Here is a 143,815-nt window from a genome sequence, read left to right as displayed (position 1 = left end):
TAGAATTAAAGAATATAATTATGATACATATATAATAGGACCTTTTTGTTGGGAGACATTGTATTGTCTCTTGGATTTGACTACTTATTAACTGTTTTGGCACAAAGCGTAGAACAATAAACTTGATGTATATTGCTTACACTAAAGTAGAAAATAGGATTGAAAATGTCCTGAATTGGCCCATAAATTCCCTCAATCTACTTAGCTAGCTAATCACAATGCATGTTCTATGCATATTACTTCTTTTCGGCTTTTTTTGAATTCTGGTATTCTCTTCTATAATAATGCAATGAAGGATTGGTTTTGAACCATTTGGAATATGTGTACTACTACACGAAGAATATAAGTATCAAAATTATTGAGCAACCATAGATGGGTCAAATTTAAAGCTAGCATCCTGGTCTACATGCTTTTGGGAAAAGCTGTTTTAGCTGGACTGGCGAGCACGTTCATCTAACCCTAGATTTTCAGTTTTATGCCTTTAATACTTTCCCAGGTTGAACCTTGCCCTACATGGGTTAAAAAGGAATTTTCTTATCTTAATTGCCATGCCACCTGATCAAACCCTACTGCTAATATCACTTTTGCCATCGCTCTAATTGGCAGTAACTTGCACCGTAAAGAAGTCCTTTTATCTCAAGTCGTTTTTGATCTGTTTCCTTGATTATGCAGGATAGCTGTTGCCTACGACCTGTGTCTTTGGTTGAGATAGTAACCGATTCTTTTGTTGCTTGTGATTTATGGTGTATGATGCTCACACACTTGTTATATTCATTTTATTTAACTTTATCGCTAACTCAACTTTAATATATTGACTATTAAATTTTAACGACTCTCAATACATCTAACATAAATATTGAACTTAACATAATAGAGTTTTGCATTACACATGAATCGTTGAAGATTGAGAATGAGTACACGTATAAGAGCTAGAAGTTGCAGAAAACCAAGGGACGTGGCAAACCCTAGCCCATCAGTAAAGCTTAAATAGCTATTTTTGTTCATGGAGAATCAAAAGTCGTAAAAAGGATGATTGTGGAGGCAGACAAGCCCCACTATTGCATGCCTCTCCCACCCTGCTTTTTTCATTGAGCCTCTCTTTCCACTTTGCCTCCGTACACTCCTGGCCTCATTTGGCTGTTGCTCATGCTCTTCTCCCTGTCAAATGCTCCACCTTCCTAAATTCGTTTCTTTTTCATGCATGGTCGAACTTCCTTCTAGTTGTGCCTAGAGCTATATGTAATTGTAACTCTTTATTCTGAGTTTGAACTCGGAACATGCACTTGCCTGAATCGCTCTTTTTCTCGGTTTGGGGCAATATATATTTCAGAAAATTAAATGACCCTTTTACCTAAATTCATCCTAAAGTACGTACATAGTGTCTTTTTGAAATAATTCAAACACCTAACGTGTGTCTAAGAATATGTCTGGTCGTGCACAAACTCGATCGAAGTTGATATGCAAATCAAAATGTGGCCGGCTTGATCAAGATAGAAAATTGATATTGGCCGGGATAGATAGAAGAGATACCGACCTACATCTCTGCTATTGCTAACTATATATATGTGAGCAAATTGTTATTCATCGCCAAAATACGAACAAAAATCTCAATCTAACATAACTTATATTAGATGATGTGAAACATATGTGGTGATATCAAATATCTCGAAAATGGCCATGCAGTGATGCAGATCATTATTACTCTTTGAATTAACAGAAAATGATTGTATGTTCTTTAACCTTTGCTACGTATGAACCATGAGAGCGATTTTTTGAAGCTAAGAAGATCTTGTGGGACCATGTATGCACGGAGGTCAATGAGAAGTTATCCTTTCCTTCCCTAAAATGATCCGCAGAGCCAACCCAGCAATGCAGTCAAAATTCATCATTTCACTTTCACTGTTTTCGCATGCATGATTGGCTCGTGCATCTCACGTGCCACCTTACTGAAGGCCGAATCTGAGAAGAGCATATTCTTCATTGTAACAAAGCACCTCGATCGATGCATCCACCAATATATATGTATATAAAAGATATTTTTTTTGAAGGAAGGAATAAAAGATATGCATTTTGAAGCTATGGGATCGAATATGAATCATGAATGATGTAACACACTTATTTTTGGTACGAAGTTACTAGGTCTTCTCTGGACGACGTCTTTTTCCTCTTTTTAGCTCATTTGTTGTAAAGAGTAGATTAAAGTTGTCTATGTACAATTAATGACTTAATTAGCTAGTTTTTTTTTTTTTTCCCTTTAGAGATAAAAGATTAGTGATTTTCTGCTATTTCGTCCATGAAAAAACAACGCACCAGTTATCGGGTAAATGGTGTGGTTGCATCTCACTGACAAAGGGTGTGGCGCTAATCATTCAGGTTATTGGGTATGTGGACTAGTCTTGATGTCCTTCGTAACATCATCACGACGAGACACACATAGTCAATTTCATCAGCGATTGCCAGCGCAAGATAGATAATGACAAGGCGTCTCTTTGGCTCATGACCCTCGATGATGTCTTGAGATGTTAGCACTTATGTATTCGAACTATATATGTTGGTATTCATCAGAGTTCAAATATTTTACCAACCAAATATTATAGCATTCTTGATAAGTTTAGATGTTTCATAGGTGAAATAACTATCTTTTTTAGTTCGCAGTATTTTTATACGATGAATATTTGTGATTTGTGTTGAGAATCCATATATAACATATTTATACCAACCTTCTAGATATATTGACAATGCTTTTTTCTTTTCTTTTTTGTGAAAACTATAGGCTGAAGTCGAAACAAAATGATCTGGGAGATTGCAACCATACAGGTAAGGGAGGTTAGTTATGACAGGTAAAAAGTAATTCACACATCCGACCAATCCCCATCGAGGGTCGGTGCGGTGCTATATCTTTCAGCACTTTCCCGGACCACCTATGAGAAGAGACCTATTCCGGCGGTGCATAGCTCAACTTGCAATTCTTATGTGTCGAGTGTCGACACAATAACATAATCGAATAAATTTTTTGGCCTTTTTTCAACGGTTAAAAATCTGACTTAAACTTTGGCCAAAAACAAAAACAAAAAAAAGGTAAAAAGTGGGTCATGATCTTGTCCCAGACTCCCAGCAGAGCCACCACCACTCTTTTTCCTGAAGAGCCTCCCCGTTTTGGGGGTAAATATCAAGGGATTTCCGTTACGTGGATGGTTTTCAACTTTTGCTCCGAAAACGACGTCGCTCGCATGCCCTTTCCGGACGCGCTGGCCGAGCGCGTGGTTGAGGGAGTTCTCCGTGTCCGGGCTAACCGCCGCGGCCCCTCTGAAACTCTTTATATAATAAAACAGCGAGCGAATCCGGTCCGCGGTTTATCAAGGGTCTCATCGTCCAATCCCCACCCCCGCGTGGGGCCCACCCGGATCGGGGGGGGAAGCACAAAGAGAGGTGACGAGCCGCTGCCGAAGGAAGAAAAATAAAAATCAGAGGGAAAAGAAAAATAAAAAAAAAGGATATTAACAAATAATAATGACGTCAGGGAGGAGTCGACGTGGCGGAGACCAAACCAGCTCTCGATGTCGTATCGCCACGCGGGGGTGCATCGGAAGTCGCGAACAAGCGTGACCGCCCGAAGGAAGGGTCTTTGGCATCGTGCGGCGGCGGTTAAACATGTGCGTTAAACTTGAACGCATTCATTCCCACCCATCTGACCAACCCCTCCAGTTTAACTTGGGTTTAGAGCTAACCAGGGTTAATCACCTTGGGAAAGGGCTGATCCTAGTATTATTACCTGTCGCTCCCCTTCAATAGAGCCAAACCCTAACTTATCTGCAGATAAGGTTGCCCCAAGTCAAGAGTTACTATTAACCCTAACATGTCAGTAATTCTACCTCTCTATTCCACAATTTTAGTTATTTTATTTTAACTTGCTTTCAATCTATCATGAACTTGTGATGTACATACTCCGCAGCTCATGTCTCATAAAAAAAAAACTCAAATACGATTGCACAAGACCTTGACTTTGTAGTAAATGAGAGGACAAGAACATTTACTTGACTCTTTGGTCTAACCAAAATACACATGTAGTGATGTAGATGGTGTGAACACAATTATTTTACACATCACTCAATAAAGACCATGTGTTTTCATCTCATTTATGTATTCGTCAATGATGTTATGCTTATCCGTTGAAAATATTAATTTAATTTATTAAATTTATTATCTCGCTGAATCTCTTAAAATTTCTATAGTAAATGGAATACAAAACTCAAAATATCGTTTTGAGCATAACTTCTTGTTATTTTATTTTCTGATGTAGTTTCTACATCTATAAGTTGTAATGTTTCTTATTATTATTATCAATAAAGTGGCTGACTATTACTCTAAAAAAAAAAGGGTACTTGGGCTTCACACACAATTCACTCAAAGGAAACATGTTGTGATCACTGACTTAAGTAATGAATAAAACCAAAGAATGCCGATACTGTACGTAATAGACTTGTCGTGTACATGGGAGCATTACTCCTAGCCTTTAGAGTTTGGACGTTTGTCATTCTTTTCCGGATTTTCACTTCACATGCAATTCATTTGCACGACACGCGTTATGATCAATAACTTAAGTGATTAATAAAGCCACAAAATACCGACATTGTACGTAACAGACTTGTTGTGTACATGGGAGCATTACTCCTAACCTTTAGAGTTAGATTTTTGTCATTCTTTCCCGGATTTTAATCTCACATGCAATTCATTTTCACGACACACGTTATGATCAATAACTTAAGTGATTAATAAAGCCACAGAATAGCGACATTGTACGTAACAGACTTGTCGTGTACATGGGAGCATTCTTTCCTGGATTTTCATCTCACATGCAATTCATTTTCACTATATGCCTTATGATAAGTGATTTCAAGTGACTAATAAAGACAAAGAACATCGATATTGAACATAACAAACTTGTCGTGTACATGGGAGCATCACTCCTAACCATTAGAGTTTGAACCTCGTCATTCTCTCCCCTGATTTTCACTTCACATGCAATTCACTTGCATGACATGCGGTATAATCAGTAACATAGGTAATTAATAGGGCTAAATACTGGTTACTACCCTGTGGTTTAGGTCCAAAATCAATTCAGTCCCTAGACTTCTAATTTTATCAAAAACACCCCTGCAGTTTCAATTTTGATCTAATAGGTCCAATCTGTTAGTCTTCCGATAATTGAGTCATTTAACTTGTTGACATGGCTCATATATGGCCTATGTTTTATGATGTGGTGTTGAGTTGACATGCATAGTCAATTTATGAGTGGGTCTCACTATTAGAAATCAATCAAATAAAAAGTTTTTCATCAAATAATTCAACTATAAGTTGAACCCATAGCAGAATATTAACGAATTAGACCTATTAGATCAAAATTGAAAGTACATGGGTGTTTTTGATGAAATTAGAAGTCCAGTGACTGAATTGATTTTGGACCTAAACCACAGGGTAGTAACCAGTATTTAGCCCTAATTAATAAAGCCAAATAATACTGACATTGTACGTAACAAACTTGTCGTGTACATCGTGTTTTCGGCCGAATTTAAGTAATCTCTATATGCTTCATTCTTTAAACTCGCAATCTTACACTTTAAATCCAAAACACTAAATAAATCTTACGTAATGCATTCGATATGAATAGTGTAAACGGAAGATTTGAAGGACAAAAAAGGATAAAATACATAATGAGAAGATCATGAAATTGTTAAATGAAACAGAAATGGAAGATTATATTTCTCGTTGCGACATAAATGCAAGATTATCATAAATTTCGATGACATAAATGGAAGATTTTGGTGGAAAGAGAGAAAAGAAACTGAAAAAAAAAACAGAAAGTTAAATAGCAATTAATGTGATATTTCTGACAAAGCAAGTAACCCTGGTTAACTCGTCTGTGTTTTTCCACGTGCGCTCCCCCAAGCCCTTTCTTTTCTTAATAACACGCGCACCCTCTTCGCTTCGTCATTTCCGCATCTCCCTCTCACCTCTCTCTCCTCGCCGACTCGTCCACTCTCTCTCTGCAGCCGGCGCCTCCTAAAACCCTAGCTCCCACTGCGCAACCCATCGACCCCGAATCCAAATCCGGAGGTAAATTTCGAACCTTTTCTTTTCTTTTCTTGCGTCAATTGCCGAATCGTATTGCTACTTCTTCGGCTCTCTGTTGTTGAGCTCTTTCTCTCCGTTTGTGTTCAATTTCGTGTGTAATTCAGCCCCCTTTGATTGAAAAAGAAGTCTGCTTTTTGTTCGGTTTCGATTGTTTTTTATCGAAAAAGATGTGGTTTTTGGGTTGTAATTTAGCAGCTTCCAGTGAGCAGATTTCGGCATGAAAGAGCGTTATCAACTATGAATTCTTGCCAGCTAAATAGAGCAGAGCATAGCGTAGCTCTATCTTTTCTTGATTTTACCTTCGCTTTGTGTGTGGTTGTTTTCGCATCTGAGTGCTCTCAAGTTCTTGGTCTAGATTTGTTTGTGAGTATTGCATTTGTGTGGTTTATGATTTGTTTCACAGTGTTTCTCAACCTTTCAAGTGTCCTGTTATGATTAGATTTGTGTTGAATTTGAGATTGTGTGTACTGTGTTTATTCGACTATCTTATCTATATATCAGCTAGTTTCTTTCTTTCGATTTTTCGGTGCAACTATGATGATTGTGGAACAAGAGTTTCCTTGTGTTTTAAATTAGGGGTCGGACCGGGCCGAGGGATGGAGAGTTTTGTGTTCACCATTCTGTGTGCCTGAGTATCGAAAAGAATATGTTTGCAGAGTCTGCATTCTTTTGGTGATTGGTTCGCTTTTGGATTTTCATGTGTTTAAATCTATTCGGGGAGCATTTTGAACTTGAAATCCTTTTTAGTTCCAATACCCAAAATCCGTTGGTTCGTTCGCACTTTTCTGTTCTGGTTATTTTCTTTGGTGAATTGTTTGGTTTCGGATATCATGTATTTGAATCTATAGAGGGAGCATTTAGAATTTCAAATCCCAGATTTTTTTGGTTTGCGCTACTGTTTTCTCCTTTACTCTTTGCTAGAAATGGTTTATTAGCATTTGTTTTGAACTCTATATGTTCTTTTTGACAAATGAATTGGGTTTTATCCTCGTGGAAACAATTATGTTCTTTCCTTTTATGGATTCTTTTCCTTTGTGGGTAGTTTTGTTATATGATAATTCCTCGGTCTAACATTTCAATTTGTTCTGAAGCAGGATGCTCGATTTCCATAAGGATGTTGCAAGGGAATCTGGTTTTCTGAGATATATGTATTGCAGCAACTGATTACTGAAAGTCTGGTTTAAAGCTCCGTTTAAAATGGATCGCCGCGATACATCAGGATTTGTTAGTGGGGGTGGGATGTACTTTTTCAGAGACATCTAACCCTAATTTGTAGATAAATTTGTTTAGCTCAGAAGTCGTTGCAATTTGATTAGTCTTGTGTATAATATTATTCCAATAGCCGTTACTTAATGGACAATAGGTCTCAGAACCTGGGTTTTGCTGCTAATTACTCCTCAAATATTTTCAAGATCTTGGGCAATTCAGTGCCAGTTTGCAGATCTGGAGGTGACTATTGCACAGATACCATCTTACGGCTCAATTCCCCTGGTTCTTCGATCAGTTACATGTCAAGCCCTAAAGGAACCAAACGGAAGTGGAGTGTGATTGATGGATCCTTGAACCAACATGTTCGCTCTTCACTGTCTCTTGGGCTTGGCCATTCACCAAGTTCTTCAGACAGCAAGGGGAGTTCAGCAACTGTTTGCACTACAATGTCTTCGGCCAAAGAAACCGATGAGGAGTCCTCAATGGATCTTGAACTGGACTTTTCTTTGCATCTTGGAAATGAAATGGTACCTAGCCTGAAGAAACCTGCTACTTCAAACCTGGCCGCACCAGACCTCCAGCCTAAGGTTGACTTGGAGTTAAGTCTCTCAACTGTGCTCTCTGAATCTGCAATCACTTCTGTGGATCGTAGTTCTACTTCTGTTCTTTCAGGCATGGAGATGCCACCAGCGATTGGCGGGGCCCAAAATGCAGATGAAGTATCAACTTCATGCCACTGGAAGTCAGGGGTTGCCGTTAAGCCATTCCAGACTTCACTGAACCCAGGGGCTCATTTCCTTTTCAAACCAGTTCCAAATAAACTTGATTCCATTCCTACTGTTCCAGACATCTCATCAAGCATATTGACCACACCAAATAGCTCAGTCACATGTACTTCTGCGATCACACACAGACAACAGCCACATCATCGCAGCTCCAATTCAAAGACGTGTCAGGTTGAGGGATGTGGAAAGGGTGCCAGAGGTGCTTCGGGCCGCTGCATATCTCATGGTGGTGGTAGGAGGTGTCAGAGAGCTGGCTGCCACAAGGGTGCTGAGGGCCGCACAGTGTATTGTAAGGCTCATGGTGGTGGCCGGCGATGTGAATTCCTGGGGTGCACCAAGAGTGCAGAAGGACGCACGGATTTTTGTATTGCCCATGGTGGTGGTCGGAGATGCAGTCATGATGGTTGCACAAGAGCTGCCAGAGGCAAATCAGGATTGTGCATCCGTCACGGTGGCGGCAAGAGATGTCAAAGAGAAAATTGCACCAAAAGTGCCGAGGGACTCTCAGGCCTTTGCATCTCACATGGAGGTGGTCGCAGATGCCAGGCTATAGGATGCACAAAAGGGGCACAAGGGAGCACAATGTTCTGCAAGGCTCATGGTGGAGGGAAACGATGCACTGCTCCAGGTTGCACCAAGGGAGCGGAAGGGAGCACACCCTATTGCAAGGGCCATGGGGGAGGGAAGAGGTGTGCATTCCAAGGTGGTGGGCATTGTACAAAGAGTGTGCATGGAGGTACCAATTTCTGTGTGGCACATGGGGGTGGCAAGCGATGTGCCATGCCTGAGTGTACAAAGAGTGCAAGGGGACGGACTGACTACTGTGTCCGACATGGTGGAGGCAAAAGATGCAAGTTTGAAGGGTGTGGCAAGAGTGCACAAGGCAGTACTGACTTCTGCAAGGCACATGGTGGAGGAAAGAGATGCTCTTGGGGCCATCCTGGGTCTGTTTATGGGCGCCAAGCTGTGGGTCCTTGCAACTCATTTGCAAGGGGGAAGACAGGTCTTTGTGCACTCCATAGTGGTCTGGTTCAGGATAAGAGGGTCCATGGAGGTGTTACCCTGGGGCCTATAGTTCAGGAACCTAAACTTGGAAAGTTGGAAAAGGTGAAAGAAGTTGATGAAATGAATGTTGATGAAGCCATGACTATTGGGAGCATAGCTACTACAGTAAGCAGAAGCTGCTCTGATCTGAAGCATGGTGCTAACTCCGTTGGTCAACCTTCAGTCATTGTTCCAGAAGGCCGTGTCCATGGGGGAAGTCTGATGGCGCTGCTTGCAGGTGGTTCAGATACTGCCAACACAAACATCATGGGAAGTGATTCATCTGTGCCAGTGAAGTCTTACTTGATGCCCAAGAACTGGATGTAAGGCTATTTCTCAACTTTGTTATTTGGTTCGGTCTCAGTAGTTGGCAGAGTTTCTCTGCAGGTCTGTCTGTCTTGTGTCCTTTGCTTCTTAGCTTGTTTAGTCAATAGTGGGTTTGATATATATAGCGATAGAAGTTCTCATTCATTGGTTCGAATGGAGGGAACCCTCAAGTGCCTAAAAGACTTTAGTGTAACAGTATGGTGGTATATCAAGGTTAGGGGCATAGTTAGCATTTGGAGTCTGGTCTTTGGTGTTCTTTCCTGTAAATATTTATAAAATGTCCAGCAGTTATGTTGTGCATACAGGTTTATACCACCTGTATGGTCGGTCAGTTTGTCGGACATTCTGGTGCAATAAATAAAGCCTTTACTGAGATCACATATATTCTATCATCTCTGTTTGATTTCTTCTTCAACTTGCATTGGCATTTTCTTATCATCTGGATGGATCGTCTCTGCAAATATGGTTAGTATTCAGTTTGGAAATAAAGTTAATCCATCAGCCATGATCTCTCAGCCCTCTGTATTGTTTCTTCGGGAGGTTTATTATTTTATATTTTAGTAAAGTTCTTTGTGATGCTAACCTCTATTTTAATCAAAGTAGGAGGGGAGATTCTTTGTCAAACACTTCGTGTTGCAAATGATTTTACATCGATTTCACATGCTTCGCAACTGATTCTCAACGCAAAGCATGGTTCAAGAGTTGTCCATGGGGGAAGTCTGACTAAACAAGCTAAGAAAGAAGGCCGTGTGACCGTGTCCATGGGGAAGTCTGATGGTTGTTCTCAAATTTGTTGTTTAGTTGTTTGCCTATGATAAAATGAACTCTCTCCGCCATACAACACATAAACATCTAGGGTTATCAAATAACTTGTGGAAATTTTCGCAAGGAATCTTCTAAAGAACGGTACTCGGAACACTACAGGATCTTTCATTAGGAAGGATCGAGTCGAAAGCCAATCGTTTTCAATCTGGATTTCCTTCACACACAAACAAGAAAAAAAAAAAAAAAAAAAAAAAAAGAAGAAGAAGAGAGAAGTTTAACAGAAAGTACAAGAATCCCGACTCATCTTCAATCACAGATCAGTCCTCCGCAGCAGTTGTTCTGTACTCAAAAGGAGAATTTAATTGAAGAACAACTTTCACCGACAATAGTTATTTATCCGTAAAAGTTGTTCTATAATTTGTTAATTTTAATTTAGAGGTTTTTGACTTCAAGTCCATTTTGCCATATAAAAATTGGATGTAGTCCGCGCATCAATTGTGGTCTAATTATTACTTTGAATAATCCATTTTGCCCATAGAACCAAATAAGGTAATAATTCAAAATTCATTAAACTCTATTTTAAATTTTAAATTCAAATATCCAAATCTATGTAATCTATGATTTATTTATTTATTTTTTTGAGTTGAAGGCTTAAGGTTATCAATCTTATATAATTAAGCCAATTCTTCAAGGAATTGTTAAATTTTTGAACTACCATATATGCCCTCATATAATATAAATATTAATAAATAAATTATTTCTATATAAAGATAAGATAGTCAATACACTATATTATATTTGAAAAATCTGCCATACCTCCTATGAAAAAAGAAGAAACTTCCCTAAAATTAGGAGATAAATTACTGTAACTTTTTTAATTTTAAAAAATAAAAGTCAATTGACATGTGCGGAGCACATGTTAAGGGGCTAGTATTAATTAATCCAATAAGTCTTAAGGTTAAATTTTCTAAAACCCATACAATACCCCTCTCTATATATAACTCTTAGCATAAATGGATTAAATAACAGATGGGCAAAATTGTAACTATGTGGCGGAATTCTAGGCTTGGAAACGTGCGAGTATAGTGCGGGTACTTAAAGGGCCAACCCGGTAAGAACCCGTTAGCTTAACGGGTTTCGCGGGCTAAATCCGGCGGGTTTGCGGGTTATCCGTTGGAACCTGTTAAGACCCGTAAACATATATATATATATATTTTAACTTTTTATCAAAGCAACTAGAACCAGTTAAGACTTATGTATATAATTTTTTTGACAACAACATTACTATATCACAAGGCACTGCAAGTAGCTTTTTTGACATTGAAAGGCAATCAAGTTGCCTATAAGAACAAAACAAGAATATACAATTAATTACCATTCAAACAGAAAAGGGAGATTCCAACATTCAAAAGGTAACTAATGGCTCTGCAATAACTATTTGTCATAGTCAAAGTAGTATTAGATCTGAAGCTATAGTCATAAGGTGCTGTATATAAAGCAGTCCTCCAAGAAGATTACTAATTCAAAGTTGAAGATCTACATACACACACACGCGGGAGTAGACCATAGCATCGCGTATTTTTACAATTAATGCCTCGTTTGGTATTGCTTGCTAGAATAAGATAAAGTTTGAGAGTAAATCAAATTTAAAAAAATTAAAAATCCTAAAAGTTTTCTAGAAATGGATTTTTGGGAAGGGTTTTGAGTTAACGGGTTTAGCACACAAGGCCCGTTAATTTGAGAGTTTTTTACGTGCAGACCTTTTTTATCTCGGATTAATAAACGGGCGGGTTTGTGCGGGTTTTTAGCGTGCGGGTATCGTGCGGGTTACGAGTTTAAATGCCAGGCCTAGGATAAACACAACTTCTCCCCCGTTCAGTTGAATAACAGATAAACTCAAAGTGATGATGTCCTCCCAATCAACGCTCCCACGTTCAACCAAGAAAGAAAAAAGTGCTTTGCAGTTCTTGACTCTTAAAACGGCTCCTCTCATACGTAGTTTCAAATAGGAAGAAAGACGGAATGACAAATCTAGTATCAACGGAAAGAACATCATGTCTACTCAATGGTCTAATCTATCTATGTGTTTTATTTGTTTTCTACTTCCTTTTTCTTCTGCTTATTCGTATATGTGTTTTAATTTTTCTTTTGGTTCCAACTTTGATTTTTGGATAGTTTAGATATCGACCTCGGATTCCATATGTACGCATGTTTCTGCAAATTTGGCTTCTCAATACCAGTGCAAACGGAGAAGAGGTACAAGGAATACAAGCCTTGAGTTTTGGAGAAGCATGAGAAATCGGAAATCGATAGAATGATAATTTCTGTATGACTTACTCATTTGTTTTATCCTCCACAGGTAAATTCAACGGGTTTTGGTAAATGCAGAAGTTGTGTGTTAGTCCCAACCACAGGTAATCTCTCTCAGAGTGTGTTTGGATGAGGGAAAAAATGATGGAATTTAATTAAAAGTGAGGATTTCATAATTCCTAAAAGCCAATTCCCTCGTTTGGCATTATCAGATTGAAAATTTTAAATTTCTCTGTGGAAAAAAACGAAGGAATTCGTTATTTAAATTCCTCACTTCAATTTCCACCAAAATAGGTGTCATTTACAAATTCCTTTGCAGCATTCAATTTTTATTTCCAAAACAAGAATTTTTTCTATTTTATCTTTTTATTTGTTTTAAACTTTCTTAATTTATTACACATTTCAAATCTTAAATTGATGCAACCAAACAATAGAAATTGCAATTAATGGAATTTTAGATTGATGGAGTTAAAGATTCCATCATTTATAAATTCCTACAGATTTTATAATTTTCTCATCCAAACGCACCGTCAATGAAAAGTGTGATTGGAGATTAAATTTCTCACTGTTATTTTACTATTGCTTCACATAACCAAATTCTCCTGTCACTTGATTTCTCTCAATTTGTTTAAGATGATCTTATTTTTATGGATGTTAGTCATGTTACTATAAGGCTTTTAACCAAATACTCAATAATTGACCAAAAAAAAAAAACCAAATACTCAATCTCTTGATGTGATCAGACCAACCCTATACTCTCTTAGAGCAAGTGCACCCGTAGTCAAGAAAAGACAAAGTCGAGAAGTCAAGAATTCGACCAGTCAAGTTACTATTCACTGCCACTGGACATAGGTTTGCACCCGTTTTTTTTCTTGACCGGTCAAGACTGTTCATTATTATATTTTTTAACTGTTCATTGAAAATCGACTTTTTACACATACATAATTTGGGAAAACTTCCTTCATGAAAGTTATAGAGATCGTCGATACGAGTTCGTGCATATGTGGAATGCAAAAATCGGAGTTCGTATGAATTAGTTATAAATTTTTGAAAATTTGAAAATTTTCTATAAATAGCAAAATTCGGAGTTCGTATTGGGTCATTACCGTTGGATCACTGTTTCAATTGAAACCAACGGCCCAGATTAAAGGACCGTTGGAGTCAAAATCACTTAAGAAGCCAACGATGAGGAGAGAAGTGTCCTGCCGCCCACTCAATGTCGCTACGCGACAAAATCCTGCTGCAGGTCGGCCACGTGGCGCTTCTGGATTGGTCTGTGTCTTCCACCCTTGGATTAAGCCGCGTCTGTCTCTTTCCTCATCTTCCTGATGTCACCCACGTTTTCCTGTCTTGCAGTGCTGGCAGCTCCATGACTTTGGGCAAGAAAAAAGTCATGGCCTTGCCCTTGGTCATGCAAAGCCAACTCTTGGCTGGGGAAGCTTGGGCCGGTGGAAGCTGAAAATAGCTTTAGCTGGGCAACACATCATCATTTCTAAGTCCATGCCCGGTCAAGTGCAAACCGCTGCACTTGCTCTTATAGCAGGAATTTTGGCTTTTAATTAAGACCCTTCATCTTTGATGTTTGGAGGGACTTGAAGAAAAACATCCATGATAAGCATTTTTCCTTTATGTGTTATTTGATCATTTAAGTTGGCTTGCAGCCACATTTACACGCTATCATTGTTGTAATTATTGAGTTGCTAAACAGTTCGAGTTATGGAAGAATTTATTGGTATACTGTGTCTACTTTTTGGCTTCTTTTTCCTAATAGTGTAGTTGTTTGTATATGTCAGTGAAGATTTGACACAAATTTGTAGTCTACTGAGTCCACCTAAAGTAAAATATTTCAAGGAGGGATTTTTAGAACTAATTTGTAAGTACAAATAGTTTTAGGTCTATGTAGGCGCTAAAAGTAGCAAAGGAAAGGCATTTTGCAATACAATTTCTCTTTTCTTTAAAAAAAAAAAAAAAAAAAAAACAAAACAAAATTCGTACGCTTGAGTGCGATCCTTCTGCAAGTGCACATACGCGCAAGAAGGCTAGCGAAAATCAATCGTTTCTTGCGCAGAACCAAAATCAATTGTTTCTTCCTATTTTTAGATATGACTATGGCTGTGCAATGAAATTTTGTGCATTTCAAACTCATTTTTGTGTTGCATTATGTTTCTTCATATCTGTTTGATGTTCTCCTTTTGGATACTATAATAAGGCACAATTATATTGCTTTATTTCTCTCTTTCTGTTGTTTGATAAATATGTATTAGTGTAATGCATTTTATGCTTTCCTACAGGTTTACACCCCAATCATGTCTTATGGTTGACAACCCAATCCTGTCTTATGTTATCGAAGGCAAGCTTTGTATTGATGACTTCTGTAAAACGATCAAGCTTCAATGACTTAGTACTAGAGATAAGCCAGTGCATTTTGGAACGGGACCAAATGATTTAGTGTTTTCGTACGATAAACAATGTGAAAAATAAATTCAGCTTTGTTTTATTATAGTTTGTTTGTTGGCTTCACAGAACATTAATTCTCCACATTGTACATTTATCATCAATATAAGTTTCAAATGGTTGTCATTATAAGTACATCAAGTCTTTTAATAGTTATCATATTTGCTGTTACCAGACCTAGTTTCTCGGAGCTAGGGTGAGATCGGAAACCTAGAGTTTTCTTTGATCTGAATTGTTTCTTGCGGCCATGAACGTGTTGTTCTGGAATTGTCGGGGGATTTTCAATCCTTCCACACGACGTGCTCTGAAGATCTTGATCTCACAGCACAAACCGAAATTGGTGTTCCTGATTGAAACTAAAATTAGAGACGAAGATGAGTTCGAGTGACTACGATGCAACCTAGGGTTTGATCATGCAGAAGGTGTGATGAGCGTGGGGTTGGCTGGAGGTCTGGGTTTATTATGGAATGATGATATGAAGGTCCAAATACGGCAGCCTTCTACGGTTCATTTTATTGATGCAGTAGTAGAGGAAGGTGATGGTTTTTTGCAATGGCGCTTCACGGGGTTTTACGGCAATCCAAGAACTGCCGACAGACACGAATCTTGGGATATTCTTAGGGCTTTGGGTGATGACGACAGCCTACCGTGGGTTGTTCTTGGAGATTTCAACGAAATTTTGTTGGCATCGGAGAAATTGGATGGTAGACCGAGATCGGAGAACCAAATGCGTGGTTTCCGGGAAGCGCTGGGATATGCGGAATTGGTGGACCTGGGGTTCCATGGGTGTCCGTATACATGGAGTGACTCTGAGATGAAGGTTAGGTTGGACAGCGTGGTTGCTACGGCGGCATGGTCAGACAGCTTCGTCCACTCTCGGGTCATCCATCTACCTCCTAGCAAGTCGGACCATATTCCAATCTTGTTATGTGTTAGTTCAGTTCCTATTATCCAGAAGCAGAAATACCATAGGTTTCGATTTGAATCTCTGTGGTTGAAGTATGAGGGATGTCATGAGACCGTCCAACAGCAATGGCAGCGTCCGGTGTTGGGGCAGCCTATGTTTATGGTCTCGAAAAAGCTTGAAAGGACAAGTATTGCACTAGATGCCTGTCAACGAAGTGTGTTTGGTGATAGGCAGAAAGCAATAATGGAGATTCGTTCAAGGCTGGAGGGGCTTCTTAGTCTGTCATCGTCTCCGGCTTTGTTGGTAGAAAGGGGTAGTCTAATGGATCTCTTGGAGAGATTACTTTCGGAAGAGGAATTATATTGGAGTCAACGAGCTAAAGTCTCATGGCTTAAGGAGGGAGATCGTAACACGGGCTTCTTTCATCGGAAATCCTCTAATAGGAAAAGGAAAAATTTCATAAGGGGTCTTTACGATGAGGCAGGGGTTTGGCAGGAAGATGATGATGGGGTAGAAATTGTAATACCCAGCATTGAGACGTTAATAAAAGAATCTGTGAGCCCAGATATCGAGCTTAAGTGACCTAGTTCGATAATTTACTTATCGATCTCAATAAACGTTAAAGCACTGGGAATATTTTCAAAACTTTTCACAAAGTGAAATCTCTAGTTTAAGAGTTGGATAACTAAGTACACGACACGACGAGTTCGTGAAAATTTTCGGAGAATTTTCCGAGTACCCGAGCTATTTATGGTGATTGTTCGAAGTTGTGGAATTTAAGAAATTAAATCAAGAAACGGAAAGTTGATGGAGCGATGTGAGCCATTGATCCACTCACCGCTTGATCAGGACCGTCCATTGTTAAATGGACCAATCTATTTACAGGTGTTGATCAGATTAATCAAGGAGGTTCTAGAATGGGGGAGGGGGAGATAAGATCGATGGGAGGGGGAAGCACGTGGACTCTCGAGAACTCTCTACATCCCTCTCTAAGTCTCTTGATAAAAGGAGAAACTTGGGGAGGACCGCCTCATATCTCTCTCAGGGAGGAAAAAGGGAGAAAGTTCGAGAGAGAGAGAGAGAGAGGGAATAGGAGAGCTCGGTGCTCTCAGACCGAAGCACTCGCCGACCGAGGAAACCAAGCCACAACGTCGATCTCCGGCCACCGGTCGACGACGCTAGACCCCCTAGTCCCTCCGACTACTCGTCGCCGTCACGCCGATGGCTTGGATCAGATTTCGGAGAGAGATTCGAAGCTTTACCGGCGATTTCTGACTTTTCCGGCGTCGCCCCTGTGCACACCGGTCGACTCGCCTCCATCTCCGGTCAGGTATGAGATTGATTAAGCTGGGTCGGGGTGTTACAGAAACAGTGGTTGTGAGGTACTTTGAGAAGATGTACAAAGCAGGAACTGTTGATGCTAGGGCTTTGGAGGTAACTTTACAGGCTATTTCTCCTTTGGTTACGGAAGAGATGAATATTTCTCTTTGTTCCCAATATACTTGTGACAAGGTAAAGGAGGCTTTGTTTCAAATGTACCCTACAAAGTCGCCTGGACCGGATGGAATGCCGCTGTTATTTTTCCAACATTATTGGGAGAGTATAGGGGAGGATATTACTGCTGCGGTACACAATTTTCTACAGACTGGTCAGTTGCTTAAACAGATCAATTACACTCATATTTGTTTGATTCCTAAAGTTGCTACTCCTGAGACTATGGCAGATTTGAGACCAATTGCGTTGTGTAATGTAATCTACAAGTTGTGTTAGAAAGTTATTGTCAATAGGTTGAAATTAATTTTGCCTCAGATTATATCGCCTTACCTCAGTGCCTTCATTCCAGGCAGACTGATAACTGACAATACCTTGGCAGCTAATGAGTTAGCTCATTTTATTCATAACAATAGAGCAGGTGAGGAATATATGGCCTTGAAATTGGATTTGAGTAAAGCCTATGATAGGTTGGAATGGGGGTTTTTACAGAAAGTAATGGAGCGTATGGGATTTGCTCACAGTTCGGTGAAGATGATTATGCAGTGTGTTTCTTCTGTTCGATATTCTTTTCTGGTTCAGGGAAAGCCCCGAGGTTATGTGGTGCCTCATAGAGGATTGCAGCAAGGGGATCCTTTATCACCTTATTTGTTTCTACTTGGAGCAGAGGGTCTTTCTGCTTTGCTGAACAAAAAGGCCGAGTTAGGTGTGTTACTTGGTGTTTCTATTCGTGATGGAGCTCCCATGGTTAATCACCTTCTTTTTGCAGATGATAGTATGTTGTATGCAAATGCTAATTTACAGGCTTGTCAGGAAATTAGTAATGTATTGAAGGTGTATGGGAAAGCATCTGGGCAGAAAGTAAATTTTCGTAAGAGTTCTGTTACGTTTGGTAAAAATGTGGAGCGTGATACTCAGAATTGGCTAGCTACTTTTCTGGCAGTTACAGTAGTGGAGTCTCATGAGAAGTACCTTGGTTTGCCTACATATGTTGGAAGGAACAAAACTAGTACCTTTCAATATATTCAAGAGTGTTTGGATCAGAAACTTCAAACTTGGCAGGGTCGGCTTCTTAGTGGTTCCGGCAAAGATATTTTGATCAGGGTGGTAGCTCAATCTTTACCTACATATGCTATGAGTTGTTTTCAATTAACAAAGAATTTTTGTGATGATCTTCAGCAGAAATGTGCAAGATTTTGGTGGGGGAGTTCTAATGAGCAAAGAAAAATTCATTGGAAATCCTGGCAGTTCCTTTGTCGGCCAAGGAAAGAAGGAGGTTTAGGTTTTCAGGATTTACATGCTTTTAATAGGGTCATGCTAGCTAAACAGGGCTGGAGAATTGTTCAATTTCCAAATTCATTGATTGCCAAAATGTACAAGGCTAAGTACTTTCCAAAATCTTCTTTTTGGGAGGCAGAACCTCATCCATCACCTTCATTCTCTTGGCGGAGTATTTCTGAGGCTAGAAGTGTTCTAGTCAAAGGGGCACGTTGGCAAGTGGGAGATGGGAACGATATATGGATTGATGACCCCTGGATACCTAGAGCTGCCCCATTTCGTTTATTACATGTTCAAGGAGGTCGGGATGCTTCTTGGAAGGTCAGTAATTTGTTGAATAATGACGGCAGCTGGAATGAAACTTTAGTACAGCAGGTTTGTCATCTTGATGATATCCCCTTCATCTTGTTTATTCCTTTGAGTAACCGAAGGGTCAAGGATCGTTGGGTGTGTCACTTTGATTCCAAAGGGATGTTTTCAGTTAAGAGTGCTTATACAAGAGCTTTGGAGGAGGAGATGGTGCAAGAGGTTCCCTTGCAAACACAAGAGCTTTGGAAGAAGCTATGGTCTACCAATCTCCCAGGTACAGCTAAAAATTTTTTATGGAAGGTGTTGAACAATTGTTTACCTACTATAGTTAGATTGATAGAGAAACAGGTTCCTTTGGAGATCCGGCCTTGTGTTCTTTGTGGAGGGGGGGGGGGGGGGAAGAGACAATTGAACATATTTGTAGGTATTGTCTGTTTGTGAAGGGAGTGTTGAATGCCGTGCCTGGAGTAGTACAAACTGTCTATTCTTCTAGTGCTAGGCAGTTGCAACTTATGGAGTGGTTTTGGAGTTGTGCGTCTCAATTGTCTCCTAATTTTTGGGCAGCCTTTGTTTATAATTTGTGGGGTACTTGGAAGGAGAGAAACAATAGGGTGTGGGATAAGAAGAGTATGGAAGTGAACCAGGTGGTGTTGCTTTTGTCGGCTCGTCTATAGGAGTACCAGAGACACCATGGTAAGGGCCAGGGTGGAGGAAGCCGGCGAGTAGTTCCTTGGAAACCTCCAAATGCAGGGTGGGTGAAGATTAATGTTAATGGTGCCTTTTACAAAGCTACATGTACTGGGGGGATTGGAGTCATTATTCGTGATGACATGGGGAGATGTTTAGGTGGTTATTATGCTCCAGTATCTCATGTTTCTTCTTCAGAACCGGTTGAAGCATTGGCAGGGAGGGAGGCAGTCTCACTTGCTATTCAGCGTGGCCTCTCTCCAGTTATTTTTGAGACCGATTCTCTTACTCTTTTTCATGCTACTAAGCAGAGAGTCATTCCCCATACTTCCTTCATTGGGCGTGTGTATGATAACATTACCTTTCATCTTTAGCAGATGCGGGATTCTTATTTTACTCATGCTTATCGTCAAGCCAATGTTGTGGCTCACACTTTAGCTCGTTTTGCTTGTTCTTCTTCTAGTTCTTTATTTTGGGGTGTAGAGCCTCCAGCTTGTATTGTTGATGTACTTTCCAAGGAGTTTCCCTCTTAATTTATTTAAGTTGACAGTTTCTCAAAAAAAAAAAAAAAAAAATCTTTTAATAAGGACGTGGATCATTTTGATGGTCACTAATTGATATGATTAGTTAGTATTTGATAAGCCTGCGGCTAACTAAACGGAGATAGTGCCCTTACATATTTGATGCTACAAGTGTGCACAGAAGTTAACTAAATGAAGGGAATCTGAAAACAATGAAAAAGCAATTTGATATAAATGAAAATAGAATGAATAAGTAACTTGAGATGAATGAAATACCAAAGTTAAAGGTAAGGCGGATGAAACTAAAGCAACTTTAAATATGACTAGCTCTCTGTATCTATTGTGTTATACCGAGCCAAATTTGTGCTGTTTTTCATTGTTCAGTGATGGTGGAGAGTATAGAAGTTAATTCTGGTAGCCTTAACAATTTATATACAATCTTTTTTCATTTTCACATTAATAAGGACTAAGCAGTATGTGTGTTTCAAAATAATTCTAGGCATGTTCATGTACAACTATATAACTTTAAACTTTTTATTCTGAAAAACTCAATGCAAGTTTAATACCCGTGCGATGCACCGAGTCGTTGTTTAGAACATTCATAGAGCTGAAGTGTTTAAAAGATACCAGCTAAATGCACGCATGCGCGAGCGCGACTTTTGCGCACGCGCAAAGCGCTTGCAGGAAGGCTAGTAGATACTTAAGCACATAATTATGTAGCAAAATGCCTTGTTCTTCACAAATTGAAGTAGATGTGAAGCTTTCACCAAGTTGGGAAGGATAGCATCCAATAACCAAACATATGTGTTAAAGCTACAACAGCGAAAACATGTAACAATATAAGATTCTACTGGAAGAAGCCCAGAAAATCTCACTATAGACTCATTATGATTACAATGTCCAACTCACTTCTTAGCATCAATCCCACGTTTCTCATTAACTCTTAGATCGCTAGATTGAAGCCCTACTGTGAACCCCAAGGTTAGTATTAAATCGACTTCCTCACTTCTGGTCCAAAATATAGCAGCTCGCTCCAAATCTAAACTTTTATAAAAAATGTGGAAACAATCTTTGCCACCTAAAGTTAAAGTTTTTGCTTGGCAACTTATTAGACAAAGACTTCTTACTCAGGATCAGGTTTTCACTAATCAACCTACTGATCGGTCCTGCCCTGTTTGTGGATTTCAAACTGAAACACAGGATCATCTTTTTTTACAGTGTCCAACTGCAACAACATTCTGGCTTTCTACTTTTCCTAAACTCCAACCTCAGTACTGGCAGTATTCTTTTATTGATTGGTCTGAGTTTCTGGCCTCAAATACTTGTACAGCTGATCCAATTGCTTTTGGTATTGCTCTTACTACTGCCTATTTAATTTGGAATCTAGAAATGGTCTGATTTTTAGAAACCAAACTTTTGTACCCTCAAAGGTAGTACATGCTGTTGCACGACTTTGGAGTAATTATTTTTACTTCCATTCATCCCCTCCAAAGAAACCTTCTATCCTCAAATGGAACCCTCCTCAACATGGTCATTTGAAACTTAACTTTGATGGTTATGTTATTTCAAACTCTAGTGCAGCGGCCGGCAAGGCCGGTCCTGAGACTCTAACAGCCTGAGGCGAAGAAATAAAATGTGGCCCCTCATGTGTGTGTGTGTGTGTGTGTATCGCCAAAACGCAGTATAAAATTTTGTGTAGAATTAATAACAAAACAAAAATATATGAATGTTGATTCGTATATAAATTTCTGAAATACAAAAAGTAGTTAAAATAATTAATATAGGCTAGGATTTTTGGTCAAAATCTTTATATGGAGAAGGAAATGAATTAGTTATTTATATGAAAAAGGAAAAGGAAATTAATTAATTGTTTGTTTTCATATGAAAAAGGATAAGAAAAAAAAAATCAGTTTTCATAAGGAAAAGATTTTTATATGGAGAAAGAAATGAATTATTGATATGAAAAAGGAAAAGACAATTATTAATTGTCTGTTTTTATATGGAAAAGGTAAAAAAAAAAGTGAAAAGAGAGACGCCTACGAGGTCCAAACCTTGGTTGGTTCAGAAAGAGACAAACAGCTTACCGCTGGAGCAACACATCAGTTTGTGTCTATGATAGCAAAGAAAATATATATACTATATATAACATATATACATAATTAAATTTCTCCGAGGCCCCCGGAAACCGGTGGCCTGAGACGGTTGCCTCAGGCAGCAGCCCTCAGGGCCGACTCTGGCGGCCGGCTTTGTTTTTAGAGATTCCAATGGAGAATCACCTATTCTAGCTGCTACCAACTTTGTTGGAGCTCATGATGTACTTCTGACGGAAGCTTTACTCTTACGTGCAGGTCTTCATGCAGCTTGGTTACATGGTTTTTGAAGCATTGAAGTTGAGGGTGATTCCAAGTTACTTCTTGATAGTATTAATGGCGTGGTTCAGACTCCATGTTGCGTTAAACAGGTTTTACAAGACATTGAAACTCTTGCACAAATCACCCAGGTGATTTCTTTCTGACACATTAAGAGAGAAGCTAATTTCTTAGCTGATGCCATCGCCAAACTTGGCCATCACAGACAAGCTCAGAGCTGGAGTAGAGCACTTCCCCTTTCAACTTCCTTGGCTTTTCTTCTGGACAACTTGGGTGTTGGTTGTTGTCGTGTGTAGAATCGCTGTAAATCTGTATGTAATTAGGATTTTATTTAATTAGGATATCCTGTAATTATGGAAAGATTGTTTCCTATTAGAGTTAGACTACTCCTTTGTACTTGTATATATACCCTCATTGTGGGATTAATAGAATTATCGAATTAACCCTGAATTGAAGTATTCTTTTCTACTTGGTATCAGAGCAGGTTCAATCCTTTGAACTTGCGCTGCATCCTTTGAATCCTGAATTCTGAATCCCAAAGAACACCACAAACCGCTGCGTACCACCACCGTTGAAATCAAACCATCCTGAATTCAAACCACCATCACCCTACCTTTTTTCGAAAAAAAAAAAAACTTTTTTTTCAAAAACATTCATATCCATCTTGAAACCCTTGAAAATCCAATCCTGCGAAAATCATGAATTCCTCAATGATGCAATCAGAGAAACAGGCTATGGGGCATTCGGTGACTACCGAATTTTCTGTTATGGCTCAACGCAAACAGGGTCCTCCAGGCTTCTCAGAACCTTCTCCACACCGTCCTCTAGGTAAACCAAATCCATATGCAAACAAAAGGTGCATTATCTGTGGGGAATTAGGTCATAGCAAGGAGCGGTGCTATGAAGTGATTGGTTACCCTGATTGGTGGGACTTCACCAAGAAACCGCGAAAGAATCTGGGCAAGGCCGCTGTTGCTACTAAAGAGGAAGTTTACCTGGACAATGCCTCCGCTAATGTAGCGCAGTCAGGTATGAAGGGTAAGGTTACTTTTAATAGTACATGGATAATTGATACAGGTGCATCTGACCATATGACCAATGACCCAAGTCTTGTGAAAAACCTTAGACGTTCCCCTCAAGACGTTGTCTCTACTGCTGATGGTACTCCAACTCCGGTCACCGGAGAAGGTTCTATTGCTTTATCTGATACCTTAACCCTTGAATCTGTCTTAGTTGTTCCATCACTAGCTTATAATCTCCTGTCTGTTGGTCAAGTTATTTTAGCTCTTGCATGTATTGTGACCTTCTATCCGTCTTTCTGTGTGTTTCAGGACATTCTGACTCGACGGATTCTTGGTTATGGTGTTAGAAGGGGGAAATTATATTATCTGGATCTGACAGAGACTGGAAAGAAACAGAAGCATCTTTTGGGACAAGCTAATCAGATCAACGGGGTAGAGAATGCGAAGGAAGCTGTATGGTTATGGCATCGCCGTTTAGGTCATCTATCCTTTCGTTATCTTAAGAAGCTGCAACCTCAATTGTTTTCAGTTGTTAGTGATTTGAATTTCCACTGTGACATCTGTGAACTGGCCAAGAGTCACCGTATTTCATATTCACCAAGTCTTAATAAAAGTCCTGTTCCTTTTATGAAGATTCACTCCGATGTCTGGGGTCCTGCGAAAATTCCTTCTCTTTCTGGAGCTCGGTATTTTGTAACGTTTATTGAGGATTGCACTCGCATGACATGGGTGTCATTACTGAAGAATAAGAGTGATGTATTTGGAATGTTTACCGAATTTCACAAAATGGTGGCAACTCAGTATCAACAATCCATCAGAGTGTTTCAGTCTGACAATGGTGGAGAGTTTGTGAATGGCCCTATGATTGAGTTTTGCCGGTCATATGGAATTCGTCATCAAACCTCCAATTCTTATACTCCTCAACATAATGGTTTAGCAGAAAAGAAGAACAGGCAGTTGATGGAAGTTGTTCGTGCTTCCTTATTTGGCATGAATGTACCTCGGTCCTATTGGGGAGAAGCAGTAAAATAAGCAGCATATCTTATCAACCGTACTCCTTCACGGGTGATTGAGTTTCAGAATCCTCATCAGAAGCTTCATACACTTTTGACGATCCCTTCTATGCCTAATTTGGAGCCCCGGGTGTTTGGGTGCACAGCCTATGTTCATATTCCCAAGCCTCAACGCAGCAAGCTTGATCCTTGTGCCCGTAAGTGTATCTTTGTTGGTTATGCTGACTTCCAGAAGGGTTATCGATGTTATGATCCCCTTACTGGCACTATATATGTCTCTCTTGATGTTGCTTTTCGTGAATCCGAGCCTTATTACTCAGGGGGAGCTTCTCAGTCTTCCCTTCAGGGGGAGAGAGGTTGTGAAGGGAATCCTCGTTCTATTATTGATTTTGATGTCTTTGAAGACTTGGAAAATTTGGAGGATACATTTGAGGGTAGAAATTTGGAAACAGAAAATGCAGTTGCCGAACAGAGCATTGTGAATTCCGAAATAGACAATGCGACTGCCGAACGAAGTGTTGCGAATTCCGAAACAGAAAATGTGACTGCCGAACAGAGTGTTGTGAATTCCGAAACAGAAAATGTAACTGCCGAACAGAGTGTTGTGAATTCCGAGACAGAAGAGATGACTTTTCTGGATAGTTTGAATCAAAATCAAGACGTATCTGAAGCTCACACACAAGATATTCCTCATTCTGCATCACCAACTGAAGATCCCGGTCAGAATGATCCTCCTCAGGTACCCCTAAACTTTAATGAATCTTCTGGGTTAGAAAGTGTCGAACCTAGGAAATCACAAAGGGTTACCAAGGGAATTCCTAAGAAACAATATGAACCAGATATCAAAGCCAAAGCTAAATACCCTATAGCTAATTTTATGTCTAACCATAGGATTTCTGGGTCACATGCACTTGTTGTTGATCAATTATCTACTGTATCTATTCCTAGTAACGTGCAGGATGCATTGACGGATCCAAAATGGACAAAGGCGATGAATGAAGAATTGGAAGCTCTTCAAAAGAATGCAACATGGGAGCTAGTACCTATGCTGGTTGGAAAGAAGACTGTAGGGTGTCGTTGGGTATTTACTGTGAAGCTTAATGCAGATGGAACTATTAATAGATACAAGGCGAGGTTGGTTGCCAAAGGATATACACAACGCTATGGGATTGATTATGAGGAGACTTTTGCACCTGTGGCAAAGATTAATACTGTCCGGATTCTAATCTCACTTGCAGCAAACAAAGTTTGGCCCTTGCACCAGTTTGATGTGAAGAATGCTTTTCTTAATGGGAATTTGGAGGAATAAGTGTACATGGATGTGCCCCCAGGTGTTAAGAATTACCCAAGTGACGTTGGCAAGGTGTGTAAATTGAAGAAGTCTTTGTATGGCCTGAAGCAGTCTCCAAGAGCTTGGTTTGGAAGATTTTCAAAGTCCATGAAAGCCTTTGGGTACAGACAGAGCAATATTGACCATACCTTGTTTATCAAACGCAAGAATGGTAAGATTATAGCTCTTATTGTGTATGTTGATGACATGATTGTTACAGGGGATGATCCGAAAGAGATGAATGAATTGCAAAAGTATCTGTCAAAGGAGTTTGAAATGAAGGATTTGGGACAACTGAAGTATTTTCTGGGTATTGAAGTTGCAAGGTCTAAGAAGGGGATTTTGCTTTCACAAAGGAAGTATGTCCTTGATTTACTTGCTGAAACAGGGATGCTGGACTGCAGACCAATGGAGACACCCATTGAGATGAATCACAGACTTGCTATTTATCCTGATCAAGTTCCAACTGACAAAGGGAGGTATCAACGTCTTGTAGGAAGGTTGATTTATCTTTCACATACTAGACCTGATATTGCTTATGTTGTGAGTGTTGTTAGTCAATTTATGCATTGTCCTAGTGAAGAGCATATGGATGCAGTCTTTCGTATTTTGAAGTACTTGAAGATGGCGCCAGGTAAAGGGTTACTGTTTCAAAAAAAAGATGAATTGGAAGTTGTTGGGTACACAGATGCAGATTGGGCTGGTGATAAAACTGACAGACGTTCTACATCTGGGTACTTCACTTTTGTTGGAGGGAACCTTGTCACTTGGCGTAGCAAAAAGCAGAAAGTTGTTGCCAGATCAAGTGCAGAAGCTGAGTTCCGAGGTATGGCACACAGAATCTGTGAAATGTTGTGGATTCGTAATGTCTTGAAAGACCTGGGTTACAAGCTTAAAAAGCCTATGGATTTGCATTGTGATAATACAGCTGCCATTGAGATTGCACATAATCCAGTTCAGCATGATAGAACAAAGCATGTGGAGGTTGACCGTCATTTTATTAAAGAAAATCTTGACAGAAAGGTTATTCGCTTTCCATTTGTAAACTCAGAGGAGCAATTAGCTGATGTTCTTACTAAAGGAGTGTTTAGGAAGGTATTTGACAGCTCAGTTGACAAGTTGGGCATGATAGACATCTATGCACCAACTTGAGGGGGAGTGTAGAATCGCTGTAAATCTGTATGTAATTAGGATTTTATTTAATTAGGATATCCTGTAATTATGGAAAGATTGTTTCCTATTAGAGTTAGACTACTCTTTTGTACTTGTATATATACCCTCATTGTGGGATGAATAGAATTATCGAATTAACCCTGAATTGAAGTATTCTTTTCTACTGGTTTCAGTTGTAATTTTCTTTTTCACTTTTTGAAGAAACAAAAAAACTTTATTAATTATTAAGATTATGAGCCTTTCAAAAAAAGATGATGGGCCTTTCAACAACAAAAATAAAAGTTAGCAGGGCCGACTTTATTAATTATTAAGATGGTGGGCCTTTCAACAACAAAAATAGAAGTTAGCAACCCGCTTGGCTCTGCTGTCTTTTCATGTGTGAAATTAATATACCTAAGATATCGGTGAAATATACCTACATTATAGAGTAGAAAAAATTAGAAAGAAAAAAAATTCGAGCATGATAGTTTCAGTTGTATCTATATAGTAGGGTATTTAACGATGTATAGTAGGTACCAATTTACCTAGACATATAAAGCAGGAACAGAACATATATAATATCACTAGCCTAATCAAAAGGTACAAATATGTACATATAAAAATACCTAATTAAAAGGTAAAATGTATAAAAGAGAGAGTGAAAGATAATACACAAATGTAACCTTGAGGATTACACAATTTGAATCCAAGTTCCCTCACTAGGAATATTTTTTTTTTTTTTTTTGAAGGGAACGGAATCAAGTTCCATTAATAATAACGACGTCACTGCGTCAAGCTAGAGGAATTCGAAAATTCCTCGTATTACATCTCAAAGCAAAAATCAGACTGCATAAAGCAGAACTACCCAAAGTAAACAAAAACAAACTAGGAAAGAAAACAAAAATAAGACCTAAAAACTCCTACACCTATCCAACCCTAAATCAGAGCCACTGACTTGATAAGCGTTGACTCCTAGTCCTAAGACCCTCCTAGTGTACATTGCCATTCATCAACAAGCAAAACGGCTACAACCTAGGATCGAACAAAGAGAGAGTACTTATTGAAAGTAGGAAAAAACTCAGCTACCTCATAACAACCCAAAACAAGCCCAATCCAAAAGATGGAGCAAAGGAAAAGGTCAGCCCAGCAGGCCCAATCGGCCCACCAGCCCACTACCCTCGGCTCAAACCAAGCCCTAGTTTGAAGCTTGTTTGCCCGAGCCGGAGAGCGAGCTCAACCAGTCCGGCGCACCTCCGTCACCGCCTGAGCCAGTTTCGTCGCCGTCACCGTCCCAGACCGCCTCGAAGACTCCTTTCCGGCCTACACTGAACCCATCCACCTTCCCACACCTTCCAAATCGACTTGTTGCAAGCCATCAGAACAGCCCCCATCACCGATCCGGGGGCTGCCCCAGATCTTCCACTATAGCTGAGGTTTAGAGAGGAACTCCGAGACCCCGACCTGGATTCAAACTACCACGATCAGATCGCCGCCCCCAAAACCGAGCACGATCCGCTGGCACGCACCCTCAACTGCCTCAGTCGAAACCGCCGCGAGTCGGGGCCCTTACTGCCTCAACTTTCCGTCGAGCAACCAATCCGAAACAACACCGTCAACGAACCAAGAAGACACCACCGCCTCTTCGTATCCTGGGGACCGTGAGATCGCTGTCGCTGCATGGGAAACCCTAGGTTTCGCCTAAACAAGGTCACTCCGAAATCCCCGGACCTCACTAGGAATATCTTGATGAACAATAAGCAAGTGATAATATGATGAGGGGGTGAGGTTAACCGAAGCAGGCATGGTGACATGCGCTTCAAATTTCAAACTACTCACAGTTGTGACATGCTCGATGTGAAGAAGGATTAATCTTTGATTCATTGAAAATGAATGCATTATAAATGAAGAAGATACCATTGAAGCAAACAATGACTCAGCCGCTAATTTTTCTGTAATTGATAATCCAATTAATTTGTAGTTTTTGCCCATATATAGCGAACACCATCTTGAGATTTCGGTACATGAAGGGTCAGACGAATGTCGGACAACTGAGAATCTAGATACTGAGGATGAAAAGCTTTTAATTATCTAAGCTCAGTTGGGTAAAGCACTGACCAAAATTTAAATTGCTTGTGCAGATTGTCGCCGCCCACGAGCACCTGATTGTTTTGCAAGAGCATTGCAGTAAAGTGGTACACTGTACATCTATGCGATGGTGGTCAGGTTTTAGATCTCAAACCGATTTTCGATGGGATTTTTGGGTTTGCAAACAATCGACTCGCGGCCCAATTTTCAGCTTGCAGTCTTGTGGATGTACCATTGATGATCATAACATTTTCATTTGGGAGCAAGATCATATCGCATATGACTCGTAGGGCTGGGCGTCCGGACCCGAAAGACCGAGGACTCGACCCGAACCGAGGAAAAAAGCCCGATTCGGTTCGGTTTTAGAATAGAAATTTTCGGTTCGGTTCGGTCTCGGGTTCCATATTCATGTAATCGGTTCGGTCTCGGGTTCCATATTTTCAGGGCCCGAAAGCCCGAACCGACCCGAAAGTTTTCCTTACATAAGTTTTCCTTTCTCTTTTCTTTGCAGGATGACTTGTAAAACGTTCCAATGTACAACCTAGAAAGGTTCCCTTATAGTTTCCATTAGGATAGTTATATTCTTGTGATACTTTACAATTTATATATTACAACACAGTGACACACCTTATATTAGGTTGCCAAAAAGAGACCCATCCAGGGGCCCCGTGGCTGCTGGTGACCTTTGATTTTGTAGCTAAATGAAATCTTTATCTTGATCACATGTAACATATACAATGATGTGGTGTTGGGCATTAGAAAAGGAAAAAAAATTGTTTCGTTTTTGTTTTTCGGTGGAAAACTGAAAATAAATGTTTGGGCCCAAAAAAGACCGAAAAAGCCCGAAAACCGAACCGGCCCGATTGGGTTCGGTTTCTGTCGGTTTTCAGTTTACAAAAAGACCGAACCGGCCCGAACCGACATTTTCGGGTTCGGTCTCGGTCTCACTAATTTTCGGGCCCGGCCCGACCCGAGCCCAGCCCTAATGACTCGAGGCCCGAGCATTGTTTCCTAAACCCATTGTGGCATGAGCTGCATATATGTGCATGGCGGAAATGATGATGCTCCTCCGGACGACCTCCCATCTGTAGTGAGTGTAGTCATTGCCAAAAGCAGCAGCATCAAGATGGTTGAGGAGAGAGAACACTAATATAATTAAGTGTTTAATTATCAGTTTAATATAGTAAAGGTTTTTTATTCCAAGTCCATTTTGCTATATAAAAGTTGGATACAGTCCACGCATCTTTTCATATTAATTGCAGTCCTACTACTACTTTTACTAATCAATTTTGCTCCTAGAACCAAGTACGGTAAATAATTAAAAATTCACTAATTGAATCACAATTTTAGCTCAGTTTTAAATTTCAAATTCATGTATCTAAAATCTAAGCAATTCATCGATGAATAATTCTCAGACATATAAGACTAAATTCATTCGTATGAAATCAATATACCTAATATGCAAGTCAAGTAACATCAAAAACTTATATACCTACATTATAGGATGAAAAACATTAGAAGAAAAACGAATTCAAACACTTACTATAGCTTCAATTGTATCTATATAGTAGGTATTTAAGGATGTATAGTAGGTATTTAATTCACCTAGACATATAAAGCAGGAAAAAAACATATAAAATATCACCAACCTAATAAAAAAGTACAACTATGTACATTTAGAAATGCCTAATTACAAGGTAAAAAGTATGAAAGAGAGAGAGAAATTATGAGACACTATTGTAACCCCAGATATAAATATATACATAAACTTGTATTTTTTGAAACTTGTGAAATCTTACCTACAAATGAGACATATATATGTGAAAAAAAATGTATAATCAAATTCTAGGACAAAAGTTGACTAATACCATAATCGTTTCTATATTGAAGGTATGCAAAAACTTCTCACCATGTACATAATAAAGGTAGCTATAAATTAAAGAAGTCACATTAATAAGATATAAAAATGAACTAAAAAGGAAGAAGCTACACATTTTGAGAGAAAAAGAAAGAAACAAAGAAATGAGAAATATGTGCTGGAAAAAAGATAGCCATGGAAGAAGGAGATGAAGAAAGAGATAATTCAGCAAGAAAAAGAAGGAATACGTCGGGACTTGGGATTGGGATTGTGGGCGCTTAAACTAATATATAATGAAACTTAACCAATGGACTATGGTCACATTCATACCCCAAAGAAGAATTCAACTGAAATATTTCATTGCAAGATAAATGTACGTATTCAACAACACTATTTCTCAATTTTCCTTTCCACACATGTATTTCAATTTCCTCTCTCGTCCATCCTTATCATTTGTGGAGGAATATATATGTATATATGGACTATGGTCACACTCATACCCCCTTTTTTTCTTCTTCAAAATATTCAATTTATTCCCAGATATCCCCTTTTGTATATGATATTAAATCTGTATATGTAGTGGACATGTTCTTCTTGTACAGTGTTCCCTCATATATTAGAACTTGGCCAATTTAGAAAGCTCATCAACTGCTTCAACCAAGTGATCAAGCCTCGCCACAAACTCAATAAGCAAAGAAGTGAAGGTAGCAAGTGACAATGCTGCAGTGCTCTCCAATGCCTTCATCCTAGGCAAGAAGTCCGAACCGGCAGAACCATCATCCTCAAAAGCATCAACCTGTCTCGGCGGCCATGAATAATGAAGCCTTCTTGACTGCTTCCTCATTAACTCATGGTAAGGCTCTGCAGTCTGCTGCTGTGTGCTTTGGTTCTTTTCCAGGCTAGTGGTGCTATCAAGCTGAACTGCCTGTAATTGGTTTGGGAGGTCCGAGAAAGTGCTTGATAAGGTTTGAGGGAGCTTGGGAAGTGGCTTGGAGAAGTTGTTGCTATCCGGGGGGTCAATACTTGAGGTGAGGAGATAAGAGTGTATGTCAATGGCACGCTGTAGTTTCTCGGTGGAGCTGTGAAGCTTTTTTAGTAGAGATGTTCTTGTGCTTTTTTTCATGTTGCAGATGTCTTGGCCTAAACTCCTTACTAGTTCTGCAGCTTGGCTTGTTGCTTCTTTGATCTCTGACTGGAATGTGATTCGGAGATTATAAGGCGCCTAAAGAGGAAAGAACAATCAGTAAAAGATTTATGTGAATTATGAGGTTGGAAGATATGCTAATACTGGGAGAACATGTAATGGTGAAATGATGAAAGAACTCAATGTAGAAAATGAATTTCTTTTTAGTTTCCTTTTGGTTTGGATTTTCGGCCAAGTACTTCAATTGCCATGACTGCCTCGGCCCGTATAGATCAACAGAACACTGTTGAAGGGAAGCTCAATGCAAATATTTTCGCATACCTCATGAGGCGAGACAGAGCTCTGTAGTGTTCGTCGAGTATGCTATGATTCCGAAATCCTTGAGATTTGTCCCACGGCCTTGTGACAAAGGATCTGCGCCCACTATAGTACTAGCAGATTCCCACAGTTTGAAAATTTGTATTTTACTTCAAAACATTATGTGCATGTCCATTGACATGTTATGTTACCGGCTGGTGAATTAGATCATAAATTGAAGAAAGATTTCAAATGATGTCCCTAGAGTCCCCCAATAACCTTAGTGATCGAATTTGATATGAAGAAAAATTTCTTGTGAATCACGTCACTGGAATCTTATACTTTTGACTTGTAGTTCACATATATACATGCATGTATGAACAAATTAAAGAATAGGATCTTGAATGGCTTTTAGCACTTGTTGGACTCCAACTAGCTATAGAGAACAAACACATCGTATAATATATATTCATTCGATTCGCAAAGCCAATTCATTCTTTTTAATTATTCCTCCTCTACCGCTGAAATAATTATACGTTTTTCTTGTTCTTTAATATTTCTGTGGATACCTCAGATATGTTTGCTTTTTAACAGTAGTACAAGGGTTTCTTGTTCCTCTAAAAATATGAAACAAAAGGCTTCAAAAAGTACATGGTAGAAAGCTTGATAATGAAAACTTAATTGCATCCCATATGAAGACATATGGAATGAGAATAGTTACCTGAATTTCAGAGTGCAGAACTCCATGGAGGGCCATAACCTCATAAGCACAATATCTTAGAACTGCTGCAACTTTAACATATTCTGACCAAGGATAGAAGAAGTGTCTGAACCTTCCATGTGGTGGCTCCCATTTTGCAGATACAGCCTTGTATTTGAGATAATGCAGCAAACCGATGAGCAGGACTATCTTTTTAGGACTATTTGATTGATCTTACTAGATTCTAATTTTATGATCAAGTCAGGAAGAAAATCAGAGATAATTACCAACGACTCGAGCTTTGCGGATGAGTTCAATGTGCTTCGGCATTTCCTGTAAGCAGGCTCGTCCGGAAACTCATCCATGACAGTTTTGGAGAATTCAGGGTGCTCTGCCCCATCATCTTCCAGATATTTTTCAACACATTCTGAAATTTTCATGATGACTAAGAACTTTAGTAATGGTTCAGTAGTGACACAAGTAAAATAGAAGTGTAGAGACTATAGTACAAAATCAAGCAGATCAAGTTGTACAGGTCAATGAAGGTCAAAGAAGTTCTCAGACCTGTGAAAGTCAAATATTACTGCAAGACCAATTTACTTCAGGTGAAAGTGAATGATCAGACTGTAATTGATGCAAAGAATAACCAATTAACAGCTGGAAGGGTTAGAAGGTTCGAGTACAGTGTTTGTTACAAGTCTGTTCATTAGTTGTTAGAGTTGTTGTGATAATGCACAGATTCATGACACTTGTCATTGATCTGATGGTCAGTATGGAGTTAGTTAAGGCATAATCACTATAAGTAGTAGAATAAGCACGATTAGTCTTAGTCTTTTTAGTGTGTTCTAGCTCATTGTAAACATTCAGAGAAATATACCAGTAGCTCTTCTTTGCTTTCACCTTTACCTTTCTTCTTCGTCTTCTACCTTTCTTCATTTCCATCAAAACTTCAGCACTAATTAACTAAACAACGTAATTTTTTCATCAAGCACTAAATGACATTAATGTACATGTGTATGTTTAAACAGTAATGCTAGAGGGATCACATTTTATAACCATTATTGAATAGATCCAGATATGACCTTTTAGACTTTTTCTGGTAGATTTCTAGGTTGTCTTTCCCAAGTGCAAGTACATAGGGACAATTTGCAGACTATATTTGCATGGGATCCAATCACCATATTTTTTTTTCATGGGATAGAAGCTGATATAATATGTATAATTTGATTAGGTTACCTTCGAGTGAGTCAGCCACTGAGTTAAAGTTATTCACTAGCTCCTTATGTAACTGCTCGCCAGCCCATATGGGAAAAACAAGGACATTCACGAAGACTGCTACAAACCCTCCGATAGCTATGGAGTAGAGTCGATCCATGGCCGTCCTGATGGGATTTCCCAGCGACATTCGATACCCAGATACTACTATCAAACAATAAGTGAAAAGTATGACTCGGAATCCATACTCATAGGGCGCAAGTGATGGCCACAGTTTCATAAAAGATGTTACAGCTCCTGCATGGAACTTTTGAGTTAGACAAAAAAGTACTCATTCATGTTTTCGTCTGTATATTGTATGCAAACTTTTCTTTTGGTAAGATCTTAAATGGTAGATGTTGTTAGATTATCAATATGTAATTATTTTTTTTGTATGGTATTCTAAACTCGTATTGTGGAATATTCAAATCGTCATATAAGAGAAATTGAAAAATTTATGTCTGCATTACCGACAATGAAGATGCTAATCCCAATGATGACAGGTTCAGCCACGCGGCCAGATCTTAGTGCTACTTGAGCAACACCTATGGCCAGGATTCCAGCAAGCAAACTTCCAAGAGCTCTGTTGAATCCCCTGTTAAATGTCGCACCTAAAATTTCACAACATGACATGTATTACATAAGATTCTTTAGTATCAGCGTGATTAGTGTTAACTATTAATCTCGAAACTAATCACATACATGAATTAAAACAGATATGTGCATGCGAAATACATTAGCAATCTAGAAAACTATTTTACAAAATAGATAATTTAAATGGACGATATGATAACATATATAACATACTAGATTGTCCAATAAGAAAGATAACAACTTGGAAAACCATATATTTCCTAATCAAATGAATTAGAATAGAAGTAGTATAATCACATAACATACCAAACGATCTAACTAGATAGAGAAAACAATTTGGAAAGCCCAATATTTTACCTGATAAATAATCCAGACTAACAGTTCACACAATATAACATACTGGACGTCTAACAAGAGAAAATTTTAAGATAGGACATGCATGAATGAGCATATAACATACCAACTGTGTACTCGAACATGATGGCAACAGTGAGGATAGACCAAATGATATTGGTGCCAAAAACTTCATAAGGTGCTCGAAATAGTATAAGCAAAGACACAAGAAGCACAGCAAGGCCGACTTTGAATGCAAACTTGACTCGGTTGCTATCTTCTTTGATAAAATCCCAAACTCTCCGCATCCAAGCTCTAAAGGAGAAGCTTTCTCCTCCTTCTCCTCCCTTCTTGCCGGATTTCTGGCCACCATTAGCTTCGATATCGTGCTGCTTCATCACCTTCGTGGTAGCACAAGGAATGTTGATCTCCATACTGCCCTTCTTGCCGTTCATTCTCCAATGCAACAATATAGTCTCTTCGAAGTGCTTCAAGACCTCCGTATTGTTAATAGAGATATGGAGTAATTAAGGAGTTGTAGAATGAAAGAGATATGGAGTACTCTGATCACAAACTTCAGTGAGCATAGTGAGTGATATTTCAGAGAAGAGAAGACAGTACGTTATAAAGAGGAGGGTGTATGGCAGTATGGCACTGTAGCTTATGGTTGCTGTGCAAGTAGTGAGAAAAAAGTACGTCTAGTCAGGATGTCATATATAGATATGGAAAGAATACAATACGACAATAATAGAGAATGAGAGATAGTAGTAGTATACTGAAGCTAAACACTTCAGGAGATATGTGGCCAAAAACAGTAGCTCTGGAGATAAAAAGATGCTTAATCTCAAATTCTCAATAATGCTGCATGCATGGAGAATTAGAATCTAAACTGCAGTTTTCAATCGCCACACACGTTTTATCCTCCAGCTAATTTATCACTTCTACATGTTGGGGTGGTAATTATAGTCCATCAATCATCATATATATAGTTAGATGCACACATGTTAAAATTTCGATTATCAAATGACTTTCACCATATAATTACAATTACTGCTACAAGAAATGAAGTTTGACTGAACTGACATTAATTAAGTGCATGCATGGTAAAAGACAATTGGTATTGGGAAATTAGTTAAAGGCTAGGGTACCTTAAAATAGCTAGAGAAAAAGGTGAGAGTGAAACAAGAGGAATGTTTATGGAATACATTACCACTCCTTTCACAGCGAAGCCTCTTTGCTCATCATTCTTCGTGTAGGAATATTACCTATGACTAAGATAGCTAGCTATATACCTGATCAGAGCATTGCAATATAACATGCTCTGGGATATGCAGGCCTAGCCTAACTTATGAAAATAATTTCATCATAGAATTCGATCTCGATCTATCGATATCGATTCCTCATCCTCAATCTCGTGCTAGCTAGCAAGCTAGCTCTTTTCTATTTTTGCAGCCTAATGATTAAGAATAACATGTTCTTTCTTTCCTCTAAACAACAAGTTCGATCTTTCTTTCTTCTAAGTCGACTGGCCATGTTCTTTCTTTCCTTGACTAGCTAGCTTTGACATGGAAATTGATGCCATGGATGATTCTTTGATAATGCATTTGTGTGTGTGTGTGTGTGTGTGTATATATATCCATTCATTCCAGTACTACATCCAAATATTTGTGAGGATACAGATATTTTCTTCCTTCTCATAAATTCAATTCTTCAATTAATTATCATAAGGAACATATTCCAGGAATAAAATAACGTGTGCGATATAATTTGGTGTGAGCATTTCCATGATTAAGGAATATTGCAGAGGGAGGAAAGGTGACTAAATCATCTGTTGATGACCAAATTGGTGGTGCAGATAATGAGTTTACAAAATCTTATTTTAGAGATTAGAATCTGACCTTTCTAACTTATAATCATGCATACATAGGAAACTTCGTATGCTCAATACAAACACATGAAATCCATCATGCAACTGTTGAAGACTACTTAGCTAGAGTTCTATAAACAAGCTAGCGTCCAGAAAACATGCAAAATCCACTAATTTGCAGCAGCATGATTGCTTGGATTTAACAAGGTTGTTAGGTTTAATCTCTACTATATATTGTCATCATGGATATATGGTCCAATTAAGATAACGTACTAAATCATTAGTACGTGGTCAACTTCTGTTGCTTGGTCCCAACTTGGTATATATCGACTCCTGCAACAATACTTTTCATGATCAGCTTAGTGGTCATTCTTATTCACTTGGTAATTTTGGGCAGGTCAAACTCTAAGCAAGAACTCCATATGATTATAGGTTTCCTTTTTATTATGTATAATAAATGAAATTGATAGTCTAATAACATTAGATATAATGTATATTACTGATGCAAAATATCGATCAATTTGTAATTTATGTGTCATATTTCACGTGAACATCAATTTAGAATGAAAGCAAACCCTAGCACACATATGGTGGAATTGGATTCCCACGGGGATCCCCAAGTTCTATTCTATACTCCCACGATTGCAGATGAGCTAGGCTTGTGGGTTGTGTGGAGAGATGCAAATGGACCACAGCATTCCCAGCACCACCATACATAGGTGAGGCAATGGGAAAGCAAGTATACAGAGCTTAGTCGAAGACTCGAAGCTACTTCACCATAGCAGATGACGAACTTTGTGCAAGTACATATACAATTGTAATGTGATCGATTATCACTCTCCTGCAGGTTAATTTACATTTTTGATTGGGGAAGATAATAATGTTAAACATGTGTAAAGCAAGGAACGGAGTCAACGACCACCCCCTCGTAACTTCCTAAGTTTATTCAGTACGTTCTTCACCTTTAGGAATATGGATATGTGTTGAATGCTTGAATCTGTTTCCATGAGGTAATTACAACTTGATGTAAAAGTTTGAGCTTTCAAATGCTGTTATTGATGATGAAGATTGGAATTGCATGGCGATCAACCCATGAGAAGCATACTCGATCTATTATCTTGCAAAACAACACTACTAGACCCACTAGCTAACAATTTTTCGATTTTAGAATTTTTTTCTCCATTCAAAATTTTAATCAATGACAATTAATTGGGTTTGTAACTCTAGTGCTTAAAAGAAAATTACATATCAAAGATTTAAGTTCAAATTTATATTTATATATATTAGCATCTTCAAATAAAAAAAAAAAAAACTTAATAGGGTGACAGTTAGCAAAATTGACTAGCCACATTGTTTATAAGCAAAACCAAATTATTACTTCCAGGTTCCAAACTTCTTTGGTGTTTCCAAATAGTGAAGGTCAGCGATTGAAAATTTTACTTGCGTGTCCTTGTACGGCGTTGAAGGGAGAAATGGTACGGTGCGAGTCAAATATCAACGCAGTCTCGATTGCGGTGCTCCATCATCTAAGACAATCCAATCGAGCTTGATTGCGATTAGCTGATCTATGAACTTCCATCTCAACTCAAGAATTTGTATAACTGATCATGTCCGTTTCGTGAATCGACCCAGACACAACACCGATCAACCAACCAATCAGGGACGTAGCTAGGATTCGCTAAATTTATTGTGGCAAATTTTTTTGGCGAAGCCCAATTTTTTTTTTTTTTTGATGTCTCTCCTGCATAATATCAATGCCTCCAATTTGGAGTCAAAATCAGTGCATATAAGTACCACAAAACAAGAACACTCAAATACACAACATAGCCATAAAAAATTCATCTAAACACCCAAAAACTAAGAAGCATAAAAAGAACCACCATTTGATATAAACGATACTGAGAAAATGAAAACACAAAGTATTAAGAAAGAAATAAAGAATGGTAGAACATTGGGGACTACAATTGGCGAGTAATATTTGACATTTGTAAGTAGTAAACTATCTAAGAAAAGGAGAATGACGAATGGTGGCCAGAAGTCGAACCATTTGATGAAAGCTATATTGATCTACTAAATACTTCATTAAGCCAAAAGGGCAGAGGGGAAGAGCCAAAATGAAGGGAAAAAAGGAAAAAACTACATGGAAAGTACTTGCACATCGTCTACAACATCTCCAAGCAAATATTTTTTTTTGCTGGGCTATTACATATCTATTCCTACTTGAAGGTATTTTGGACTAAATAAGGGTTGGGCTGTAGCCCATGCAGCCTTTGCTGTAGCTACGTACCAATCCATATCAATTTCCAGCCTAGAGAAAACGGTAGAACGAAATAGGATTTTGTTGGTAAAATATGTTTATGAGGGTAAATTATCTCATTACTATTTACACCCTGTTTATCTCCATATATATTTACCCCAAAAACGTTTATCATGATTTCTCCAAAAAGACCTCGATCATGGTCAACCGGGCCATGCAAAGTCCACTATAGTCATTTCAATCCTTCCATATAGTTCCTTCCCACCCAGTTTTCAGCTTTCAGACAAAGACACACTGTACCTACCTCTCTTTCTTTCCCTGTCCTAACATCTCTCCCTTGACCCGCCGTTGACCCTCTCCAAATGGGCGGCAACTGCAGCACCGCCGCCGGAGACGCTCCCGATCCCCGCCCCTCCAACGGCCACGTCCAGGTCCTCCCCCCAAATGCCGCCCCGACCCGACCCGCCCCGCCCAAACCCCACACCACCGCCCCAACCACCACCACCGCCATCGGCCGCGTCCTCGGCAAGCCCATGGAGGACGTCCGCTCCACCTACACCTTCGGCCGCGAGCTCGGCCGCGGCCAATTCGGCGTCACCTACCTCGTGACTCACAAAGAGACCAAGCAGCAGTTCGCCTGCAAATCCATCGCTACTCGGAAGCTGATCAACCACGACGACGTGGAGGACGTCCGCCGTGAGGTCCAGATCATGCACCACCTCACCGGCCACCGCAACATCGTCGAGCTCAAGGGCGCGTACGAGGACCGCCACTCGGTCAACCTGGTCATGGAGCTCTGCGCCGGCGGCGAGCTTTTCGATAGGATCATCGCCAAGGGCCACTATTCGGAGCGGGCGGCGGCGAATCTCTGCCGTCAGATGGTGACCGTCGTGCATTACTGTCACTCTATGGGGGTGTTTCACAGGGACTTGAAGCCGGAGAATTTCTTGCTGTTGAGTAAGGATGAGGACTCGCCGCTCAAGGCCACCGATTTCGGACTCTCCGTGTTCTTCAAGCCCGGTGAGGACTTAGCATTCACTATATGGAAGTTGTTATTATGCAGAAGAAGTTATTGTTTTGGTCATTGCTTGTGTTTGTATAAGCTGATTAGGTTGAGCTGAAGTTGACTACTTAATTGCGAAGGCAGCATTGGTTTAGGAAATGAAGAAATTTATGTCCACATTGCCTACTTTTCATGATTTATGTTACTTTCCTTGGGAAAAATCCTACATTGCATAGTGTGGTCGAGATCATGAATGACCACAATGTTGCCGGTCATCTTTCTCAATAGTTAGCCTTGCTTTAACTTTTCATGTTGTTTGTACTTGAACTTGGAAAGTTGAGAACTTTTTGTCACCTTCATTTTTCAAGGTGTAGTTAGACGAAAGTAGAACTTTACAGTTCTTTTTTTGAGTGCAGGAGATGTATTCAAGGATCTTGTGGGAAGTGCTTACTATGTTGCCCCTGAAGTGCTGCGCAGGCGGTATGGAGCTGAGGCTGATATTTGGAGTGCTGGAGTGATACTATACATTCTACTTAGTGGGGTCCCACCATTCTGGGGAGGTATGGCTTGTATTGCCAGAGGATTATAGAATTTGGGTCAGCTGTTGTTCTTGTTGTTTACCCTTTCCTCAGAGTTATTATTATTATTATTATTATATTAGCATTAAGATGTAGTCCTTTTCATCTTTAAGTACTCAAAGTTGCTTGGTGGTGATTTAGTGGCGCTCTTCAATTTCACTTTTCTTACATATGCAGAGAATGAACAGGGTATCTTTGATGCTATTCTTCGGGGTCACATTGATTTCTCATCTGATCCTTGGCCTTCCATATCCAGCAGTGCCAAAGATCTTGTGAAGAAAATGCTTCGAGCTGATCCAAAGGAACGGCTTGCAGCAGTGGATGTCCTTAGTAAGTTAATTTTGAGTTTTGTTCTTAGTTTTCCTATTACTCTCCATTTTCATCAGTCTCACATGCATGTTCCCTTTATTCTCTATCTTTTCTGCCCCAATACCAAAAACACAATCAGATAAAGGAAATATTATCAGGCCGTATGAATTTTTATTCATACTTTTATTTATGTAGAAGTGGGCACTGTATTGCATAGTTTGTAGGTGGTATCAGGCTCTTGGAATGATGACATTATATGATCTCCTTCATGGCATCATTTTTATGTGAGAGGATGATGCTAGTGATTACAGTTGTGCTACCCTATGTGGGGAAATAGGCCATCTCTGCATCAGTGGACATCGGTTGACAGCAACTCCTCTAGAACTACCTTTCACCCAACTTCATCACAAAAAAAAAAGAAAAAAGAAGAAAACAGAATTGGATACATAGAACTAGAAGTGTAAAAGCTGTGGAGGATTTAGAGAACCAAATGAAGAGCTCGGTTTATATGATTTCGATATATTTCGAGTCATTTGCTATTGGTCATTACTGTTACAGGACTCTGTGTTTGGCCCTGTCATATTAGCAAGAAACATGTCATGTGTTGCCCCAATAAAGTCATCTATGCATTAAAGTTAGTTTTTGGTCTTTAATAACAATGAAGCTGACCACTCATTATATAATGCAGATCATCCATGGATGCGAGAAGATGGCGATGCATCTGATAAACCTCTTGATATTGCTGTTTTATCTAGAATGAAACAGTTCAGGGCAATGAACAAACTCAAGAAAGTTGCATTGAAGGTATGAACATCTTTGTTCAACATTATTGACATCATCCTCAGTCATTGACCATGATTCAAATGAATCCTAGGGTTTGGGCATGCTGCAGGTCTAGCCCATGTCATGGGATTAGAAATACATTGGCATCATTGGTCTTGTTTTTCCAACTAAGTATGCAGTTAAATTATGCTTCCTATCTCTGTTTCAGGTAATTGCAGAAAATCTTTCTGAAGAGGAAATCATAGGCTTGAAGGAAATGTTTAAATCAATGGACACAGATAACAGTGGAACAATTACATTTGAAGAGTTAAAAGCGGGCCTTCCAAAGCTGGGTACCAAGCTTTCTGAGTCTGAAGTGAGACAGTTGATGGAAGCGGTAAATATCTGTGGTCCTCTCACTCTCAATTTAACTTGACCTTCATGATGCCAGTATCTTTGGTATTTTTAGTTTAAAGAAAAAAGATGATACAAAGGGAAAAGAAAAAGAGAACACGATGCCTGTCCTCTTGTTTACTTTTCTTTCATTTTCCTAATACCTATGATTTTCTTAAGAATATGTACTGAGAATACTTTGGCAGAACAGTAGCAGCAGCTTTTTAGTGCATCACTCATTGTAAGCTGTAATAACCATCAGCTTTGTGGCTGCCTTGTTCATTACATTATTCTTCATTGGGATGATTAATTATGATTCTACAAATTTGACAATTTTCTTTTACTGTTTCAGGCTGATGTTGATGGCAATGGAACAATTGATTACATTGAGTTTATAACCGCTACTATGCACATGAACAGAATGGATAGAGAGGACCATTTATACACAGCCTTTGAATATTTCGACAAGGACAAGAGCGGGTGATAATTTTTTCTTTTCAAACAGTATAGTTATAGCAATCATTTTTCTCTGTTATTCATATGAATAATGTTGCAAACCTCCCTCCACTGCTACTGAGCGTTGTCTTTTTGACCTCCTCTTGTTTTAGGTACATCACGATGGAAGAATTGGAGCAAGCACTTAAGAAGTATAATATGGGTGATGAACAAACGATTAAGGAAATCATCGCAGAAGTTGACACAGACCTTGTATGTTCATGCTCTCTATGTTTGTGATATAATTTCTCCATATATATATATATATATACAGGCCTTCTCCACTGCGGACGTCCGCAGTTTTTCATTGGTGCGGATTTCCAGTTTTGACCCACTTTCCGATCATATTTTCACATCTTAACCGTTCAGTTTTTAGGTCCTAATGTATAGATCACCTCTGCAAAATTTCAGCCAAATTGGTGATCGTTAAGGCATCCAAAACTGCAATTTACAACAATGTACACGAACGGTTCCGGTTCGGCAGATTCGGTCCGTTCGTGTAAATTGCAGTTTTGGATGCCTTAACGATCACCAATTTGACTGAAAATTTGTAGAGATGATCTATACATTAGGACCTAAAAACTGAACGGCTAAGATGTGAAAATGTGATCGGAAAGTGGGGAAAAAATGGAAATCCGCACCTTTTTTCTTAGGTTCGGATATCCGCACCTGAGAATGATTCTATATATATATATATATATATATATATTTATAATTTTTTTTTTCTCTGGTGATAACACTTGCATGTAGGAGATTTACAAATACACACTAATGAAGAGGTACAATTGAAGTATTAGGGTCTGGACTCTTCTCCAATATGATTTTCAGCATTATAGGGAGGAAAGACTTTGCATTACTGCATGTAGAATTGTTTTGACATAAAGACTATAGTGGAAAAGTACTGGGCAAGAGGGCATGAAAAAGTTTACATGTTTTTATCAGAAAAACCAGGACAATTTCAAATAATGAATCTATTAACACAATTAAGTTTCAGGTAAAAACAAACATGAACTCTGGCCACTACACCTCTCTTATTCTTAGGCCAGAAACCATATCAGCTGATACTTATCATCAAACTGAACTAACAACCTAGCAGGCTACTGCGCTTGTTCCTACTTCTATGTTGTCTCATTTTGAAATCTACATATTTCATGTTGAATGCTTCTCTCATGATTAATAAATTAAAAAACTTTTTGCAGGATGGAAGGATCAACTATGATGAGTTTGTTGCCATGATGAGGAAAGGAAATCCTGAGTTGGTCACAAACAGAAGAAGAAAGTAACAGAGATCAACTGTTTTTGCTCTGCTAGCTCAAGCAGTTTGTTATTTTTGAGGTTACACTCGAGATGTCATGCTCTATACCAGTTTAATGGCTTGGGATTGCAAGAAGTCTTTTCGCGTGCCGTCTGTGGGAGAGATTTGCTCGGTCGGTTATTTGGAGGATGATTCTACTGTTTTGTGCAGGCAGATTTCTTCGGTAATTTTGTGTTGCAATAGAGGTGGCACTTCTTGAATACAAGTACTGTAGTACTACTTGTCCCTCTCTATTGGCTGTTTTATTACAGAACTGAGATTGGAACCTCTCTCTCTGACCTTTTGTGACCTTTTGTATTACAGAACTATTGGCTGTTTTATACAAAAAGGTAATGGATTTAAGTTGGCATGGAATGAACAATGTATTGTATATGAAAGATTACGATGTAAAAGAAGTTGCATTGTTCCTCGAGATTATACAATTCATCTTAAGCTTTCATGAAAGCTTTGGTGTGAACCAGACCTTACTATGTGCTTGTTGAAGACCTCCAGTGAGCTGATATTTGAGTGTCCCGTCAGCCGAGTTATAAACACCAATGTTGTCATCCTCTTCATCGGTAAAATAGATGCAGTTTCCACTTCCAAGTCCACCAAGCTTGTCTATCACCGGCATCGAGTTGGTTGGTTTTGACATAGCAATCAAGGTTTTGGCTCCTATATCGCCTATAAAGATTGCTTGCTCTCCAAGGTTATTCATCTCTTCCCAATCACAGTAACCGGCAGAACCACCTATATGAAGAGTTTTATCTACCTTACCCTTCAACACCAAAAATGATACTTCTTTATAGTTCCGTTTTCTGAGTATTCTCTCATTCTTCAGAACTAGTGCCATCTCACCACTGAAGGAGGTGATCAAAGAAAAAGATGGATTATGCATGGACCTCGTGTGAAACTGAAGAGGGCTGACCAATAACAACTTGCCCTTGAAAGCAGCCTCGTCACTTCCACATTGAGATTGAGAAAGAACCTCTATGGGATCAAACATAAGCACAGCGTCGATCATTCTTCCCACCGTTGCATACAACTCTCCCTCATGGAAGTGAAGGTCAGTCAAGCCAAAGCCACCTTCTTCGGGACTATCGGGTCGATATTGCAAAGTCCATGATGCATCATTTGGCCTGCAAAAGGCCAACTTATGTGCATGTAATGTAAGTGCCGCTACAATGCAGTTGGGATCTGTTGGATCGGAAGAGGCCACTGTCTTGACAACAACTTTCTCATTCCAACCAGTTTCGTCGTCTCTGACAAAGAAAGAACGGTTCGTATGGGGTGGCAGAGCAATGCGAGCACCCGATACTGGGTTGAAGAAGTAGCTCTTGACCGTCTTTGACTGACGGCTGTGTTCTGCAATTATCAACCAAGAACCGAAACAGCCGGAACAATATGGAGCCATGCCGTCACGATCTACAATTTCCTTTGGAAACTTGAGGTTGTTGGCGGCTCGATCTTCGCAAGGACAATATAAGCCGCTTCACTATCATGTCGACCAATTCACGAGGAAGGTGCTTGGACCATCTGTCGTCTACGCTGCTGATACTCATTGTCACAGAGATTGAATCCTTCAAGAGCCAGCAGAGAATCAGGGGCGCACCTAAAGAACAAGAGAAATCTTTGAAAATTTTCTGATTGAATAATATCACAAACTCGAGATGTATAGATGCTTTATATATATAGATTCAAACCTTTCTTAAAGAACAGAAATGAATACATATTGGTCTTTCTTAAACTAATGAAATCTCAGACATCTCCTCTTAACTTAATACCAAACCCCTTTTTATCAAGTGATTAAACTAATTTTTTTTTTTCTTGATTCAAAGTGATTAAACTAATCTTGATCTGCATACACAGGAAAACAATTTTTTCTTTTTGCATACTAAAACAAGGAAACCTTTTCAAATTAGGAAACATAAATATAAAATTATTCTTGCTAGGAAAATAAGATGAAAACAACAGTAACCAATTGTCAACGAACCTGAAGGTCACTTACAAAAAAAAAAACGAACCAGAAGGTAGAAAGGAAGGAACCTTTTTTTTTTTGGATATAAAAGGAAGGTACCTTTTCTGCCAAAAAAGGAAAGATAATATTTTTTTTAAAGCGGGACCCACTGAAACAGAACTGGCGAAAATCTCTGCGGCAATGACCCGCCAGATTTGGATCCGATACGACGCCGTTGCAGCTCGACTTCTTTTTTTCCTTTCTTTTTTGTGATTTAATCCCTCAATTATTTCCTTCAGCTCCAAATTCCAGGTTACTGAGCCACCTCCATCCCCGCCGGCCATGGTAAAGTTCTCAACTTTTCCGTTCGTTTACCGGAAAAATGAAATCCTTTGATTTTATTTAGCACAGTCAAATTCCTAAAGTTTCTTACTTTACTGTGTTAAAATGGATAGATCAGTTTAGGCGGATTCGCTACAGTAATTGATTATGTTCTCTGTTTCGGGCACTGTGCTTTTTGTATTAACAGGTTGACAGTGAAGGTCAAACTGGACGAATTCTCCTCAAGGCTTATCGGAGTTTTGGTTTGGTGTTTGGTGCCTTGTGCATTCCTCCTATATATGTTTTTAAATGTGCATTTTCGGGAGGACTGACCCATTACCAATCTGAAGATGTAGTCTTTGGGGTGTTTTCGGTGATTTTTTGGACTATCACTCTCACTTCGTTGATAAAGTATGCTGGGTTCGCGTTGAGTGCCAACGATAATGGTGAAGGTGAGAGCTTGTGCAACTGGTGATGGGGTTGTTTTGTGGATTTGTGGGTGTAATTTTGGGTGGTGAATTTGCAGGCGGGGTTATTGCATTGTATGCATTGCTTTGTAGAAATGCGAAATTGTGTTTGATACCTAATCATCAAGCGGCGGATGAGGAGATCTCTACATATCGTTACCCGGGTCATTCCAGTAGTAACACACCCAATTCGCCGTTGAAAAGGTTTATTGAGAGACATAAGAGTGCAAAAACCTGTTTACTTGTTCTAGTTTTGTTTGGGGCTTGTATGGTGATATGCGTCGGTATCCTCATGCCTGTCATTTCGGGTGAGTGTTCTTTGGTTGAGCTCTTTGATTACTAGACAAAATTCAGTGTGCCTTGCACTTGAGATTGATTTTAGACATCAGTGAATGGTTCATTGTGTTATTTCTGATATCTTCAATGTCCTGTGCTAATAAATGTAAGATTTCTCGCAGTTTTTTCCTCTGTTGAAGGCATAAAATTTCAAGCAAAGAATCTGCATGATGGTTAGTGTTTCTTGCCAACAATAGAATATATCCATACATAAGTTATACACATATTTCATATTTAATGCTTATATTCATCCAAAACATAGATATAGCTTATAGTGGTGAACTTGAGCAGTTGCCTGGATTTTCTGCTCCTGCTCCAAGTTTCAACCTTCTTTTATTATAGATTTGTAGCGTCTCATATTTTACAAATAAGGTTGCATATCCACTATCTCGGAAGTTATTAGATGAGAAAGCAACCTTTACTAACCATAACCTTGTTGAGTACTTGCCTCCTAGTGCTGAGTTTAAACTGCATTGCTTGGCTGCATAATGCAAACTCACCATGGTCTCACCCTCTTAAAACTTAGCTATGCAATTCTAGTTGCTAACACTTCTACACAATCACAGGTGTGGTGGTGCTTATTGCATGTGTTTTATTAGTTGGCATATTTATTTTGCAACACCGTGGTTTCCACAAGCTGGGCTTCATATTTTCTCCCATTCTGATCCTTTGGATACTGCTGATTGCTGGTGTGGGAATCTACAATATCATCGAGTGGAATCCAAGAATGTATCAGGCTCTTTCTCCATATTATATTTACATATTTTTCAAGAGAACAGGAAGAGATGGTTGGATTTCTCTTGGAGGAATAATTTTATGTATTACTGGTAAGTTTAGCAATTGATCTTTTTTGTTCTATAACTTTGGCTTCTCATAATTGCATAAATGTTTTTGTCAATTGCAGGAACTGAATACATGTTTGCAGATCTTGGCAACTTCAAAACAAGACCAATAAGGGTATGCAACTACTAATTCTAAAGTTCGTGTTAACCTATGAATTTGTTTTTCGAAGTCATGACAAATAATAATATCCATTTCTTTATACAATTGACTACTTGTATTATCTTTCTGGAGATTTGGCACTCTACACTTCATGGATTGGTGTTCTCAGTTTGCTGTTCTATGTGGACCAATAAGTTCAGTCACCATTTTACTCGGCTAAACTATTTCTGTTGAAAAGTGAATCTTATGTTTGAATTTTACTCTGCAACTTCGCTTTACCTTAATAGTTACTAGATATGCTTTTAAATAGTATTGCTTATATCAGTGGTTCAAGGTTGCAAGGGAATCGCTAACTGTTGCTATGTGCAGGTCACATTTTCTTCTGTCATATATCCATGTCTAATACTTCAATACATGGGACAAGCTGCATTTCTTTCAAGAAATCTATCTGCAGTGTCTATGAGCTTTTATGCTTCTGTGCCAGGTAAGCTTCTAAAATTGAAAAAGAATGTTTTAAAGGATCGATCACTGTCTTGTATTTCTTTCAAGCGTTTATTTCTTTAAGAATTGTTATTATTAGGCTTAACGAATGCTCATTTCTTGTTTGTAGCCCCACTAATTTGGCCTGTACTTGTGGTTGCACCTCTTGCCGCCATTGTTGCCAGCCAACCTGTTATCTCTTCCACATTCTCAGTTGTCAAGCAATGCCATGCAATACGATGTTTCCCACGTGTCAAGATTGTTACAAACAGACGGATCCCTGGTCAGTTATACATCCCTGAGATTAATTGGATTCTTATGATTCTCAGCCTGGCCATCACAATTGGTTTTCGAGACACAAATTATATAGGAAATGCTTATGGTATGTCATCTTGCTCTAAAAAGTACCTTCAATATCAGTTAGTATTATTCTTGGTTTGGCTATCAGTTTTGTTCTTCAGTTTGTTATGAAAACTTAGCTTGCTTTCTTGATGCCAGGGATTGCATTTTTGGCTGTGACAATCATAACTACGTGGTTGACCTCACTAGTCATCAACCTTGTTTGGAATCAGAGTTTCATCCTTTCTCTTTTATTTAGTTTACTTTTCGGTTCAATGGAAATCATCTACCTTTCATCTTCGTGTATGAAAATCCTTAAAGGTGGATGGGTTCCCCTTGTTTTCTCTGCAATCTTCGTGGTGGTTATGTATGTCTGGCAATATGGCATGAGGAAGAAGTATACGTATGACCTGCATAACAAGGTTTCAATGAAGTGGATACTCACGCTGGGTCCTAGTCTTGGGATTGTTAGGGTCCCTGGGATTGGCCTCATCTACACTGAGTTGGCTACTGGAGTCCCATCAACATTTACTCATTTCTTAACCAACTTACCAGCCTTTTACCAAGTGGTTGTCTTTGTTTGCATCAAAACTGTTCCTGTTCCTTGTGTGCCCCAAAAAGAAAGGTTTCTAATTGGTAGGATTGGTCCCAAGTCTTACGGAATGTATCGCTGTATGATTCGGAATGGGTACAAAGACGTCTTTAGAAGTGGAGACGACTTTGAAATTGACCTGGTGATGAGCATAGCAGAGTTCATCCAGATGGAAGCAGAAGGTTCTGAAACACCGGAAGGGTCTGTGGATAAGCGTATGGCAGTTGTGAGAACATCTGGGAAGTTCGGCACAAGATTGGTGATGTCACAATCATCTGGCCCTGGAGAAAGCAGCAGTTCAGGTCCTTCAGCCCTTGTGGGCACCTGCAAGTCACAGGTGCTGCAAGATTTGCAAGCCACGTATGAGAAAGAAGCGCCAAAGCTCAACTACTGGCGGCGGGCTCGGTTTGGGTTGCTGGATACAAAGTACAAGGATCCGCGAGTGAGGGAACAGCTCTTGGAACTTGTGAATGCAAAGCATGCTGGGGCAACATATGTAATAGGTCACTCTTATTTAAAGGCAAAGTATAGTTCATCGTTTATAAAGAAGTGTGCTATCAACATTGCCTTCTCTTTCCTGCGTAAAAATTGCCGGTCGCCTGCTGTTGCTTTGAACATTCCTCATATTTGTTTGATTAAGGTGGGTGCCAACTATATTGTGTGAGGCAACCCTCTGGTGTAGCATCTTCTGAGAATGGATATGATTATTTTGGCAGCAAAACTTGCACTAGTGGCTGCTTTATCCTTAGCCACAAGCACTTGTTGTATGTGAATAGTTTCACATTCTTGGTTGGAAGATATGTTGCTCAGTTGGCATAAGCACACAGGTGAGTATATCAGTGACAAGTTGGTGTTCCACTCCTAATTAAGAGATTCTGAGTAATTGAGTTTGCCAGAGATGTGCAGTCTGTCCTTTGAAGCAGAGGATTATAATTGGTACCATCGAAATTCAAGCCACATAATTGTTGTTTCCCTGAAAGTGGTAATTTTTTTTACCACTATAATATATTTGGTGCCCTAAAAGTGGTAAATTCTTTCTCGTGAACCAAAATTCAGGTTGGTTTACTTAGAAATAGCATTGGTTTATTCCTTCTTTCTTTCTTTTCTATATTATTTAAAGTGAGGTGCAGAGTAGGCTTGTGAGCTTGTCAACATTACGGATAATTGGTCTCTGTAATTCATAATTCATTGCAAAAGAAAGTCATTGATGTTCTGTACCATCACCTTCCCCTTTACTGTTCGATTTGATGTGAATGTTGAAATTCTATTTGATTGCTCCACATTCTCAACACCAAGATTCTTGACCAAGTTCCGTCCGAGTTCACTTACCCTCACCGATTCAAATAGGGAGTAGTAAATTGTGGACGAATACATAGATTTAGAGAACTAGCTTGAAGAAGGATGGTTCGGAACTCTTCCTGAAAGACTTTAAAACTCAAAAATATAATAAACACAATGACAAGTATCGTGTCAAAATTCTCATCGTGAATATAAAGATAAGTATCAAGTCGAATCTCAAATGTAATGAATAAGTAGATAAGTATTAAGTATAAGAGCTATAATCATCCCCCATCATCATAAATTTGAAGATTGCAGAAATAAATATTGCCAATCCCTTAAGAGACAAGCCATATCACAAGTCCCTTGTTCTAGGGTAAGCAAGAGCAACCACAGAGCTGGTATCAAGTTGAGAAGAGGAAGTTGAGTTCTTCATTACAATCCTAAATCCTATATTATATTTCCTCATTAGTTTATCAGCCCCTTAAGTCCAGCACTCCAGCCGAATTAATCTGGTCAAAGATTTCAAAAGTTTGCCCCAATGCATATTGAAATTATGATTATCATTTATTTCATGGGTAGGGTCAAAATCCAAATGCAATTATTCACCAACTAATAAATATTCCGGGAAAAATTCTTCTTTGCACCGGCGGTACGAATAAACTAACAAAATCAGCCGATCTCAGCCGTTAATATTTATCTCCGCAAATTTTCCCCCAGAATCTCTTGAAGTGAAAAATACTGGAGAGTAACAACACCCCCAGAAAACCCAAAAATTACCCATGAAGCCCCTATAAGACTAGAGTAATAACAAATCCCAAACTTCCTTTCTCTTCTCCAAATTCTCTGATACGTCAATTCCCAGTTCTCCCATATCTGGGAATTGGATAAGCAACTCCAACTCAGCCATAGAAACCAAAACACCAGCAGCAGTTCTTCTTAGGGGGGGGGGCAAAACCCAGAAAGAATAATTCAAGTCACAGCTATCTTAAGTTTCTGATGCGAAAAGGGTTTAGAGCTTTGGAGATTTCGCTCCCACCACCATGTTGAGCTCCACTTGCTCTCACTCGCTTCTTCGCCGCCCTTTCCTCCCCTCCCCTATCCCCAGAGCTAGGGTTCCGACCCGACCCGGGGGTTTGTATCCAATTTCCCGCAGTTTAAGGATCTCCGAATCTCATTCCAGGCCTTTCAACACTGTAAGAAATTAAATTTTGGCTGTTTGGTATTTATTTTCATGTTATTTCACTGTCTGAAAAATCGTAGCTTTGGTAAGTTTTACATTAGTTTAGTTAGTTAGAGCTGTATGTATTGTTGAGGGCATCAATTATATCAGAAATAAGTTGAGACTTGTTCTTGTTTTTTCACATGTGTTTCGGGGTATTTGTGCAGAGATGGACGAAAATTTCATGCTTTAGGCAAGAGGAGTTCTCTTCAGAAACCCCGAAAGCTGAGTATATTGGACACTTGGTGCCGGAGGAAGTAGTCAAGCCGGAATTTGATGGTTCGAAGGAGGTGAAAAGGGACTGGGGATTAACTCTTCAAGAGGTGATATTTCCTTGTTTTACTGAATTTCATGTTCGTGCTATTTTCTTAATCGTTGAATGTCTGGTGGCTGCTGTTGAATGAAAGAACCAGATATTAAATAGCTTGTTGAGGTGGAGAGAATTTTGTAGACATATGATTGGGATTATTAGGTATGATGAATTGGGTTGAAGGTTGGGTTTTGGAACTGACTGATTGATCCATCTACGTAATATGTGTGGTAGTTGAAGTTAGTAGTGATATATCTGATAGGCTCATAGTTTAAGGTAATCATTTGACCTGATATCAAGTAGGCAAGGGTTAGGCTGATTTGTCGTGTTCAGGAGTTGCACTATTCATCGTGTTGGGAGTTCTCTGTCCTTCCAAGTTACAGTTTATTTGTACTAGGGTAGTGATTACCTCATCGGAATCCATTTATGCTGGTATTATGTACTTCAAATATTGAATAGCAAACATCTAAAGTAGATCGGTGGAATGGTGGGCCATATATATATCCAGCAAAATAGCGGGATTTATTCTTAGGATTAAAAATTATCTTACAGGCATCCATCATATTGTTGTCAAGACATTGAAGTAAAAGATAAAAGGTGATCTCATATTTACCTAATCGAGATCTAAGTTCAATTTCTTTGTCATTGGTCCACCCTACAAAGTGAATTAACTGGTCTACTCAAGTTGTAAATGTGAGAATGGAAACTTGTTATCATTCTGACAGGAGAATCCTGTAGACAACTATTGTTACTTAAATGTAAAAACATACCATCTGTCACATCAAGGTTTTAATTTTTGGAGGTGTAAATTTCAGGCTGCAGATACAGTGTTTAGGGCAATAGGCAGTCGGTGGAGTGTACCGTGGACAGCAGAAACCATATTGCAGGTAAGTATTCTTCACTTCAGTAGCATACATATTATGATGAAACTTACAGTTGTATATGACTAGAAGATGGTCATGGATAAGAAGTGCCATTATCCACCATCTTCTTGTAGGGATGTGTTGTTAAGGAAGAAACATTATGAAATACGCTGTAGTTTGCATCCGGTAACAAAGAAAGACTTTCATTTCTTCATTGTTCTGCAATAGTGACTTGTTGGCAAATCTAATGTGATATATGCTGTAGCTGATAGTGATGGAAACTGGAAAAGAACAAAATTATGAATTACACTGTAGTTAATGTGATATACGTTATGCAGGTTATGCTACTCTGGGTTGTTGCTTTCTGGTTCATAGGTTCTTGGATGATTCCATTTGCAGCTCACCTGGCAGGTTTCAACAGGGAATCATTAACATTTAGAGGCCAAGCCTTATTCAGCCTAGTGACTGATGTAACTGAAGGTCTTGCTGGCATTATGATCCTTCACCGCTGTTTATCTCGTTTCCGTCCACTTCCTCCAGATTGGTTTAAATTTAGCTTGAAAGGAACATGGCAGATAGATGTTGTGCTAGGATGCCTCATGTTTCCCCTTGTCAATCGGCTATCGCAATTTAACCTCAACCTATTACCACTCTTGCCGTCCACCCCTGTCACGATATCAAGTGTTGAGCAATCAATTTTAGCGCGTGATCCGGTAGCAATGGCACTGTATGCAATAGTAGTTTCAGTGTGTGCGCCTGTGTGGGAGGAGATAGTCTTTAGGGGTTTTCTACTCCCTTCATTGACCAAGTACATGCCCGTGTGGTGTGCAATATTGGTTAGTGCAGTTGTCTTTGCTTTAGCACACTTCAATGTACAGAGGATGCTACCGCTTGTTTTCCTTGGGGTGGTGATGGGTGCTATATTTGCACGGTCAAGGAATCTATTACCATCGATGCTCTTGCACAGCCTTTGGAATGGCTTTGTATTTTTAGACTTAATGAAATAAACCCAAGAATTGTACTTGTGATCCATTCATCGGCCAAACCATCCAGAAAGAAGCCTCCAAGTGGTTTGAGTTCCTTCCAAGGATTAGAGGCCTTATGCCGACTACAGGATTAGCTGCTAGCTCTGTGCCATTGATGTTGATAAGGGAAGTTTCAGCTGAAGCCAGTTGAAGTCCACTAACTTAATGTGAAGTCACAGGGATTAACTAGGATCAGCATGATTCTTTGTTCATATGTATAATGGATGAGGGAGATGAAGCACAATTCTTTGGGAAGATCTTCAAGTCAGCATAAGAAAAAGCTCTTGTAGTCTGTGGTTGAGCACACTTACGTATTTTCTCTCTCTTTTTTTTTTTTTTTTTTTCTCAGTTTTCAGTTTCTCTCCCACATAGACATTATTTTATAAGGGTATGGCGGCCGAGTATAATAAGTTAATAACTAATAAGTAGGCGGCGCTGCCCATTGTGATGAAAAATGTTGTAATTTACTTTTTACCAAATAGAATTACCCAATCAGTAGTTACTAATTGAAAAACAGAACCGACTTTCTACTTCTCTTGATACCTACGTGGGAAAGTTGAGTAATAGCAATTGTAATACTTTGGTCTAGAACCCAGTAAGCGTGCCTTAATATGTATACCGACGGTAAATAAGGCTGAGATTCCAAAAGCATACTATATACAAATGATTGTCAATTATATCTCTTTCATGTTAAGCAAATGTACCGTAGGGTTATGCAACGAGCGATGTTTTCGGTTTGGATGCTTGCATGCGGAAATCGGAATCTATATTTATGGATTGTTGGACGAGAGTGCACAAAGTATAAATATGTTTTGAAGGCGTTTGTTAACATCAAGTCAGGATGGCGGAGTGGTCTAACGCGCCAGACTCAAGTTCTGGTCCTCTAACGAGGGCGTGGGTTCAAATCCCACTTCTGACATTTTCTCTTTTTCCTTCTTTTTAGGATTTTACTTTTTTTTTTTTTTTTTTTCATTAGACATTTACATCTTCTCCCACTATCTAAACTAGTTTTTTTAGTCATCTTGTTTTCATTTAAGTAATTATATTAACACAGTCCTTTTTCCTAAATACACATCCTAATTTCTCATCATTTTTTTTGAAAAATTAAATCCTGATAATGCCCACGCAAATTATTAAAAACATAACCTAGATTGCACGAATGACGGAGGGAGGCTGCGAATAGGTTGAGTTTTTTAGGATTTTACTTTTTTTTTTTTTTCATTAGACATTTACATCTTCTCCCACTATCTAAACTAGTTTTTTTAGTCATCTTGTTTTCATTTAAGTAATTATATTAACACAGTCTTTTTTCCTAAATACACATCCTAATTTCTCATCATTTTTTCTGGAAAAATTAAATCCCGATAATGCCCACGCAAATTATTAAAAACATAACCCAGATTGCACGAATGACGGAGGGAGGCTGCGAATAGGTTGAGTTTTTTGATGACCTGCGAATTGTTTTTTCTTTCTTTCTTCTTTTTAAAGAGGATCAAAGGATTTCACTCCTACCCCCATGGTGACTCGAATCCATGATTTCGTCATTAGGTAGTGGGTGCTCTACCTTGAGTTCGGTAGAGGCAAAACTCGTCTTCTCCACCTTTTTTTTTTTTTGTCGCAATATTTCTATACCTTTGAGATAGTTTATCTTCCATTTGATCTCAATTCTTCCTTGATTTGTATTTTTCATAACCTATAAGAGTAACTAATTGAGTGGGTAAAGTTTTGATAAGAAAGAATAATTGATCTGTAAGTTTTATTTTCAAGCTTCCATCAGGTACAGTTGTATTCTATTCCCTTCTTCTTAAAGTTAATCAATTCAATTGTCATGTACTCTTAAAGTTGGGATTTTTTTTTTTTTTTTGAATAAGGGCTGTGCGGCTGCCCTCAGGCCTTTATTAATGAAACTGATGAATACATAGGGGGGATAAAAAGCCTAAACCCCTCATTACAATACATATCAAGAGAAACCCTGGAATAATACCAGCAGTGCCATTGTACCTGTTTGGACCAAAAATGAGCATTTTGGCCTGACAAGGCACGTCTTGGAGAAATTGAGCCAATATCAGTGGCTTAAGCTATATATTGTCGACAAGTTTGAAATATATATTTAGAGGCTAAATAAAGCCTACTATGGAAGCATGAAAAGTCAACTTTAGCACATTTTCCTACTTCGACTAGGAGAAACCGAGCTAAACAAGGAAGGAGGGGCGGAAGACTAATCAAATGAAATCCAAATGAGCTAAAACTGTCCAGATTAAATCTAGAAAACCCAAGGATCATTTCTTATGAAGAGTGCCAGAGCTAGTTTTGAGTGGAAGACCTTCAAACAATCAGTCCAATTTTCTAGGGGTGGGCGCGGTGCGGCTCGGTTCGGTTTGAGGCCCAAACCGCAACCAAACCGCTTTTTTCGGTTGACCTATATATCAAACCGCAATCACATTACAAAAAGGCTGAACCGATTATTTCGGTAACACCATTTTTCGGTGTGGTGCGGGTCGGTTTCGGTTTGGAGCTATTTATTAATTTCAACTAGAAAGAGAGGGCCAAAATCAGGCTTATTTTTACCTAACAATTTCAATAAGGCATAAATAAATTTTGAATGCATTTAGAGTCCACACAAATCGGCAAATATCACCTAAATATCAAGCAACTTGCAGAAAGACCATAGCAACTTATTACACACACACACACACACACACATATATATATATATCAATGATCAAGCAAACATCGCAACTTATTACAAACTGAAAACCTAATCAAAAATGGATTTCTTATATATTGAAAACCAACATTTCCATCAATAAAGAAATAATAAATAAATAAAATGTAATTAAAATAAATTCGGTGTGGGTCGGTTTAAATCGGGCGGTTTATGACCCGAAACTGCAACCGAACCGCTTTTATACGGTACGGTGCGGTGTGATCATAAAACGAAACCGTTTTAGTTCGGTGCGGTTACCGAACCGTTTTCTCGGTGCGTTTCGGGTCGGTAACCGCATTTTCGGTACAAAATGCCCACCCCTACAATTTTCTGCAGAAGCAAAACTGGAAAACTGGACCTATAAGAGGTCCAGCAGCGTTTCCGGCCCAACCACTATATGAAAAGCTCTGAAATTTGACCAGGATGATCTACACTCATAGTGGAACATTTGTTAAGAAGAAGTCACGGTCAAAATCTGAATTCTTGATGGAGATATAATTGAAGGGATAAAGGAGCCGAAAGTGCTTCCTTATCTCCAAAATTCATCATTCCTTATCTCCAATTATGCTTCCTTATCTCCTTATCTCCGAAATTCATCATTCTTTATCTCCAATTATGCTTCCTTATCTCCAAAATTCATCATTTCTTATCTCCAATTAATGCTCCACTATCATTTGTTTAATGCTAAACACTTTGGCATGGTAGCCTATAAATAGGGGTTACAATGAAACACTTCAACACACAATTCATCAACAACAATCTCTAAGATTATCCAAGCCTCTCTAAGAGCAACTCCTCTCCTTCTCTTACCGGTGATCACACTTCAGTCCTAGTCTTCTCAAGAGCCGACTGTCAGTGCCACCAAACCCTCTGTCAATGTGCTTCGGTCCTAGTCTCCTCGGGAGCCGACTGTAGTACCGCGACCACAACGGTTACGGAACCAGCTAAGCAAGGGTAACGCCCTCGCAAACCAGCTAAGCTAAAGTCACGCTTTGGCAAGTTCTCCTCACTTCCTAGTGGTTCTCGCTCTGCTCGATCTACAACATCGAGTATCGATTGTGATTTTGAAGAAGCTCAGCAAAAGTCCTCGCCACGAGGCACAAAGAATCCCACGACGAGGTTGGTGCTCTCCTCGTCCACAATCGCTTGAAAGAAGTCAGGTCAAGGGACACCCCCGACGACTGCACCCGAACGGTGCTAGCACGCCCGCGCAAGAAAAGAGACTGTTGACCAGCTGCAGAAAATTGGAGCCAAACAGTACCAATAAATTAGTAGCTTTCCCAATATGCTGCCAATCGGAAACAAAATCGACGACACGTCGTTTCATCGCGCCACCAGGAGGTTGCAACCAATGCATGATACGCCGCCTCGCTAGGGCAGACAAGGCATACTGAGTATACAAACCTAGACAACGGCCACAAGTCCCTACTGTAGACCCCGTGAAATTCCGAACATCACTTTTTGACGGAATAATTTTTCGTGACCTTTGTTTGACCAAAGAATTTTGGAAATAGTTTGGGCTTGGGCCTTGGGCCCAAGAATAGTGTAAGGTTAGAGTCCAAAATTTACTTTGGACACCCAACATACGGGTATGCTAGTGAACCTAGCCCAATAAGTTAGTTAACCTTTGACCCGAACATCTCCCTTGATCCAATATGGTCCTTGTAGCTCATAATGACATCTTTGCATAATTTTGAAATATACTTGTGCGTGCGTTTACGATTTTCTTATTTTACCTTTCTTAATAATTGGCGAAATTTCTGCTCGCCTTACCCGAAGCTTACTCGTCAAGCATCTCACCGACTTTCAAAAGCACAATTTATTTACTCCTTAAGTTTTTCAAACTCGAGCAAAACTCCGACAAAACTTGCCTTGCCATTTTTTCTATCTAAAAATAAGTTTTGTGAGACCCGATCCTTATTTAGCATTGTCAACACTTTAATTTGAGTTTTCTTGTATTTACTTATTTTACTTTTATTTTCCCCATCATTTTGGGTTTTTACCACCTTATTCTTTTACCCCAAATTTATCTGCCCAAAGCTGAGCCTTCTCCTTCACACGCAAAACTCAGCTTTTCCTCTTTCCTTGTTCACGTCAGAGTTGGACAGAGAGAAAGGGAGCCTCGTTCAGCTCTTCCCCTCCACGTTTCCATCATGCAAAGGGCAACTCCTCCAAGAACATCATCTCAGACCTTCAAAAGAGAGAACCCAGGCCATAAATCGTCATTCACCCTTCTCTTCTCACCTTTCCTCTCGTCCCTGGACACATCAGTCCGTTTACGAGCCTCGAAACACCTAGTTCGAGATCTCCGATCAGAAAACGTTCTTCATCAAAGTTGTTCGCCTATGTCTCCTCTATCTAGCCTCCAAATTTCAGCTCCATCGGAATTTATTTGAGACCTGTACAGCCCTCGAAGCGGAAGCTGTTCCGGAGCAAGCCTGTTCCGGATTTCTGCTTAAACTTCCTCTCTTGCTCTACCCGAATCCCCAACACCTTGCTTGAGACTGATACCAACAGTTGGTAAGATTCTTAAGCCATCAAGTTCTCCTTTGTTTCCTCGATTTTAGACTCAATACGTTCAAAACACCTCATTTACATATTGAGCAGTCTCTGTTTCACTTTGCATGTTCGAGATTGAGCAAACTTCTTGGCCTGTGGCTGGACTCGATCCAATCAGCTCCTTCAGCTCTCTTTCCTGTTGAAATCCTCAAGAGAAGCTCACCTTTTGATTAGTCTTTGGTGAGTATCATCTTTTCCATAAAACTCTGTATTTTTGGTTGTTGTTACAAACTCTTGCAGATTACAACTTGTCACTATTGTTGTTGGAACCTTGTTGTTTTAGCTAAGAACCTTTCATTCTTTCTGATGTGTTGGGTGTATGCTAAACCATGGTTATCTTGAACATTGAAGTCATGCTTGATTCAAAAGTTTATTTGTGTTACTGTTGTCCAAACACCATGTCTTCAAAACATCATGTTAGTGAGCTACAAGACCTTCCCCTTATAGTATTGAAGGGTGACTGAGACTTTAAGCCTTTAGAAGCTTTAGATACTTTTTGTAGGTGTCTTAGAGTCTACTTAACCAGCCATTTTGGGTACCAAACGAGCTTTACACAAAAGAACCAGTTTCTGCAGATTTTCAGTTTTCAGTAAAATCTGACCCAGTTGTATTCATTTCAAAACTGGAGCTAAACCGTTGAGAATTTGGGGTCAGTTTCTTCTAGAGAAATATATTAGACAAATATATGAACGTTCCAGAATTTGAATCACCCCAAAATCATTTTTCTGGAATTAGTTATGCAATTTTGAAATAGGGGGACAGAAGCTTATATTTCTGGAAAGAATCTGCACATTGTTTTACTTCAGCCTTTAAAACCTTTACTCTTTGTTTGGTTTCACTTGAAATTCAATAGCCATTTCAATCGTACTGAGTTGGTTGACAAGCCATCCTTCTTTCAAAATTTCTCAAGAATTTACCTCAAGTATTTTGAACAATTCCGTGACCCTTGACAGCTCCTTTAAAACTCTGTTTTCGGTTTTCAGCAACCTGTCTTTTAAAAAGTGTTCTTACCCCCTCTTCCTAACAACAAACCCCTTATTAGAACCCAAATGGTCTGGTTATTAGCTAGTCAATTAGGTTAAAGGAAAGGTTCTCTTTGGAGAGTATTGCGTGTGAATAGCTAGCCTAGTTTATCGTTATTAATGCCGCTTATTGATCTAGGCTTGACATCGTGGTGGAATCTTGTGAAGTGGTGGTTGCTACAAGGTTGCATTGAGGCCAAGTGCTGCAAGAGAAAGCTCGAGTTCCAGGTAGGGGATGCCTTTAACTCTATCTATGCTTTTCTTGCATATACTATGTTTTATATGAGGCCTCTTGCATGGTTTTTGGAAATTATCTGTTTTACAATTGAAATGGTTTGCGTGGATTGAATTGATGTGTTGGCAATTGATGGGGATGTAAGGAGAGGTCAGTTCCTCCTTGAGCCACCGGTGGTGGGCAGTGTGCACCATGCCCTTGTTATCTCCCCTTTGTCTCTAGCCTTGTGATTAATGAATTCCGGAAAGTGATTGGCTAGATGGACGGTTGTGATGGAAGTGTGAAAGATGATCAATTGCCGTGGGATTGTAGTTACGTGGTGACGATCACGTGGAAGCGCAAACCGGTTTTATCTACTTCTTTTATTCAAAACAATAACTCATGTTTTTAAACTTAGATATGGGGGCGGGCATGGGCAATGACTGGATGTAGGAGCCTAACCCCTACTTTAGTTTGTTTTGCAGGCTGTTGTTGTTGAAGCTTGGGCACGGAGGATAATCCTTGGAGGACACAATTTGTTTTACTCTATTTAAAGTTTATTTCCTTTCGGCTTGCTTAATTTCACTAAAGTTTTGTAACATTATGTATGGTTGATGATGTGTGTGATTGCTTACCACCAAAGTGGAACCCTAGGGTTAGAACCTCCATTTGAATTTAGGTCCTAGTGGGCTAGACCTAGAAGACTCACATAAATTACCATTTAATGAACTTAATGCAAACTTGGGGCTATGACTAAAAATTGACATAGGTTCTAAAACTCAACTCAACACCACCTTCCTTTCCTCTTATTCGCCTAGTTCGTAATCTTGTGATTACGAGCCAAGCCCACTATACAAGCCCAAGAATTTCGGGCTTATAGATTTCTTGTTTTCCAACCTAAAGGCCTTGTCTCTTTGAGGAATTCTAGGCCCAAAACACTTACTCCAAGTGTTGCGGGTGTAGGGTTCCTTGGGGAGGCGGCGCTGTGGTAATCCGGTCTCCGGGTCGCCACAGAAAAGATGGTATCAGAGCATAACGGTTCTGACAGACCTTGAACTTAAAACCTTTTTGTTGTGTGAAGTTTGCTGGATTGTCTTTAATCGTTATTATTATCATCAACCATACTAAAAATGTTTTGAAAAATGGGTTTTTTCAGATTTGAAAAAAAAAAAAAAAAAAAAAAATGTCCGACTTCTCCGTGGACTCCTCCGGCACCGACAGCACAGCCGAATCCTACGTGACTGTAGAATTGGAACCCTCCGCCCGGATTGATGTCCCTCCACCCTTATCTTCTAGTGCTCTTCCCTCTTCCTCCACTCCGCGTCCGAACCCGAAGGTGGTGGAGATGAGGAACCTGATTGCCGAAATTGATAGGGATCTTGAAAGTGTAACAAGGGCAATGATAGGACCTGTCTACCCTCGACAAAAGATCAATACCTTACAGGGGTATATTCGGGAATTCTTGGCGGTGAGAGCTAGGCATCCCGACGTATACGAAAGCTTAGAGGACCGTAATTATCGATTCATACACGGTCTGAATTCAAGGATGCGGGAAAGGATGACGATGAACTACTCCCGACCATGGCACGAGGTTGTTGAGGAGGCCGAGAGAGTTGATGCATTCTTGGACGAGATATACACTGTGCTCGATGCAGAAGGTGACGGACGACCACTTCCTCCGGAAATTCAAGCAATCAAAGACCGTATCGATCCTGTAGACTATCATAGGGAGATGAGATTTTATCCCTACGATCCGGAAGATTCGGATTAGGACTTTTGTTAGTAGGACGTTTGTGGTCACTTTTTTTTAGACCCCTAGTTTCTAGTTGCTTTTCGGACTCTTTAAGCTTTCCTTTGCTAGTTAAACACTCCTAGTTCTCATCTCTAATTGCTTGGTAATATTCCTCAGTTTGAACTTCGATGTTCGTTTTCTAGAAGCAAACTTTGACCTTGCAAAAAAAAAAAAAAAAAAAAAAAAAAAAAAATTCTTGAGTCAATTACTGGACTGCCCACTTCGAGCCTTGTCTTGGCCAACCTATTGATCTTCAAAATTCGTGAATTTTTGATATGTTTCAGTTTGGTCAGTTAGCTATGGATCTGGAAATTTTCACCTCTTTCTATCGTGAAATAAATTCGGGGTGATTTTTCAAAGTTCAGTCTGCAGTTGACAAAAATCTGGCAGCATTAATTCGCGAAACGTTGTTGAGATTTGAATCTTATTTTGAAACAAAGACACCCACTCTCCTATACTTCCCATTCTTTCCTTTCTCGGGCTCAAACAATACCCATCCTCTAACTCTTTTAGTTATATGTTGCCTTATTCAATTTCTTTTAGGAAACACACCATTCGTTCATCGAGACCGACTTCCCTTTTGTTGGACATTCACATAGTTGAGGTTTCCCTCACTCTTTCTTTCTCCAACTCTTGTTCCCGGAACACTTTCTCGTACTTAGTAGGAGTGCCTTCAAGGTAGAAAATGGACTCTATACCCAATGAAGATCTAATGGCGAATAGGATAGTCCTCGATAGTTTAAATGCCTTCTTCCCTTCCAAATTGTTACGCTGCCTATTGTCACTTGGTTTCAGCTGGTGGTACTAGACCTGGTATTAGGTAAACTATAGGCTATTTACGGAGGACTCTTGGCAATCAGAAATGAAATTTTAGGATGTCTTGATGTTACCCACTCGAAGGATCAACCTATAACTTCTCGCGGCTCGTGGAGAATTTCGACACTTGGGATCATAAATGAGGTTGGATCTGCGTGGTACTCACAATGCTTCAATTGTTATATGATGGTTAAATTGACCTGAATTTTTACAAGTAACACATTCTTTTCCTTTTTCACTCCTTGCTGCGATCCCTTTCTCACACTCTATCTTCCACATTAGTCGTCTTCGTGGTTAATTGTTCGTCCAATAGCTCTGTTTCTAGGATGAAGACTCCACTTTTAATCACTTCAAGGGAATACACAAGCAACTAATATGAAGCGTCACTGTAGCTGAGGAGTACTTTTGGGAAGTTCAAGAAGAAAATATTGTTAGCGAGACGAAGCGAAGTTAACCGCTTACTACGGAAGACCGTGAAACAATAGCCACTTGAGTAAGGAGCGTACATTTGCCATCGCACATTGCATTATGTGAGGTATAGACGGATCTCCAAGACTTAAGTCTTAGGCGCCGAAATTGTGCTTCTAGTTATCGCTTGACTACACGGTGTTACAGCTATACCGCTTACTACGTACTCGATAGTTATGTCTACAACTTTAGTACTTGTTCGTGGCTAATGGCGAAAAATGCGTGTTCTATACTCTAGGATAGTACGTGAGTAGATGATTTCCTCGCCAATGTTATTGGTAACGAAAGGCGCGACGAAAGTGTGCTACTTCGAAGTTAGAATTCTAGTGAGCAAAGTGTAAAGACAAGTGCAGCGATTCAGAAATGCGTTCTCCAACCCGAGTTATTCCAGTTAGGTACTTCAGTTGAGAAGTTTTGGAAACACTTCCATATCTTAGTTTGGTACTCAGTTTGCAGTAGCTTTTACTAAAGACCAGTCAGACTAGATAGATCATGTCGACAACAGGTCACTCATCGACCCACATAGTCCACCGATTTCACCATTCTTTATCTATGTCATTCAGAATCGATAACTGCAAACTTAGTGTTGAGATTTTCGTCCCCGTGATATTACCGCTTATGTGCAATCATTACATTGAGTCTACCAGCTGCTATGGAGAATGGACGCGTACAAATTCAGATTTTTCGGGGAATTCTTACCGACATTTCCTACCAGTTTTTGGGTTGATTGAGGTATCAATCTTCCTCCTTTTCCTCGACATTTACGTTTTTGAACAAATGCATGCATTATGATTTCAGATGATGGTGCATGAAAATGCTACTATAGCAGTCCTTTCGATGCAAGTTCATCTTCGAAAATGGGAATTCTGTTCTCTTCTAGAATTGCTTCTGTCAGCAACTTTGATGGCCGATAACTATGAGTTTGAACCTTCATACCAGTACAACTCCTTCATGAAAGTTTCTCGGAATTGCGTCTACTATGCTGTGTTAGGAATTGACGATAATCCAACGGTTAGATTATTCTCAATCAAGGTAAAACCATGCACTGTTCAAGGAAAATCCTGGACTGGTATATATACATATATATAGTTGCAATTTTGATACTAATTCAAATTCTACGACCTCTTTCCTTCAAGTTCAGTTTCTCTTTGTTATGGGACATGTTCCACCTTGTCATTGAGTTCTTTTGATGGAGTCTCTACTCTGTCTTTGAGCCTGTGATCACAACATTTATAATTGGTAAGTTAAACCAAACTGATTGGGTTTCTCCTTGCTATGAAGTCTCGGCAATAAAAGAAGTGCTTGCTTCCTAGAATCTTGGCATGATATGTTTCGTGCATGGGAAGGTATACCCATGTGATGGGCTGAATTCTTCTTTAGCGTGCTTTTTCAAAGCGATTGTTTTTGGAGACAGAAATTTCTTGTGAAAAAATTGCAAACCATTTCATGGGGGCCATTACCCAAATATTGGAATATCTTGATGGATTGAAAGATTAAATGGCAAATTTGTTTTCTCTCATCAGTTATTTGGACGAGTGGTATCATACCCTCTTTCCGGTATCCTCTTCTCTACACGAGTGATGGCCCGACCGGCCGGCGGATCCCCATCAATACTTTTATAGAGAAGGTATGAATCAACGGATATGGATGGCACCCGAATAAATAAACTTGAAGTGATGGACTGATGGAGAGACTTGTAGCACCACCACAAGACCTCTTTGGAGTTACGACGATATGACACTTTCTAGCCATGTTAGTCTGAATTTCGAGGGCGAAATTCTTTTAAGGGGGGTAGAATGTAGACCCCGTGAAATTCCGAACATCACTTTTTGACGGAATAATTTTTCGTGACCTTTGTTTGACCAAAGAATTTTGGAAATAGTTTGGGCTTGGGCCTTGGGCCCAAGAATAGTGTAAGGTTAGAGTCCAAAATTTACTTTGGACACCCAACATACGGGTATGCTAGTGAACCTAGCCCAATAAGTTAGTTAACCTTTGACCCGAACATCTCCCTTGATCCAATATGGTCCTTGTAGCTCATAATGACATCTTTGCATAATTTTGAAATATACTTGTGCGTGCGTTTACGATTTTCTTATTTTACCTTTCTTAATAATTGGCGAAATTTCTGCTCGCCTTACCCGAAGCTTACTCGTCAAGCATCTCACCGACTTTCAAAAGCACAATTTATTTACTCCTTAAGTTTTTCAAACTCGAGCAAAACTCCGACAAAACTTGCCTTGCCATTTTTTCTATCTAAAAATAAGTTTTGTGAGACCCGATCCTTATTTAGCATTGTCAACACTTTAATTTGAGTTTTCTTGTATTTACTTATTTTACTTTTATTTTCCCCATCATTTTGGGTTTTTACCACCTTATTCTTTTACCCCAAATTTATCTGCCCAAAGCTGAGCCTTCTCCTTCACACGCAAAACTCAGCTTTTCCTCTTTCCTTGTTCACGTCAGAGTTGGACAGAGAGAAAGGGAGCCTCGTTCAGCTCTTCCCCTCCACGTTTCCATCATGCAAAGGGCAACTCCTCCAAGAACATCATCTCAGACCTTCAAAAGAGAGAACCCAGGCCATAAATCGTCATTCACCCTTCTCTTCTCACCTTTCCTCTCGTCCCTGGACACATCAGTCCGTTTACGAGCCTCGAAACACCTAGTTCGAGATCTCCGATCAGAAAACGTTCTTCATCAAAGTTGTTCGCCTATGTCTCCTCTATCTAGCCTCCAAATTTCAGCTCCATCGGAATTTATTTGAGACCTGTACAGCCCTCGAAGCGGAAGCTGTTCCGGAGCAAGCCTGTTCCGGATTTCTGCTTAAACTTCCTCTCTTGCTCTACCCGAATCCCCAACACCTTGCTTGAGACTGATACCAACAGTTGGTAAGATTCTTAAGCCATCAAGTTCTCCTTTGTTTCCTCGATTTTAGACTCAATACGTTCAAAACACCTCATTTACATATTGAGCAGTCTCTGTTTCACTTTGCATGTTCGAGATTGAGCAAACTTCTTGGCCTGTGGCTGGACTCGATCCAATCAGCTCCTTCAGCTCTCTTTCCTGTTGAAATCCTCAAGAGAAGCTCACCTTTTGATTAGTCTTTGGTGAGTATCATCTTTTCCATAAAACTCTGTATTTTTGGTTGTTGTTACAAACTCTTGCAGATTACAACTTGTCACTATTGTTGTTGGAACCTTGTTGTTTTAGCTAAGAACCTTTCATTCTTTCTGATGTGTTGGGTGTATGCTAAACCATGGTTATCTTGAACATTGAAGTCATGCTTGATTCAAAAGTTTATTTGTGTTACTGTTGTCCAAACACCATGTCTTCAAAACATCATGTTAGTGAGCTACAAGACCTTCCCCTTATAGTATTGAAGGGTGACTGAGACTTTAAGCCTTTAGAAGCTTTAGATACTTTTTGTAGGTGTCTTAGAGTCTACTTAACCAGCCATTTTGGGTACCAAACGAGCTTTACACAAAAGAACCAGTTTCTGCAGATTTTCAGTTTTCAGTAAAATCTGACCCAGTTGTATTCATTTCAAAACTGGAGCTAAACCGTTGAGAATTTGGGGTCAGTTTCTTCTAGAGAAATATATTAGACAAATATATGAACGTTCCAGAATTTGAATCACCCCAAAATCATTTTTCTGGAATTAGTTATGCAATTTTGAAATAGGGGGACAGAAGCTTATATTTCTGGAAAGAATCTGCACATTGTTTTACTTCAGCCTTTAAAACCTTTACTCTTTGTTTGGTTTCACTTGAAATTCAATAGCCATTTCAATCGTACTGAGTTGGTTGACAAGCCATCCTTCTTTCAAAATTTCTCAAGAATTTACCTCAAGTATTTTGAACAATTCCGTGACCCTTGACAGCTCCTTTAAAACTCTGTTTTCGGTTTTCAGCAACCTGTCTTTTAAAAAGTGTTCTTACCCCCTCTTCCTAACAACAAACCCCTTATTAGAACCCAAATGGTCTGGTTATTAGCTAGTCAATTAGGTTAAAGGAAAGGTTCTCTTTGGAGAGTATTGCGTGTGAATAGCTAGCCTAGTTTATCGTTATTAATGCCGCTTATTGATCTAGGCTTGACATCGTGGTGGAATCTTGTGAAGTGGTGGTTGCTACAAGGTTGCATTGAGGCCAAGTGCTGCAAGAGAAAGCTCGAGTTCCAGGTAGGGGATGCCTTTAACTCTATCTATGCTTTTCTTGCATATACTATGTTTTATATGAGGCCTCTTGCATGGTTTTTGGAAATTATCTGTTTTACAATTGAAATGGTTTGCGTGGATTGAATTGATGTGTTGGCAATTGATGGGGATGTAAGGAGAGGTCAGTTCCTCCTTGAGCCACCGGTGGTGGGCAGTGTGCACCATGCCCTTGTTATCTCCCCTTTGTCTCTAGCCTTGTGATTAATGAATTCCGGAAAGTGATTGGCTAGATGGACGGTTGTGATGGAAGTGTGAAAGATGATCAATTGCCGTGGGATTGTAGTTACGTGGTGACGATCACGTGGAAGCGCAAACCGGTTTTATCTACTTCTTTTATTCAAAACAATAACTCATGTTTTTAAACTTAGATATGGGGGCGGGCATGGGCAATGACTGGATGTAGGAGCCTAACCCCTACTTTAGTTTGTTTTGCAGGCTGTTGTTGTTGAAGCTTGGGCACGGAGGATAATCCTTGGAGGACACAATTTGTTTTACTCTATTTAAAGTTTATTTCCTTTCGGCTTGCTTAATTTCACTAAAGTTTTGTAACATTATGTATGGTTGATGATGTGTGTGATTGCTTACCACCAAAGTGGAACCCTAGGGTTAGAACCTCCATTTGAATTTAGGTCCTAGTGGGCTAGACCTAGAAGACTCACATAAATTACCATTTAATGAACTTAATGCAAACTTGGGGCTATGACTAAAAATTGACATAGGTTCTAAAACTCAACTCAACACCACCTTCCTTTCCTCTTATTCGCCTAGTTCGTAATCTTGTGATTACGAGCCAAGCCCACTATACAAGCCCAAGAATTTCGGGCTTATAGATTTCTTGTTTTCCAACCTAAAGGCCTTGTCTCTTTGAGGAATTCTAGGCCCAAAACACTTACTCCAAGTGTTGCGGGTGTAGGGTTCCTTGGGGAGGCGGCGCTGTGGTAATCCGGTCTCCGGGTCGCCACACCTACCAAGAGGTGGTAGGGATTTATTGTACATAAAATACACATAAACGTTAAATAAACTACTGAAAATAAATAAACTATATACCCAGCCCACCAGCAAAGGCCCATCAAGGCAACACAGGCCCACAACCCAAACAACCCACCACTCTCCACCGCAAGCCGCACCATGGGAAGCACCATCACCGTCGACCAACCCTGCTGGCGAACCATGGTCGGTACCAGTGGCCGGACCACTTGATCATTGAGCCCTTCCGCCTCCGAAACACAGCGACATTGTCCAAGCAGTCCTTCCACCGCAAGCGTGCATACGTGAAGAACCACCACCGTTGGGACTGGATTACAGACTATTGCACCCCCACAACCGGAACTGAATTGCAGCCTAGAACGCCGTCACCGGTCTCCAGGCTTCCATGAATGCGGTGGAATGTAGATCCAACCAACGAAAGTCGGAAGCAGCAGTTGTAAATGGTTTCGTATAATACAGCAAGTCCTCCCTCGTTCTGCCCCGCTCCGGCCTCGAAACCGCCTTGGACCTTGACTGGTGGACTGAGATTCTATACCTACCCGTCCAACGACGACGTCAGGAAGACGTGCCGCCGGATGGAACATGGGAACACGACGGTTCGACGCCTGTTCAAAACTGAAACTGTTTTTCGTCTTCTCCTTGATAACCGCTGCAGAGCGCTTTCAGAAGTCACAGTGGGCATATTAAAGTTGGGATTTTTAAGTTTAGTTAGATTTCCACCTCTTCTTGTGTTGTAGTATATTTACAATGGGAATTCCTATATTACGATCTAATGCAACTCGACTCAGGGAGAGGGGTGAACAGTATATTGTCTTGGGGGTAAATTAGGAATCCGAGGGGAACAAAATACAAACAAAAATATTGGGTGTGTATCTATCATATAGTAAGTGCAAATAAAATTTCCCTTTTTATTCTGATATACATGATTATATATAGTTATTTGTGCAACCCAAATCTTGATTTTGTGACCAACATAAACATGCATTTAAGAAATTTACTTTTACATAAATTCGACGATAATATTATTAAATTTTGGATAATATTCAACAAAAAGTAGTGAATATATCCTACTATGGAGTACTAAACTTCAAAAACATCAATCGTTAAATCAGTTTAACGTATGAGCCATTCTGCAAATAGTAATTTACCTACAGAGAGCTCACTGAGCGAGCTAGGCTGTATGCGATTGGAGAATGTAAACTGGTTTTTATATTTTTATGACAATATAGAGCGAAGTCACCACCTATAAGCACCATCTTCGATGACACCATGAATAGTTTGCACCAATCTCAAGCTAGCTAACTGCTACTTGCACTATGCTCGATCTGTTCTCTTATGTTATATGTCACGTGCAACACAGCAGCCAGCGTTTTCTTTTATGCTGCTGGTACTGATTCCCATATATAGAATCTGCATGCTTTCAACATCGATCTCTATCTATTTCGGGAGAAACAACACCCAATTATGGAAAAACAAAGTTGTAGAGGGCTTTCCGCCCTTGCCCTTTGTGGCTAACCAAAAAACAAGATCAGCCAGCCTACTTGCTTCTGGGCATACTAGTTGCACGCACAGACAGAGACAGTCGCAAACCCCAACAAGATCGAATATTCATTCGCCATTCTAAGATTAGCTCATCAATCATCATGCATGCATTGTCTTTCGCCCGATTCACAAGGAAGAGCCCTATACTTATGTTCATGTACCTGCATCAACTTTACGAAACTAGTGCGTGCATTAGTAGGAGAGTCGTTAAAATTACTGTTTGCGGTATATTCCACGCACATAATCAATTAATCTAATAGCTTTTGTTGGACATACTTTTGTAATTTCAAAAGTTTATCAATCACCATTGTTTGAATTAAAGTAGTGAATATATTTAGCCGATATAAGCTATATCAAGTGGCAAGGGGTTGATTTTTATTTGGTTTTCATCTTTTTGTTTCATAGGTCACTTTGGTGGAAGATTGATCTCTGTTTGGCATACTTTTTACGTGGAAGATGTTTGGATGGTCACATCACTAGTTATATTGTTAGAAGATTGCCCTTTAGTGGTCGGTCACACTATCGATAACTTAGGTGGAAGATTGTTCTCTTTTTGACGTAAGATGTACGAGGAATCTGCTTGGTAGGTCATACCACCGGTTGCTTTGATAGAAGATTGCCCTTTTATGGTCGGTCATACTATTAGCAAATTTTCACATAGCACGGTTTACACCCGATGCGTCATCAGATGCATTTTTGCATCCAATCGTATCTTTGTTAGGTTTTATGTTCATTGTTTTATTTTCGTACTTTTCATTTATGATGTAGTTTCTACATTTGACTTTTGTAATCTTTCTTATTATTAATGGAGTTGACATTTATTCTAAAAAAAAAAAAAAAAGTGGCAAGGGGTAGAATAATAATTAGGATGTGGAAGGGTAAGTCTGAGACTCGATTTGTCTTAAAGATGCTTTACATATAGAAATTTCTTGAACAAGTATGGATTATTGTAAAGGGGTTTTTATCCATTTACACCATTTTTAGAGATTTTTTTCCCACTTACCCCATTAAGTTTTTTTAATTCTCTCTTACCCAATACACTCTAAGGGAGTCTTCCCTAATACCCCATTAAGATTTTTTTTTTGTTTTTAATTTTTTTTTAATACCATTTTACCCCTCACCCCTTTGTTACTTAGAGAGAGAGATAGAGAAAATGCAAGAGAGAGAAACCATAGGAGACTTCGCCGGAGCCCGGTCCCACCCGCCGGAGTCCGGTCACCGGCCGCCGGAATCCGGTCACCGTCGCCGGATTCCGGTCACCGGCTGCCACCCACCGGAATTTGCTGAAAATCTCACCGGAAAGTTTTTTTTGCCCCCAATAGACATCTATTGCCCCCCAATAGACGACTATCAGCCTTGTATTGCCCCCAGTAGACCTCTATTGCCCCCCAATAGACGACTATCAGCCATGTTGCCCCTCAATATACGTCTATTGCCCCCCAATAGATGTCTATTGTCCCCTAATAGAACTTTCGGTTGCCAGAATATGAACTAATCTCCCTAAATTTAGACAAATAAAACTTTGTTTAAGAAAAAAAACGAAGAAATTATATCAATTTAAAAACGTCTATTGCCCCCCAATAGGCGCCTATTGCTCCCCAATAGAATTCTTTTTCTTCATTTTTCTTTCTTTCCGGGCCTTCTGCCTCCATTTTGCCAAATAAAAGAAGAAGAAAAGAACATATTGTATAAAGTAAACAAGACCAAATTAGATGATGAAATTTTTTTCAAAGCTCTGCATGTGTAGAAATTGTATAAAACTTTTTCTTTTTTCTTTTTTCTTTCTGCCTACACTTTACTAAAAAAAAAAAAAATTATTTGGCCACCCAAAGAAATACTCTGGGCACCATATCGGAGCAAACCGAGAAATCCTCTGCACCGGTCGGACGTTGGGTGTTGCTGAGGGATCCAAGCTCGGCCTCTGTAGCACTGTTGCAGGATAATAATGGCCTGAATCAGAGACCATGGTAGAGAGAGGATGTGAAGGTGAGACTAGGACTGAGGTTGAAGACCACCGAAAATCGTCAGATCCCCTTCTTGATTTCCCTCTCCAACGAGCTCAGCTCCGACAAGGCCCAGTCGACGCCGACATTCTGCTCCCCACTCAATTCGCCGCCTCCGACTCCTCGCAGAGGTGTACGGCGCTTGACCCCAAGCTCAATTACCGCCCAGTGATCGGTATTCTCAGCCATGCCGGTGACGGCGCCTCCGGTCGGCTCAGTAAAGTCGCGCGAAGCATCTGGATTTGGAGGCTCTCGTCGTCGCCGTCGCTATCGCCGGTGAGAACGCCGTCGATGAAGACTCCGACGAAGAAGCGAGCTGCGACTGCGACTGCGCTCTGGCCGGAGGTGGATGCGTCGGAGTAGGATGAGGGGGTAGGCGAGTAGGGGAAGCGGTCAGGCTTGCTCCGAGCATCGGAGCTGGAGTTGCAGTGGCGTCCGTACGACGGAGTTCGTCTCATTTGATTTGGGGGGGGAGAGAGAGAGAGAGAGAGAGAGAGAAAGAGAGAGAGAGAGAGAGAGAGAGAGATCGGAGGAGGAGAGAGATAGAGTGGTCGTGGATGTAATTAATTAATTGATTTAAGGGCAAAATGGTCATTTGGTGTTAAATTAGGTAGGTGGGAATACAAATCTGTTGGTGGGGTAAATGAGATAATTTTTGCTCATTTTGGGGCTATGGGTCAAGGACCCTATTGTAAAGTTTTAGGTTTAGGTAGGCAAATAACATAATTCTATATAGAAACAGATCAAGTAAAAAGTTACTATACGTACGATTGTTTAGAGCATTTATTACAAGAAAATTTAAATCGAAATAAGTCGCAATGATATATGCATTACGTAAAAGTATAAATTTACGTGTACATGATACAATAGATGTTATAAAATTAATGTAGAATTCTCTACATATATATTCGTTGACAACTTAGAAGTTCCTAGTAGCAGATGTCTTAACTTGTTCTTGTTTTGCACAATTCCAGCCTCTACATATATTCAGCGCAATAACGAATGTCTCATGCATATGGAACTGTCGCATGTGCCCTATGGATGGGAAGTTGGGAACCCAGATCACATCCAACAGAGTAATCTGAATTCATCGGGGCCGTCTAACGTCACCGAGTATTTGAACCCATACCGAGGCGGGTCCCGTCGATGAAGAGTGGAGATAGGTGTCCTAATCGAAGAGGCGCAGGTGCAGTTACCGGAGAGATCCAAAGGCACTCAGAGGCCTGCAGAGCTGGTGATATTGAAGCTTATCCTCTGCCGTCTTCCCATTTGGGCACATCAGGCTGCAACAACACTACTCGTCATTTTTCGATGTTCGTAAACTACTTGCACTCAACTAGCTAGCAACATGTAGAGACTGCAGACACCACCGAATGAATTCTCATGATGATAACAAAAACAGAGAACTGGTCAGAATAAAGCGCCAAGCCACTAGCTATGCTATTTTATACTAAAAACAGAAGAAGAAAAGATTAATATAATTTTTTTTTTAAATTTTTTTTTTTTTATAAAATAAGACTATAATAAGAAATTAAGTACTTTAAGAATTTGAGGATTTAAGGGGGAAACTTTAGTCAGAGGCGTTTTTACCCTAAGACTTTTCTCTAAAAAACCAGGAGCCGCAGCAAGTCGTCCGTCAGGTTTGGATGCCCGGTCCGACGGCACGCCCTTGTGGCGGCGTCGTCGGACGGGCTAGAAGGGACCCTGTGTCCGGTGTTACTGGGTTCGGTCGAGATTTTGGTTGCAGGATGAGGACGTTGCTGTCCCGGGCGGTTGGCACGGTTGACGGCGAAGGCCTGAGGCAGGGTGATGACTGGAAGGATGGGTCGACGTCGTCTTGCCCTCGGGTGGAACGCGAACGACCTGGTGGTTGTGACTTGCTGGCGTGTGTCCGGAGATCCACGGGTTCAGATCGGATTTGAGGTGATGGAGATGGCCGGGTGAGGAAAGCCACTGGGTTCAGATCGGATCGGGTTAACCCGACTTGGTTTGGGCGTTTTGTTTCCCAGTTGAGGATGAGCGGCGAGGCTAGATGGCTCGAGGAAGGTGGCGGTGGCGTTGCTGCCGGAGTTGGGACGGCATGGGAGGCGCTGGCAGGACGGAGGCGTTGTGATCTCTGCACCCATTTTCGATTTGGGCCTGGTGGACTTTGGGTCTGGGCTTTGTCCCTTGACCCAATTATATTTTCTATTTTGTCTTATTTTCATTTACTTTTAATTAGCTATGGCTCTTGGCCAGCAATAATTCCCTATCTCTTTTGGGTAGGGCGATATGGGCTTTGTCCCGGTATGCACACTCAGTGTGCCTTGTCTGCTCTAGGTTGGCGGCGCGTTATTTGCTTCGTTAAATGGGCGCTGCCACCTAGTGGTAGGGTGAGACTAAGTGTCGTCGGATTTACTTTTCGGCGGCAACATAAGAGGAAAGCTGTCCTAAAGCTGGTAATTATGCTATGTTGTAATCGGGTTACATATCGAGTTATCTTTCCGCTATGTCACTGCTACGTTAAAGCAAATGGAGTAGCTAATTGTGCACTATTTGCTAGTTGGTGCTTGTTAGAATACAAGTTTCCTGTACAGATTTCTGATATTATTTAGGAAAATACTCTAGATGCTTATTGTGATCAGGGGTTTAGGCTCAATGTCCCCCCTTGTATTCGACGGTTTCATTAATCAAGGCTTGAGGGCAGCCGCACCAGCCCTTTATTCAAAAAAAAAAAAAAAATAATAAATAAATAAATACAAGGCATAATTATCAAATTACTACTCTAATATTTTTTAAGCTAATTTGCTACCCTATCGACCAAAAAAAAATAATTTGCTACCTTAGGTTTTATTTTAGTCAAATTACTACTCCAAATCGCCATCGCCTCCAACTCAAAACCAGACAGGAACAACCCACTAGAAGGCCAATAATGCTCGTCAATGGCGCAGCCAGACTTTTTTGCTGACCCAAAACCAGATAGGAACGACCGACTAGAAGGCCATAGAGAAAATTGTCTCTGCCACAACCTATAGTGCACACGACCCTAAAGCTAAAACCTAACACAACTGAAACAACAGCTAATACCACAACCAAACCTTGGTAGCGACTTATTACCAACAAAACAACTTAAAAAAATAACAACATTAAAAATAAAAAAAATAAAAAACAAGATTAATATAATTTGATAATCAAAATTATTTTATTTTGTTTTTATTATTTTCCTTTTTCAATGCAATAAGAATATAAAAATATGTTAAGTAATTACCTGAGATAATTCACTTTTTTCTCAAAAAAAAAAAAAGAGATAATTTTTTTTTTTGAGGTAAAGATGAAATTGTATTAATGAATTATACGATTACAATCGTACTGTAAGGCATCCAGAACATACTCTAGAGCTTGAGAAAACCATTCCATATGAATGTCAGAATCAAAACCAAATCCTACTAGTTTATGAGCAACATGATTAGCGGTCCTATAAGTATGATGAACAACTATAGAAAGCAAATCACCTAGCAATTCTTGAATTTCTTCCACAATGATTCCCAAAGTAGAGAAGTCATGATCCTCTGCAGTCACAGCCTTCACAGCCTTTAAGCAATCACTCATTATAGCAACATTAGACACACCCAGCGCCTGAATAAGCTCCAGCCCAGATTTAATAGCAAGCAACTCAGCATGGTAGGCAGAGGACACATAAGTCACTCTATAAGCAAAGCCTGCAATGAACTCACCCTTCTCATTACGCAGAACACCGCCAATGCCTCCATGTTGTAGAGAAGAAACATAAGCACCATCAACATTCATGCACAATAAGCCACTCATGGGAGGGGACCAATGTACTCTAGCTTTCGTCCTCCTATCGGTTACCATAGTCGTATCCCTATTAGCCTGAAGGAACTCTTCATACCAAGCCATAGTACAAGCAACAATTGTAGAAGCGTTTTTAGCATTATCATTCCACAATTTATCATTCCTATTCTTCCAAAGACCCCATAAAAGCATCAACAGCTTACAAAAATTTTCAGAGGAAAGAGTAGATGCTTGCTCAAGTAACCATTCCTTAAAAATAAAAGAATGAATAATGGGGACCTGAATGGAAAAAGGAGGAGCAGTAAGGATTCCTGCACAGTAGGGCACCCACATAACACATGTCCAACACTCTCAAACTGGTGACGACAAAGCAGGCACCCCATATCACCAGTATAACCCTTCTTACTCAAACTCTCTCTAGTTGGTAACACATTATGGCAAGCTCGCCAGATACATATAGAGACCTTCCCAGGGATCTTAGCTTTCCAAAGTGACTTCTAGAGAATACTAAAAGGATCACCAAGAGAGGAGGAAGCAAAGACATCCCCCATCACCACCTCCCGAGCTACATAGTAGGCAGTTTACTTAGAATTACACCATAATATACTATATATATATATATATATATATATATATATATATATATATATATACAGCCCTTCTTCGCTGCGGACGTCCGCACTTTTTGCTTAGGTGCGGATTTCCGGTTTGTACCCACTTTCCGATCACATTTTTACATCTTAACCGTTCAGTAGTTTTTAGGTCATAATGTATAGATCACCTCTGCAAAATTTCAGCCAATTTGGTGATCAGTAAGGCATTCAAAACTGCAAATTACAACAATATATACGAACGGTTCCGGTTCGACAGATTCGGTTCGTTCGTGTAAATTGCAGTTTTGGATGCCTTAACGATCACCAAATTGGCTGAAATTTTGCAGAGGTGATCTATACATTAGGACCTAAAAACTGAACGGTTAAGATGTGAATGTGTGATCGAAAAGTGGGGAAAAACACAAAATCCTTACGTTTTTGCTTAGGTGCGGATATCCGCACCTATATCCGCACCTGAGCAAGGTTATATATATATATATATATATAAGTCCTTCTAGTAAATGATCTCTTTTTTTGGCCATTTTAAGGGATCACTCATTAGACCCACTTTTCGACCACATATTCACATCTTAAGTGTGAATATATTATTTTTAAGTGTGATCACAGGAATCTCACAACATTTTGTAGTAGTTGATCTAATACAGCACTGTATATTAGATTAATTTTCTTAAATGTTGTGTTCATAAACATTATTTATCATAGAAGGTGAGATGTAAGTGGTGCTCTAAAAGGTAATTCATAGCATTACTCATTTGTATGTGACAGATTGACATCTAACTTCATAATCGATATTCATTCTCTTAAAAACTTACGTAGAGTTCGAAATGTCAAACGAATTTAGTTATCTATAGGCTACATGTACTAGATAAATGGACGATTTATTATGTGACTATGATCTGGACTATAAATTTAAATTTTGCCTGTTATTTTGTTGAATTCTTTTTTCTTTTCCAAAAAAGGAAAAGAAGAAGACAAAATTACACAAATTCTACTAAAACTTGACTCATTCGACACTTTAACCACTAACTTTGATTTAGTCACTCATTTTTTAATATATCACTTCAATCATTCGATTTTGATACCGTATTTCATTCTAGTCATTCTGTAAATTTGGTCGGTTAAAGAAATATTCACTATTTGGATGATATTTTAGTTAATATGCTGAAAGAAAAAGTTTGTTCTTTATTTCTTTATCTCCACACACTCATATTCTTCTTTTATAAGACACTGATAAGTTTGATCAAGTTTCAAACTCAATTATGCTAGATCGAAAATACCCTCAAATTTAATTGTGTCTATAAATTTGACAAAAATAACTAGAGTGAAATGCAAAATTTAAAATATTAAAGACCAAATATCAAATGCGTTATAATTTAGTGACAATTTATGTAATCATCGCGAGAGAGAAAGATAAGTGAGCGTCAAAGAGGTTTCAAATCCCAAGGACCTTTGTGCAATAATAAACTGTCAAACCGATACCCAATCCCTCCAAAACTCGACACGTAAAACAGTGACACACACCCCCTCTCTCTTTAAAAATCTCACACACACCAACAGTCTTCCCCTGCAAAAGCGGGAACCAACTTCCTCACCACCACTCTCTCTCCGCCGCCATACACCATCTTTTCCCGGCGATCCACTTCTTTCGCCCCATCCCTGAACTCACATCACACACCCTTCCACACACAAAAACACAAAACATCAGAGGTTGAGAAAAATTCGCATAACATATTTCCGGCTTTCTTCAGTTCTCTGTCTGAAACCAGACAAAATATTGCGAGATTGGTTTTTGTTGAAAAAGAAAAAAACAGAAACTGAATTTTATCCTTTCTTCCACGTTGTTGTGTAGCACTGAACACTCAAGGATCAAAGCTTTTATAGTCTCCGATCATTTTGTGAGTACTCTGTATTCTCAAGGTGTTACAGGTTAAGTTTAGCTGTAAATTTTTGGTTCTTGTGGCGACAAAACGCTTCTGTATGGATCAGATTGTTTGCTTTGTTTGAAAAGACAAGAGTGCTGAAGAATACAGAGGGAGGGGAATATGGAGCAGAAAGGTATACTGCTGTCGGCGTTGGGTGTGGGGATGGGGGTCGGAGTCGGTCTTGGGCTTGCTTCGGGTCAGACGATGAGCAAATGGGCCGGAAACGAGGGCTTGTCTAACGGCATAACTCCAGATAGGGTGGAGCAGGAGATGCTACGACAGATCGTTGATGGCAGAGACAGCAAGGTCACCTTCGACCAATTCCCTTATTACCTCAAGTAAGTATCAATTTCCTATTTGGTTTGATCTGTGTTGTTAATTCTTCTTATTTCTTGTTGTAACTTTTATTTTTTTATGAATGAATTGATTTACAGTGAACAGACTCGAGTGTTGTTAACGAGTGCGGCCTATGTCCATCTGAAGAGGGCTGAGGTTTCTAAGTACACCCGGAATCTTTCTCCGGCGAGTCGGGCTATTTTGCTCTCGGGGCCTGCTGGTTTGTAATCCATAACACTATAATCCCTGTAACATTCTCATGGTTGTTAATTCTTATCATTGTTTCTTCTTTCGTGGGTAAATCTTGAAGAACTCTACCAACAACTGCTTGCCAAGGCTTTAGCCCATTACTTCCAAGCCAAGTTGCTGCTCTTAGATGTAACAGATTTTTCATTAAAGGTGAGTATAAGAAGCCTTATATAGTATATACAGATTTTTATATATGTGTTCTGTTTCCTGTCCTACTAATGTTTATAATGTTGTTTTGTACAGATTCAGAGCAAATATGGTACTGGCAATAAAGCATCTGTAAGCTTTCCTCAGATCATTTGAAGTATATTCTTGTGTAAAAATTGTGAAATTAATTAGAATGATATAAAGGTGTTTCAGTAATATTTTCTACCTCCTGTGGTTGTGTAAAGTTTTACTTGTGTTTCCAAGTTTGCATTGGGTCACACGTTTAACTTGCTGAAGTTTACGGACTTTTATATCAAATCATGTTTTGTAGGCTTTTAAAAGGTCCACTTCGGAGATGACACTAGATCGGCTCTCTGGTCTATTTGGATCATTTTCAATTTTTCCTCAAAAGGAGGAACCCAAAGGTTTTATTCTATGATGTTTACACCATTTTCGCTTTGCATACTATTCTATGATTCTTTACCTGGGTAAAACACTCACCATGATATCTGCTTGTAGGCACATTACGAAGGCAAAGCAGCGGTGTGGATTTAGGATCCAGGTATTTGGAGGGGAAATTTTTGATTGGTTAACAGGGAAATATGTTAGTTTTTAACTTAGTTTAGATAAGTTTTCTGACTATGACTTAATCCTGTATCTGCAGGGGACTAGAAGGTTCTAAAAATGCTCCAAAGCTTCGTAGAAATGCTTCTGCTGCAGCTAATATCAGTAACCTTGCTTCTCAGGGTACTCCTTCAAATCCAGGTTCTTTCCTCTCACATGTATTAAAAAATAATCAGTAGGACTGTAGGAGTAAGTTGCAAGTTAAAGAATTGAGAGACAGAACAGGAAGTTAATACTACTGATCCGAAATATACTTCATAGGACAGGCCATCTAAAACAAGGCAGTTACATTTTTAGATGTACAAGTCTGAATTTCAATTTGTTGTATGCATTAATTAAAATCATGCCATCTGATGCACTTTTTCATGATGAAAAGACATGCAGTTTGAAGTTTCATTTGTTCTTCTGTGCGATTCTGATGAACCCTTCTGCATTTTTAGCTTCTCTTAAGCGCACAAGCAGCTGGTCTTTTGATGAAAGACTTTTCATACAGTCCCTGTACAAGGTAATTGGTGGTGCTTTTTGGTCCTTTATTGCGATTTTTAGCAGTCAACAACGTGCCATATATTTCCCCATAAGTCTCTAAAATGTTTCTCCATCATGATATTGATTGCTGAACGTTATACTTTTAGGTCTTGGTTTATGTTTCAAAAACCACTCCCATTGTGCTGTATCTGAGGGACATCGACAACATCTTATCTAGATCTCAAAGGATATATAACTTGTTCCAGAAAATGTTGGACAAATTATCCGGAGCTGTGCTGATCCTTGGTTCCCGAATTGTGGATTTGGATAATGACTACAGAGATGTTGATGACAGGCTTACCGCACTTTTCCCTTACAACATCGAGATCAGACCTCCTGAAAATGAGTCACATCTTGTTAGCTGGAAGACTCAACTAGAGGAAGATATGAAGATGATTCAGGTTCAGGATAACAAAAACCACATTATGGAAGTCCTTTCAGCTAATGATCTCGACTGTGATGATCTAGGTTCAATTTGCATTGCCGACACAATGGATCTCAGTCACTATATAGAAGAGATTGTGGTATCAGCTGTTTCTTATCATTTAATGAATAACAGAGATCCTGAATATAGAAATGGAAAACTTGTGATTTCATCCAAGAGGTGAGGTTATTTTCTTTCCAATAATAGTATCACAATTTATGTGCCTTCTGTGTTCTTACTTGACTTTTTTGTAAACCAGTTTGTCTCATGGATTAAGTATATTCCAAGAGGGAAAGTTCGGTGGCAAAGCTACAATGAAGCTGGAAGTACAGGCCGAATTTTCCAAGGTATAATGTAGTTGTGTTTGTATACCTCTATAACTCGAGGAAAACAGTACTGGTTTAATCACTCCTTATTCTTTTCTGTTAATTGTAGGAATCTGGAAAGGAAGGGGCTGCTGGTGCGAATCCGGAAACAAAAGTGGAAAGCACTGCTCCTGAGAAAAAAAGTGGAGCAGAGACGGTAGCTTCATTGGTAAAACCAGAACCTTTAACCACAAAAACAGAATCTTCTGCACCAAAAACAGATGCTGACAATCCAGTCCCAGCTTTTAAAGCTCCTGTAAGTAACCATTCTTCCTTTAACTTTTCACTATTGTGCCTAAAGTTATTTGATAAAACACTCCTTTCTCATTCAGCATACTGAGAAAGGTTATATATGTTTTGGTGTCATGAACATTCTTAACAGGAAGTTCCCGATAATGAATTTGAGAAGCGAATAAGACCAGAGGTTATACCAGCCGATGAGATTGGTGTAACATTTTCTGATATCGGTGCCCTGGAGGAGATTAAAGAATCCCTTCAAGAATTAGTAATGCTCCCACTGCGGAGACCAGATCTTTTCAATGGAGGCCTTTTAAAGCCTTGTAGAGGTATATTGCTATTTGGTCCACCTGGTAGTGGGAAGACTATGCTGGCAAAGGCCATTGCTAGGGAGGCTGGAGCTAGCTTCATCAATGTATCCATGTCTACCATTACTTCCAAATGGTTTGGTGAAGATGAGAAAAATGTCCGAGCTTTGTTCACACTAGCATCCAAAGTCTCTCCAACTATCATCTTTGTGGATGAAGTTGACAGCATGCTTGGGCAGAGAACCCGAGTCGGAGAGCATGAAGCCATGCGAAAGATAAAGAATGAATTTATGACTCATTGGGATGGTCTCATGACTAAACAAGGGGAGCGGATCCTTGTCCTTGCTGCAACCAACAGGCCATTTGACCTTGATGAAGCAATTATTAGGCGTTTTGAACGGAGGTACAAATCATATATGATATATTCTGTTGATTGATAGTATCAGTGTAGTAGCAATTCTGTAGTAAATGTTGGTGGGACTTTTGATACATATTGATATTTTAAAAAATTGGTAACATAATAATTTCTGAAATAATTTTGCTAATGACAAAGCTGTGTGGAAAACAGAATATTGGTTGGGCTACCAACTGCAGAGAACAGAGAAATGATCATGAGGACTCTGCTGTCAAAAGAGAAGGTGGATGACCAGCTAGATTTCAAGGAGCTTGCAACTATGACTGAAGGATATAGTGGAAGTGATCTTAAGGTCAGAGAATTAGATTACATATTTGGTTGTCTGGTGGTCCAATGCATACTTAATTGGGTCTGAATTAGAATTGACTGTGACATCATTTTTGAACAGAATTTGTGCACCACAGCTGCCTATCGGCCTGTTAGGGAGTTAATACAGGCAGAGAGACAAAAGGATTTGGTAAGATGATCTATTTCTAAGGAAGTTTGGATCACAAATGTTTGGATCGAGGACGGCAACTTTTATTCAATCATCAATGTTTGTTCTTGACTGTAGGAGAAAAAGAAGAGAGCTGCAGAAAGACAAAATCAACAAGATGCTTCTGAAGAACGAAATCCAGAAGCCGTCTCGGATACAAAAGAAGAACAGAAAGAGGCAAGAGTGATCACCCTCAGACCCCTTAATATGGAAGACTTCCGGCAGGCAAAGAATCAAGTACGTTTACTCTCTTACTTCATATGTGCCAGTATTTTGAGCTTAATAGTACTCGCAAGAGTTTTCTCTTCAATGTGGAACCGGACACTTCCTCCCTCCCCAGTGCTCATCCCACCAGACATATGTTCAGTTCTCTCTCTCTCTCTTGGCATTCTTGTATCCACTTGGCTGATTCAGTATCATCGCTAATTCCTGTTATATATTCGGAATGCAGGTTGCAGCTAGCTTTGCAGCTGAGGGAGCTAGTATGAATGAATTGAAGCAGTGGAATGACCTATATGGGGAAGGGGGGTCGAGAAAGAAGGAGCAGTTATCTTATTTCCTATGAGACTGGTGATAGAACCTATACATTTCCACTTTGGAGTATGTCAAAATCTTTCTTGTATGTATTACCTTCATTTCAGTTCCATTCAGTAGAAACAACAGCCCACTCTGGAAGATCGATGAATGAGATTGAATTTGAAGCATGGAGGTTGTATTAGTTATTTAGTAATTAGAAGGTAACAATCTTGTATCGACTTGCTTGCTGTATTCTGAGAAAACTGTATAACTTTATCCCTTGTCCGGATTACTGTTTTAAGAACTTTTAGTAACAGCTATATTCAGATGTGTAGTACTACTAGGCGAAGTGCCTCGAGAGCTTTTAGATATCTAACCATGTACAGCTTTCTTTTTTCTGTTTCTTCAAATCCTCCAGAGCGCTGGAGGACATGTCATTTATATTCAAACATCAGATCTGAGAATTTTATAGGTTTCAAAAATGTACTCAATTTATTGTAGGGTTCTAGTCTTGCAGAAGCATTTCACACAAAAGCATTTCCATGCAAAATTTTTATTGAATAAACGACTTTGAAGTTGAGAACTGCTAGTACTTCCCTAAGTAATGTGATTTATAATCACCACTAAATTAACAGAGTGATTACTTTTGCACGTACAATACATGCTTGTCTAATGCCTTCCTTTACTTTTTTTTTTTTGAGAGAATGCCTTCCATTACTTAATCAGTGACCTAATTATAATGGGGTAAATTAAATTATTAAATTAATAATGATCAATCTAGAAAAAAAGTACAAGTACTTTATTTGTCTTGTCTACAGTGGCCCTTCTCACACACACTAACTTTTCTTAGCATCTTCGCAGTGACTGCACGACGCATACTCCTGTATTTCCATCATTGCCTTGTCGTAATGTCCAAACTAAACCTGGTCCTCCTATATATTTCTCATTAGTCATTACAAACCAGAATTTGGTGTTTGTTTGCAAAAAGTTATGGCCGAGTTAGTCGCAGGGGCTGGTTTAGGAACAGTGTTCACCATGCTCTACGATGTGGTTAAGGAAGGCTTAGTAGTGGGCAAGTTTATGCAGTTTAAACCCCTCCTCGGAGCTCTCAAATCCACCTTAGACTCCATTCAACCACTCATCATCCAACAGATAGGAGAACACAACCTGAAACTGGGTCTCCCAAACGATGAAATACAAAATCTCGAGAAACAAATGAGGGAGGCGGAAAAGCTTGTTCTCAAGCTCTCCAAGCTTCGCATGTGGAACCGCATCAAGTCTCGTTACACAGACCAACTTGTGGAGTTGGATGGAACTCTGAAACGGCTCTTGAAACAGGTGTTGATGCAGCAAGCGAGGGACGTTAAGGAGAACTTGATGGTGGCAAAGGAAACTGCGCAACAACTTGTTGAGATGCAAGAGTTCAATGAGAGACTGCTGAAGGAACGCACGCTGCAGCAGGAAGAAGCGAGAGATCTGCAGGACAAGTTTGTTTCGGCACTCCAAAACAACGCTAAACAGCTTGTTCAATTGCAAGGAGTGATAGAAGAAATGATGAAGCAGCAGGAAGCAAGGGAAGTCACTGATGCCGGAACAGGTAACTTTTTCTTGGAAAAATATACACACACACACATCCTATCCAGAGCTTTTAGAGTTTATGGTCACTTTTCGGTCACATATCCACATTTCGACCGTTCAGTTTTTAGGTACTAATGTATAGATCATCTCTGCAAAATTTCAGCCAAATTGATGGTCGTTAAGGTTGATAACTGTCTTAAAGCTAGTACGGTTTATGTTGGACAGATTCAGTTCGTGCATTGGTTTAAGCGAGTTAGATACCTTAAAGATCATCAATTTGGCTGAAATTTTGTAGAGATGATCTATACATTAGTACTTAAAAACTGAACGGTTGAGATGTGGATATGAGATCAAAAAGTGACCTTAAACTCTAACCTCACACTTTAATTTCAGAGCGAGGCCTCGCTCTCTCTCTCTCTCTCTCTCTCTCTCTATATATATATATATATATATATATATATATATATATATAGCTTCTAAAATTCACGAGTTTAGAAAAGAATGTTACACTTCAGTGAAATGTGTTGGAAATAACATTAATTTAGAATTATGTTGAGAGTTATGGTGAAAATAATGGTGAGAGTTAGTGACTTTATAGGTTATGGGAGTTAGGAAGGTTTAAGGTTATTGTAATGGTCTAATACTTATGTCTGTTGTAATTGTCATACTTATGGCAATGTCTAGTAAAGGCCTATATAAGTAGGCTAGTTTAGCTGAGTAAGGTGTAGATCGAGGAGTATTTTGTAGAAGTTTTATCAGAGTGAATTCCTTTATCAGCTATTTTGAGTGTCTCCTTCATATCTTTCTCTAGGAGCTCTGTATATGTCTTCGGAATGTACATCTCCCATATTATGTGTCAGTCATGCATCATATCTCCTTACTCCAAATTAATTTTTCTTATTTTACGCTTCCGCTGTTATCCAACAAAATGTATTAATATACATATGTTACTACTATGTAGTAATTAATTATCGTATGTTAATTACTGCATTAATATTGCAATAAAATTCTTATGATGCGAGAGATATATTGCAAGTTTTCATTTTATCATTTCGTAATATTACCAAAGTATATACCATGTTTCTCTATATTTTTAATTGCACTTTCTATTAGCTGGTTAACCATGAAAAAAAATCGATGTGTGTCATACACTATTCCAAAATTTCCATGGAACAGTAAGTCTCTTTGTCAGATATGATTTTTGCTTTCTTGACTTGGAAGTTTCCTAAAGTGAGTCAACAAGTAAACGATCAATGAAATCAATATGAATTGCTTAAGCATTCTGATTTTGGTGGAGCAGGGTATGATCTAGAGAAACTATTCAATGTGTTATACGAAAGCGTTCAGCGGCTGATGGTCGAGCACGTCACATATAAACCCATGCTCCAGAGCATCGAATGTGCCCTTGACTCCTTACAACCACTGGTCAAGGTGACAAAGAAACCTAGTGGGCTGTTGTTGGATCGCTTGAAGGAGGACCTGGAAGTTCTGAGAATACAAATGCAAAACGGCATGGAGCTATTACGCAAGTGCCCAAAGATAGGGACATGGAACATCTACAAAAGGTTCAAACACGCCAACAAGCTTATTCAATGGGAAGAATCTCTACGAAGACAGATAGATATATTGTACTTACGTACAATGGGGCGTCCAATTACAGTTTAAGGCCTAAGCAACAATTACTAATAAGTCTTGCTAAATTGAAAACGGAACTAATTACTATTGAAATAGTTTGCTACTTCCGTGGGAGTGTGAGCCATAGGTGTTGCCAAATCTCAACAAGAAGGAAAAGAAGGCTTTTCCGGATGATAAACGTACAAGAACTTTTGTATCGGCTAGTTGTATTTTGACAATTTTCACGGTAAATAAATAGCATCTTTTAGTCACAGTCATATAAGTTTGTCAAACCACATAAATCTTGTGAGCACTATTTTTCATCGTTTATGCTTTATATGTGGGTTAAAAACTTTTTTTTTTGAACGAAAATAGGTCAGCCCTTTCATTAAATTCAGCAAGCAGTACAAGAACGAAACACCCCAATGGGGTCGACAGAAAGCAATCGTTCCTTAGAACCTCATGAAACCCTATTCTAGAAGAATAACATCCCAAAAAATCCCGAGTACACCCACCTTTTAGGAAATCCACGCACCTTTATTCTAACAAAAACCAAGAAACCTCAAAGCAGACATAAAAGGGAAACAACTAAGGCTCTGGTTTTTGCGACCCAAACAAAAATTAAATTAAACTATTAGTAGAAAGTGACATAGCACCTTCCACATTACCCTCTGCAGTAGCAGCCTCCACAATCGGCACAGTCTCGCCCTTCACCTTGAAAAGGGGAAACAAAACCAAGCATAGAACAAATAAAATGTCACTTTGCTGATGGGCCGAGAAGCACCACACCCACCAACACAACTCAGAACAACCCACCAGGAACCCTAGCCCAAAAAAACAAGCCCACATGGAAGCCCAAGCCACCCACCAAGACCAACCTCCATCGTCCACAGCTTTCGTCCAGTTGCCGGCGAAGAATTCACCGCCGTCGCCAACGCGATCTGCTCCACCAACAACCGGAAACCAGAGCTCCTCAATCTGGCAGCCAAAGGACGATTCAACCATCACATCAACCAAGCGTAGATCGGTCACCTGATCCGGCCAGGCCCATCCAACCCCGGCACCTCGTCAACGTTGCAGCGAACCACCACGTCTAACATCAGTGCGAACATTGCGATCATCCACCATTTCCTTCGATCTAGAAATAGCAAACTCTGTCTTGAAACCCCAACAACTGTCATCCAAATCAACCCCGACCATATCCGCCCTACGACGACACCCAACCACAGCAAAGAGACCAGCTTGAGAACTCCGATCCGAAACCCAGTCGTTTCGATCTGATACAGGCCAACTCAGATCCACGCTGTCAAAGCTCGGTCTCAGAGAAGCCACCAGAACACCATAACAGCCGTCCCAGCCAACAACCGCTGGGAACCAAATCCAAGGCGGCACTCCTAGCAACAGTACGAAAGCAATAGTTAAGAAACAATAACCAATCAGCCACAAGGCTAGCAATGGCCATGGCCATCGAAGTTTGGAAATTTTGAAAATTTTGTCGAAGGTGGGAGGCCGACGATAACCCTAGCAGAGCGCTAGGTCAGACTAATATGTGGGTTAAAAACTTCAATCACTAAGTACCAAATACATCTCTTATTAATTACATTAGATTCATAACCAAATCTAATCTATTAAAGCATCTATAGCAGGCTCTCCATTTTGACTATTTAGCTATTTTGAAGAGCATATTTAGTTTTTTTTTATCTATTTTAACAACTGCACCAGACACTTAAGTGGCTATCCATTATAACTTTTAGCTATCTCGCTCCTAAATATAGAGAGCGAGATGAGACTCTTTATAATTTAAAATATTGATTTTGAGTTATTTTATGTAATTTATAAATATATTTAAACTATTTAATCTTCATTTAAAAATAATTTAAATTCAAAACTAGCTAAAATAGAAATCACTGATAAAACATATTTTAAAAGTGACTAGCCAAAATAACTTTTTAGATACATTAGCTAAAATTTGACTAAAATATAGCTAGCATTGTTAAAGATGCTCTTAGACCATCTTTAGCAGACTCTCTATCTTAGCTTCTTAGTTATTTTGAAGAACATATTTAGCTTTTTATTGATTTTAGCAGCTGCACCAGACTCCTAAGAGCACCTTTAGCAATGTTAGCCATTTTAAAGTCAAATTTTAGCTAAAGTAGCTAAAAGGTCATTTTAGCTAGCCATTTTAGAATTACGTTTGCATTAATGCTCTCTATTTTAGTTAGTTTTGAATTTATTTTATTTTTTAAATGAAGATTAAATAGTTTAAATGTATTTATAAATTACATAAAATAACTTAAAAGGAATGTTTTAAATTATAGAGAATCTCATCTCGCAGTGGCTCTCCATTTTTAATTGTTAGCTATCTTGATAGAGAGCGAGGCAGACTCTATTATTTTTGTTAGTTCAATATATTTTTTAAGGTTGTTTAATGTAATTTATAAATTCATTTAAATTATTTTTTCTTTATCTATTAAATAATATAAGTTCAAAATTAGCTAAAATAGAGAGAAGTAATCGATATAGACATATTTTAAAAGTGGCTAGCTAAAATAGCTTTTTAGTTACTTTTGCTAAAATTTGACCAAAATAAGCTAGTTTTGCTAGAGCTCTATAACACTTTTTTTTTTGTTCCTTAGCTATTTTGAAGAGCATGTTTAATTTTTTTATCCATTTTAACAATTGCATTAGACTCCTAATAAGTGACTCTCCATTTTAACTTTTATCTATCTGGCTCCATTTCAATACTTTCTCCACTGGTGTTGGCATTGTGATGTGTTGCTGAGAAATGTTGTAGCTAATTATTGTGACAAGGGAAAAAAAAAGGACTCGGCTTCTCTACTAGAATTCATTTTGCTATAATCTGCTTGGATAACATTGTGAGCTTGCCACGTCAGCGTGGTTCAATCTAAGGGCCATTAAACTGACAACACAGAAAGCCCATAGACTTCACTAACGATCTGAAATAGTACTTTAACGTCAACACTGAATCGAACAAGATCTCTATCCCTCGACTCCTCTCATCTCCCTCTCTCTCTTCGCCCAATTTCCTCCTTCCCCTCACCATCTAGTAATGAACTGAATCGAACACAATCTCTCGACTCCTCACATCTCTCTCTCTCTCTTCACCCAATTTCCTCCTTCCCCTCACCATCTTGTGTTATGTTTTTCGTTGAATCAAATTGATTTGGGTGTATTTCAATTTATTGGATTTGGGCGTGTTTTGTTGGGAGGTTGTAGGAATGAATTCTAAATTGTTTTGTTGATGCAATGGATCGAATTTGAAGATGACTACTTTGTTGATGCGTTTTCTGAGGTCTATTATGATTACCCTTTTGTTTGGTCTGCATATTGTTAGTATTTTCCATCTCTATTAAGCATTTTATCATCTGGGTTGGTCTGTTTTGAGGGAGTTTCATTGTTGATTGATGGGTTGAGTGTGGAAAAAATAATGCATTTGTATGCCCTGATCTTTGATTTGGAGTAGGAGGGTACCACTGGTGTGAAGTAGAGGAAAGAGTGGAAATTTCTAAGGATTTGGTATAGCATTGATGTTGTAATTTTACCAATTTCGAAACTTTTAGTCACACTAAGAGAGAAAATGTTGAAGTTGGTATGTAAGTTATGGAGCTAATGTTATTCATCTTCACCTTCAAGTTATGAAGCTAATGTTATCTTGCATTTATTTATTCGTGTTTGATTCATTTTGGTTTTGGTTTGGATTTTCTATGGAAGTTTGGATTTTTGTGGAAAAGGAATGAGGAATTGAAAAGTGGGAAGGTTTTGGTTGTGGGTTTTTATTGTCGTGGTGTGGTGTGGGGATTAGCAGGGTGATTATTAAAACTTGTTTTTTGGGAATGAATTTTTGTTCTTGATTGATGTATGGTGAGCTGAAAGGTTTATATGTTTAGTTTTTGTTTGGAAAAATTAGATTTTTGAGGCCTGGAAGTGAGTAGTTTATGTTTTTCTTTATTGGTACATTTCAAATGTTGTTTGTTAAGTTCAACTTTTCATGGACTGTTGTGGGTAATTGGAGTTAGATATATGCCAATGTGATATGTGCTTGTAATTGTATTTTTCTAGGTTCCCAAACCTTGAGGTTCTTTTGATCAAGTGCTGCCCGAATGTGACTGATGCATCCATCGCTGACATAGCGTTTCGGTGCACCATGATTAAGGAACTTGACATCAGCTATTACCATAAAATATCTCCAGAGGCTCTGGTGTTGATTGGGAAGAATTGCCCTAATCTCACAATTGTTAAATGGAATGCATTAGATCCTTCTGAACACGCTGGGATTGTTCCTGAGGAGTATTTAAAAACTTGCCCTCAAGATGGAAATTCAGAAGTTGATGCAATTGGCAAATTAGAGCACAACATGTTGGTTAGGATATGGAAGTGGAGCTGATGATGTTAACTAATAGTAGCTTTTTTATTGTTGAAGGCTGTTGGGTTTTTTTGAAGGTGTAAACTTTTACTTTTGGCCATGACTCCAATTTGGAGTGAATTAATATGAAAAGTTTCTATGTATGAAGAAATTCTGCCGGGTATTATTTACATGAATGAGAATTTCATTTTTTATCTTAACTTTGGCAAATGACCAGCCATGTTATTCAAAGTTCTGAAGCTTCTTTAAGTAAAGTAACTAGCTTTGTCAATAGGTGTACCAAAGAAGCAGGTTTGAAGAACAAAAATGCTTGTTTTAAGTGATTGCCTCCTTGTTAAGCTACTGAATATGAATCAAATTGAAACTCAAAAGTTTGTTTCCAAAACTCCCATATATACACAACAAATTGAGCAGAAAGTGGCAAACTGATGGGAAAGACTCATATTGTGGTGATGAATGATTGGCCTCTGATGCTATTTGAACTCAACATTGGAGCATGCCTATTATTTATGCAACTAAAGCTTTTCATTGAATTGAAGTATGGTTTAACTAGTTGTATTAAAGTGCAATCTATGCTTCAATTTTCTATTCTTTAAGTCATTATCTTGGTACAAGGAAGCCAATGATGGCATCATAGTAACTTCTTATTCAGTTTGCTATCTATACACTATGCTTCACAACTCCAGGTCGTTTGCCAAGTTAAGAAAAAAAATGAAATTCTCATTCATGTAAACAATATTCTGCAGAATTTCATTAATAATTCACTCCAAATTGGAGTCCTGCACAATATCTTCATACATTGAAACTTAACAATTCATTCCAAATTGGAGTCATAGGTCAAAAGTAATTAACATGACCATCTGAGCATCCTAAACAAATTTTCACTTCTCATATAGATCTCTTGACAAAGCAATTCTTAAGTAATTAACATGGCCATTTTGGCAAGCCTTTGAACTTGAAGCCTCTCTGCTTGTTCGAGCCTCTCTGCCGGTGTCATATGATCAAATACTCCAGCCTTTCCTACGTTATCACCATCATTCTCAAATTGATTTATTGCATCTCCACCTTACCACCTATCAAACACCCTTTCCCTAACTAATAGTCCCCAGCTCTATGCCTCCACTTGTATTTCATAATTGAACCTGCATCAAATAAAAAGGATCGATTGATCAGTTGGTGGGATGGGGCAAAAAGGAACCACTGATGGTCTATTGTAAAGTTCAGGGCTTCAAAGATGCATTCTTCCAGTAAAAGAACAATAGTCTCGTCCTTAAAGGGAGTAGGGAAAAACCAACTAATACTAAACAAGTATGCTACCAAAATACATACCTACAGTATATAGTGGAAACTAGATTTGGTATTGGACAAAACAAGAGCACAAATAGACTTGAATTTGATCAGTAAGACTCACAAGGCTCGCCAAGTTATTTTTCTAAGTGAATAAAAGTTCAGAACAAAGCTATATTTTTCACTAGATAAGAAAAATTACTTGATTGAGACAATAAAACAAACACTTGGTATGCAATACCAAAAGACAGATTGAAATGCAGGTCATCGATAGCTTCCAAATCCATTCTTCTAGACTGTTGTTGATTTTTAACATAACCAAAACTCAGTTGATTCTTTTCTAATTCCAAGTTGAGCCTCCTAGCTACTTTGTCAAAGAAAAAATGCATGAGCTTAGTTTGTTATAAGATCTACCATCAGCAATAGAATCATCCAAAGACTCAAAGATGAACATTAAGTAACTATTGTACATCACTTCGTTTCATATTATCATACACTAGATAGGTACTATAATAGCATAATGCAAGCAAATTCTTCTGTGAACCCCATAGACGGGAAGAAACAATTGATACATTTAGGCTTCACCCATCAAACCTAATCAAGAAAGTAGTCATCTTGAAATTCTACCCCATCAATAAAACAATTTAGAATTCATTTCTACAACCTCCCAACAAAACACGCCCAAATCCATTGAATTGAAATAGACCCAAATCAATTTGATTCAAAAGAACAACATAACACAAGAAAAGAAAAGAAAAAGATATATACATCTCACCAAGGTTAAATCGTCACCTTGATAAGAGCATATTTATGCGATGTTAATAGCGTTAATCTCCATACTTTCTTTGTTAGTTTAGTGTATTTTCTAGTTATTTACTTTGTTTGTTTGTTTTATAGGTATCTTGGAGTAAAGAAGAAGAAAAGAAGTAAAAGAGGGATTGAAAAGCAAAATCGGGAAATCTGCCTGTGCAGATCAGTTAATTTCGACAGAGCACTGAGACCAGCTCAGAACGATCCAGAGAATTATCTTTATATTGATGGATAGCCTCGGATGTCTAGTTTCCGAATATTTTTACGGCTCATCAATATCATTTTTCTAGAAGAAGTTATGGCCGATTTAGTACAAGAAGGTCAGGCTGTGCGTGAATCTGAGGTTGGACGGGAATTTATGTTTCGAGGCTCAAATCACACCGAGAAGCCCGAGGACGAGTTTGTGCTTCATATTTCGGCTTAATATAGACAAATGGCATGATGTGAATGGTTGGAATGAGTCATCAAGTTCAAGAGCCAATAGGAAAACTCCACCTAAGCACGTGAACCCTAATTCTTTTAGGTTTTGGATTTCCTAACCTCTAAGCATATAAAAGGAGATCAATCTGCAGCAGCTCTCTCTCTCTCTTCCTCCCCTTCTTTAGTTTGTTTTGTTTCTTCTATGTTTAGCTAGGTTTTTATTAGTTAGGGGGCTGCTTGAAGCCCCTAGACATGAACTACAAGATGATTTGACCTTTGATGTTATTTTCTTTTAATCCAAGATGAGACTTTTGTTTACTGCTTTTCCATTGATGAATTCTTGCTTGTATGCTTTGAGTGCACGCTTAGTATGCGTGTTAGGATTCTACCGCTTTGATTGTTTGATGCCTGTGTCAATAGTTGGACTCCTCAAACCTTCTAGAGAAGCAATTGTTAGTTTTCACTATCAAGTAAACTAAGTCCTAGGTTTAGCAAGGCGCTAAGTTTATTGCGATGCCTAGTGATGTCTCAAACTCTTTTAGACCTTAATGATCTCTGCATGTTTAATCTAATAAGCGTACCTTTAGGTTGCATTGCTTGGGAATAGTCTAGGTGTAGAGCACTTCCTGCCTAGCGTACGAAGTAAGAAAGGGTAATAGGTTGTGTTCAAGCGTACCGAGCCAACCTGAGCATCTTCATCTAGATTAATTGAATTAGGATTGAAAAAATTATCTTGTGTGTGATTGTCCGGGGTGGATGCATCTTCCCTAACTATCTTCATCATATTGTTTTCAAACCATCTTAAAACCAGTTTTTGTTATTTTCAGCTTCTGTACTCTATATTTTCGTATTTGTTTAGAATAGTAAATCAATTCCGAATAATACCAAATTTTGTGTGCTAGACGCTCTGTGTGTCTAGTATATCTCTGTAAATTTTCGTAGTTTTCTGAGTAGTTCAGATTAGGTTTTCAATTAGGTTTTCGACTGCTGTTCGCTAGGAACAGTGGTCACTTTTGTGACATTGTTTTGAGTAGTTATAACCTTAGTCCTCTGCGGGAAAGACCCTTGTTTACCCTTGCTACAATTGACAATCTTAAGTGTGAATAAGGAAAATCAATAGCTTATAAATTTAGCTATCACACCTCCTAATGAGTCATTGAGACAATAACTGATTCTTAAATTTTCCACGACTAGATGGTGAGGGGAAGGAGGAAGTTGGGCGAAAAGAGAGAGGGAGATGCAAGGAATCGAGAGACCTGCAAGTGTTAACGTTAAAGTACTAACGTTGAAGTTAGTGTGTTTTATGGCTTTTTCCTTATCTATATTTGCTGTCAGCTTCACAGCCATTGGATTCAGTTAGGCTGACGTGGCGGGCTCACAATGTTATCCAAGCAGATTATAGCAAAATGAATTCTAGCAGAGAAGCCGGATCCAAAAAACAAATACTGGAAAAAGAAGAACTATACCCTTGCGGACCTAAAATTGTCAATGAGTTCCCTCTGGGAACCTTCATTCCACCATCCCTCATTATGTTCCCAACTTAGTCTTGACTCTTAAGTTGATTTAGAGGTCGAATCTTTGATTTATCTAAAACTTTACTTTGTGAAAACGCGCTTTGATTGGTAATTTTCTTTTATTTTTGGAGTCTTTGAGTCTATTTTATTTTTCTTTACATTTTTTGGATAGTATTCTTGTCTAAAGCATTTTGGATGGATGCACTCTCGCCACTCATACTTTGCTATTTAAATAAATTCTGCGTTGTAATTATTTATTTATTCAATAATTGAGATGTTGAAATATATTTGCAATGTAGACTGATGACTGATCAATGAAATTCCTAATTAGTTAAAAGAGAAGTTGATGAGTATTCAGGAGGAAACTCCAATCGAACCTTCGCCCTCCTCTAGTACTTTAGGAAGCTACTGTTAGTTGTTACATATCAAAAGAAATTAATTTATTTACGGTAGTCGGATGAAGCCATTCATAAGAAGTACATATGTTATATATATATATAGATAGTGAGAGAGAGAGAGAGACACTTTGACTACGTTAGTATGAGTATATATGAAAAACTGAGTCTCGTTCATAAGGTAGGAAAAAAAGTCTTGGTTGAATTTAACGCGTTTTAAGGCATTATTCAATAGAGAAAAACTAACCATAATACACACCTTTCTTTTTTTTGTTTCTTCAAATCCTTCGGAGCCCTTGAGGAATGAGGACATGTCATTTATAGGCAAACATCATATTTGAGAATTATAAAAGTTTTAAAAATGACGTTGAGAACTAGTATTTCACTATTTCCCTAATGAAGTAGTGTGATTTATAATTAGTGTAGAAATGATTTATTTATGCATGTATAATACCTGATAAAGTAATCTGAGGTTCACATCCAAAATCAATTGGCAATAGATGAAGTGTCCCAGGCCTAGGGCCTCTAATTTTGTGGGCCTCAAAAAAATTATTATGTTTCTTGAAATCCAAAATCAAGTAATCTGAGGTTCACATCCAAAATCAATTGGCAATAGATGAAGTGTCCAGGCCTAGGGCCTCTAATTTTGTGGGCCTCAAAAAAATTATTATGTTGCCCAGCTAAAAAAAAAAGAAAAAAAAGAGAAGGACTCGAATAGAAGAAACTGAAAGAACTAGTAGGTAACGCAGGGGCCCAACTCAAAAAAGAAATTAAATATAAGTTAGAAAAGGAAAAGTTAAACATGTGCTGTAGGGAGCAGCCCACGTGACCAACTCAAAAGGGGGAAAAAAAAAACAAGAAGAAGAAGAAAAAGATAGTAGAGAAACTGAAAATGAGAATAAAAGTTTGCTTTGCGGTAAAAACATTATTCATTCAATAAGATCCGAAGAGTAAAAAATTTATTTCGAAATATAAAAAAGAAGACGACGAAAATATTAATTTAACTTCAGTAATTTGGATTGACTCTTGAATAAGAGGCTTTGTCGCACAATTTGTAAGTTGAAATTGATCAAATCTTGTTTTTGGTGTATTATGTCATAAAAGAGATTGAGTGGTAGACTATAATATCTATTGAAAAATATATTGTTGGAAAACTTGATTATGTAAGTTTGATTAGCACCTTTGCACCTAAAAATGCAAGACGAATCATATTTCAGTGATAGTGTGATACTATGAAATCTTAATTTTAAATTGATTTAAGTATGTTCTTTAGGCCTCAAAATTCCATTCGCCTTAAGCCTCTGAAGTCACAGGGCCGGCTCTATAGTTTTAGAATATTGAGAACTAAATTGTCGAATGACCCAAACTTTAAGGACTTTTTGTGACATTTAATCTTTCAGAAATAAAGACTTCTAACACTTTCCCTGCATGTCTAGGTGACGCGTTGCCAAGAAATGTTATAGCGAACTATCATTCCTAGGAAAGAAAAAGTAGTGGAAAAACGAAAAGAAAAGTAGAGGAAAAAGAAGAAGGAAAAGAATATGGTTAATTTGTTTCCTTGAGAGTTTTTTTATTTTATTTTATTATTATTATTTTTTTTTTTTTAATTCTGGAAAATTTCCCACTCGTTACCTTCATTCGACCCTGTCTTATTTGGTTTAGGAACTTTGTCCATAAGTTTATCAAAAACTTACTTTCAAAACACGAGTCTTTGGCAAAGGAAAATAAGGACGTTGCTGCAAGAAGACCTGCTTTGTTTTGGCAAGTATACATGTTTGTTAGGAATAAATTAGCTAGGCTCAGAACTTTAATTTTGTTCAAGTAAACCCTAATTTGTGTTTGGCCCAAACCCTAGGTTACTTGACCTAGTGGTAATAGGGTTAAATTAGAAGGATCTAGATTCCTATTCAATGTACGATTACTTTCCTTATATGATTAAGATTCTATGCATTGTAATCCTCTATATAAAGAGGCCCCTATTATCAATAAGAATAGACAGCAAATTTCTCTCAATTTCAGTTTCTCTACAACACGTTATCAGCACGAGCTCTAACCCTAGCCCTAAAAACCAAAAACAATAAATCCCTCGCAGCTCCTACGCGCACCTGCGCTCGCTGCTCCCCGCAAGCGCACACTGCACCCTCGCGGTATCTCCTCAGTCCTTGCGGCATCTCCGCAGCGACCCCGCAGCTGCCCCTGTAGCGGCCTCGCGACATCCCCGCAGCAGTCGCATCCCCGCAGCGGCCCCGCAACAGTCCTCGCGACATCTTCGCAGCATCCTCGCGACATACCTGCAGCATCCTCGCGACATCCCCGTAGCAGTTGCATCCCCGCAGCAGCCCCGCAACAGTCCTCGCGGCATCTCCGCAGCATCCTCGCGGCATCCTCGCAGCGACCCTGCACTGCCCAGCCAACAACTTTTCTGGTCAAGATTTCCGGCTATTTTTCAAGGTAATCTTTTCTAAAAGTTCCCGTTTTTGAAGTTTTTCAATTTCTTCTTCTTTTTTCTCGGGGACTTCCAACATCCCTTCTTCTACCCCCCCTTTCTTCTTCATAGGGGAGACCAATGGCCGAACTGTGGGAATTCGTGCTCACTCCAAGCGTAGAGCTTGTAGAGTCCTCCAAACTTAGAGTTTGTTGAGAAGAAAACGATCGACCACATACATCGTCGTTCGATCTAATCCAAAACTCCTCTTGGAATCGGATTTTCTTGGAAGCGACTACGCTCAGAAAGTCCCTAATTTCTTGGAAGCGACTACGCTCAGAAATTTTATAGTTTTTCGTGGTAGCCTTTTTCGCTCCGAAACTAACCCTATTTTCTTGTTGTTTTTCAGGATGAGTAACCTGAACAAGTTGAGCTTCGCTCCACTAGAGACAACAGGCGCAGGATACCACAAGTGGGTCCGTGATGTGCGCCAGCATCTTAAGGCTGATGGGATCCTGAGTACGATCCAAGAGCCAAGTCAGGACGTGCGTACTCCTCAACAAGCTGCTGCTTTTGAAGCAAATAGAGCTACGAGAGAGGCGAATGAAGCTAAAGCCATCATTCTCATGACAAGGCACATGAATGACGCGCTCCAAAATGAGTACCTCAATGAGGAAGACCCAAGAAGACTATGGGTAGAACTCGAGCAGCGTTTTGGCAACGTCCGTGATTCCCTGCTTCCAGACTTAGAAGTGAGATGACATAGCCTCCGCTTCTGTGATTTCAAGTCTGTACTTGACTACAATTAGGAAGCACTTCATATCAAGTCTATGATGGAATTCTGTAGACAGAACATCACTGATACGATGTTGATCGAGAAGACTCTCTCCACCTTCCCCGTCTCTGCATTGATGATAGCCAAAAACTATCGGATTGATGTCAATGCTAGACGTATCACAAGATTTCATGAGCTCATTGGTGCCTTGAACATAGCTAAAAAGCACAACAACATACTTGTGAAGAACTATAACTCCAGACCCGTGGGAACCAAGTCAAATCCGGAGTCTAATTATAGTTGCGCCTCCAAGGCAGGACGCAAGGAGCGAAACCCTAAGAGTAGGGATAATTCTGGAAGTTCTGGTCCATATTCTCGCCCTAAAGAGGAAGGAAATCGCCAAGATAGGCGTGCACGGAACCGTGGAGGTAAACATGTGAAGAGAGAGAGAGGCCAAGCCTCCGGTTATGGTGGTAACGCCACCAAAGGCAATAACCGTCTACAAAACGCTCCCAGAGCGCCTCGATCAAGGGAACCTGACCATAATGATGCTTGTCTCAGATGTGGATCAAGTGGACATTGGGCAAAGAAGTGTACTGCATCCCAGAACGTTGCAAACGCATACAAGATGTATCGTGAAGCAAGGGAGGCAAATTACATGGAACAAGAAGATCAAGATGGAGATCTCGATCTAAGGGTGGAAGACTACAAGGATCAAGACCCAGAAACTGGCGATTTTGATTAAGTCTTTTTATTTCCAAGAGATGTAGGCAATTGCCATATTATTTTTGTAGTAGATGCCAACGCTATTTGTCTTTCTTCAAAGTAGGCGTACTCAATGTGAGTGTGATGTCTAGGAAGGTTTTGAGATAAGTGGTACTTAAGTGAGCCTCGCTCCACCGACATCTCTTTACTCACCTGGCCACATTTACATTGGAATTACCGAAAGAAGTTAGACGACTACCATTGTTTTGCATTAACTAGTTTATTGGATTAGATTTCATTTGGTTAAAGAAACGATGATGTAATTCCGTTTGGCTTATTAATAAAAGTTGAGTTCTTTTCTTTATGACTCCTTTTTAATTACGAGCTTTTCTTTTAGGAATGGATGAACTTCAATGTCTTGCGGATAGTGCGACTACGCACACCATTCTACGACATAGGAAATTATTCTTGGAGATGTTGCCTACATATTCATCTGTGACTACGATGGCTGGGCCATCAGGTTTAGTTCAAGGACATGGAATGACCCAATTCCTTTTGCCTAATGGCACCTTGATTAAATTCACTGAAGCTCTCTACGCTCCTAAGGCAAATCGAACCTTATTGAGCTTTAAAGATATAAGAGCCAACGGATTCCATGCGGAAACGCATAGTGAGAACGGAATAGAATTCCTTTGCATTACCTCTAATGATTGCGGAAGAAAGCGCATCTTAGAGAAGCTTATGTGTCAATCTAGTGAACTTTATGTCACTACAATTCGACCTATTGAATCCAATAATGTCATAAGAGAAGATCTCTTGGATTCAGACACATATTGGCTTTGGCATGACCGACTAGGACATCCTGGTCGTGATATGATGCTCCGTATACTAAAGACTTCACACGGACATCCATTCTTCAGAGTGAGAAGAAGCAAGAATCGAAAATTGATTCCAGGACTTAGCAAGACCGCAACAATTGCAGCATCTGGAGCTGCAGCCGTCTTGGGGCGCCATAGGGCCGCCCAAGTCCCATGTGATGACGCCATTAATGGCACCAACCATGAGCTTGATGCCATGGTTATTCCTCCTAGTGGCCATGACGCCACACACACCAATTTTCATGGCTCTAATGCCATAATGGGAGATGTAGTCACACACTTTGCTTCTAATAGCGCTACAGACGCTCAGGCCCAACCAAAATCCTCATTGGTTGCTTCTATGGCCCCTCGCTCTTTCTGCAAAGCCTGCTCCTTCGGGAAATTAGGACCGAGACCGTCCTACGCAAAGGATCCCAAAATACTCATTCCGTTCTTACAGAGAATCCAAGGGGATATCTGTGGACCAATTCAACCATCATGCGGACCTTTTAAATACTTTATGGTATTGGTTGATGTGTCGACACGCTGGTCACATGTCGCGCTATTGTCCACTCGAAATGCTGCTTATGCTAAACTCCTTGCCCAGATTATCCGTCTACGGGCTCACTACCCTGACCATCCTATTAAGTCAATTCGACTTGATAATGCTGGGGAGTTTACATCGAAAACATTCGACGACTATTGCATGTCACTGGGGATTGATGTAGAGCATCCAGTTCCCCATGTTCATACCCAAAATGGTCTCGCAGAAGCCGCTATCAAACGACTACAGATGATAGCCCGGACATTGGTTATGCGCACCAATCTCCTTGTTTTTGCTTGGGGATATGCAATATTGCATGCAGCAACGCTAATTCGTCTACGACCCACTGCAACCCAATCTTACTCTGCGTTACAGCTAGTGACTGGGTACTAGCCTGATATCTTGCACTTACGCATTTTTGGGTGTGCCATTTATGTGCCTATTACGCCACCACAACATACTAAGATGGGTCCACAACGACGAATGGACATTGATGTTGGATATGAATCTCCAACGATCGTCCGCTACCTTGAACCATTGACAGGCGATCTCTTTACTGCTAGATTTGCGGATTGTCACTTTGATAAGACAGTCTTCCCATCGTTAGGGGAAGATAAGAACACATATGTTCAACAGGAACGACAAGAATTGTCGTGGTCTGTCCCCACTATGTCTCATCTCGATCCCCGTACCGCACAGTCCGAACTTGAAGTGCGAAGAATAATCGAGCTCCAGAACGTAGCAGACACTCTACCTGATGCGTTTTATGATGTTGCCAAAGTGACGAGATCACACATACCTGCTGTAAACGTGCCTGCAAGGATCGATGTCCTAAATATTGGACATCACGCCTCTCCTGTGACACCAGGAGATGGCGCCATTGCCCAACATGGCAATGATGTGGCATCTATGGCCACAGGTCCAACAAGAAAGCGCGGTAGACCGATTGGTTCGAAGGATACTCGCCCTAGAAAGAGAGCGAATGAGGCACAAACAAATCCTTTGATCATCGATACTCAAAATCCGTCCCATGAGAATGTTCCGGATTATGGTTATGTCCAAGAGACATCATTGGGGGACGCCTCAATGTCAGAACCTATCCCTGAGAACGCAGAGATCTCTGTTAATTACACTAGTGTACATGGGACGTGGGAAAGAAACTCCATCATCATTGATGATGTATTCGCGTATTCAGTGGCGCGTGAGATTATTGAGACTGATGACATCGAACCACGCTCCGTTGATGAATGTCAACGTAGAGCTGATTGGCCAAAGTGGAAAGATGCGATCCAAGCAGAACTTGATTCTCTAGCGAAAAGAAAGGTATTTGGACCAGTTGTGCCAATACCGCCCAACACCAAACCAGTTGGTCACAAATGGGTATTCGTTAGAAAGCGTAATGAGAAAAACGAGATTGTAAGGTACAAAGCTTGCCTTGTGGCGCAAGGTTTCTCACAACGCCCTGGAATCGACTACGAGGAGACCTATTCTCCCGTAATGGACGTCATAACGTTCCGCTACCTTGTCAGTTTGGTAGTTTCTGAAAAACTGAACATGCAGCTTATTGATGTGGTTACTGCGTATCTATATGGGGATCTAGATACAGAGATATACATGAAGATTCCAGACGGAATTCAGTTACCCAAATCAGGTGGCTCTAAACCATGGAGTGCGTTTGCGATTAGATTGAAACGCTCACTATATGGATTGAAACAATCCGGACGGATGTGGTATAACCGTCTAAGTGACTACTTGATTGGAAAGGGATATGTCAACAATGAACTATGCCCTTGTGTGTTCATAAAAAGGACAAGTTCCTGATTTGCAATAGTAGCGGTTTATGTCGATGACATGAACATAATTGGCACCCTTAAAGAGTTAAGGGAAACCGCTGAACACTTGAAATCAGAGTTTGAGATGAAAGATCTTGGGAAAACACGGTTTTGCCTCGGTTTAGAACTTGAGCACCGTAGAAATGGTATCCTGATTCATCAATCAGCTTATACCCAAAAGATGCTAGCTAGATATAGCTCTGCGCCAACACGTCGCCATTGGACTGGTGTTAAAGATATCTTTCGATACCTAAGTGGTACGATCGATATGGGCTTGTTCTATCCCTACAGAGAGAAGATAGATTCAGACTCATCAAGTACCAGGGACGCCACACATGGTGGACTGCGTTCCCTCTCCCCATCCCAAAACGATTTAAGTGTTTTGGAAGGTTTTGCTGATGCTGGGTACCTCTCTGACCCACACAAAGGTCGCTCCCAAACTGGTTATGTTTTCACCATGGGAAAGATCTCTTCGAATCATGCAGAGATTATTGCTCTTCACGAAGCAGTTCGTGAATGTATATGGCTTCGGCCCATAGTTACGCATGTTCGAAGCAATTGTGGTCTGAAGTCTACCACAGATGAGCCAACAAGCATTTATGAGGATAATGCTGCTTGCATTGAACAAATGAAGCAAGGCTACATCAAAGGCGACAACACCAAGCACATATCGCCTAAATTCTTCTACAATCAGCAACAACAGAAGCTCCTCAAGATCAAAGTGAACCAGGTTCGATCTGAGGACAATGTGGCAGACTTGTTTACTAAGTCATTGCCCAAATCCACGTTCGAGAAACATGTGACAAGAATTGGCTTACGGAAATTATCTGAACTCCCATGATCGTAGTCATCAAGGGGAGGCGCAGACATCAGGGGGAGATGTCTACATGTTCGTCTTGAAACGTGAAGGGTGTGTTGTGCTCTTTTTCCCCTTCGACCGAGGTTATTTTTGTCCCACTGGGTTTTTGTTACTCGGCAAGGTTTTTAACGAGGCAACGAGAGAAGCACCGCGTTTGGGCAACACAAGGGGGAGTGTTCAAGTAAACCCTAATTTGTGTTTGGCCCAAACCCTAGGTTACTTGACCTAGTGGTAATAGGGTTAAATTAGAAGGATCTAGATTCCTATTCAATGTACGATTACTTTCCTTGTATGATTAAGATTCTATGCATTGTAATCCTCTATATAAAGAGGCCCCTATTATCAATAAGAATAGACAACAAATTTCTCTCAATTTCAGTTTCTTTATAACAAATTTTTAATTTTTAATTTTTAATTTTTAATTTTTAATTTTTAATTTTACCGCCTTTAATTTTATGCCTAAAATCATATGTGCCCCGAACTTTTAATTTAATCACATATGCCCTTATACTCTCTAATATGATCAATGATCATAATCATTAGTAAACTAATTCCTCAATTTCTTCATTAATTAGTAACAATGCATGCCCACTTAGGGTCAATTTTTAACCTTGATCATGTAAATAATGTGTTTCTTACATGATTAAAGGCTAAAACTAGTTTGAGTGGACAACAATATATGAATAAATTGATAGATTGGTGAAGGATTGGCCATAATGGATCAAATTGGAGAGTATAAGGGCACATGCGATCAAATTAGAAATTTGAGGGCACAATTGAATTTAAGTGTAAAGTTCAGGGTGGTGAAATGATTTTAGCTCTTTTATTTTTTATAGAATCCGGGTGTCAATCCATTAAAGGGTAAAAGTGTGTAATGTTACAAAATGACTCGCTCACATTTGAAATACGATAAGATTGAGCCATGATTAGAATCACTAAAATACTCTTACATAACATTATCATGAGTTTAAACTCAAAATAACCTGAAACCTATGCTCCAAATGTAATACCCCGAAAAATCCAAATTAATTTCCGTGGATTTTTAGAAATGATTTCACGATAGTGGGAGCGAGTACGAGGCTTGGAGAAGTTATGGAATTAGTTCGAACGATTAATTTTCGAAAACGAACGTTATTTAGGAGGTCTCAAAAAGTGACTTTTTATACATTGGGAATTTGGGAAAACTTCATCCATGAAAGTTGTAGAGCGCGTCGATACGAGTTCGTGGACATATGGAATGCGAAAATCGGAGTTCGTATGAGAAAGTTATAAGCGATTGAAAATCGGGAAAATTCTATAAATACAAAAAAAAGTTCCGGAAATTGCATTGGAGGACAGAAATTTCAGAAACCTATATTTTCTCCCCAATTCTCTCCCGAGCCCAGATTTGTTCCTCTCTCTTCCACCGGCCATATCTCCCTCCACAGACCTCCGATCGACTTGATTCCAAAAGTATTTTCATTCGCCTTGAAGTCAGTTAAAACTTCCTAGAAGACATCAAAGTGAGAAAAGAACCATGGAAGGTGCTAGGAGGCCGAGAAGCTGCACAGCTCGAGCTGGAATTCGCCCGATGCTGCTCTTCCTTCACCGGCCGATATCTCTCTCATCCAACCTCGAATCGAGTTGATTCCAAAAGGGATTTTGCTGGGCCTGAGCTATATTACAACTTTGTAGAAGACATCGAGGGGAAATAACCAACGTGGTAGCCGCTACAAGTCGAAGAACACGGTGCAGTCGAGCTGGAAATCACCTCCTTTCCCCACCGTCGTTCTCCCTCCTCCGGCCACCTTTTGCCGTGATTCTTGAGAGGATTCTGCACTTCTGAGGATGTAGATCATTTCCCCTAAGGTGGATTGCATCGATTTCATCTGTGGAGATCGAATTGGAACGAATTCAAAACTAGGGTTCTTCGGGTTTCAAACCTTATAAGGTAAAATTCTACTTTTTGGCTTATAATCTGACTTTGGTGTAGTTATGAAAGTTTCAATTCGAGTTAAGATGAAGAACTTTCGTGTTGGGAGTTTTGTCTAATTTTGACTTTGGATGGGTGGCGGTGCCGCCACTGTGATGGTGGTTTCCGGCGACCTCCGGCCACCCCAAGGACAGTTTCTGTCCATTTTTGTGTTCTACGTGTCGATACGATCGTTTGCATATATAATTCATAATTTTTGGATATCGTATGATTAAGTTATGAATTTTTAAGTTTCGATCGATTTCGATCGTTCGATTTGTGATCTGTGAAGATCAGACCGTCCGATGGACTTGTAGTTTTGTTATGTTGATCTTATGACTGTCCCAGTGGCTTTGTGTGGTCATGGGCGAAGATCCGACCGTTGGATCTTCGTATAATTGTGAAATAGTGATTCGGAAGGCGATTCGTGAGAATCTAACCGTCGGATTTTCGTATAATTTTGAGGAGATGTTTGTTAGAGTGATTCAAGAAGATCTGACCGTTGGATCTTCGTGATAATTTTGGAGAATGATCCTAAGGGCGATCCGTGAGGATCCGACCGTTGGATCATCATATAAATTCGATCTGGCCGTTGGATCATCATTAAATTAGAATCCGACCGTTGGATTTCCGTATATGTGTGGTTTATGAATGATTGCTAAGTTAAGATCGTATCTGACTAGGTGATTGACGGTTTGAGTTAGTGGACGATTGTGGATCGTATTTTGAGCGGAATTGAAGACGCAGCGGGATTATCGAGGTGAGTAAACCTCACGTGGTTCATATTACGAACCGAGTACTTTTAATTAATTTATTTTTTGTCGTCATTGTGTGAGCTATAGTTGGTATTAATGGGCATTCCTGTGTGAATGTCTATCTATATATATATTATTTATGTGAAATAATATGTATTGTTGAAATTGTGAGATATTATGTACTGTTATGGTTGTGTTGAGTTTATTGTTGAAAAGCAACAATATTGTGAGAGGTATTAAATTTATTGTTGAGAAACAATAAATTGTTGATTTGTTGAGATATATTGATCTGTGGAGATCAATAGGTCACGGGGGTGACCATGGCATCTATTAGTGAACCACGCCCTTGTACCGGGTAGGTGGAAACTAATAGCATTAAATCGTGAACCACGCCCTCGCGCCGGGTAGGTGGAAACGATCAGTTAGAGCTCTAGTCTGTCTGCCAAATGTTGAGTGACCTTATGAGGGTAACGGGGAGTGACTCATAAGTGTATAATATTTATATATATATATATATATATATATTTATATATATATGAGAGTGAGAAAGTGAAGTGGTTTTGTGGTGATCATTGTAATTGTGATGTTTCTACATTTCTATACTTGAGTTAAAGGAAATGTATTTTATTAAATCAACAGTTCTTCTTGTTTACTCATACTGGCTGTAAAAAGCTTACCGGGTTTTGTGTTGTTGCAACTCCCGGTACACTATTCAAATTGTGTAGCGGGTAATCCTACAGGACAGGAGAACCAGGACGGTGATCGTGCGGTTAGAGCAATTGTTAGAGTTTTACAGCAATTGTACGTTGTGAGGTGTGTTATGCTCATTTGAGCTTTACAATATTGCTTGTGAGAGTGAATTGTAATAATGAACTCGAAGTTTCGAGATTTGGATTTTGTAATTGTAATTATTCATGTTTCGGATTTGAATTTATTATTCAAAATTCGGGGCGTGACAGTTTGGTATCAGAGCGTAAGGTACATATTTGGTGATAATCAGTACTCCCCGAGTGATGGCCCGTCTGCAGCGGATCCCCATCATATACTCTTCGGTACTGGTATAATCATTGGGTATGTCTTAGTATGGGGTCTAGACAGCGTGTATGTCTGTAGGACGGTAGAGTTGTCTTCTAAGTTCGTATTAGAATAAATTTAGTTTCCGCAGGTTGTAATCTTCGAGGAATAGAGACCTCTAGATTTAACTCTGATGAGTCGGTGAGATTTGTTTTATGGAAGTGAGGTCCTTTTGGATGTTGAAGTGTTGGTTGAAGGCATGATGTTGACCTATGCACGTACCTAGTGTGGATACGAGTATGAATTGTTATAAATTTTGTCTTCTTAAGTTGGACGTACAGACGTTTGGATGGGATGTACGTATCAAGGATTAAATATCTTGTTTTGTAATGAGATGTCCTTGTGGAGTTTGTTAGTAGGGTTGAGGTTAGGAAAGAAATTATTGTGGTTACTTCTTCCTTGTGCTTGTAAGTTGTTAAGCAGGGTTTAAGGTGCGAGACAAGAATTTTATTTTGTGCTCGATGGTTAGAGATGAGAGACCATTGTTTTGGGTTGTCGTTGAGTACTATAATTCCTTCAGAATCAGGATTGTTGGTAGAATTGGAATTAGTAGTAGTTTTGATGATTCAGAATTTGAATTGAGTTCGCGAGACGTGTCTTATATACGTGGTTGATGTTGCTTGCATCATTTTGGAACGATACGTTACGATTCAAAAGGAAAACTGGATTTGAAATTTATTCATTTGAACACCATGGGTTGATGACCTGACCGTGACTTGTGAATATAGTTTTGTTCAAGTGAATGAAATTGAATTTTGTGGCCTTTGTGTGGTGAACTAGTTTTCTTAAGTTTTGGATCATAGTATGGAGATGGACTGCAGTGAATTTGAAGTTGTTGTGTGTTTTAAGTTTAAGTAGGCGGGACACTTAAAGTTTTGCAAGGGAGTTGATTTTGGTGTAATTAATTGGGAGAGTTAGAATCAGTTCTTGTGAATGATGTTGGATGAGAGTGTGTGCCTTTGGTGATTGATTTTAGGTGATATAGTTAAACGCAATTTCGGATATTGATTTTAGTGACTTTGTTAGGTATCCATGGTGGTTCAAGTGAATTACTATGTGATATGGAGTTTGATTCGAATTCTGAATCGCTAAATGTTAGGGATTGAATTGTGGTGAGTTTTTGTTGAAGCAATTGATAGATGGAATTATCGAGATTCTATAAGAGTTGTAAGAGTAACTCTAAAGACGTGGGTTTTTCCTAGCTAACTCAGGATGTGTTTAGCTTTATAAATCCCTAATCCTATCGATGAAATTGTTGTGTTTGGTTTGACTCAGAAGATACTAGCTAGACCTCGATGCGACTTAATTGATTGTTGGATTCTTTTTGAGTGATTGTTTTTATTGCATCATTATGAAAGATGTGTGCAGTAGAGTTGTTTATGGTTTTGAAAATAGTATTGGGTGACCAAGGTTCGATCCTTGGTGTTGTCGTTGGTTAAACAAAAAGAAAGGAAAACATGCACACCATCTTATTGATTTTATATTACAAAAAAAAAAAAAAAAGGAAAACGAGGACTATGCTATGCTAAGCCTAGTCAGCAGCTCCGGATGGATTGAGGCTGAGCTCAAGAGAAACGTTAGAGCCACTGTTGTAACCGCCTGAGCCACCAGAATAGTAACCAAATACGCTACCTTCCTCGGATGTAGTCTTCGGGTTACCAAAGACGTCCTCGCCGTGCACGGGGAACAGAGGAAGAGTTTCAACCTCCTGGTGATCTCCTCCTCATTGTTGCAGGGATGTTCGTCCTCCTGTTGTGCCAAAAGAGTTGTACTGGTATTAGTATTGAAGGGTGAGGAAGAATATGAAACAAAATTTAAATCAAGAAATCCTTCATTACCAGTAGAATAGGTGGAACCAAAGTTGAGATCAATGGATCTACCATCATCAGTAGAACTAGTGGACCCAAAATTGATGTCAATGGATCCACCAGCTGGCCCAAAATTGATGTCGATGGATCCACCAGCACCAGTAGAACCAGTGGACCCAAAATTGAGATCAATGGATCCACCAGTACCAAGAGAACTAGTTCCCATGGGCACTGGAGCAGCCTGATTACACCTATTCATCTGCTTCTCTCGAGCCCTGACGTTCTGGAACCAAAAGTAAATGTTCTTACCCTCAACATGTCCATACTGGTTCAGCTGGAGGCAGATCTCGTGAATGTGCTCTGTAGTTGGGCACTTAAATCCCTTGACGTAGTAAAGATCCTTGAGGATTCTTATTTGTTTTGGAGTAGGAATCCACCTGGTACGGCTTCGCCAGAAATCCATGTTGGCACTACTTCCAGCTGCTTGGGTGTTTCCTCCCTCCTCTGTTGGTTGCTGTTGTTGTGGTTCCATTTGTTGCGGGGTTTGGAGCTCCATTAGTTGCAGAGTTCGTGGCTCTTGGGTCATGGAGTGAGAGGATGTGAAAATCGAGGAATACATGGTTTAGTGTTTGAGGGAGATTTTGTTAGAAGGATTGGAGTTGTTGAACTGGTGATTGGAGATCTGAGATTCTCAGAGGAAAGATGAGATCGAATCTTCAAATGGAAGAAAAGATCTGAGAAAGAAGGATTGAAGATTTGGAGGAAAAGATTGAAGATCTGAAAGTTCAGAGGAAAGATGGGATTGAATCAACTAGATGGGAGAGAAGATCAGAAGAGAAGGATCGAAATTGATGAAGAAAGGATTTGAGAAGAGAAAGGCTGAAGAGTTGAGAGAGAAAGACTTGAGCTCGGAAGAAAATTTCTTTTCTTTTGGAGTGAACAGTTTTTCTCCAGAATGCACCTATTTATAGAACAAGGTGAGCAGATCTCCACCGTTGGATGAACGATCTCAGAATTTGAATCCACGCGTTGGATTAAAGTCGCCCCGAAACCCGGAAAAGCTGTTGGCGCGTGTTGAGCGTGTAAGGGGACAGGCCGAACCTCGAGACGCTGTGGCAGACAGCTTTAGCCGAAAGTGATTTGCTTTCCGTAAATCACGGAAGAGACGTGTCGTGGCACGTGGAGTGTACCGACAGTTTGTTGTTATTCTATCGCTTATGATAGAATAAATAAAAGAAGTTGCATGGATAGTAACGAGAGCAGCTGGTGCTCTAGTGGTTGAAGAGCAAGGCTCTTGTACAAGAGGTCAGAGGTTCGAACCTTGCCTCTCGTTTATTTTTATTATGTTCGCTTATGACATAATAAGTATAACATTTGTACACATTATATTAAGCACAGCTTGTGCTCCAGTGGTTGGGGACAAAGGTTTCGTGCAGCAGGTTAAGGTTTCGAACCTTGCCTCCCCCGTTATTTTATTTATGTCGCTTATGACATAATAAATTTAACACGTGAGCATATATTAATGAAGGCAGCTCTTGCTTCAGTGGTTGGGAGCAAAACCTTCGTGTTCGAGGGTCGGGAGTTCGAACCTTACCTCTTACAAATATTTTTGGATCTCGTATATGCTTGATATACGGACGTATATACGGTCTGTACGGTATGCATACGTATATACAGTTGTACGTTATGCATACGTATATACGGTCTGTACGGTATGCATACGTATATACGGTATGTACAATTTCATACCGTAGCCGAGCTGGAAGTTGGTGGGCCGATTGGTAGGCCCAAATAGTAAGCCCAAATAGTGAGCCCAATTGTTCGGCCCGATTGGTAGGCCCAAATGGTAAGCCCAATTGTTCGGCCCGAATGGTAGGCCCAAATGTTAAACCCAATTTGGTTCGGGCCGGTTCGAAATGTGGATGGTCCGATTTCTTCGGCCCAATTGGCCAGCCCTAATGCTTAGCCCAAGGATTGAGCAAGCCCAAGTCATCGTCACTGGGTGACATATTTTATTGGCGTGCTTTTGGGGATGATTTGTTTTGAGTGATGCATCACTATTGTTGTGAAGAATGGTGCATGCTTGAGTTTTACTATAGAGATTTACCGTGATGCTAATTGAGTAGCGAAACACTTTGTGGGAGTGTTTACTGTGCTTGTATGCCAGTACAGAGTGATGATCTAAGTGAAGATCTATGTGAGGATCTATGAGATGATCCATGTGACGATTTTGTGTATGTGATGTGGAGTGTTGTTGAGCAGTTGTTGTGTGAGTTTACGTTTGTGATGAAAGGATTTAGTGGCCATAGGAATGTATTTTTATACAAAGAGCTGAGGCTCTGTAGATTACTACAGATTTGGAAAAGATGGAGATTCTATGGTTAGGTCAACCTTAATCGAGAGGAATTGACTTACGCTCAAATTTCGGGACGAAATTTCTTTAAGGAGGGTAGATTGTAATACCCCGAAAAATCCAAATTAATTTCCGTGGATTTTTAGAAATGATTTCACGATAGTGGGAGCGAGTACGAGGCTTGGAGAAGTTATGGAATTAGTTCGAACGATTAATTTTCGAAAACGAACGTTATTTAGGAGGTCTCAAAAAGTGACTTTTTATACATTGGGAATTTGGGAAAACTTCATTTATGAAAGTTGTAGAGCGCGTCGATACGAGTTCGTGGACATATGGAATGCGAAAATCGGAGTTCGTATGAGAAAGTTATAAGCGATTGAAAATCGGGAAAATTCTATAAATACAAAAAAAAGTTCCGGAAATTGCATTGGAGGACAGAAATTTCAGAAACCTATATTTTCTCCCCAATTCTCTCCCGAGCCCAGATTTGTTCCTCTCTCTTCCACCGGCCATATCTCCCTCCACAGACCTCCGATCGACTTGATTCCAAAAGTATTTTCATTCGCCTTGAAGTCAGTTAAAACTTCCTAGAAGACATCAAAGTGAGAAAAGAACCATGGAAGGTGCTAGGAGGCCGAGAAGCTGCACAGCTCGAGCTGGAATTCGCCCGATGCTGCTCTTCCTTCACCGGCCGATATCTCTCTCATCCAACCTCGAATCGAGTTGATTCCAAAAGGGATTTTTCTGGGCCTGAGCTATATTACAACTTTGTAGAAGACATCGAGGGGAAATAACCAACGTGGTAGCCGCTACAAGTCGAAGAACACGGTGCAGTCGAGCTGGAAATCACCTCCTTTCCCCACCGTCGTTCTCCCTCCTCCGGCCACCTTTTGCCGTGATTCTTGAGAGGATTCTGCACTTCTGAGGATGTAGATCATTTCCCCTAAGGTGGATTGCATCGATTTCATCTGTGGAGATCGAATTGGAACGAATTCAAAACTAGGGTTCTTCGGGTTTCAAACCTTATAAGGTAAAATTCTACTTTTTGGCTTATAATCTGACTTTGGTGTAGTTATGAAAGTTTCAATTCGAGTTAAGATGAAGAACTTTCGTGTTGGGAGTTTTGTCTAATTTTGACTTTGGATGGGTGGCGGTGCCGCCACTGTGATGGTGGTTTCCGGCGACCTCCGGCCACCCCAAGGACAGTTTCTGTCCATTTTTGTGTTCTACGTGTCGATACGATCGTTTGCATATATAATTCATAATTTTTGGATATCGTATGATTAAGTTATGAATTTTTAAGTTTCGATCGATTTCGATCGTTCGATTTGTGATCTGTGAAGATCAGACCGTCCGATGGACTTGTAGTTTTGTTATGTTGATCTTATGACTGTCCCAGTGGCTTTGTGTGGTCATGGGCGAAGATCCGACCGTTGGATCTTCGTATAATTGTGAAATAGTGATTCGGAAGGCGATTCGTGAGAATCTAACCGTCGGATTTTCGTATAATTTTGAGGAGATGTTTGTTAGAGTGATTCAAGAAGATCTGACCGTTGGATCTTCGTGATAATTTTGGAGAATGATCCTAAGGGCGATCCGTGAGGATCCGACCGTTGGATCATCATATAAATTCGATCTGGCCGTTGGATCATCATTAAATTAGAATCCGACCGTTGGATTTCCGTATATGTGTGGTTTATGAATGATTGCTAAGTTAAGATCGTATCTGACTAGGTGATTGACGGTTTGAGTTAGTGGACGATTGTGGATCGTATTTTGAGCGGAATTGAAGACGCAGCGGGATTATCGAGGTGAGTAAACCTCACGTGGTTCATATTACGAACCGAGTACTTTTAATTAATTTATTTTTTGTCGTCATTGTGTGAGCTATAGTTGGTATTAATGGGCATTCCTGTGTGAATGTCTATCTATATATATATTATTTATGTGAAATAATATGTATTGTTGAAATTGTGAGATATTATGTACTGTTATGGTTGTGTTGAGTTTATTGTTGAAAAGCAACAATATTGTGAGAGGTATTAAATTTATTGTTGAGAAACAATAAATTGTTGATTTGTTGAGATATATTGATCTGTGGAGATCAATAGGTCACGGGGGTGACCATGGCATCTATTAGTGAACCACGCCCTTGTACCGGGTAGGTGGAAACTAATAGCATTAAATCGTGAACCACGCCCTCGCGCCGGGTAGGTGGAAACGATCAGTTAGAGCTCTAGTCTGTCTGCCAAATGTTGAGTGACCTTATGAGGGTAACGGGGAGTGACTCATAAGTGTATAATATTTATATATATATATATATATATTTATATATATATGAGAGTGAGAAAGTGAAGTGGTTTTGTGGTGATCATTGTAATTGTGATGTTTCTACATTTCTATACTTGAGTTAAAGGAAATGTATTTTATTAAATCAACAGTTCTTCTTGTTTACTCATACTGGCTGTAAAAAGCTTACCGGGTTTTGTGTTGTTGCAACTCCCGGTACACTATTCAAATTGTGTAGCGGGTAATCCTACAGGACAGGAGAACCAGGACGGTGATCGTGCGGTTAGAGCAATTGTTAGAGTTTTACAGCAATTGTACGTTGTGAGGTGTGTTATGCTCATTTGAGCTTTACAATATTGCTTGTGAGAGTGAATTGTAATAATGAACTCGAAGTTTCGAGATTTGGATTTTGTAATTGTAATTATTCATGTTTCGGATTTGAATTTATTATTCAAAATTCGGGGCGTGACAGTTTGGTATCAGAGCGTAAGGTACATATTTGGTGATAATCAGTACTCCCCGAGTGATGGCCCGTCTGCAGCGGATCCCCATCATATACTCTTCGGTACTGGTATAATCATTGGGTATGTCTTAGTATGGGGTCTAGACAGCGTGTATGTCTGTAGGACGGTAGAGTTGTCTTCTAAGTTCGTATTAGAATAAATTTAGTTTCCGCAGGTTGTAATCTTCGAGGAATAGAGACCTCTAGATTTAACTCTGATGAGTCGGTGAGATTTGTTTTATGGAAGTGAGGTCCTTTTGGATGTTGAAGTGTTGGTTGAAGGCATGATGTTGACCTATGCACGTACCTAGTGTGGATACGAGTATGAATTGTTATAAATTTTGTCTTCTTAAGTTGGACGTACAGACGTTTGGATGGGATGTACGTATCAAGGATTAAATATCTTGTTTTGTAATGAGATGTCCTTGTGGAGTTTGTTAGTAGGGTTGAGGTTAGGAAAGAAATTATTGTGGTTACTTCTTCCTTGTGCTTGTAAGTTGTTAAGCAGGGTTTAAGGTGCGAGACAAGAATTTTATTTTGTGCTCGATGGTTAGAGATGAGAGACCATTGTTTTGGGTTGTCGTTGAGTACTATAATTCCTTCAGAATCAGGATTGTTGGTAGAATTGGAATTAGTAGTAGTTTTGATGATTCAGAATTTGAATTGAGTTCGCGAGACGTGTCTTATATACGTGGTTGATGTTGCTTGCATCATTTTGGAACGATACGTTACGATTCAAAAGGAAAACTGGATTTGAAATTTATTCATTTGAACACCATGGGTTGATGACCTGACCGTGACTTGTGAATATAGTTTTGTTCAAGTGAATGAAATTGAATTTTGTGGCCTTTGTGTGGTGAACTAGTTTTCTTAAGTTTTGGATCATAGTATGGAGATGGACTGCAGTGAATTTGAAGTTGTTGTGTGTTTTAAGTTTAAGTAGGCGGGACACTTAAAGTTTTGCAAGGGAGTTGATTTTGGTGTAATTAATTGGGAGAGTTAGAATCAGTTCTTGTGAATGATGTTGGATGAGAGTGTGTGCCTTTGGTGATTGATTTTAGGTGATATAGTTAAACGCAATTTCGGATATTGATTTTAGTGACTTTGTTAGGTATCCATGGTGGTTCAAGTGAATTACTATGTGATATGGAGTTTGATTCGAATTCTGAATCGCTAAATGTTAGGGATTGAATTGTGGTGAGTTTTTGTTGAAGCAATTGATAGATGGAATTATCGAGATTCTATAAGAGTTGTAAGAGTAACTCTAAAGACGTGGGTTTTTCCTAGCTAACTCAGGATGTGTTTAGCTTTATAAATCCCTAATCCTATCGATGAAATTGTTGTGTTTGGTTTGACTCAGAAGATACTAGCTAGACCTCGATGCGACTTAATTGATTGTTGGATTCTTTTTGAGTGATTGTTTTTATTGCATCATTATGAAAGATGTGTGCAGTAGAGTTGTTTATGGTTTTGAAAATAGTATTGGGTGACCAAGGTTCGATCCTTGGTGTTGTCGTTGGTTAAACAAAAAGAAAGGAAAACATGCACACCATCTTATTGATTTTATATTACAAAAAAAAAAAAAAAAGGAAAACGAGGACTATGCTATGCTAAGCCTAGTCAGCAGCTCCGGATGGATTGAGGCTGAGCTCAAGAGAAACGTTAGAGCCACTGTTGTAACCGCCTGAGCCACCAGAATAGTAACCAAATACGCTACCTTCCTCGGATGTAGTCTTCGGGTTACCAAAGACGTCCTCGCCGTGCACGGGGAACAGAGGAAGAGTTTCAACCTCCTGGTGATCTCCTCCTCATTGTTGCAGGGATGTTCGTCCTCCTGTTGTGCCAAAAGAGTTGTACTGGTATTAGTATTGAAGGGTGAGGAAGAATATGAAACAAAATTTAAATCAAGAAATCCTTCATTACCAGTAGAATAGGTGGAACCAAAGTTGAGATCAATGGATCTACCATCATCAGTAGAACTAGTGGACCCAAAATTGATGTCAATGGATCCACCAGCTGGCCCAAAATTGATGTCGATGGATCCACCAGCACCAGTAGAACCAGTGGACCCAAAATTGAGATCAATGGATCCACCAGTACCAAGAGAACTAGTTCCCATGGGCACTGGAGCAGCCTGATTACACCTATTCATCTGCTTCTCTCGAGCCCTGACGTTCTGGAACCAAAAGTAAATGTTCTTACCCTCAACATGTCCATACTGGTTCAGCTGGAGGCAGATCTCGTGAATGTGCTCTGTAGTTGGGCACTTAAATCCCTTGACGTAGTAAAGATCCTTGAGGATTCTTATTTGTTTTGGAGTAGGAATCCACCTGGTACGGCTTCGCCAGAAATCCATGTTGGCACTACTTCCAGCTGCTTGGGTGTTTCCTCCCTCCTCTGTTGGTTGCTGTTGTTGTGGTTCCATTTGTTGCGGGGTTTGGAGCTCCATTAGTTGCAGAGTTCGTGGCTCTTGGGTCATGGAGTGAGAGGATGTGAAAATCGAGGAATACATGGTTTAGTGTTTGAGGGAGATTTTGTTAGAAGGATTGGAGTTGTTGAACTGGTGATTGGAGATCTGAGATTCTCAGAGGAAAGATGAGATCGAATCTTCAAATGGAAGAAAAGATCTGAGAAAGAAGGATTGAAGATTTGGAGGAAAAGATTGAAGATCTGAAAGTTCAGAGGAAAGATGGGATTGAATCAACTAGATGGGAGAGAAGATCAGAAGAGAAGGATCGAAATTGATGAAGAAAGGATTTGAGAAGAGAAAGGCTGAAGAGTTGAGAGAGAAAGACTTGAGCTCGGAAGAAAATTTCTTTTCTTTTGGAGTGAACAGTTTTTCTCCAGAATGCACCTATTTATAGAACAAGGTGAGCAGATCTCCACCGTTGGATGAACGATCTCAGAATTTGAATCCACGCGTTGGATTAAAGTCGCCCCGAAACCCGGAAAAGCTGTTGGCGCGTGTTGAGCGTGTAAGGGGACAGGCCGAACCTCGAGACGCTGTGGCAGACAGCTTTAGCCGAAAGTGATTTGCTTTCCGTAAATCACGGAAGAGACGTGTCGTGGCACGTGGAGTGTACCGACAGTTTGTTGTTATTCTATCGCTTATGATAGAATAAATAAAAGAAGTTGCATGGATAGTAACGAGAGCAGCTGGTGCTCTAGTGGTTGAAGAGCAAGGCTCTTGTACAAGAGGTCAGAGGTTCGAACCTTGCCTCTCGTTTATTTTTATTATGTTCGCTTATGACATAATAAGTATAACATTTGTACACATTATATTAAGCACAGCTTGTGCTCCAGTGGTTGGGGACAAAGGTTTCGTGCAGCAGGTTAAGGTTTCGAACCTTGCCTCCCCCGTTATTTTATTTATGTCGCTTATGACATAATAAATTTAACACGTGAGCATATATTAATGAAGGCAGCTCTTGCTTCAGTGGTTGGGAGCAAAACCTTCGTGTTCGAGGGTCGGGAGTTCGAACCTTACCTCTTACAAATATTTTTGGATCTCGTATATGCTTGATATACGGACGTATATACGGTCTGTACGGTATGCATACGTATATACAGTTGTACGTTATGCATACGTATATACGGTCTGTACGGTATGCATACGTATATACGGTATGTACAATTTCATACCGTAGCCGAGCTGGAAGTTGGTGGGCCGATTGGTAGGCCCAAATAGTAAGCCCAAATAGTGAGCCCAATTGTTCGGCCCGATTGGTAGGCCCAAATGGTAAGCCCAATTGTTCGGCCCGAATGGTAGGCCCAAATGTTAAACCCAATTTGGTTCGGGCCGGTTCGAAATGTGGATGGTCCGATTTCTTCGGCCCAATTGGCCAGCCCTAATGCTTAGCCCAAGGATTGAGCAAGCCCAAGTCATCGTCACTGGGTGACATATTTTATTGGCGTGCTTTTGGGGATGATTTGTTTTGAGTGATGCATCACTATTGTTGTGAAGAATGGTGCATGCTTGAGTTTTACTATAGAGATTTACCGTGATGCTAATTGAGTAGCGAAACACTTTGTGGGAGTGTTTACTGTGCTTGTATGCCAGTACAGAGTGATGATCTAAGTGAAGATCTATGTGATGATCTATGTGAGGATCTATGAGATGATCCATGTGACGATTTTGTGTATGTGATGTGGAGTGTTGTTGAGCAGTTGTTGTGTGAGTTTACGTTTGTGATGAAAGGATTTAGTGGCCATAGGAATGTATTTTTATACAAAGAGCTGAGGCTCTGTAGATTACTACAGATTTGGAAAAGATGGAGATTCTATGGTTAGGTCAACCTTAATCGAGAGGAATTGACTTACGCTCAAATTTCGGGACGAAATTTCTTTAAGGAGGGTAGATTGTAATACCCCGAAAAATCCAAATTAATTTCCGTGGATTTTTAGAAATGATTTCACGATAGTGGGAGCGAGTACGAGGCTTGGAGAAGTTATGGAATTAGTTCGAACGATTAATTTTCGAAAACGAACGTTATTTAGGAGGTCTCAAAAAGTGACTTTTTATACATTGGGAATTTGGGAAAACTTCATTTATGAAAGTTGTAGAGCGCGTCGATACGAGTTCGTGGACATATGGAATGCGAAAATCGGAGTTCGTATGAGAAAGTTATAAGCGATTGAAAATCGGGAAAATTCTATAAATACAAAAAAAAGTTCCGGAAATTGCATTGGAGGACAGAAATTTCAGAAACCTATATTTTCTCCCCAATTCTCTCCCGAGCCCAGATTTGTTCCTCTCTCTTCCACCGGCCATATCTCCCTCCACAGACCTCCGATCGACTTGATTCCAAAAGTATTTTCATTCGCCTTGAAGTCAGTTAAAACTTCCTAGAAGACATCAAAGTGAGAAAAGAACCATGGAAGGTGCTAGGAGGCCGAGAAGCTGCACAGCTCGAGCTGGAATTCGCCCGATGCTGCTCTTCCTTCACCGGCCGATATCTCTCTCATCCAACCTCGAATCGAGTTGATTCCAAAAGGGATTTTTCTGGGCCTGAGCTATATTACAACTTTGTAGAAGACATCGAGGGGAAATAACCAACGTGGTAGCCGCTACAAGTCGAAGAACACGGTGCAGTCGAGCTGGAAATCACCTCCTTTCCCCACCGTCGTTCTCCCTCCTCCGGCCACCTTTTGCCGTGATTCTTGAGAGGATTCTGCACTTCTGAGGATGTAGATCATTTCCCCTAAGGTGGATTGCATCGATTTCATCTGTGGAGATCGAATTGGAACGAATTCAAAACTAGGGTTCTTCGGGTTTCAAACCTTATAAGGTAAAATTCTACTTTTTGGCTTATAATCTGACTTTGGTGTAGTTATGAAAGTTTCAATTCGAGTTAAGATGAAGAACTTTCGTGTTGGGAGTTTTGTCTAATTTTGACTTTGGATGGGTGGCGGTGCCGCCACTGTGATGGTGGTTTCCGGCGACCTCCGGCCACCCCAAGGACAGTTTCTGTCCATTTTTGTGTTCTACGTGTCGATACGATCGTTTGCATATATAATTCATAATTTTTGGATATCGTATGATTAAGTTATGAATTTTTAAGTTTCGATCGATTTCGATCGTTCGATTTGTGATCTGTGAAGATCAGACCGTCCGATGGACTTGTAGTTTTGTTATGTTGATCTTATGACTGTCCCAGTGGCTTTGTGTGGTCATGGGCGAAGATCCGACCGTTGGATCTTCGTATAATTGTGAAATAGTGATTCGGAAGGCGATTCGTGAGAATCTAACCGTCGGATTTTCGTATAATTTTGAGGAGATGTTTGTTAGAGTGATTCAAGAAGATCTGACCGTTGGATCTTCGTGATAATTTTGGAGAATGATCCTAAGGGCGATCCGTGAGGATCCGACCGTTGGATCATCATATAAATTCGATCTGGCCGTTGGATCATCATTAAATTAGAATCCGACCGTTGGATTTCCGTATATGTGTGGTTTATGAATGATTGCTAAGTTAAGATCGTATCTGACTAGGTGATTGACGGTTTGAGTTAGTGGACGATTGTGGATCGTATTTTGAGCGGAATTGAAGACGCAGCGGGATTATCGAGGTGAGTAAACCTCACGTGGTTCATATTACGAACCGAGTACTTTTAATTAATTTATTTTTTGTCGTCATTGTGTGAGCTATAGTTGGTATTAATGGGCATTCCTGTGTGAATGTCTATCTATATATATATTATTTATGTGAAATAATATGTATTGTTGAAATTGTGAGATATTATGTACTGTTATGGTTGTGTTGAGTTTATTGTTGAAAAGCAACAATATTGTGAGAGGTATTAAATTTATTGTTGAGAAACAATAAATTGTTGATTTGTTGAGATATATTGATCTGTGGAGATCAATAGGTCACGGGGGTGACCATGGCATCTATTAGTGAACCACGCCCTTGTACCGGGTAGGTGGAAACTAATAGCATTAAATCGTGAACCACGCCCTCGCGCCGGGTAGGTGGAAACGATCAGTTAGAGCTCTAGTCTGTCTGCCAAATGTTGAGTGACCTTATGAGGGTAACGGGGAGTGACTCATAAGTGTATAATATTTATATATATATATATATATATATTTATATATATATGAGAGTGAGAAAGTGAAGTGGTTTTGTGGTGATCATTGTAATTGTGATGTTTCTACATTTCTATACTTGAGTTAAAGGAAATGTATTTTATTAAATCAACAGTTCTTCTTGTTTACTCATACTGGCTGTAAAAAGCTTACCGGGTTTTGTGTTGTTGCAACTCCCGGTACACTATTCAAATTGTGTAGCGGGTAATCCTACAGGACAGGAGAACCAGGACGGTGATCGTGCGGTTAGAGCAATTGTTAGAGTTTTACAGCAATTGTACGTTGTGAGGTGTGTTATGCTCATTTGAGCTTTACAATATTGCTTGTGAGAGTGAATTGTAATAATGAACTCGAAGTTTCGAGATTTGGATTTTGTAATTGTAATTATTCATGTTTCGGATTTGAATTTATTATTCAAAATTCGGGGCGTGACAGTTTGGTATCAGAGCGTAAGGTACATATTTGGTGATAATCAGTACTCCCCGAGTGATGGCCCGTCTGCAGCGGATCCCCATCATATACTCTTCGGTACTGGTATAATCATTGGGTATGTCTTAGTATGGGGTCTAGACAGCGTGTATGTCTGTAGGACGGTAGAGTTGTCTTCTAAGTTCGTATTAGAATAAATTTAGTTTCCGCAGGTTGTAATCTTCGAGGAATAGAGACCTCTAGATTTAACTCTGATGAGTCGGTGAGATTTGTTTTATGGAAGTGAGGTCCTTTTGGATGTTGAAGTGTTGGTTGAAGGCATGATGTTGACCTATGCACGTACCTAGTGTGGATACGAGTATGAATTGTTATAAATTTTGTCTTCTTAAGTTGGACGTACAGACGTTTGGATGGGATGTACGTATCAAGGATTAAATATCTTGTTTTGTAATGAGATGTCCTTGTGGAGTTTGTTAGTAGGGTTGAGGTTAGGAAAGAAATTATTGTGGTTACTTCTTCCTTGTGCTTGTAAGTTGTTAAGCAGGGTTTAAGGTGCGAGACAAGAATTTTATTTTGTGCTCGATGGTTAGAGATGAGAGACCATTGTTTTGGGTTGTCGTTGAGTACTATAATTCCTTCAGAATCAGGATTGTTGGTAGAATTGGAATTAGTAGTAGTTTTGATGATTCAGAATTTGAATTGAGTTCGCGAGACGTGTCTTATATACGTGGTTGATGTTGCTTGCATCATTTTGGAACGATACGTTACGATTCAAAAGGAAAACTGGATTTGAAATTTATTCATTTGAACACCATGGGTTGATGACCTGACCGTGACTTTTGAATATAGTTTTGTTCAAGTGAATGAAATTGAATTTTGTGGCCTTTGTGTGGTGAACTAGTTTTCTTAAGTTTTGGATCATAGTATGGAGATGGACTGCAGTGAATTTGAAGTTGTTGTGTGTTTTAAGTTTAAGTAGGCGGGACACTTAAAGTTTTGCAAGGGAGTTGATTTTGGTGTAATTAATTGGGAGAGTTAGAATCAGTTCTTGTGAATGATGTTGGATGAGAGTGTGTGCCTTTGGTGATTGATTTTAGGTGATATAGTTAAACGCAATTTCGGATATTGATTTTAGTGACTTTGTTAGGTATCCATGGTGGTTCAAGTGAATTACTATGTGATATGGAGTTTGATTCGAATTCTGAATCGCTAAATGTTAGGGATTGAATTGTGGTGAGTTTTTGTTGAAGCAATTGATAGATGGAATTATCGAGATTCTATAAGAGTTGTAAGAGTAACTCTAAAGACGTGGGTTTTTCCTAGCTAACTCAGGATGTGTTTAGCTTTATAAATCCCTAATCCTATCGATGAAATTGTTGTGTTTGGTTTGACTCAGAAGATACTAGCTAGACCTCGATGCGACTTAATTGATTGTTGGATTCTTTTTGAGTGATTGTTTTTATTGCATCATTATGAAAGATGTGTGCAGTAGAGTTGTTTATGGTTTTGAAAATAGTATTGGGTGACCAAGGTTCGATCCTTGGTGTTGTCGTTGGTTAAACAAAAAGAAAGGAAAACATGCACACCATCTTATTGATTTTATATTACAAAAAAAAAAAAAAAAGGAAAACGAGGACTATGCTATGCTAAGCCTAGTCAGCAGCTCCGGATGGATTGAGGCTGAGCTCAAGAGAAACGTTAGAGCCACTGTTGTAACCGCCTGAGCCACCAGAATAGTAACCAAATACGCTACCTTCCTCGGATGTAGTCTTCGGGTTACCAAAGACGTCCTCGCCGTGCACGGGGAACAGAGGAAGAGTTTCAACCTCCTGGTGATCTCCTCCTCATTGTTGCAGGGATGTTCGTCCTCCTGTTGTGCCAAAAGAGTTGTACTGGTATTAGTATTGAAGGGTGAGGAAGAATATGAAACAAAATTTAAATCAAGAAATCCTTCATTACCAGTAGAATAGGTGGAACCAAAGTTGAGATCAATGGATCTACCATCATCAGTAGAACTAGTGGACCCAAAATTGATGTCAATGGATCCACCAGCTGGCCCAAAATTGATGTCGATGGATCCACCAGCACCAGTAGAACCAGTGGACCCAAAATTGAGATCAATGGATCCACCAGTACCAAGAGAACTAGTTCCCATGGGCACTGGAGCAGCCTGATTACACCTATTCATCTGCTTCTCTCGAGCCCTGACGTTCTGGAACCAAAAGTAAATGTTCTTACCCTCAACATGTCCATACTGGTTCAGCTGGAGGCAGATCTCGTGAATGTGCTCTGTAGTTGGGCACTTAAATCCCTTGACGTAGTAAAGATCCTTGAGGATTCTTATTTGTTTTGGAGTAGGAATCCACCTGGTACGGCTTCGCCAGAAATCCATGTTGGCACTACTTCCAGCTGCTTGGGTGTTTCCTCCCTCCTCTGTTGGTTGCTGTTGTTGTGGTTCCATTTGTTGCGGGGTTTGGAGCTCCATTAGTTGCAGAGTTCGTGGCTCTTGGGTCATGGAGTGAGAGGATGTGAAAATCGAGGAATACATGGTTTAGTGTTTGAGGGAGATTTTGTTAGAAGGATTGGAGTTGTTGAACTGGTGATTGGAGATCTGAGATTCTCAGAGGAAAGATGAGATCGAATCTTCAAATGGAAGAAAAGATCTGAGAAAGAAGGATTGAAGATTTGGAGGAAAAGATTGAAGATCTGAAAGTTCAGAGGAAAGATGGGATTGAATCAACTAGATGGGAGAGAAGATCAGAAGAGAAGGATCGAAATTGATGAAGAAAGGATTTGAGAAGAGAAAGGCTGAAGAGTTGAGAGAGAAAGACTTGAGCTCGGAAGAAAATTTCTTTTCTTTTGGAGTGAACAGTTTTTCTCCAGAATGCACCTATTTATAGAACAAGGTGAGCAGATCTCCACCGTTGGATGAACGATCTCAGAATTTGAATCCACGCGTTGGATTAAAGTCGCCCCGAAACCCGGAAAAGCTGTTGGCGCGTGTTGAGCGTGTAAGGGGACAGGCCGAACCTCGAGACGCTGTGGCAGACAGCTTTAGCCGAAAGTGATTTGCTTTCCGTAAATCACGGAAGAGACGTGTCGTGGCACGTGGAGTGTACCGACAGTTTGTTGTTATTCTATCGCTTATGATAGAATAAATAAAAGAAGTTGCATGGATAGTAACGAGAGCAGCTGGTGCTCTAGTGGTTGAAGAGCAAGGCTCTTGTACAAGAGGTCAGAGGTTCGAACCTTGCCTCTCGTTTATTTTTATTATGTTCGCTTATGACATAATAAGTATAACATTTGTACACATTATATTAAGCACAGCTTGTGCTCCAGTGGTTGGGGACAAAGGTTTCGTGCAGCAGGTTAAGGTTTCGAACCTTGCCTCCCCCGTTATTTTATTTATGTCGCTTATGACATAATAAATTTAACACGTGAGCATATATTAATGAAGGCAGCTCTTGCTTCAGTGGTTGGGAGCAAAACCTTCGTGTTCGAGGGTCGGGAGTTCGAACCTTACCTCTTACAAATATTTTTGGATCTCGTATATGCTTGATATACGGACGTATATACGGTCTGTACGGTATGCATACGTATATACAGTTGTACGTTATGCATACGTATATACGGTCTGTACGGTATGCATACGTATATACGGTATGTACAATTTCATACCGTAGCCGAGCTGGAAGTTGGTGGGCCGATTGGTAGGCCCAAATAGTAAGCCCAAATAGTGAGCCCAATTGTTCGGCCCGATTGGTAGGCCCAAATGGTAAGCCCAATTGTTCGGCCCGAATGGTAGGCCCAAATGTTAAACCCAATTTGGTTCGGGCCGGTTCGAAATGTGGATGGTCCGATTTCTTCGGCCCAATTGGCCAGCCCTAATGCTTAGCCCAAGGATTGAGCAAGCCCAAGTCATCGTCACTGGGTGACATATTTTATTGGCGTGCTTTTGGGGATGATTTGTTTTGAGTGATGCATCACTATTGTTGTGAAGAATGGTGCATGCTTGAGTTTTACTATAGAGATTTACCGTGATGCTAATTGAGTAGCGAAACACTTTGTGGGAGTGTTTACTGTGCTTGTATGCCAGTACAGAGTGATGATCTAAGTGAAGATCTATGTGATGATCTATGTGAGGATCTATGAGATGATCCATGTGACGATTTTGTGTATGTGATGTGGAGTGTTGTTGAGCAGTTGTTGTGTGAGTTTACGTTTGTGATGAAAGGATTTAGTGGCCATAGGAATGTATTTTTATACAAAGAGCTGAGGCTCTGTAGATTACTACAGATTTGGAAAAGATGGAGATTCTATGGTTAGGTCAACCTTAATCGAGAGGAATTGACTTACGCTCAAATTTCGGGACGAAATTTCTTTAAGGAGGGTAGATTGTAATACCCCGAAAAATCCAAATTAATTTCCGTGGATTTTTAGAAATGATTTCACGATAGTGGGAGCGAGTACGAGGCTTGGAGAAGTTATGGAATTAGTTCGAACGATTAATTTTCGAAAACGAACGTTATTTAGGAGGTCTCAAAAAGTGACTTTTTATACATTGGGAATTTGGGAAAACTTCATTTATGAAAGTTGTAGAGCGCGTCGATACGAGTTCGTGGACATATGGAATGCGAAAATCGGAGTTCGTATGAGAAAGTTATAAGCGATTGAAAATCGGGAAAATTCTATAAATACAAAAAAAAGTTCCGGAAATTGCATTGGAGGACAGAAATTTCAGAAACCTATATTTTCTCCCCAATTCTCTCCCGAGCCCAGATTTGTTCCTCTCTCTTCCACCGGCCATATCTCCCTCCACAGACCTCCGATCGACTTGATTCCAAAAGTATTTTCATTCGCCTTGAAGTCAGTTAAAACTTCCTAGAAGACATCAAAGTGAGAAAAGAACCATGGAAGGTGCTAGGAGGCCGAGAAGCTGCACAGCTCGAGCTGGAATTCGCCCGATGCTGCTCTTCCTTCACCGGCCGATATCTCTCTCATCCAACCTCGAATCGAGTTGATTCCAAAAGGGATTTTTCTGGGCCTGAGCTATATTACAACTTTGTAGAAGACATCGAGGGGAAATAACCAACGTGGTAGCCGCTACAAGTCGAAGAACACGGTGCAGTCGAGCTGGAAATCACCTCCTTTCCCCACCGTCGTTCTCCCTCCTCCGGCCACCTTTTGCCGTGATTCTTGAGAGGATTCTGCACTTCTGAGGATGTAGATCATTTCCCCTAAGGTGGATTGCATCGATTTCATCTGTGGAGATCGAATTGGAACGAATTCAAAACTAGGGTTCTTCGGGTTTCAAACCTTATAAGGTAAAATTCTACTTTTTGGCTTATAATCTGACTTTGGTGTAGTTATGAAAGTTTCAATTCGAGTTAAGATGAAGAACTTTCGTGTTGGGAGTTTTGTCTAATTTTGACTTTGGATGGGTGGCGGTGCCGCCACTGTGATGGTGGTTTCCGGCGACCTCCGGCCACCCCAAGGACAGTTTCTGTCCATTTTTGTGTTCTACGTGTCGATACGATCGTTTGCATATATAATTCATAATTTTTGGATATCGTATGATTAAGTTATGAATTTTTAAGTTTCGATCGATTTCGATCGTTCGATTTGTGATCTGTGAAGATCAGACCGTCCGATGGACTTGTAGTTTTGTTATGTTGATCTTATGACTGTCCCAGTGGCTTTGTGTGGTCATGGGCGAAGATCCGACCGTTGGATCTTCGTATAATTGTGAAATAGTGATTCGGAAGGCGATTCGTGAGAATCTAACCGTCGGATTTTCGTATAATTTTGAGGAGATGTTTGTTAGAGTGATTCAAGAAGATCTGACCGTTGGATCTTCGTGATAATTTTGGAGAATGATCCTAAGGGCGATCCGTGAGGATCCGACTGTTGGATCATCATATAAATTCGATCTGGCCGTTGGATCATCATTAAATTAGAATCCGACCGTTGGATTTCCGTATATGTGTGGTTTATGAATGATTGCTAAGTTAAGATCGTATCTGACTAGGTGATTGACGGTTTGAGTTAGTGGACGATTGTGGATCGTATTTTGAGCGGAATTGAAGACGCAGCGGGATTATCGAGGTGAGTAAACCTCACGTGGTTCATATTACGAACCGAGTACTTTTAATTAATTTATTTTTTGTCGTCATTGTGTGAGCTATAGTTGGTATTAATGGGCATTCCTGTGTGAATGTCTATCTATATATATATTATTTATGTGAAATAATATGTATTGTTGAAATTGTGAGATATTATGTACTGTTATGGTTGTGTTGAGTTTATTGTTGAAAAGCAACAATATTGTGAGAGGTATTAAATTTATTGTTGAGAAACAATAAATTGTTGATTTGTTGAGATATATTGATCTGTGGAGATCAATAGGTCACGGGGGTGACCATGGCATCTATTAGTGAACCACGCCCTTGTACCGGGTAGGTGGAAACTAATAGCATTAAATCGTGAACCACGCCCTCGCGCCGGGTAGGTGGAAACGATCAGTTAGAGCTCTAGTCTGTCTGCCAAATGTTGAGTGACCTTATGAGGGTAACGGGGAGTGACTCATAAGTGTATAATATTTATATATATATATATATATATATTTATATATATATGAGAGTGAGAAAGTGAAGTGGTTTTGTGGTGATCATTGTAATTGTGATGTTTCTACATTTCTATACTTGAGTTAAAGGAAATGTATTTTATTAAATCAACAGTTCTTCTTGTTTACTCATACTGGCTGTAAAAAGCTTACCGGGTTTTGTGTTGTTGCAACTCCCGGTACACTATTCAAATTGTGTAGCGGGTAATCCTACAGGACAGGAGAACCAGGACGGTGATCGTGCGGTTAGAGCAATTGTTAGAGTTTTACAGCAATTGTACGTTGTGAGGTGTGTTATGCTCATTTGAGCTTTACAATATTGCTTGTGAGAGTGAATTGTAATAATGAACTCGAAGTTTCGAGATTTGGATTTTGTAATTGTAATTATTCATGTTTCGGATTTGAATTTATTATTCAAAATTCGGGGCGTGACAGTTTGGTATCAGAGCGTAAGGTACATATTTGGTGATAATCAGTACTCCCCGAGTGATGGCCCGTCTGCAGCGGATCCCCATCATATACTCTTCGGTACTGGTATAATCATTGGGTATGTCTTAGTATGGGGTCTAGACAGCGTGTATGTCTGTAGGACGGTAGAGTTGTCTTCTAAGTTCGTATTAGAATAAATTTAGTTTCCGCAGGTTGTAATCTTCGAGGAATAGAGACCTCTAGATTTAACTCTGATGAGTCGGTGAGATTTGTTTTATGGAAGTGAGGTCCTTTTGGATGTTGAAGTGTTGGTTGAAGGCATGATGTTGACCTATGCACGTACCTAGTGTGGATACGAGTATGAATTGTTATAAATTTTGTCTTCTTAAGTTGGACGTACAGACGTTTGGATGGGATGTACGTATCAAGGATTAAATATCTTGTTTTGTAATGAGATGTCCTTGTGGAGTTTGTTAGTAGGGTTGAGGTTAGGAAAGAAATTATTGTGGTTACTTCTTCCTTGTGCTTGTAAGTTGTTAAGCAGGGTTTAAGGTGCGAGACAAGAATTTTATTTTGTGCTCGATGGTTAGAGATGAGAGACCATTGTTTTGGGTTGTCGTTGAGTACTATAATTCCTTCAGAATCAGGATTGTTGGTAGAATTGGAATTAGTAGTAGTTTTGATGATTCAGAATTTGAATTGAGTTCGCGAGACGTGTCTTATATACGTGGTTGATGTTGCTTGCATCATTTTGGAACGATACGTTACGATTCAAAAGGAAAACTGGATTTGAAATTTATTCATTTGAACACCATGGGTTGATGACCTGACCGTGACTTGTGAATATAGTTTTGTTCAAGTGAATGAAATTGAATTTTGTGGCCTTTGTGTGGTGAACTAGTTTTCTTAAGTTTTGGATCATAGTATGGAGATGGACTGCAGTGAATTTGAAGTTGTTGTGTGTTTTAAGTTTAAGTAGGCGGGACACTTAAAGTTTTGCAAGGGAGTTGATTTTGGTGTAATTAATTGGGAGAGTTAGAATCAGTTCTTGTGAATGATGTTGGATGAGAGTGTGTGCCTTTGGTGATTGATTTTAGGTGATATAGTTAAACGCAATTTCGGATATTGATTTTAGTGACTTTGTTAGGTATCCATGGTGGTTCAAGTGAATTACTATGTGATATGGAGTTTGATTCGAATTCTGAATCGCTAAATGTTAGGGATTGAATTGTGGTGAGTTTTTGTTGAAGCAATTGATAGATGGAATTATCGAGATTCTATAAGAGTTGTAAGAGTAACTCTAAAGACGTGGGTTTTTCCTAGCTAACTCAGGATGTGTTTAGCTTTATAAATCCCTAATCCTATCGATGAAATTGTTGTGTTTGGTTTGACTCAGAAGATACTAGCTAGACCTCGATGCGACTTAATTGATTGTTGGATTCTTTTTGAGTGATTGTTTTTATTGCATCATTATGAAAGATGTGTGCAGTAGAGTTGTTTATGGTTTTGAAAATAGTATTGGGTGACCAAGGTTCGATCCTTGGTGTTGTCGTTGGTTAAACAAAAAGAAAGGAAAACATGCACACCATCTTATTGATTTTATATTACAAAAAAAAAAAAAAAAGGAAAACGAGGACTATGCTATGCTAAGCCTAGTCAGCAGCTCCGGATGGATTGAGGCTGAGCTCAAGAGAAACGTTAGAGCCACTGTTGTAACCGCCTGAGCCACCAGAATAGTAACCAAATACGCTACCTTCCTCGGATGTAGTCTTCGGGTTACCAAAGACGTCCTCGCCGTGCACGGGGAACAGAGGAAGAGTTTCAACCTCCTGGTGATCTCCTCCTCATTGTTGCAGGGATGTTCGTCCTCCTGTTGTGCCAAAAGAGTTGTACTGGTATTAGTATTGAAGGGTGAGGAAGAATATGAAACAAAATTTAAATCAAGAAATCCTTCATTACCAGTAGAATAGGTGGAACCAAAGTTGAGATCAATGGATCTACCATCATCAGTAGAACTAGTGGACCCAAAATTGATGTCAATGGATCCACCAGCTGGCCCAAAATTGATGTCGATGGATCCACCAGCACCAGTAGAACCAGTGGACCCAAAATTGAGATCAATGGATCCACCAGTACCAAGAGAACTAGTTCCCATGGGCACTGGAGCAGCCTGATTACACCTATTCATCTGCTTCTCTCGAGCCCTGACGTTCTGGAACCAAAAGTAAATGTTCTTACCCTCAACATGTCCATACTGGTTCAGCTGGAGGCAGATCTCGTGAATGTGCTCTGTAGTTGGGCACTTAAATCCCTTGACGTAGTAAAGATCCTTGAGGATTCTTATTTGTTTTGGAGTAGGAATCCACCTGGTACGGCTTCGCCAGAAATCCATGTTGGCACTACTTCCAGCTGCTTGGGTGTTTCCTCCCTCCTCTGTTGGTTGCTGTTGTTGTGGTTCCATTTGTTGCGGGGTTTGGAGCTCCATTAGTTGCAGAGTTCGTGGCTCTTGGGTCATGGAGTGAGAGGATGTGAAAATCGAGGAATACATGGTTTAGTGTTTGAGGGAGATTTTGTTAGAAGGATTGGAGTTGTTGAACTGGTGATTGGAGATCTGAGATTCTCAGAGGAAAGATGAGATCGAATCTTCAAATGGAAGAAAAGATCTGAGAAAGAAGGATTGAAGATTTGGAGGAAAAGATTGAAGATCTGAAAGTTCAGAGGAAAGATGGGATTGAATCAACTAGATGGGAGAGAAGATCAGAAGAGAAGGATCGAAATTGATGAAGAAAGGATTTGAGAAGAGAAAGGCTGAAGAGTTGAGAGAGAAAGACTTGAGCTCGGAAGAAAATTTCTTTTCTTTTGGAGTGAACAGTTTTTCTCCAGAATGCACCTATTTATAGAACAAGGTGAGCAGATCTCCACCGTTGGATGAACGATCTCAGAATTTGAATCCACGCGTTGGATTAAAGTCGCCCCGAAACCCGGAAAAGCTGTTGGCGCGTGTTGAGCGTGTAAGGGGACAGGCCGAACCTCGAGACGCTGTGGCAGACAGCTTTAGCCGAAAGTGATTTGCTTTCCGTAAATCACGGAAGAGACGTGTCGTGGCACGTGGAGTGTACCGACAGTTTGTTGTTATTCTATCGCTTATGATAGAATAAATAAAAGAAGTTGCATGGATAGTAACGAGAGCAGCTGGTGCTCTAGTGGTTGAAGAGCAAGGCTCTTGTACAAGAGGTCAGAGGTTCGAACCTTGCCTCTCGTTTATTTTTATTATGTTCGCTTATGACATAATAAGTATAACATTTGTACACATTATATTAAGCACAGCTTGTGCTCCAGTGGTTGGGGACAAAGGTTTCGTGCAGCAGGTTAAGGTTTCGAACCTTGCCTCCCCCGTTATTTTATTTATGTCGCTTATGACATAATAAATTTAACACGTGAGCATATATTAATGAAGGCAGCTCTTGCTTCAGTGGTTGGGAGCAAAACCTTCGTGTTCGAGGGTCGGGAGTTCGAACCTTACCTCTTACAAATATTTTTGGATCTCGTATATGCTTGATATACGGACGTATATACGGTCTGTACGGTATGCATACGTATATACAGTTGTACGTTATGCATACGTATATACGGTCTGTACGGTATGCATACGTATATACGGTATGTACAATTTCATACCGTAGCCGAGCTGGAAGTTGGTGGGCCGATTGGTAGGCCCAAATAGTAAGCCCAAATAGTGAGCCCAATTGTTCGGCCCGATTGGTAGGCCCAAATGGTAAGCCCAATTGTTCGGCCCGAATGGTAGGCCCAAATGTTAAACCCAATTTGGTTCGGGCCGGTTCGAAATGTGGATGGTCCGATTTCTTCGGCCCAATTGGCCAGCCCTAATGCTTAGCCCAAGGATTGAGCAAGCCCAAGTCATCGTCACTGGGTGACATATTTTATTGGCGTGCTTTTGGGGATGATTTGTTTTGAGTGATGCATCACTATTGTTGTGAAGAATGGTGCATGCTTGAGTTTTACTATAGAGATTTACCGTGATGCTAATTGAGTAGCGAAACACTTTGTGGGAGTGTTTACTGTGCTTGTATGCCAGTACAGAGTGATGATCTAAGTGAAGATCTATGTGATGATCTATGTGAGGATCTATGAGATGATCCATGTGACGATTTTGTGTATGTGATGTGGAGTGTTGTTGAGCAGTTGTTGTGTGAGTTTACGTTTGTGATGAAAGGATTTAGTGGCCATAGGAATGTATTTTTATACAAAGAGCTGAGGCTCTGTAGATTACTACAGATTTGGAAAAGATGGAGATTCTATGGTTAGGTCAACCTTAATCGAGAGGAATTGACTTACGCTCAAATTTCGGGACGAAATTTCTTTAAGGAGGGTAGATTGTAATACCCCGAAAAATCCAAATTAATTTCCGTGGATTTTTAGAAATGATTTCACGATAGTGGGAGCGAGTACGAGGCTTGGAGAAGTTATGGAATTAGTTCGAACGATTAATTTTCGAAAACGAACGTTATTTAGGAGGTCTCAAAAAGTGACTTTTTATACATTGGGAATTTGGGAAAACTTCATTTATGAAAGTTGTAGAGCGCGTCGATACGAGTTCGTGGACATATGGAATGCGAAAATCGGAGTTCGTATGAGAAAGTTATAAGCGATTGAAAATCGGGAAAATTCTATAAATACAAAAAAAAGTTCCGGAAATTGCATTGGAGGACAGAAATTTCAGAAACCTATATTTTCTCCCCAATTCTCTCCCGAGCCCAGATTTGTTCCTCTCTCTTCCACCGGCCATATCTCCCTCCACAGACCTCCGATCGACTTGATTCCAAAAGTATTTTCATTCGCCTTGAAGTCAGTTAAAACTTCCTAGAAGACATCAAAGTGAGAAAAGAACCATGGAAGGTGCTAGGAGGCCGAGAAGCTGCACAGCTCGAGCTGGAATTCGCCCGATGCTGCTCTTCCTTCACCGGCCGATATCTCTCTCATCCAACCTCGAATCGAGTTGATTCCAAAAGGGATTTTTCTGGGCCTGAGCTATATTACAACTTTGTAGAAGACATCGAGGGGAAATAACCAACGTGGTAGCCGCTACAAGTCGAAGAACACGGTGCAGTCGAGCTGGAAATCACCTCCTTTCCCCACCGTCGTTCTCCCTCCTCCGGCCACCTTTTGCCGTGATTCTTGAGAGGATTCTGCACTTCTGAGGATGTAGATCATTTCCCCTAAGGTGGATTGCATCGATTTCATCTGTGGAGATCGAATTGGAACGAATTCAAAACTAGGGTTCTTCGGGTTTCAAACCTTATAAGGTAAAATTCTACTTTTTGGCTTATAATCTGACTTTGGTGTAGTTATGAAAGTTTCAATTCGAGTTAAGATGAAGAACTTTCGTGTTGGGAGTTTTGTCTAATTTTGACTTTGGATGGGTGGCGGTGCCGCCACTGTGATGGTGGTTTCCGGCGACCTCCGGCCACCCCAAGGACAGTTTCTGTCCATTTTTGTGTTCTACGTGTCGATACGATCGTTTGCATATATAATTCATAATTTTTGGATATCGTATGATTAAGTTATGAATTTTTAAGTTTCGATCGATTTCGATCGTTCGATTTGTGATCTGTGAAGATCAGACCGTCCGATGGACTTGTAGTTTTGTTATGTTGATCTTATGACTGTCCCAGTGGCTTTGTGTGGTCATGGGCGAAGATCCGACCGTTGGATCTTCGTATAATTGTGAAATAGTGATTCGGAAGGCGATTCGTGAGAATCTAACCGTCGGATTTTCGTATAATTTTGAGGAGATGTTTGTTAGAGTGATTCAAGAAGATCTGACCGTTGGATCTTCGTGATAATTTTGGAGAATGATCCTAAGGGCGATCCGTGAGGATCCGACCGTTGGATCATCATATAAATTCGATCTGGCCGTTGGATCATCATTAAATTAGAATCCGACCGTTGGATTTCCGTATATGTGTGGTTTATGAATGATTGCTAAGTTAAGATCGTATCTGACTAGGTGATTGACGGTTTGAGTTAGTGGACGATTGTGGATCGTATTTTGAGCGGAATTGAAGACGCAGCGGGATTATCGAGGTGAGTAAACCTCACGTGGTTCATATTACGAACCGAGTACTTTTAATTAATTTATTTTTTGTCGTCATTGTGTGAGCTATAGTTGGTATTAATGGGCATTCCTGTGTGAATGTCTATCTATATATATATTATTTATGTGAAATAATATGTATTGTTGAAATTGTGAGATATTATGTACTGTTATGGTTGTGTTGAGTTTATTGTTGAAAAGCAACAATATTGTGAGAGGTATTAAATTTATTGTTGAGAAACAATAAATTGTTGATTTGTTGAGATATATTGATCTGTGGAGATCAATAGGTCACGGGGGTGACCATGGCATCTATTAGTGAACCACGCCCTTGTACCGGGTAGGTGGAAACTAATAGCATTAAATCGTGAACCACGCCCTCGCGCCGGGTAGGTGGAAACGATCAGTTAGAGCTCTAGTCTGTCTGCCAAATGTTGAGTGACCTTATGAGGGTAACGGGGAGTGACTCATAAGTGTATAATATTTATATATATATATATATATTTATATATATATGAGAGTGAGAAAGTGAAGTGGTTTTGTGGTGATCATTGTAATTGTGATGTTTCTACATTTCTATACTTGAGTTAAAGGAAATGTATTTTATTAAATCAACAGTTCTTCTTGTTTACTCATACTGGCTGTAAAAAGCTTACCGGGTTTTGTGTTGTTGCAACTCCCGGTACACTATTCAAATTGTGTAGCGGGTAATCCTACAGGACAGGAGAACCAGGACGGTGATCGTGCGGTTAGAGCAATTGTTAGAGTTTTACAGCAATTGTACGTTGTGAGGTGTGTTATGCTCATTTGAGCTTTACAATATTGCTTGTGAGAGTGAATTGTAATAATGAACTCGAAGTTTCGAGATTTGGATTTTGTAATTGTAATTATTCATGTTTCGGATTTGAATTTATTATTCAAAATTCGGGGCGTGACAGTTTGGTATCAGAGCGTAAGGTACATATTTGGTGATAATCAGTACTCCCCGAGTGATGGCCCGTCTGCAGCGGATCCCCATCATATACTCTTCGGTACTGGTATAATCATTGGGTATGTCTTAGTATGGGGTCTAGACAGCGTGTATGTCTGTAGGACGGTAGAGTTGTCTTCTAAGTTCGTATTAGAATAAATTTAGTTTCCGCAGGTTGTAATCTTCGAGGAATAGAGACCTCTAGATTTAACTCTGATGAGTCGGTGAGATTTGTTTTATGGAAGTGAGGTCCTTTTGGATGTTGAAGTGTTGGTTGAAGGCATGATGTTGACCTATGCACGTACCTAGTGTGGATACGAGTATGAATTGTTATAAATTTTGTCTTCTTAAGTTGGACGTACAGACGTTTGGATGGGATGTACGTATCAAGGATTAAATATCTTGTTTTGTAATGAGATGTCCTTGTGGAGTTTGTTAGTAGGGTTGAGGTTAGGAAAGAAATTATTGTGGTTACTTCTTCCTTGTGCTTGTAAGTTGTTAAGCAGGGTTTAAGGTGCGAGACAAGAATTTTATTTTGTGCTCGATGGTTAGAGATGAGAGACCATTGTTTTGGGTTGTCGTTGAGTACTATAATTCCTTCAGAATCAGGATTGTTGGTAGAATTGGAATTAGTAGTAGTTTTGATGATTCAGAATTTGAATTGAGTTCGCGAGACGTGTCTTATATACGTGGTTGATGTTGCTTGCATCATTTTGGAACGATACGTTACGATTCAAAAGGAAAACTGGATTTGAAATTTATTCATTTGAACACCATGGGTTGATGACCTGACCGTGACTTGTGAATATAGTTTTGTTCAAGTGAATGAAATTGAATTTTGTGGCCTTTGTGTGGTGAACTAGTTTTCTTAAGTTTTGGATCATAGTATGGAGATGGACTGCAGTGAATTTGAAGTTGTTGTGTGTTTTAAGTTTAAGTAGGCGGGACACTTAAAGTTTTGCAAGGGAGTTGATTTTGGTGTAATTAATTGGGAGAGTTAGAATCAGTTCTTGTGAATGATGTTGGATGAGAGTGTGTGCCTTTGGTGATTGATTTTAGGTGATATAGTTAAACGCAATTTCGGATATTGATTTTAGTGACTTTGTTAGGTATCCATGGTGGTTCAAGTGAATTACTATGTGATATGGAGTTTGATTCGAATTCTGAATCGCTAAATGTTAGGGATTGAATTGTGGTGAGTTTTTGTTGAAGCAATTGATAGATGGAATTATCGAGATTCTATAAGAGTTGTAAGAGTAACTCTAAAGACGTGGGTTTTTCCTAGCTAACTCAGGATGTGTTTAGCTTTATAAATCCCTAATCCTATCGATGAAATTGTTGTGTTTGGTTTGACTCAGAAGATACTAGCTAGACCTCGATGCGACTTAATTGATTGTTGGATTCTTTTTGAGTGATTGTTTTTATTGCATCATTATGAAAGATGTGTGCAGTAGAGTTGTTTATGGTTTTGAAAATAGTATTGGGTGACCAAGGTTCGATCCTTGGTGTTGTCGTTGGTTAAACAAAAAGAAAGGAAAACATGCACACCATCTTATTGATTTTATATTACAAAAAAAAAAAAAAAGGAAAACGAGGACTATGCTATGCTAAGCCTAGTCAGCAGCTCCGGATGGATTGAGGCTGAGCTCAAGAGAAACGTTAGAGCCACTGTTGTAACCGCCTGAGCCACCAGAATAGTAACCAAATACGCTACCTTCCTCGGATGTAGTCTTCGGGTTACCAAAGACGTCCTCGCCGTGCACGGGGAACAGAGGAAGAGTTTCAACCTCCTGGTGATCTCCTCCTCATTGTTGCAGGGATGTTCGTCCTCCTGTTGTGCCAAAAGAGTTGTACTGGTATTAGTATTGAAGGGTGAGGAAGAATATGAAACAAAATTTAAATCAAGAAATCCTTCATTACCAGTAGAATAGGTGGAACCAAAGTTGAGATCAATGGATCTACCATCATCAGTAGAACTAGTGGACCCAAAATTGATGTCAATGGATCCACCAGCTGGCCTAAAATTGATGTCGATGGATCCACCAGCACCAGTAGAACCAGTGGACCCAAAATTGAGATCAATGGATCCACCAGTACCAAGAGAACTAGTTCCCATGGGCACTGGAGCAGCCTGATTACACCTATTCATCTGCTTCTCTCGAGCCCTGACGTTCTGGAACCAAAAGTAAATGTTCTTACCCTCAACATGTCCATACTGGTTCAGCTGGAGGCAGATCTCGTGAATGTGCTCTGTAGTTGGGCACTTAAATCCCTTGACGTAGTAAAGATCCTTGAGGATTCTTATTTGTTTTGGAGTAGGAATCCACCTAGTACGGCTTCGCCAGAAATCCATGTTGGCACTACTTCCAGCTGCTTGGGTGTTTCCTCCCTCCTCTGTTGGTTGCTGTTGTTGTGGTTCCATTTGTTGCGGGGTTTGGAGCTCCATTAGTTGCAGAGTTCGTGGCTCTTGGGTCATGGAGTGAGAGGATGTGAAAATCGAGGAATACATGGTTTAGTGTTTGAGGGAGATTTTGTTAGAAGGATTGGAGTTGTTGAACTGGTGATTGGAGATCTGAGATTCTCAGAGGAAAGATGAGATCGAATCTTCAAATGGAAGAAAAGATCTGAGAAAGAAGGATTGAAGATTTGGAGGAAAAGATTGAAGATCTGAAAGTTCAGAGGAAAGATGGGATTGAATCAACTAGATGGGAGAGAAGATCAGAAGAGAAGGATCGAAATTGATGAAGAAAGGATTTGAGAAGAGAAAGGCTGAAGAGTTGAGAGAGAAAGACTTGAGCTCGGAAGAAAATTTCTTTTCTTTTGGAGTGAACAGTTTTTCTCCAGAATGCACCTATTTATAGAACAAGGTGAGCAGATCTCCACCGTTGGATGAACGATCTCAGAATTTGAATCCACGCGTTGGATTAAAGTCGCCCCGAAACCCGGAAAAGCTGTTGGCGCGTGTTGAGCGTGTAAGGGGACAGGCCGAACCTCGAGACGCTGTGGCAGACAGCTTTAGCCGAAAGTGATTTGCTTTCCGTAAATCACGGAAGAGACGTGTCGTGGCACGTGGAGTGTACCGACAGTTTGTTGTTATTCTATCGCTTATGATAGAATAAATAAAAGAAGTTGCATGGATAGTAACGAGAGCAGCTGGTGCTCTAGTGGTTGAAGAGCAAGGCTCTTGTACAAGAGGTCAGAGGTTCGAACCTTGCCTCTCGTTTATTTTTATTATGTTCGCTTATGACATAATAAGTATAACATTTGTACACATTATATTAAGCACAGCTTGTGCTCCAGTGGTTGGGGACAAAGGTTTCGTGCAGCAGGTTAAGGTTTCGAACCTTGCCTCCCCCGTTATTTTATTTATGTCGCTTATGACATAATAAATTTAACACGTGAGCATATATTAATGAAGGCAGCTCTTGCTTCAGTGGTTGGGAGCAAAACCTTCGTGTTCGAGGGTCGGGAGTTCGAACCTTACCTCTTACAAATATTTTTGGATCTCGTATATGCTTGATATACGGACGTATATACGGTCTGTACGGTATGCATACGTATATACAGTTGTACGTTATGCATACGTATATACGGTCTGTACGGTATGCATACGTATATACGGTATGTACAATTTCATACCGTAGCCGAGCTGGAAGTTGGTGGGCCGATTGGTAGGCCCAAATAGTAAGCCCAAATAGTGAGCCCAATTGTTCGGCCCGATTGGTAGGCCCAAATGGTAAGCCCAATTGTTCGGCCCGAATGGTAGGCCCAAATGTTAAACCCAATTTGGTTCGGGCCGGTTCGAAATGTGGATGGTCCGATTTCTTCGGCCCAATTGGCCAGCCCTAATGCTTAGCCCAAGGATTGAGCAAGCCCAAGTCATCGTCACTGGGTGACATATTTTATTGGCGTGCTTTTGGGGATGATTTGTTTTGAGTGATGCATCACTATTGTTGTGAAGAATGGTGCATGCTTGAGTTTTACTATAGAGATTTACCGTGATGCTAATTGAGTAGCGAAACACTTTGTGGGAGTGTTTACTGTGCTTGTATGCCAGTACAGAGTGATGATCTAAGTGAAGATCTATGTGATGATCTATGTGAGGATCTATGAGATGATCCATGTGACGATTTTGTGTATGTGATGTGGAGTGTTGTTGAGCAGTTGTTGTGTGAGTTTACGTTTGTGATGAAAGGATTTAGTGGCCATAGGAATGTATTTTTATACAAAGAGCTGAGGCTCTGTAGATTACTACAGATTTGGAAAAGATGGAGATTCTATGGTTAGGTCAACCTTAATCGAGAGGAATTGACTTACGCTCAAATTTCGGGACGAAATTTCTTTAAGGAGGGTAGATTGTAATACCCCGAAAAATCCAAATTAATTTCCGTGGATTTTTAGAAATGATTTCACGATAGTGGGAGCGAGTACGAGGCTTGGAGAAGTTATGGAATTAGTTCGAACGATTAATTTTCGAAAACGAACGTTATTTAGGAGGTCTCAAAAAGTGACTTTTTATACATTGGGAATTTGGGAAAACTTCATTCATGAAAGTTGTAGAGCGCGTCGATACGAGTTCGTGGACATATGGAATGCGAAAATCGGAGTTCGTATGAGAAAGTTATAAGCGATTGAAAATCGGGAAAATTCTATAAATACAAAAAAAAGTTCCGGAAATTGCATTGGAGGACAGAAATTTCAGAAACCTATATTTTCTCCCCAATTCTCTCCCGAGCCCAGATTTGTTCCTCTCTCTTCCACCGGCCATATCTCCCTCCACAGACCTCCGATCGACTTGATTCCAAAAGTATTTTCATTCGCCTTGAAGTCAGTTAAAACTTCCTAGAAGACATCAAAGTGAGAAAAGAACCATGGAAGGTGCTAGGAGGCCGAGAAGCTGCACAGCTCGAGCTGGAATTCGCCCGATGCTGCTCTTCCTTCACCGGCCGATATCTCTCTCATCCTACCTCGAATCGAGTTGATTCCAAAAGGGATTTTGCTGGGCCTGAGCTATATTACAACTTTGTAGAAGACATCGAGGGGAAATAACCAACGTGGTAGCCGCTACAAGTCGAAGAACACGGTGCAGTCGAGCTGGAAATCACCTCCTTTCCCCACCGTCGTTCTCCCTCCTCCGGCCACCTTTTGCCGTGATTCTTGAGAGGATTCTGCACTTCTGAGGATGTAGATCATTTCCCCTAAGGTGGATTGCATCGATTTCATCTGTGGAGATCGAATTGGAACGAATTCAAAACTAGGGTTCTTCGGGTTTCAAACCTTATAAGGTAAAATTCTACTTTTTGGCTTATAATCTGACTTTGGTGTAGTTATGAAAGTTTCAATTCGAGTTAAGATGAAGAACTTTCGTGTTGGGAGTTTTGTCTAATTTTGACTTTGGATGGGTGGCGGTGCCGCCACTGTGATGGTGGTTTCCGGCGACCTCCGGCCACCCCAAGGACAGTTTCTGTCCATTTTTGTGTTCTACGTGTCGATACGATCGTTTGCATATATAATTCATAATTTTTGGATATCGTATGATTAAGTTATGAATTTTTAAGTTTCGATCGATTTCGATCGTTCGATTTGTGATCTGTGAAGATCAGACCGTCCGATGGACTTGTAGTTTTGTTATGTTGATCTTATGACTGTCCCAGTGGCTTTGTGTGGTCATGGGCGAAGATCCGACCGTTGGATCTTCGTATAATTGTGAAATAGTGATTCGGAAGGCGATTCGTGAGAATCTAACCGTCGGATTTTCGTATAATTTTGAGGAGATGTTTGTTAGAGTGATTCAAGAAGATCTGACCGTTGGATCTTCGTGATAATTTTGGAGAATGATCCTAAGGGCGATCCGTGAGGATCCGACCGTTGGATCATCATATAAATTCGATCTGGCCGTTGGATCATCATTAAATTAGAATCCGACCGTTGGATTTCCGTATATGTGTGGTTTATGAATGATTGCTAAGTTAAGATCGTATCTGACTAGGTGATTGACGGTTTGAGTTAGTGGACGATTGTGGATCGTATTTTGAGCGGAATTGAAGACGCAGCGGGATTATCGAGGTGAGTAAACCTCACGTGGTTCATATTACGAACCGAGTACTTTTAATTAATTTATTTTTTGTCGTCATTGTGTGAGCTATAGTTGGTATTAATGGGCATTCCTGTGTGAATGTCTATCTATATATATATTATTTATGTGAAATAATATGTATTGTTGAAATTGTGAGATATTATGTACTGTTATGGTTGTGTTGAGTTTATTGTTGAAAAGCAACAATATTGTGAGAGGTATTAAATTTATTGTTGAGAAACAATAAATTGTTGATTTGTTGAGATATATTGATCTGTGGAGATCAATAGGTCACGGGGGTGACCATGGCATCTATTAGTGAACCACGCCCTTGTACCGGGTAGGTGGAAACTAATAGCATTAAATCGTGAACCACGCCCTCGCGCCGGGTAGGTGGAAACGATCAGTTAGAGCTCTAGTCTGTCTGCCAAATGTTGAGTGACCTTATGAGGGTAACGGGGAGTGACTCATAAGTGTATAATATTTATATATATATATATATATATTTATATATATATGAGAGTGAGAAAGTGAAGTGGTTTTGTGGTGATCATTGTAATTGTGATGTTTCTACATTTCTATACTTGAGTTAAAGGAAATGTATTTTATTAAATCAACAGTTCTTCTTGTTTACTCATACTGGCTGTAAAAAGCTTACCGGGTTTTGTGTTGTTGCAACTCCCGGTACACTATTCAAATTGTGTAGCGGGTAATCCTACAGGACAGGAGAACCAGGACGGTGATCGTGCGGTTAGAGCAATTGTTAGAGTTTTACAGCAATTGTACGTTGTGAGGTGTGTTATGCTCATTTGAGCTTTACAATATTGCTTGTGAGAGTGAATTGTAATAATGAACTCGAAGTTTCGAGATTTGGATTTTGTAATTGTAATTATTCATGTTTCGGATTTGAATTTATTATTCAAAATTCGGGGCGTGACAGTTTGGTATCAGAGCGTAAGGTACATATTTGGTGATAATCAGTACTCCCCGAGTGATGGCCCGTCTGCAGCGGATCCCCATCATATACTCTTCGGTACTGGTATAATCATTGGGTATGTCTTAGTATGGGGTCTAGACAGCGTGTATGTCTGTAGGACGGTAGAGTTGTCTTCTAAGTTCGTATTAGAATAAATTTAGTTTCCGCAGGTTGTAATCTTCGAGGAATAGAGACCTCTAGATTTAACTCTGATGAGTCGGTGAGATTTGTTTTATGGAAGTGAGGTCCTTTTGGATGTTGAAGTGTTGGTTGAAGGCATGATGTTGACCTATGCACGTACCTAGTGTGGATACGAGTATGAATTGTTATAAATTTTGTCTTCTTAAGTTGGACGTACAGACGTTTGGATGGGATGTACGTATCAAGGATTAAATATCTTGTTTTGTAATGAGATGTCCTTGTGGAGTTTGTTAGTAGGGTTGAGGTTAGGAAAGAAATTATTGTGGTTACTTCTTCCTTGTGCTTGTAAGTTGTTAAGCAGGGTTTAAGGTGCGAGACAAGAATTTTATTTTGTGCTCGATGGTTAGAGATGAGAGACCATTGTTTTGGGTTGTCGTTGAGTACTATAATTCCTTCAGAATCAGGATTGTTGGTAGAATTGGAATTAGTAGTAGTTTTGATGATTCAGAATTTGAATTGAGTTCGCGAGACGTGTCTTATATACGTGGTTGATGTTGCTTGCATCATTTTGGAACGATACGTTACGATTCAAAAGGAAAACTGGATTTGAAATTTATTCATTTGAACACCATGGGTTGATGACCTGACCGTGACTTGTGAATATAGTTTTGTTCAAGTGAATGAAATTGAATTTTGTGGCCTTTGTGTGGTGAACTAGTTTTCTTAAGTTTTGGATCATAGTATGGAGATGGACTGCAGTGAATTTGAAGTTGTTGTGTGTTTTAAGTTTAAGTAGGCGGGACACTTAAAGTTTTGCAAGGGAGTTGATTTTGGTGTAATTAATTGGGAGAGTTAGAATCAGTTCTTGTGAATGATGTTGGATGAGAGTGTGTGCCTTTGGTGATTGATTTTAGGTGATATAGTTAAACGCAATTTCGGATATTGATTTTAGTGACTTTGTTAGGTATCCATGGTGGTTCAAGTGAATTACTATGTGATATGGAGTTT

The 143,815-nt window shown here is 39.7% G+C and overlaps 7 protein-coding genes, 2 long non-coding RNA genes and 1 other non-coding gene across 13 annotated transcripts; 9 read left to right on the top strand and 1 right to left on the bottom strand.

Moving 5' to 3' along the window:
• Positions 1–5,955: 5,955 nt before the first annotated feature.
• LOC133741966 (uncharacterized) lies at positions 5,956–9,889 on the top strand. Its single transcript, XM_062169668.1, has 2 exons — positions 5,956–6,114; positions 7,227–9,889. Exon 2 carries the CDS (start codon positions 7,485–7,487, stop codon positions 9,495–9,497), a length of 2,013 nt encoding a protein of 670 aa, XP_062025652.1. The 5' UTR covers positions 5,956–6,114; positions 7,227–7,484; the 3' UTR covers positions 9,498–9,889.
• Positions 9,890–31,385: 21,496 nt separating this feature from the next.
• LOC133707384 (aluminum-activated malate transporter 9-like) lies at positions 31,386–36,088 on the bottom strand. The gene is made up of 6 exons (XM_062132953.1): positions 35,498–36,088; positions 34,914–35,054; positions 34,426–34,701; positions 33,477–33,616; positions 33,211–33,357; positions 31,386–32,270 (listed from the first exon to the last, which is right to left on the bottom strand). The coding sequence occupies exons 1-6, from the start codon at positions 35,823–35,825 to the stop codon at positions 31,665–31,667; spliced, it is 1,638 nt and encodes a 545-aa protein (XP_061988937.1). The 5' UTR covers positions 35,826–36,088; the 3' UTR covers positions 31,386–31,664.
• A 3,674-nt stretch (positions 36,089–39,762) lies between these two features.
• Positions 39,763–44,677, top strand: LOC133707385 (calcium-dependent protein kinase 1). The gene is made up of 8 exons (XM_062132954.1): positions 39,763–40,514; positions 40,914–41,057; positions 41,253–41,405; positions 42,073–42,188; positions 42,376–42,543; positions 42,892–43,019; positions 43,148–43,247; positions 44,234–44,677. The coding sequence occupies exons 1-8, from the start codon at positions 39,857–39,859 to the stop codon at positions 44,315–44,317; spliced, it is 1,551 nt and encodes a 516-aa protein (XP_061988938.1). The 5' UTR covers positions 39,763–39,856; the 3' UTR covers positions 44,318–44,677.
• Positions 44,678–46,478: 1,801 nt separating this feature from the next.
• LOC133707383 (potassium transporter 3) lies at positions 46,479–50,979 on the top strand. Its single transcript, XM_062132952.1, has 9 exons — positions 46,479–46,630; positions 46,815–47,058; positions 47,133–47,381; positions 47,532–47,582; positions 47,976–48,236; positions 48,314–48,366; positions 48,721–48,835; positions 48,962–49,213; positions 49,330–50,979. Exons 1-9 carry the CDS (start codon positions 46,628–46,630, stop codon positions 50,424–50,426), a joined length of 2,325 nt encoding a protein of 774 aa, XP_061988936.1. The 5' UTR covers positions 46,479–46,627; the 3' UTR covers positions 50,427–50,979.
• Positions 50,980–51,856: 877 nt separating this feature from the next.
• LOC133707386 (uncharacterized) lies at positions 51,857–55,000 on the top strand. Its single transcript, XM_062132955.1, has 4 exons — positions 51,857–52,236; positions 52,430–52,585; positions 53,388–53,459; positions 53,774–55,000. Exons 1-4 carry the CDS (start codon positions 52,084–52,086, stop codon positions 54,440–54,442), a joined length of 1,050 nt encoding a protein of 349 aa, XP_061988939.1. The 5' UTR covers positions 51,857–52,083; the 3' UTR covers positions 54,443–55,000.
• Positions 55,001–55,295: 295 nt separating this feature from the next.
• On the top strand, positions 55,296–55,379 carry TRNAL-CAA (transfer RNA leucine (anticodon CAA)). The gene has a single exon. It is a non-coding gene; the product is annotated as a tRNA-Leu (tRNA).
• Positions 55,380–59,064: 3,685 nt separating this feature from the next.
• Positions 59,065–61,383, top strand: LOC133707388 (uncharacterized). Of its 2 annotated transcripts, none has more exons than XR_009845094.1 (4): positions 59,065–59,687; positions 59,801–59,906; positions 60,888–60,976; positions 61,129–61,383. It is a non-coding gene; the product is annotated as an uncharacterized LOC133707388 (long non-coding RNA). The 2 variants fall into 2 exon arrangements; XR_009845093.1 differs by having other exon boundaries at positions 59,067–59,687; positions 59,775–59,906.
• A 4,880-nt stretch (positions 61,384–66,263) lies between these two features.
• On the top strand, positions 66,264–68,622 carry LOC133707387 (uncharacterized). 2 transcript variants are annotated; one of them, XR_009845092.1, is made up of 4 exons: positions 66,264–66,926; positions 67,040–67,145; positions 68,127–68,215; positions 68,368–68,622. It is a non-coding gene; the product is annotated as an uncharacterized LOC133707387 (long non-coding RNA). The 2 variants fall into 2 exon arrangements; XR_009845091.1 differs by having other exon boundaries at positions 66,265–66,926; positions 67,014–67,145.
• A 10,124-nt stretch (positions 68,623–78,746) lies between these two features.
• On the top strand, positions 78,747–84,215 carry LOC133707382 (uncharacterized). 2 transcript variants are annotated; one of them, XM_062132950.1, is made up of 16 exons: positions 78,747–79,449; positions 79,546–79,667; positions 79,758–79,846; positions 79,940–79,975; positions 80,175–80,268; positions 80,363–80,405; positions 80,508–80,590; positions 80,908–80,972; positions 81,100–81,596; positions 81,676–81,763; positions 81,852–82,037; positions 82,164–82,729; positions 82,895–83,033; positions 83,130–83,198; positions 83,295–83,453; positions 83,668–84,215. In XM_062132950.1, the coding sequence occupies exons 1-16, from the start codon at positions 79,232–79,234 to the stop codon at positions 83,779–83,781; spliced, it is 2,568 nt and encodes an 855-aa protein (XP_061988934.1). In that variant the 5' UTR covers positions 78,747–79,231; the 3' UTR covers positions 83,782–84,215. The 2 variants fall into 2 exon arrangements, with proteins under 2 accessions (XP_061988934.1, XP_061988933.1); XM_062132949.1 differs by having other exon boundaries at positions 78,748–79,449; positions 80,508–80,608; positions 83,668–84,214.
• A 5,761-nt stretch (positions 84,216–89,976) lies between these two features.
• Positions 89,977–91,453, top strand: LOC133742510 (F-box protein SKIP1-like). The gene is made up of 2 exons (XM_062170197.1): positions 89,977–90,237; positions 91,005–91,453. Exons 1-2 carry the CDS (start codon positions 90,209–90,211, stop codon positions 91,327–91,329), a joined length of 354 nt encoding a protein of 117 aa, XP_062026181.1. The 5' UTR covers positions 89,977–90,208; the 3' UTR covers positions 91,330–91,453.
• The last annotated feature ends 52,362 nt before the right edge of the window (positions 91,454–143,815 follow it).

The sequence above is a fragment of the Rosa rugosa genome, chromosome 4, assembly GCF_958449725.1.
Source record: "Rosa rugosa chromosome 4, drRosRugo1.1, whole genome shotgun sequence".
In the NCBI taxonomy this organism is placed as follows: Eukaryota; Viridiplantae; Streptophyta; class Magnoliopsida; order Rosales; family Rosaceae; genus Rosa; species Rosa rugosa.
The sequence above is the reverse complement of the archived record's forward strand: the minus strand, read 5'-3'. Positions and strand labels throughout refer to the sequence as shown.

Bases quoted from the DNA above. Each gene is read 5' to 3' on its own strand.
- LOC133707383 (XM_062132952.1), top strand. The intron at 47,382-47,531 runs GTGAGTGTTCTT...GATTTCTCGCAG, and splicing joins CCTCATGCCTGTCATTTCGG to TTTTTTCCTCTGTTGAAGGC. The intron at 48,836-48,961 runs GTAAGCTTCTAA...TCTTGTTTGTAG, and splicing joins CTTTTATGCTTCTGTGCCAG to CCCCACTAATTTGGCCTGTA.
- LOC133707385 (XM_062132954.1), top strand. From the start codon at position 39,857: ATGGGCGGCAACTGCAGCACCGCCGCCGGAGACGCTCCCGATCCCCGC. The intron at 40,515-40,913 runs GTGAGGACTTAG...TTTTGAGTGCAG, and splicing joins CTCCGTGTTCTTCAAGCCCG to GAGATGTATTCAAGGATCTT. The intron at 41,406-42,072 runs GTAAGTTAATTT...TATATAATGCAG, and splicing joins TGCAGCAGTGGATGTCCTTA to ATCATCCATGGATGCGAGAA.
- LOC133707384 (XM_062132953.1), bottom strand. From the start codon at position 35,825: ATGAACGGCAAGAAGGGCAGTATGGAGATCAACATTCCTTGTGCTACC. The intron at 35,055-35,497 runs GTATGTTATATG...GTGAAATTTTAG, and splicing joins CATGTTCGAGTACACAGTTG to GTGCGACATTTAACAGGGGA. The intron at 33,617-34,425 runs GTAACCTAATCA...TGAAAATTTCAG, and splicing joins AGTGGCTGACTCACTCGAAG to AATGTGTTGAAAAATATCTG.
- LOC133742510 (XM_062170197.1), top strand. From the start codon at position 90,209: ATGACTACTTTGTTGATGCGTTTTCTGAG. The intron at 90,238-91,004 runs GTCTATTATGAT...GTATTTTTCTAG, and splicing joins TTGTTGATGCGTTTTCTGAG to GTTCCCAAACCTTGAGGTTC.
- LOC133707386 (XM_062132955.1), top strand. From the start codon at position 52,084: ATGTTGAGCTCCACTTGCTCTCACTCGCTTCTTCGCCGCCCTTTCCTC. The intron at 52,237-52,429 runs GTAAGAAATTAA...GTATTTGTGCAG, and splicing joins ATTCCAGGCCTTTCAACACT to AGATGGACGAAAATTTCATG. The intron at 52,586-53,387 runs GTGATATTTCCT...TGTAAATTTCAG, and splicing joins GGGGATTAACTCTTCAAGAG to GCTGCAGATACAGTGTTTAG.
- LOC133707382 (XM_062132949.1), top strand. From the start codon at position 79,232: ATGGAGCAGAAAGGTATACTGCTGTCGGCGTTGGGTGTGGGGATGGGG. The intron at 79,668-79,757 runs GTTTGTAATCCA...TAAATCTTGAAG, and splicing joins TTTGCTCTCGGGGCCTGCTG to AACTCTACCAACAACTGCTT. The intron at 81,597-81,675 runs GTGAGGTTATTT...TTTGTAAACCAG, and splicing joins CTTGTGATTTCATCCAAGAG to TTTGTCTCATGGATTAAGTA.
- LOC133741966 (XM_062169668.1), top strand. From the start codon at position 7,485: ATGGACAATAGGTCTCAGAACCTGGGTTTTGCTGCTAATTACTCCTCA.